General features: G+C 46.4%; 2 protein-coding genes and 1 pseudogene across 2 annotated transcripts; all 3 read right to left on the reverse strand.

Moving 5' to 3' along the window:
• Positions 1-34,485: 34,485 nt before the first annotated feature.
• LOC139267628 (U2 spliceosomal RNA) lies at positions 34,486-34,724 on the reverse strand (annotated as a pseudogene).
• Positions 34,725-49,310: 14,586 nt separating this feature from the next.
• Positions 49,311-51,157, reverse strand: LOC139267172 (rho-related GTP-binding protein RhoB). The gene has a single exon (XM_070885082.1). It carries the CDS (start codon positions 50,983-50,985, stop codon positions 50,395-50,397), a length of 591 nt encoding a protein of 196 aa, XP_070741183.1. The 5' UTR covers positions 50,986-51,157; the 3' UTR covers positions 49,311-50,394.
• Positions 51,158-60,642: 9,485 nt separating this feature from the next.
• Positions 60,643-109,826, reverse strand: LOC139266796 (b(0,+)-type amino acid transporter 1). The gene is made up of 6 exons (XM_070884388.1): positions 109,128-109,826; positions 90,522-90,655; positions 84,359-84,488; positions 81,471-81,595; positions 65,834-65,921; positions 60,643-60,876 (listed from the first exon to the last, which is right to left on the reverse strand). Exons 1-6 carry the CDS (start codon positions 109,824-109,826, stop codon positions 60,643-60,645), a joined length of 1,410 nt encoding a protein of 469 aa, XP_070740489.1.
• Between the last annotated feature and the right edge of the window lie 12,070 nt (positions 109,827-121,896).

Here is a 121,896-nt window from a genome sequence, read left to right on the forward strand (position 1 = left end):
CGGATGTTAAGATAACTGGTCTATAAATCCATGGTTTCCCTCTCTTGCTATTCTTAAATAACAGAGTGACATGCACAATTTTCCAATATAGAGAAATAGTTCTGCATCAAGGGAATTTTGGAAGATTATAGTTAGGGCATCTACAATGTCCTTACCTACTTCCTTTAAAACCTTGGGATGGAAACCATCTTTTCCTGGAGATTCATCACTCTTTAATGTTATTGTTTTCTTCATTACTATTATTTGACTTACATTAATTTTATTGGGTCCCTCTCCCTGATTCAATATTAGATTCCTTGGATTTCCAGCATGCTATCCTCTTCCTCTATTGTATCTACTGACGCAAAGTAATTATTCAACATGTCCACCATCTGCCATTTCCTTATTATCATTGACAATATTACCAATATTGGTTTTTAAGGAGCCAACATTGCCTCTGACTACTTTCTTTTCCTAATATAATTGTAAAAATTCTTTGTGTTGATTTTGATATCCTTTGCAAGTTTCTTTCCATGCTCCCTTTTTGTAGTTCATGCCATCTGTTTTGTGACCCTTTGCTGTTCTTTGTATCTTTCCCATTTGCCAGGATCTGTGCTATTTTTTTGCATTTTTGTATGCTTTTTCTTTTATTTTTATGTTGTTCCTTACTCCTTTAGTCATCCATATTTTGTTTTGGCAAGTCGAGCTCTTGCCCCTCAGGGGTATAAACTGGTTCTGTATCACATTAACTACTTTTTTGAACAACTCCCAGTGATCTTCTGCTGTTTAACCCATTAATAAATTTGCCCAGTTTACTGTGGACAGTCTCTGTCTCACCCCGTTGAAATCAGCCTTAAGTAAATCTAGAATGTTAGTAGCTGTTTCGCATTTCTCCCTTTCATACATTACGTTGAACTCGATCATGTTATGATCACTATTGGATAAATGTTCACACACAGTTAGGCTGTTAACTAAATCTGGCTCATTACCCTTTATTAAATCTAATATGGCTTACCCACTTGTTGCTTCTAGGACATATTGTTGTGGAAAACTATCCTGTACACACTCAATAAATGCACTACCTTTCTGACAGGTGCGAATCTACTTATCCCAATCTATATGAAAGTGAAAATCGCCCATTAAAACCACTCTGCCTTTACTACACGCTTATCTTGCTAAAATCCATGTACACTATAGCAAATCCTTATCGTCCCTCCTCGTTATCTCCTCAAAAAATGTAATCAAGTTAATTAGACATGACCTTCCCTCAACAAATCCATGCTTACTGTCCTTGATTAATCCATGCCTTTCTAAATGACGAGTAATACTGTCCCTCAGAATGTTTTCCAATATTTTCCCACCACCAAGATTAAGCTGACTGGCCTGTAATTACTTGGTTTATCCCTTTCTCCCTTTTTAAACAATGGCACAACGTTAGCAGTCCTCCAGTTCTCCAGCACCACATCTGTAGCCAGAGGGGATTGAAAGATTATGGTCAGAGCCTCCGCTATTTCCTCCCTTGCCTCTCTTAACAGACTGGGATAAATTTCATCTGGGCCTAGTGATTTATCTACTTTCACGAATGCTAAACCTCTTAATACTTCCTCTTTCTCTATGTTTATCCCATCTAATATTTCACACTCCTCCTCCGTAACTACAATGTCTGCAACATTCCTCTCTTCTGAGAAGACAGACACAAAGTATTCATTAAGAACCATACCCACATCCTCCGCCTCCACACTTAGGTTAACGTTTTGGCCTCGAATAGGCCCTATTCTTTTCTTCATCAGCCTTTCCTTTGTACTACGATCTTCAAGCTTTTAAAACCTCACTCAAATCATTATTACTGATGTGTCTTTTTTCACTTTTTTCAACTTCTGTAGTACCTGTACTATGAGCTCTCACTCGAAAGAAAGAAAGAAAGAAAGAAAGAAAGAAAGAAACTTGCACATACAGCACCTTATCACATCTTTTAGGGGTCTATGTTTATCATCTAATGTAAAGAATGGCATCTCTGACAATACAGCACTTCCTTAATACTGCACTCGGAATGTCCACTAAATTACAGTTTGCTCCTGTCCTGGTGTTGGTCTTGAACCAATAACCTTCTGACACAGAGATGAGTATGCTACTGACCAATGTGCTCGCTAAGGTGCACAGCCCCGTAATTTCAAAGGTCCCACGCAGGCCGGTCATTGGTTTTTACATTGTAATACCATGCATGCGCAGAAATTTAAAGGGACTGCGCATTACAATAAACAGGCCACGCAGAACAAAGCGCAGCTTACAGGTAACATTGCTACCGACTATATTCAATGCAGCCCCTTAAGAAGCATTCGGTCCTCTAAAAAGAAACAAATTACAGTGATACTAATATCTTTTTCATACCACAATGAAAAAACAGTTCATACAATTAAAGAGTACCTTAGGAAGCTGATGCAAACAAAAGAGCAAACAAGAGTATGTTTACTGATTGACGTGTGTACCATTGTTTTTTTCTGATTGCTGTTCCAGACATCCTTGCTGGAAAGGATATTGGTTTTCCTTAGCAACATCAAACAGCAAAGGATAAACAAACTTCCACCACTCTTTTTGTTATTGTTAGGGTTAGTCTATCCTCTTTCTTTGTTACATCTGTATATTTGTAAAATTGCATTGTTGCTCCCAAAGTGCAATGTTTCAGACACTTGAAATTTAAAAATAACATCTGTGCAGCTTTTTATATAACGACATTACAAATTGACATCTTAAAGCCCCAAATAAGGACATTAGTTTATTTCTGAAAATGTAAACACAGTCTTGTATAATTAGCTTATTTTGGATTTAAATTCTTCAGCCTTAAAAATTTGATGGTTTAGCACTGGCTGTTGAGTCCCGTTTTCTAGAGAAAATGAAGGGCACCTCGCTTCCACTCGCTTCTCACGTGGGTAACAGCGGCTGCCATTTTGGTAAGGCCCAATAACTGCGCTGGCTTCTGAAATGTAAATTAGCAGATCGTGATGTTAATCGGCTTGCAACATTTGATGTGATGCCACGACTGCTAATTTGGACGTTCTCACTCACCATTACACTGGGTCCTAACCACGCACAGAAAAGTGTGCATGAAGCCCTACAGAGATACTGTCAACACCTCTTAAGGGGACACATACATCTGTTAGTAAATTTCGAATTTAAGCTTTTGGACTTTTAAAATATTTTATTCAAGTAATGGCTTGGTGCAATAGATATTTAAAGTTGTTGAAGTGTGCAGGGTGTGATGCTGGATGTTTTCAAGGCTTCAGCTGGTAAAGGAAGGCCTCCGAGAAGACAGAAAATGCTGCACATACTCAGCAGGTCAGACAGCATCCTTGGAGAGAGAAAAAGAGTTAACGTCTTGGTTGAGTTGCTGCCTGACCTGCTGAGTATTTCCAGCATTTTCTGTTTTTATTTCAGATTTCCAGCCTCTGCTTGCAGAGAGAAGAGGAAGAAGCAGAAGAGGAAAATGTAAAGAGAAGGAAGCAGAAGAGGAAGACACAGAAGAGAAAGACCCAAAAGAGGAGGAAATGGAAGGAAGGATGCAACCCAGACTGTCCCTTTCTGCCCAGGATATCCAGGATAGAATCATCCACCAGCAGTACCAGTGACTACAAACCCAATTCCCCTTTCAAAATTTGTCCCACACCTTACATTCCCTCTGTTACTGACCATCACATCATCCTCTTAGCCACAATGCTGAAATAAAATCCACCAAATTCCATTATGACATCAAGAAATCAACTCATCACACTTGTGCATTCCCTTAGTGACTGTCTTGTGTGTGTCTTTGCCTATCCTAGTGATGTCCAGCAGTGCTACCCCTGGTGGCTGCAGCATGGTTGGTGGAAGGCTGCTGACTTTCAGTCGGGGACACTGCAGATGGCCTTGCTCATCGACCTTGAGGAGCCGATAGCTGGGAGTGTCAAATCAAGGACAGTTTTCTTCTTCTTCTTCTCCTCTCCCTCTTCTTGGTCAACCATTGGCTGGGCAGGCTGCATTTATTGGGTGTCTGAATTGAGGAAGCCACAAGGATAGAGTTGTGGTGAGGGGAGGGCAGGAAAGCAAGATGAGAGATTGTGTAGAATGGGCCTATAATTGCTGGAGTTTAGAAGAATGAGAGGTGATCTCATTGAAACATACAATATTCTGCAGGGGATTTACAGAGTATATTGAAGAGGGGGTAGGGAAAACTAACTCCGACAGTACCCTCCTCCTGACAAAATCATTAGAACATGGCCTTGTCATAACCAACACCTTGTTCCATCAGAGAGACAAGTACAAGGCTTCATGGCAACACCCTCGCTCCAAGCACCAGCATCTGCTAGACTACATCATGGTTCGAGCGAGGGATTGCAAGGGGAGCGCACCAAAATACCAGGGCTGTCTGTGCGCTTTTTGCGGGCGGCCGTTAACTTCGGCCCATGGTCGCATGGCTGTTTTTTGGCCTAACTGAATTTCTAGGCCTCTCTTTTTGTAAGTATTTTTTCCCTCATCAACTTTCACCCCCTCCACTCCTGAAGATGCAGGCCTTTGCTGGGGCGTAAGCTCGTAGTACCGCTGCTGGTTACCATCCACCTGCTCATTATTCTTGTCTGATCTTTGACTGTGTGTACCAGCAGTTTATTTGGCCCCAGAGGGCACCCAATCCTACCCAATTCTGTCCTCACCCAAACCCACTTCCAGGAGGGGTCAGAAACCTGGGCTGATCTCCCTTCCCTAACCAAGGGACACAAGTCTCGCTCTTCTGCTTCCTCCTCTTCTGCATCTTCCTCTTCCCCCTGTGAGCTGATGTTGGAAATCTGAATTAAAAGCAGAAAATGCTGGAAATACTCAGCAGGTCAGGCACCATCTCAATCTAAGATGTTAACTCTGTTTCTCTCTCCAAAGATGCTACCTGATCTGCTGAGTATTTCCAGCATTTTCTGTCTTCTTAGGGGTGATCTTTTAGCATCCGAGGCCTGGTAAGCATCCAGCAGCACTCTCTGCACACTTCAAAAACTTTTAACATCTATTGCACCAAGCCGCTGCTTCAATAACATAAAAAAAAGTCCAAAAGCTTAAATTCAAACTTAACTGAAAGATATGTGTGGCCCTTTAAGAAGCGCTGAAAACATCTCTGCAGTGTTGCTTCACGCACGCTTTTCTGTGCGTGTTTAGGACCCAGCGCAATGATGAGCAGGCGTGGCGTCAAGTCAGGCATTGCACGACGATTGACATTACAATCTGCTCATTCGCATTTCAGAGGCCAGCGCTGTCAACGGCAAGGCTATGGCACTGACCAAACTGTCAGTCGCGGGTCCTGCACGGAGGTGGCCACCATTTGTTCAAGAAATCCAGCATTAACGGCTGGTGCTAAGGTAGGGATTTCTGGGCCTGTGAAAATCTATAAAATTGCAACCTAGAGAAATAATGTAAATTATTTAAAACAAAAGTACTGGGACATGTAGATTAGACAAGATACAAATTGGACAGATATTGGTTACAGAAAATAACTTCTGCTGCAGTTTTCAGCTTGCTTATATCTGCATTACAGCAAGGAAGATTGAGAAGAGGGTTGGCGCGATGACGCAGCCCTGTTTAACCCCGGTCCAGACGTGGATTGGGTCTGTGGTGGATCCGTTGATCAGTGTTATATCTTGAATAAAGTGTCAGACTAGATACTGCAAGCTCAAAGTAAGTGTGACCATACTCCTTTATTACAGATCTCAGAGTGCCTCTCCAGCCTGTGAGGCCACCTTATATATAGGTGGTCCCAAGGGATTGAGGGATCCCTTGGGACTCAAGGGGATAAGCCCTCTAGTGGTTAGACATGGTAATTACAGGTTTACAGACATAACAACACTCCCCCCCCAAAGTCAATAGTAACTATTTACAATGTGAGTCGATCTGGGGCCTTCCTTTCCCTGATTGATCGTCTCGGTGTAAATGCTGGTGTTGGTGAGTCGTTTGTTGGACCTGCGCTGGGCTGCTGCGCAGCTGACCTTGCTGGACTGCTGGGGGTGGTGATTCTTGCTGGGCTGCTGGGGGTGATGGGTTCTGCTTAGTGGTCAACCGCTGGGTCGGTTGTCAGTTGTGTGTGTGTTGGAGCGTCGAAAAAGGTAGAGTCTATTGTGAGTTGTTCTGGATAATCCGTAACCCTGAGTTTGGTTTGGTCCGAGTGTTTTCTGCAGCTGAGTCCATTTGTGAGTTTGACCACAAACACCCTACTCCCTTCTTTAGCCAAAACAGTGCCAGTAATCCACTTGGGACCTTGTCCATAGTTCAACACAGATACAGGATCATTTACTTCAATTTCGCATGACACATTTACACGATCATGATATATATTCTGTTGAAGCCGCCTGCTCTCTACCTGTTCGTATAGATCAGGGTGGACTAACAAGAGCCTTGTCGTAAGTGCCCTTTTCATGAGCAGTTCAGCGGGAGGGAGCCCGGTGAGCGAGTGGGGTCTTGTGCGGTAACTAAGCAGAACTTGGGATAAGCAAGTCTGCAGTGAGCCTTCAGTAACCCTTTTCAAGCTCTGCTTGATTGTTTGAACTGCTCGTTCTGCCTGACCGTTGGACGCTGGCTTAAATGGGGCAGTCGTGACATGTTTGACCCCATTACGGGTCATGAACGCCTTGAATTCAACACTGGTAAAGCACGGCCCATTGTCACTTACAAGGACATCAGGCAGGCCGCGCATGGCAAACATAGCCCATAGGCTTTCAATGGTAGCAGGGGATGTGCTTGCCGATATTATCACAGATTCAATCCATTTGGAGTACGCATCTACAACCATTAAAAATGTTTTTCCCAAGAATGGGCCTGCATAGTCGACATGGAGGGCCAAGACCATAAACTTAGTGGCGCCTCCCTGGATGCATTGCTTAACTGGGAACATGTATTATATTTGTGCACACAGGACTCTAAGTCTGCATTGATACCGGGCCACCACACATGGGATCTGGCTATCACTTTCATCATTACAATGCCTGGGTGGGTACAGTGGAGATCACTAATGAAAGTGTCCCTGCCCTTTCTTGGCACACCTACCCGATTATCCCATAGGAGGCAGTCTGCATGTATAGACATTTCAGCTTTGCGCCCCTGGAACGGCTTTATTTCTTCCTGCATCTCTAACAGGACACTAGACTAACTCCCGTGGAGCACATAGTTTTTTACTAAGGACAGTAAGGGGTCCTGCCTCGTCCAGGTTCTAATCTGTCGGGCGGTAACAGGTGATTGCTCACTCTCGAATGCTTCCATTACCATAACTAAATCTGTAGGCTGTGCCAGTTCCACCCCTGTGGTGGGAAATGGTAGCCTACTGAGAGCATCGGCACAGTTTTCTGTGCCTGGCCTGTGGCGGATGGCATAGTTGTATGCGGACAACATGAGAGCCCATCTCTGGATGCGGGCCGATGCATTCGTATTTATCCCCTTATTTTCAGAAAAGAGGGCTATAAGCGGCTTATGATCGGTTTCCAATTCAAATTTGAGCCCGAACAGATATTGATGCATTTTCTTTACCCCATAAACACACGCTGACGTTTCTTTTTCAATCATACTGTAGGCCCTCTCGGCCAGAGACAGACTTCTGGCTGGATAAGCAACTGGTTGCAATTTCCCAAATTCATTAGCTTGTTGCAATACACACCCGACACCATACGAAGAGGCATCACATGCTAGTACCAAACGTTTACATGGATCGTACAACACAAGCAATTTGTTTGAACGTAACAGCTTCCTAGCTTTCTCAAAGGCATTTTCTTGGCTTTTACCCCATACCCATTCATCTCCCTTATGCAGTAAAGAGTGCAGGGGTTCTAACAAGGTGCGAAGACCCAGTAAGAAGTTATCAAAATAGTTCAGGAGTCCTAGAAACGACCGCAGCTCGGTCACGTTCTGTGGTCTCGGTGCATTCTTGATTGCCTCCGTCTTCGAATCGGTGGGCCTGATGCCGTCGCCGTGATTCTTCTCCCCAGGAACTCCACTTCAGGCGGCAGGAAAATGCACTTCGAGCGTTTTAGCCTGAGCCCCACACGATTAAGCCAACTAAGAACCTTCTCCAGGTTCTGCACGTGCTCGACGGTGTCTCGACCTGTAACCAAGATGTCTTCCTGGCAGGCCACAGTGCACTTTGAGTAAGCTTTCCATGTTCCTCTGGAATATCGCCGCGGCCGATCAAATCCCAAACGGGCATCTGTTGTAAACGAAAAGACCTTTGTGCGTGTTGATATGGGTGAGGCCTTTCGAAGATTCCTCCAGCTCCTGTTTCATGTAGGCTGAGGTTAAGTCCAACTTCGTCAACGTTTTCCCTCCCACCAGCGTCACAAATAGGTCATCTGCCTTTGGTAGCGGGTATTGATCCTGCAGTGAGAAACGATTGATAGTTACTTTGTAATCACCACAGATTCTGATGGTGCCGTCTCCCTTGAGGAGACTGGCTCACTCATTGAATTCAATCGGCGAAATGATGACCTCTCATTGCAGCCTGTCCAGCTCAATCTCCACCCTCTCTCTCATCATATAAGGTACCACTCTCGCCTTGTGATGGATGGGTCATGCCCCCGGAATCAAATGGATCTGCACTTTTGCTCCTTGGAACTTCCCAATGCCTGGTTCGAACAGCGAGGGAAACTTGCTTAGGACCTGGGCATATGAGGTGGCGTCGACGGACGAAAGTGCTCGGACGTCATCCCAGTTCCAGCATATCTTTCCCAACTAGCTCCTGCCAAACAACGTGGGGTCATCGCCCGGTACCACCCAGTGTGGTAAATTGTGCACCGCTCCATCGTAGGAGACCTTTACGGTAGCACTGCCAATTACGGGAATCAGTTCCTTTGTGTACGTTCTAAGTTTGGTACGAATGGGAGTGAGGACTGGCCTTGAAACCTTGTTGCATCACAACTTATCGAAAGTCTTTTTAATCATTATGGACTGGCTTGTGCCTGTGTCCAGCTCATTGGACACTGGAAGTCCATTTAATTCAACCTTCAGCATTATCGGGGAACACTTTGTGGTAAATGTGTGCACCCCTGGGTCTGAGGCTCTGGTTTGTCATGATCCACTTTGGATCTGTCCTCCTCTGCAACATGGTGGTTTTCAGGACTAGCAGGGTTTGCAGCTCGCCTGCACATACGTTGGAGGTGTCCCATTGTTCCACAGCCCTTGCAAACTTACCGTTTGAAGCAGCATGAATGGAATCGATGATAACCCCCGCAGCGCCAACAAGGTGTTAATTGCCTTGTATTCACCACCCTTGATGGCGGACTCTGAGTCATCTGCGGACGTGCAGCTACAGGCGTGTAAGTCCTATCATGTACATTTCCATTCGAAATCAACGTTACTTTGTTCACAGTACTTGCAGCAGCACTAGTATGCTGGGAAATTTGTTTGGTATTGTCACTGGTGGAAATAAACGCCTGGGCTATTGCTCTGGCTTTACTCAAGGTTGGGGTCTCTTCAGTCAAAAGTTTGTGAAGTATTACTTCATGGCCAATGCCAAGTACAAAGAAGTCACTGAGCATGTGCTCCACGTGTCCTTCCAATTCGCAATGTCCTGCAAGGCGCCTTAGCTCGGCGATGTAGCTCACCACTTCCTGACCTTCAGACCTCTTGTACGTGTAGAACCGATACCTCGCCATCAGAACGCTTTTCTTCAGGTTTAGATGCTCCCAGACCAGTGTGCACAACTCATCATATGACTTGTCTGTAGGTTTTGCTGGAGCGAGCAGGTTTTTCATGAGGCCATACGTTGATGCCCCGCAAGCGGTGAGGAGGATCACCCTTCGTTTGGCAGCGTTCGCTTCTCCTTCCAGCTCGTTGGCCACGAAGTATTGGTCATGTCGCTCCACAAAGGTTTCCCAATCATCTCCCTCCGAAAATTTCTCCAGGATGCCCACAGTACTCTGCATTGTTGTGTTGGGGTTTGTTATCTGTATCTCATCACCAGTTGTTATGTTTTGGATAAAGAGTTAGACTAGATACTGCAAGCTCAAAGTAAGTGTGACCATAGACCTTTATTACATATCTCAGAGTGCTTTTCCAGCCTGTTAGGCCTCCTTAAATACAGGTGCTCCCAAGGGATTGAGGGATCCCTTGGGACTCCGGGGGATAAGCCTCCTGGTGGTTAGACATGGTAATTACAGGTTTACATACATAACAGTCAGGATCACATAAGAACATAAGAATTAGGAACAGAAGTAGGCCATCTAGCCCCTCGAGCCTGCTCCACCATTCAACAGGTCATGGTTGATCTGGCCGTGGACTCAGCTCCATTTACCCGCCCGCTCCCCATAACCCTTAATTCCCTTATTGGTTAAAAATCTAGCTATCTGTGATTTGAATACATTCAATGAGCTAGCCTCAACTGCTTCCTTGGACAGAGAATTCTACAGATTCACAACCCTCTGGGAGAAGAAATTCCTTCTCAACTCGGTTTTAAATTGGCTCCCCCGTATCTTGAGGCTGTGCCCCCTGGTTCTAGTCTCCCCGACCAGTGAAAACAACCTCTCTGCCTCTATCTTGTCTATCCCTTTCATTATTTTAAATGTTTCTATAAGATCACCCCTCATCCTTCTGAACTCCAACGAGTAAAGACCCAGTCTACTCAATCTATCATCATAAGGTAACTCCCTCATCTCCGGAATCAGCCTAGTGAATCGTCTCTGTACCCCCTCCAAGGCTAGTATATCCTTCCTTAAGTAATGTGACCAAAACTGCACGCAGTACTCCAGGTGCGGCCTCACCAATACCCTGTAAAGTTACAGCAGGACCTCCCTGCTTTTGTACTCCATCCCTCTCGCAATGAAGGCCAACATTCCATTCGCCTTCCTGATTACCTGCTGCACCTGCAAACTAACTCTTTGGGATTCATGCACAAGGAACCCCAGGTCCCTCTGCACCGCAGCATGTTGTAATTTCTCCCCATTCAAATGATATTCCCTTTTACTGTTTTTTTTCCAAGGTGGATGACCTCACATTTTCCGACATTGTATTCCATCTGCCAAACTTTAGCCCATTCGCTTAACCTATCTAAATCTCTTTGCAGCCTCTCTGTGTCCTCTACACAACCCGCTTTCCCACTAATCTTTGTGTCATCTGCAAATTTTGTACACTACACTCTGTCTCCTCTTCTGGTCATCTATGTATATTGTAAACAGTTGTGGTCCCAGCACCGATCCCTGTGGCACACCACTAACCACCGATTTCCAACCCGAAAAGGACCCATTTATCCCGACTCTCTGCTTTCTGTTAGCCAGCCAATTCTCGAACCTTGCTAATACATTTCCACTGACTCCGCGTACCTTTATCTTCTGCAGTAACCTTTTGTGTGGCACCTTATCGAATGCCTTTTGGAAATCTAAATACACCACATCCATCGGTACACCTCTATCCATCATGCTCATTATATCCTCAAAGAATTCCAGTAAATTAGTTAAACATGATTTCCCCTTCATGAATCCATGTTGCGTCTGCTTGATTGCACTATTCCTATCTAGATGTCCCGCTATTTCTTCCTTAATGATAGCTTCAAGCATTTTCTCCACTACAGATGTTAAACTAACCGGCCTATAGTTATCTGCCTTTTGTCTGCCCCCTTTTTTAAACAGAGGCGTTACATTAGCTGCTTTCCAATCCGCTGGTACCTCCCCAGAGTCCAGAGAACTTTGGTAGATTATAACGAATGCATCTGCTATAACTTCCGTCATCTCTTTTAATATCCTGGGATGCATTTCATCAGGACCAGGGGACTTGTCTACCTTGAGTCCCATTAGCCTGTCCAGCACTACCCCCCTAGTGATAGTGATTATCTCAAGGTCCTCCCTTCCCACATTCCTGTGACCAGCAATTTTTGGCATGGTTTTTGTGTCTTCCACTGTGAAGACTGAAGCAAAATAATTGTTTAAGGTCTCAGCCATTTCCACATTTCCCATTATTAAATCCCCCTTCTCACCTTCTAAGGGACCAACATTTATTTTAGTCACTCTTTTCCGTTTTATATATCGGTAAAAGCTTTTACTATCTGTTTTTATGTTTTGCGCAAGTTTACTTTCGTAATCTGTCTTTCCTTTCTTTATTGCTTTCTTAGTCACGGATTGCATGTCGTTGTGGAGCAGGCAGAGGATGGTGACGAACGTTTGAGGGCAGCCGAAATGGAGGAGGACGCTCCATAGTCCCTCGCAGTTGACAGTGTCAAAGGCCTTTGTACGGTCAAAGAAGGCCATGTACAAGGGTTGGTGCTGTTCCCTGCATTTTTCTCATGGTCTACAGGGCTGTTGTGATACCCGCCCTCCTGTATGGCTCAGAGATGTGGAGCATATACAGTAGACACCTCAAATCGCAAATGTCTCCGCAAGATCCTGCAAATCCCCTGGGAGGTCAGACACACCAACGTTGGCGTCCTCGATCAGGCCGACATCCCCAGCATTAAGGTACTGACCACACTCAACCAGCTCCATTGGGCGGGCCACATTGTTCGCATGTCTGACACAAGACTCCCAAAGCAAGTGCTCTACTCGGAACTCCTACACGGCAAGCGAGCCAAAGGTAGGCAGTGGAAACTTTTCAAGGACACCCTCAAAGCCTCCGTGATAAAATGCAACTTCCCCACCAACACCTGGGAGTCCCTGGCAACAGACTGCCCTTGGTGGAGGAAGTGCATCCGGGAGGGCGCTAAGCACCTCGAGTCTCATCGCCGAGAGCATGCAGAAAACAAGCGCAGACAGCGGAAGGAGCGTGCGACAAACCAGACTTTCCAACCACACTTTCCTTCAACGACTGTCTGTCCCACCTGTGACAGAGATTGTAGTTCCCATATTGGACTGTTCAGTCACCTAAGAACTCACTTTTAGAGTGGAAGCAAGTCTTCCTCGATTTCGAGCGACTGCCTGTGATGATGATGATGATGATGATATATCTGCAGCATAGGTTATAGATGTTGTGTATGGAGAAAGAGTCAGACTGAAAACTGTGAGTTCAAAGTAAAGTGTGACCTTAGTCTTTTATTGCAGGTCTCCAGAATGCCTCTCCAATCTGTGAAGCCTCCTTAAATTCCTGTGCTCCCACGGGATTATGGAATCCCTTGGGACTCCAGGGGATGAGCCCTATGGTGGCTGTACAGAGTAAATACAAGTTTACATATATAACAACACTCCCCCCCCCCAAAGTCAATAGTGTAACGATTTACAATGTGAGTCGATCTGGGGTCCTTCTTGCCCTGGTTGATCGTCTCGGTGTGAAAGTTGGTGCTGTTGAATCATTTGTTGGGCCCTCGCTGGGCTGCTATGCAGCTGGCCTTGCTGGGCTGCCTGGTCTGTTGGGCCCTGCTGGGCTGCTGTGGATGATGGGTTCTGCTTCGTGGTCAACCGTGGTGCTGGTTGCCACTGGTGTGTATGATGGGAAATCAAAAAAGGTGGGTTGCTCAGGATAGTCCGTGAATCTAAGTTTGATTTGCTCCAAATGTTTCCTGTGAATGAGTCCATTTGAAAGTTTGACCCGAAACACCCTGCTCCCCTCTTTGGTCAAACAGTGCCGGGAAGCCACTTGGGACCTTGTCCATAATTTAATACAAATACAGGATCATTGATTTCAATCTCGCGTGACACATTTACGCTATCATGGTATGCACTTTGTTGAAGCCGCCTGCTCTCTACCTGTTCATGTAGATCAGGGTGAACTAACAAGAGCCTTGTCTTAAGTGTTCTTTTCATGAGCAGTTCAGCAGGTGGGATCCCAGTGAGTGAGTGGGGTCTCGTGCGGTAGCTAAGCAGGACTCGGGATAGGCGAGTCTGCAGTGAGCCTTCAGTTACCCTCTTCAAGCTTTGCTTGATGGTTTGCACTGCTCCCTCTGCCTGACCATTGGATGCTGGTTTAAACGGGGCAGATGTGATATGTTTGATCCCGTTACGGGTTATGAATTCTTTGAACTCAGCACTGGTAAAACATGGCCCGTTGTCGCTCACCAGGACATCGGGTAGGCCGTGAGTGGCAAACATACCCCGCAGGCTTTCAGTATTGGCAGCGGACGTGCTAGCCGACATTATTTCACATTCAATCCACTTGGAGTATGCGTCCACAACCACAAGGAACATTTACCCAAGAACGGGCCAGCATAGTCGACGTGTACCCTAGATCACGGTTTGGAGGGCCAAGACCATAAACTTAGCGGCGCCTCCCTAGGTATATTGTTTAACTGCGAGCATGTATTACATCTGTGAACGCAGGACTCTAAGTCCGCATCGATACCGGGCCACCACACGTGGGATCTGGCTATCGCTTTCATCATTACGATGCCTGGGTGGGTACTGTGGAGGTCATTGATAAAGGTGTCTCTGCCCTTCTTAGTGACCACTACTCGATTGCCCCACAGAAGGCAGTCTGCCTTTTTAGACATTTCATCTTTGTGCCGCTGGAACGGCTTTATCTCTTCCTGCATTGCCACTGGGACACTGGACCAGCTCCCGTGAAGCACACAGCTTTTGACTTGAGATAATAAGGGGTCCTGGCTTGTCCAGGTTTTGATCTGCCGGGCAGTGATGGGTGATTGCTCACTCTCAAATGCTTCCATAACCATGGCTAGATCTGCGGGCTGTGCCATTTCCATTCCTGTGGTGGGCAATGGCAGCCTACTGAGAGCATCGGCACAGTTTTCTGTGCCTGGCCTATGGCGGATGGTAAAGTTGTTTGCGGACAATGTGACCGCCCATCTCTGGATGTGGGCCAATGCGTTGGTATTTATCCCTTTATTCTCGGAGAACAGTGATATAAGTGGCTTATGGTCAGATTCCAATTCATCAAGGAGGAGGCAGGAGTCCGGGGTCGGAGTCCTATAAAAAGGCCGCGAGTTCAGCAGTCGGGAGTTTGTCGAGGAGAGGCGGGAGTCCGGGGTCAGAGGCCTATAAAAAGGCTGCGAGTTCAGCAGTCGGGAGTTTGTCGAGGAGAGGCGGGAGTCCGGGGTCAGAGGCCTATAAAAAGGCCACGAGTTCAGCAGTCGGGAGTTTGTCGAGGAGAGGCGGGAGTCCGGGGTCAGAGGCCTATAAAAAGGCCGCGAGTTCAGCAGTCGAGAGTTTGTCGAGGAGAGGCGGGAGTCCGGGGTCGGAGGCCTATAAAAAGGCCACGAGTTCAGCAGTCGAGAGTTTGTCGAGGAGAGGCGGGAGTCCGGGGTCAGAGGCCTATAAAAAGGCCGCGAGTTCAGCAGTCGAGAGTTTGTCGAGGAGAGGCGGGAGTCCGGGGTCAGAGGCCTATAAAAAGGCCGCGAGTTCAGCAGTCGAGAGTTTGTCGAGGAGAGGCGGGAGTCCGGGGTCAGAGGCCTATAAAAAGGCCGCGAGTTCAGCAGTCGAGAGTTTGTCGAGGAGAGGCGGGAGTCCGGGGTCAGAGGCCTATAAAAAGGCCACGAGTTCAGCAGTCGAGAGTTTGTTGAGGAGAGGCGGGAGTCCGGGGTCAGAGGCCTATAAAAAGGCCACGAGTTCAGCAGTCGAGAGTTTGTTGAGGAGAGGCCAGCCGGTGCAGCTGCAGGGAGAAGGCAAAAAAGAAGTAGAAAGAAATCGAAAGGTGACGTCACAGCCAAGGAGGTAAGTGATCGGCTGGTGAGTGGCGAATAGTTTTTCTTTTTATTTCTATCAGTAAATAACCTTTTAGCATTGTTGTTGCCAAATTAAGTTAATCTAGGGGATAAGTCATGGCAGGAGAGCTCGGACACGTCTTATGCTCCTCCTGTACTATGTGGGAAGTCAGGGACGCTTCCGGTGTCCCTGACGACTACATGTGCGGGAAGTGTGCTCACCTGCAGCTCCTGACGGACCGCATTGAGGCACTGGAGCTGTGGGTGGATTCACTCTGGAGCATCCATGATGCTGAGAATGACGTGAATAGCACGTTCAGTGAGTTGGTCTTACCGCAGATAAAAGGTACACAGCCAGATAGGGAATGGATGACCAACAGGAAGAACAGTGCAAGGAAGGTAGTGCAGGGGTTCCCTGGGGTCATCCTCCTGAGAAACAGATACACCATTTTGGGTACTGTTGGGGGGGATGACTCATCAGGGGAGAGAAGCAGCAGCCAAGTTCATGGCACCGTGGGTGGCTCTGCTGCACAAGAGGGCAGGAAAAAGAGTGGGAGAGCTATAATGGTGGGGGATTCTATTGTAACAGGAATAGATAGACGTTTCTGCGGCCGCAACCGAGACTCCAGGATGGTATGTTGCCTCCCTGCTGCAAGGGTCAAGGATGTCTCGGAGCGTGTGCAAGACATTTTAAAAAGGGAGAGTGAACAGTCAGTTGTTGTGGTGCATACAAGTTCCAACGATATAGGTAAAAAATGGGATGAGGTCCTACAAGCTGAATTTAGGGAGCTACGAGTTAAATTAAAAAGTAGGACCTCAAAGGTAGTAATCTCAGGATTGCTACCAGTGTCACGTGCTAGTCAGAGTAGGAATCGCAGGATAGCTCAGATGAATACGTGGCTTGAGGAGTGGTGTAGAAGGGAGGGATTCAAATGCCTGGGACATTGGAACCGGTTCTGGGGAAGGTGGGACCAGTACAAACCAGATGGTCTGCACCTCAGCAGGACTGGAACCAATGTCCGAGGAGTAGTGTTTGCTAGTGCTGTTGGGGGTGAGTTAAACTAATATGGCAGGGGGATGGGAACCTATGCAGGGAGACAGAGGGAAGTAGAATGGGGGCAGAAGCAAAAGATGGAAAGAAGAAAAGTAAAAGTGGAGGGCAGAGAAACCTTAGGCAAAAAGCAAAAAAGGCCATATTACAGCAAAATTCTAAAGGGGCAAAGTGTGTTAAAAAGACAAGCCTGAAGGCTCTGTGCCTTAATGCGAGGAGTATTCGGAATAAGGTGGATGAATTAACTACACAGATAGCAGTTAACGGATATGATGTAATTGACATCATGGAGACATGGCTCCAGGGTACCAAGGCTGGAACTCAACATCCAGGGGTATTCAACATTTAGGAAGGATAGACAGAAAGGAAAAGGAGGTGGAGTGACATTACTGGTTAAAGAGGAAATTAATGCAATAGTAAGGAAGGACATTAGCTTGGATGATGTGGAATCGGTATGGGTGGAGTTACGGAATACCAAAGGGCAGAAAACGCTAGTGGGAGTTGTGTACAGACCGCCAAACATTAGTAGTGAGGTTGGGGACAGCATCAAACAGGAAATTAGGGATGCTTGCAATAAAGGTACAGCAGTTATCATGGGTGACTTTAATCTACATATTGATTGGGCTAACCAAACTGGTAGCAATGCGGTAGAGGAGGATTTGCTGGAGTGTATTAGGGATGGTTTTCTAGACCAATATGTCGAGGAACCAACTAGAGAGCTGGCCATCCTAGACTGGGTGATGTGTAATGAGAAAGGACTAATTAGCAATCTTGTTGTGCGAGGCCCCTTGGGGAAGAGTGATCATAATATGGTAGAATTCTTTATTAAGATGGAGAGTGACACAGTTAATTCAGAGACTAGGGTCCTGAACTTAAGGAAAGGTAACTTCGAGGGTATGAGGCATCATTTGGCTCGAATAGACGGGCAAATGATATTTAAAAGGTTGACGGTGGATAGGCAATGGCAAACATTTAAAGATCACATGGATGAACTTCAACAATTGTACATTCCTGTCTGGAGTAAAAATAAAATGGGGAAGGTGGCTCAACTGTGGCTAACAAGGGAAATTAAAGATAGTGTTAAATTCAAGGAAGAGGCATATAAATTGGCCGAAAAAGCAGCAAACCCGAGGACTGGGAGAAATTTAGAATTCAGCAGAGGAGGACACAGGGTTTAATTAAGAGGGGGAAAATGAGTACAAGAAGAAGTTTGCTGGGAACATAAAAACTGACTGCAAAAGCTTCTATAGCTATGTGAAGAGAAGAAGATTAGTGAAGACAAACGTAGGTCCTTGCAATTGGATTCAGGTGAATTTATAATGGGAAACAAAGAAATGGCAGAGCAGTTGAACAAATTCTTTGGCTCTGTCTTCACGAAGGAAGACGCAAATAACCTTCCGGAAGTATTAGAGGTCTAGTGAGAAGGAGGAACTGAAGGATATCCTTATTAAGCGGGAAATTGTGTTAGAGAAATTGATGGGATTAAAGGCTAATAAATCCCCGGGGCCTGATAGTCTGCATCCCAGAGTACTTAAGGAAGTGGCCCTAGAAATAGTAGATGCATTGGTGGTAATTTTCCAACAGTCTATTGACTCTGGATCAGTTGCTATGGACTGGAGGGTACCTAATGTAACATCAATTTTTAAAAAGGGAGGGAGAGAGAAAACGGATAATTATAGACCAGTTAGCCTGACATCAGTAGTGGGGAAAATGTTTGGAATCAATTATTAAGGATGAAATAGCAGCGCATTTGGAAAGCAGTGACAGGATCGGTCCAAATCAGCATGGATTTATGAAAGGGAAATCATGCTTGACAAATCTTTTGGAATTTTTTCAGGATGTAACTAGTAGAGTGGACAAGAGAGAACCAGTGGATGTGGTGTATTTGGACTTTCAAAAGGCTATTGACAAGGTCCCACAAGAGATTGGTGTGCAAAATCAAAGCACATGGTATTGGGGGCAACGTATTGATGTGGATAGAGAACTGGTTGGCAGACAGGAAGCAGAGAGTCAGGATAAACGGGTCCTTTTGAGAATGGCAGGCAGTGACGAATGGGGTACCGCAGGGCTCAGTGCTGGGACCCCAGCTCTTTACAATATACATCAATGATTTAGATGAAGGAATTGAGTGTAATATCTCCAAGTTTGAGATGACACTAAACTTGGTGATGGTGTGAGCTGTGAGGAGGACGCTAAGAGGCTGTAGGGTGACTTGGACAGGTTAGGTGAGTGAGCAAATGCATGGCAGATGCAGTATAATGTGGATATCCACTTTGGGGGCAAAAACACGAAGACAGAATATTATCTGAATGGCGGCAGATTAGGAAAAGGGGAGGTGCAATGAGACCTGGGTGTCATGGTTCATTAGTCATTGAAAGTTGGCATGCAGGTACAGCAGGTGGTGAAGAAGGGAAATTGTATGTTGGCCTTCATAGCTAGGGATTTGAGTATAGGAGCAGGGAGGTCTTACTGCAGTTGTACAGGGCCTTGGTGAGGCCGCACTTGGAATACTGTGTTCAGTTTTGGTCTCCTAATCTGAGGAAGGACGTTCTTGCTATTGAGGGAGTGCAGCGAAGGTTCACCAGACTGATTCCCGGAATGGCAGGTCTGACATATGAGGAGAGACTGGATCAACTGGGCCTTTATACTGGAGATTAGAAGGATGAGAGGGTAACTCATAGAAACGTATAAGATTCTGACAGGACTGGACAGGTTAGATGTGGGAAGAATGTTCCCGATGTTGGGGAAGTCCAGAACCAGGGGACACAGTCTTAGGATAAGGGGTAGGCCATTTAGGACTGAGATGAGGAGAAACTTCTTCATTCAGAGAGTTGTTAACCTGTGGAATCCCCTGCCACAGAGAGTTGCTGATGCCAGTTCATTGGATATATTCAAGAGGGAGTTAGATATGGCCCTTATGGCTAAAGGGATCCAGGGGTATGGAGAGAAAGCAGGAAAGGGGTACTGAGGGAAGATCAGCCATGATCTTATTGAATGGTGGTGCAGGTTCGAATGGCAGAATGACCTACTCTTGCATCTATTTTCGATGTTTCTATGTTTGGCCCAAACAGGTATTGATGCATTTTCTTTACCCCATAGACAAACGCTAACGCTTCCTCTCAATCATGCTGTGGGCCCTCTCGGCCTTAGACAGACTCCTGGATGCATAAGCAACCAGTTGCAGTTTCCCGAAACCATTAGCTTGTTGCAATGCACACCCAACGCCATATGACGACGCATCACATGCTGGTACCAAATGCTTACATGGATCATACAACACAAGCAAGTTGTTTGAGCATAACAATTTTCTCGCTTATACAAAGATATTTTCTTGGCTTTTGCCCCAAACCCATTTGTCCCCTTTTCGTCGTAAGACATGCAGTGGTTCTAATAGTGTGCTGAGACCCGGTAAGAAGTTATAAAAGTAGTTCAGGAGTCCCAGAAACGACCACAGCTCCTTCACGTTCTGTGGCCTCAGTGCTTTCTCGATTGCCTCCGTCTTCGCGTTGGTGGGCCTGATGCCGTCCGCCGCAATCCTCCTTCCCAGGAGCTCTACTTCAGTTGCCAGGAAAACGCACTTCGAGCATTTTAACCTGAGCTCCATGCGGTTGAGTTGACTAAGAACCTCCTCCAGGTTCTGCAGATGCTCGACTGTGTTCCGACCTGTGACCAAGATGTCGTCCTGGAAGACCACGGTGTGCGGGACCGACTTCAGTAAGCTTTCCATATTTCTCTGGAATATCGCCGCCGCCGATCGGATTCCAAATAGGCATCTGTTATAAACAAAAAGACCTTTGTGCGTGTTAATGCAGGTGAGGGCCTTCGATGATTCCTCCAGTTCCTGCGTCATGTAGGCTGAAGTCAGATCCAGCTTCGTGAATGTCTTTCCTCCCGCCAGCATTGCAAAGAGGTTGTCGGCCTTTGGTAGTAGGTATTGGTCCTGCAGGGGGAAACGATTGATAGTTACTTTGTAATCGCCGCAGATTCTGATGGTGCTGTCTCCCTTGAGGACTGGGACAATAGGACTGGCCCACTCGTTGAACTCGATCGATGAAATGCTGCCCTCTCTTTGCAACCGGTCTAGCTCAATCTCTACCCTTCCTCTCATCATGTACGGTACTGCTCGTGCCTTGTGATGGATGGGTCGCACCCCCGGAATTAGGTGGATCTGCACTTTTGCTCCTTGGAATTTCCCGATGCCTGGTTTGAACAGGGAAGGAAATTTGTTTAAGACTTGGGCACACGAAGTGTCGTCAGCGGGCGATAGCGCTCGGATGTCATGCCAGTTCCAGCGTATCTTTCCCAGCAGCGTGGGACCATTGTCCAGTACCACTTAGAGTGGTAGCTTGTGCACCGCTCTATCATAGGAAACCTTTCGGGTAGCACTGCCGATTACACGAATTAGTTCTTTCATGTAAATTCTTAGTTTCGTGTGAACTGGAGTTAAGACTGGCCTTGAGGCCTTGTTGCACCACAATCTTTCAAAAGTCTTTCTGCCCATGATGGACTGGCTCACGCCCGTGTCCAGTTCCATTGACACCGGGAGTCCATTTAGTTCAACATTCAGCATTATCAGGGGACAATTCGTGGTGAATGTGTGCACCCCATGTACCTCTGCCTCCTCGATCTGAAGCTGTGGTTCGTCGTGATCCTCCGTGGATCTGTCCTCCTCTGCAACATGGTGGTTTGCAGGTTTAACAGGATTTGCAGCTCGCCTGCACACTCGTTGGAGGTGTCCCATTGTTCCACAGCCCTTACAAATGTACTCTTTGAATCGGCATAAATGGAAATGATGATCACCCCCGCAGCACCAACAGGGTGTTAATGGCTTTGGATTCATCACCCTTGATGGTGGACTCTGAGACATCTGCGGACGTGTAGCTGCAGGTATGTGTGACCTGCCCTGTACGTTACAATTTGAAAACAACATCACTTTGTTCACATTACTTGTAGCAGCACTTGTGTGCTGAAAGATTTGCTTTGTATTGTCACTGGTGGCATTGAATGCCTGGGCTATCGCTATGGCCTTACTCAAGGTTGGGGCCTCTACAGTCAAAAGTTTGCAAAGTATGGTTTCGTGGCCAATGCCAAATACGAAAAAGTCTCTGAGCATGTGCTCCAAATGTCCTTCAAATTCGCAACGTCATGCATCCAGCAGCACTCCCTGCACACTTCAAAAACTTTTAACATCTATTGCACCAAGCCGCTGCTTCAATAACATTAAAAAAAGTCCAAAAGCTTAAATTCAAACTTACCTGAAAGATATGTGTGGCCCTTTAAGAAGCGCTGAAAACATCTCTGCAGTGTTGCTTCACGCACGCTTTTCTGTGCGTGTTTAGGACCCAGCGCAATGATGAGCAGGCGTGGCGTCAAGTCAGGCATTGCACGACGATTGACATTACAATCTGCTCATTTGCATTTCAGAGGCCAGCGCTGTCAACGGCAAGGCTATGGCCCTGACCAAACTGTCAGCCGCGGGTCCTGCACGGAGGTGGCCACCATTTGTTCAAGAAATCTAACGTTAACGGCTGGTGCTAAGGTAGGGAATTTCTGGGCCTGTGAAAACCTATAAAATTGCAACCTAGAGAAATAATGTAAATTATTTAAAACAAAAGTACTGGGACATGTAGATTAGACAAGATACAAATTGAACAAATATTGGTTACAGAAAATAACTTCTGCTGCAGTTTTCAGCTTGCTTATATCTGCATTGCAGCAAGGAAGATTGCAAAGGGGGTTGGCGCAATGACACAGCCCTGTTTAACCCCGGTCCAGACGTGGATTGGGTCTGTGGTGGATCTGTTGGTCAGAATCACGGATTGCATGTTGTTGTGGAGCAGGCGGAGGATGGTGACGAACTTTTGGGGGGCAGCCGAAACGGAGGAGGATGCTCCATAGTCCCTCACAGTTGACAGTGTCAAAGGCCTTTGTACGGTCAAAGAAGGCCATGTACAAGGGTTGGTGCTGCTCGCTGCATTTTGCTCATGGTCTACAGGGCTGTAGTGATACCGCGCCCTCCTGTACGGCTCAGAGACCATATACAGTCGGCACCTCAAATCGCTAGAGAAATACCACCAAAGCTATCTCGACAAGATCCGGCAAATCCCCTGGGAGGACAGACACACCAACATTAGCATCCTCGATCAGGCCAACATCCCCAGCATTGAAATACGGACCACACTCGACCAGCTCCGTTGGGCGGGCCACATTGTTCACATGCCTGACACAAGACTCCCAAAGCAAGTGTTCTACTAGGAACTCCTACACGGCAAGCAAGCCCAAGAAGGGCAGAGGAAACGTTTCAAGGACACCCTCAAAGTCTCCTTGATAAAGTGCGACATCCCCACTGACACCTGGGAGTCCCTGGCAAAAGACCGCCCTAAGTGGAGGAAGTGCATCTGGGAGGGCGCTGAGCAGCTCGAGTCTCATCGCCGAGAGCATGCAGAAATCCAGCGCAGGCAGCGGAAGGAGCGTGCGGCAAACCAGACTCCCCACCCACCCTTTCCTTCAACGACTTTCTGTCCCACCTGTGACAGAGATTGTAATTCCCATATTGGACTGTTCAGTCACCTAAGAACTCACTTTTAGAGTGGAAGCAAGTCTTCCTCAATTTCGAGCGACTGCCAATGATGATGATAATGATACATCTGCAGCATAGGTTATAGAGATGGTGAATGTGTGTAAACTTACTAAGATTTTAAATTGAGTAGGAAAACTGGGCTGTTCACTTAAATGAAAAAGGGATGCAAATATTCCTGTTTGACACAAAATTATATTTACTTATTAATACTCTCCTAATGGAGATTCAATCTGAATTATTAACATGATCATAGACATTAACTTAGATTGCTTCCCCCAAAGTTAACATTGGGGTGTAATGTAGTCCCAATCTGAAAAAACTAACCCAGCTGATTGAGCAGACTCAATAGTCAGCCATGGCCTTTCAAAGAATACTTGCTGACCGACAAATTGGCTGAAGATTGAGGCCTGTTTAATAGGATATAATTTTGTATTGATTTGTATTCCAAATATTAACACTGAGGGATTCTTTCTTCTCTTGTTCCTCATAAGTCATCATCTACTTTTGTATCTATCATGTTTATATTCATACGCTGTGTTCAGAATTTTTCGCTGGCCATGGTCGAAGTCAGGATACGTGTCATGCATGAAAATTTCTTGACAGAATTTTTCATTCCCCATCAATGAAGGACACCTGCCTCTGACTCTTTCTGATTGCTAAAGACCAGAAAAGAGCAAGAACGTCACAGCATAGCCTTTACTTTTTTAACATTTTTTTCCTGAGATGTGGGAGTCACTGGCAAAGCCAGCATTTATTGTCCATCTCTTATTGCAACAATCCCTACTACAGAGCTTGATGAAGCAACACAATTTATGTGGGGTTATCTTGACGGCATAAGGTGTTGCAATGTCATTTCTTTGGCCAGTACATTTCCTGACATTTCCTAACATAAGAAATAGGAACACGAGTAGGCCATATGGCCCCTCCAGCCTGCTCCACCATTCAATAAGATCATGGCTGATCTAATCATGGACTCAGCTCCACTTCCCTGCCCGCTCCCCATAACCCCTTATCCCTTTATTGTTTAAGAAACTGTATATTTCTGTCTTAAATTTATTCAATGACCCAGCTTCCACAGCTCTTGAGGCAGAAAATTCCAAAGATTTACAACCCTCCGAGAGAAGAAATTTCTCCTCATCTCTGTTTTAAATGGGCGGCCCCTTGTTCTAAGATCATGCCTGCTAGTTCTAGTCTCCCCCATCAGTGGAAACATCCTCTCTCAAGCCCCCTCATAATCTTATACATTTCGATAAGATCACCTCTCATTCTTCTGAATTCCAATGAGTCGAGGCCCAACCTACTCAACCTTTCCTCATAAGTCAACCCCCTCATTTCTGGAATCAACCTAGTGAAACTTCTCTGAACTGCCTCCAAAGCAAGCATATCTTTTCTTAGATACGGAAACCAAAACTGCAGCAGTATTCCAGGTGTGGCCTCACCAATACCCTGTATAGCTGGAGCAAGACTTCCCTGCTTTTATACTTCATCCCCTTTACAATAAAGGCCAAGATTCCATTGGCCTTCCTGATCACTTGCTGTATCTACATACTATCCTTTTGTGTTTCATGCACAAGTACCCCCAGGTCCCGCTGTACTACAGCACTTTGCAATCTTTCTCCATTTAAATAATAACTTGTTCTTTGATTTTTTTTCTGCCAACTATCTACAAAAGGATACCAGACCCCAATCAGACCACTAACAAGGTCAATTCCAATCCATGCTTCACACAATCTTGTAAATGGCCACAAAATTACTGACTAAACATTTGTCATAGAATTGGCTGATTCAATGTCCACAGGGTTTTATGTTTTCTTTCTCTTAGCACATGTTAGTTATAGCTCTAACTCAGAATGCTTTTCCATAATTTGAATTAATTAGTCCCAAATTAACTGTTACTACAAGACCCTTCTCTATAAGAATTAGTTGTTGTGCCTTAGGGCCCAACATTGCCAAAGCCGTTTTTTCGGCGTACTGACCTGAAGCGCGCTGACTTTGTGTGCTGGAAAGGACGCCAGAGAAAATGGGCCCCATCCTGACTGCTCTTCGGAGTCCCCAGAGGCGTGGCATGAATACTGAAGGGGCGGGGGGGGGAACGGAGCAACAGGCCAGCGCAGAAAGCACTGCCAGCACCTGCGTGCATGCTCAGTGAGAGCTGCGCACGTGCTCCTGCCCTCCCAGCGCATCCTGTGGGCTGTGAGCAGGACCCGATGCTCGCAGTCCCTATCCCCGGCCGAAGGGACGCCCGGTCTCGCCGCACCCTATCCCCGGCTGAGTGGACTTCCGCAGCCGGCCGGCCCGCTGAGTTCCCGAGCTAGGTAGGACTTCGCTTTTATTTTTTATTTAGTGGCTGTGCTTGTGTGGCTGTGCTTGAGACTTTTGATTGGGGGGGGTGGGGGGAGAGGTGGAAAGTTTTGGGGGGGTGGCAGGAAGGAGAGTTTTTAGGGTGGGGAGGAGGACGGGGGGGGGAGAGAAAGAGTATATTGGCGGGAGTGGAGAAAATGAGTGTATGGTGGAGGGGGGAGGAGAGTTTTGGGGGCGGGAGAAAGAATGTTTTTGGTGGGGGAGAAAGAGTGTCTCTCTGGCTTCTCTCCCCCCCACCCCCTGTGATATCGCGGCCAGCAGCTCGCATTTCTCCAGTAGGATTTACTTCATTTTTATTAGTATTTTAATTGTTTGAGCTTTTCCTTGCAATGTTTGGTGCCCTTCTCTCCCCTATCCCTGCCCTAATGTCTGCCGAATGTGCACTGCTTTTTCTTCACTGCCCGCAAGATTTTTCAGAGCTGGCCACATACGCTGACCGAAGTGGATTTGGAGTAAGTTTTTGTTGGCCAAAGTGGCATTAATGGCCAAAACTGGCGTAGGTGTCTGGGAATACTCCTTTTTGAAAAAAAAAACTGACCTAAAAAAAAATCGTACCTAACTGATTTACCCTGGAGCAAATTTGGGGGGAAAATGGCATTTTTTAACTTATGCCAGAAAAAACAACTTACTCCAAAAAAATTGATGCAAGTCATGGCCAGGATTGGGCCCTGAGGAAGCAAAAATAGGTGACTATAGATAAATGCTGCAGTTAACATACTCAGACTAAGCTTAAATTTGACATCACCCTGAGGGACCTCATCATCATCATCATCATAAGCAGTCCCTCGGAATCAAGGAAGACTTGCTTCCACTCCCAAAGTGAGTTCTTTGATGGCTGAACAGTCCAATATGGGAGCCACAGACCCTGGGCAGACATTCATCGAGGGAAGGGGTGGGTGGGGCAGGTTTTCCGCGCTCTCCTTCCGCTGCTTGCGCTTGGCCTCTTCACACTCATTGCATTGAGACTCGAAGAGCTCAACGCCTTCCCGGATGCACTTTCTCCACCTCGGGCGGTCTTCAGCCAGGGTCTCCCAGGTGTCAGTGGTGATGTCGCACTTTACCAAGGAGGCTTTGAGGGTGTTCTTGTAACGTTTCATCTGTCCACCTTTGGCTCGTTTGAAGGAGTTCCGAGTAGAGCGCTTGCTTTGGGAGTCTCGTGTCTGGCATTCGAACTATGTGGCCTGCCTAGCGGAGCTGATCAAGTGTGGTCAGTGCTTCAATGCTGGGGATGTTGGCCTGGTCGAGGACACTAATGTTGGTGCATCTGTCCTCCCAGGGGATTTGTAGGATCTTGCAGAGGCAGCATTGGTGGTATTTCTCCAGCGACTTGAGGTGTCTACTGTACATGATCCATGTTTCTGAGCCATACAGGAGGGCAGGTATTACTACAGCCCTGTAGACCATGAGATTGGTGGTAGATTTGAGGGCCTGGTCTTCGAACACTCTTTTCCTCAGGTAGCCGAAGGCTGTGCTGGTGCACTGGAGACAGTGTTGAATCTCCTCATCAATGTCTGCTTTTGTTGATAAAAGGCTTCCGAGGTATGGGAAGTAGTCCACGTTGTCCAGGGCCACGCTGTGGATCTTGATGACTGGGATGCAGTACTGTGCAGCTAAGACAGGATGGTGGAGGACCTTTGTCTTACGGATGTTTAGCGTAAGGCCCATGGTTTCGTACACCTCTGTAAATATGTCGACTATGTCCTGGAATTCAGCCTCTGAATGTGTGTAGATGCAGGTGTCGTCCGTGTACTGTAGTTCGACGACAGAGGTTGGGGTGGTCTTGGACCTGGCCTGGAGACGGTGAAGGTTGAACAGCTTCCCACTAGTTCTGTAGTTTAGTTCCACTCCAGCAGGGAGCTTGTTGACTGTGAGGTGGAGCATGGCAGCGAGGAAGATTGAGAAGAGGGTTGGAGCAATGACGCAGCCCTGTTTGACCCCAGTCCGGGCATGGATTGGGTCTGTAATGGATCCAGTGGTAAGGATCACGGCCTGCATGTCGTCATGGAGCAGGTGGAGGATATTGCCGAACTTTTGGGGGCATCCGAAACGGAGGAGGACCCTCGTGGTTGACAGTGTCAAAGGCCTTTGTAAGGTTGAAGAAGACCATGTATAAGGGCTGGTGCTGCTCCCTGCATTTTTCCTGCAGCTGTCGCGCTGCAAAGATCATGTCCGTTGTGCCCCGTAGGGGACAAAATCCGCAGTGTGACTCCGGGAGGAGCTCCTCGGCCACAGGGAGAAGACAGTTGAGGAGAACTCTAGTGGCAACTTTCCCAGTGGCTGATAGCAGGGAGATTCCTTTGTAGTTGCCGCAGTCGGACTTGCCCCTTTTTTAAAGATGGTCATGATCACTGCATCTCTGAGATCTCCCAGCATGCTCTCCTCCCTCCAGGTGAGCGAGATGAGGTCATGTATCCGTGCCAACAGCGCCTCTCTGCCATACTTTAGTGCCTCAGCAGGGATTCCATCCGCTCCCGTAGCCTTATTGTTCTTGAGCTGTCTTACAGCTTTTCCTACCTCATGCGCCGTTGGGATTTCACTGAGGTGGTGGCAGGTCGCATGCTGCGGGATGGAGTCGAGTCAAAGGCAGAGTCTCGATTGAGGAGATCTTCGAAATGCTCCTTCCAGCGGTCCCTGACTGCCTTAGTGTCCTTGATGAGTGTTTCCCCGTTCTTGGCCAGCAGTGGGGTGGGGCCTTGGGAGTTTGGACTGTAGGTGGCTTGATTGCGATGATGAATCCTCGCACATCATGGCCGTTGGCCAGTTGTTGTATCTTCTGTGCTTTCTCCATCCACCACCTGTTCTTTATGTCCCGGGTTTTTTGTTGGATCTCAGCCTTGAGCCACCTGTAATGTTGCTTTGCTGCTCCCGAGTTGGGTTGTTGCTAAATAAAATGGTTTTCAGTTTGCATGTCTAAACCCAATTCCTAATGGGTACAGATAAACAACTTAGAACTGCACACAATTTAACAGCAATTAGCACTAATATGACAATCTCATTAAAAAGTCACCAGGGCTCCACAAATTGATCAAGAAGTTTATCCAGTGAGTTGCTGGAAAATCATGACCTCTGGCCTGTTCTGAATTAGGAAATAAAGAACAATACATTGCAAAGGAAATTCAGTGGTCAACACATTGTATCAAATTTTCCTTTGCAAAGTCCCACATGAGTTATTATAATGGTGATTCTAAAGTGATTTGATCACTTGCAAACAATTTGGGGACATTATTCATGAAATATTTTGAACTTTTGAAGAGTTGCAATGTTTAAAAGAGGTTATTCCATTCATTAGACAAATACTTGTAGAAAATAAATTAATAATGTTTTTAATTATTTAAATTTTACTTCTTTCTAAATACTTACGGAGACTGAAATCCTGTAATCTAAAGGGATCAAATTATTTTTGATTATATCGATTCACGGTGAATGTGATCTCCTCAGAGATTACAATTCTACCTCACTGCACTTTATTGCTATTAACTGAATGCTATTAACTGAATAGTCAGTGTATTTAGTCCAAATTACATTGTCTATGTCAAGTGCCTAGTTGTAATAAGACCGGAAACTATTGAAACATGCAATGGCAGGATGAAGATTCCTCTCTCTAAATTTCCCACATACCAAGTTGCCAATTTTAGATTGGAAAGTATGAGCTGAGATAGTGTCAATGAAGTAAAATCAAAAGGAAGTCACCTCTGTTCACTGTGTGTCACTCAAAACAGCTGGTTACAGAGTTGGATTGACAGAAGTCCATCTAGGAACAGGCACTAATTTCTTGGCTCCGAAATGGTTGCTTGCTTGAAGAAATTTTAACATAATAGAAAAATAATGGAACGTAATTAATGCAAACTTTAAAATAAACTGTTTCTATCAATCTTGCTCAAAACCAGATAAGTCCATTTTAAATTGGCTTCCAGAGGTAGAAGAGTTTTGTTCCAAATTAAGTGTGAAATAAACACATTTGTATCCCATACTTTTAATTCAAAACAAATCTAAGTTAGGGATAATCTGAAACAAGATTAAGGATCGTTAATGCCAAGTAGTTAGCGTGTTCTTATAAAACACTAGCATCAGAGGATGCCATATTTCATAATGTAAATTTCAACAGAAACCTTTCTTTTGCTCTCAGAAAAGTCAGCGATGTCCCACTGCCCATAACAGTTTATCACCCTTTCTCTTCCTGTATCATTCCCTGTTCAATAGGGTCTTCTGTCTTCTCCTGTCTCAACAGAATCAGTACCCAACCCATCAAGCAATGATTTGCCTCCACAACAGGTCTTTCTCTCCAACCCTCACAGGAGCCACTCACAGGAGCTAACGTGTTGCCATCCCCCTCTCACCTCTCCCAAGCATCTGCAGGAAACTGTCTATGCCTGTCTCTTTTTGCCCCACTTAAAAGAGTCCATCTCTTTCCCTCCCTCCACGTCCTCAAATAGTGACTCTCTATGTTTGTGCGTTTCTCTGCCTCTTCAAGCAGAGTCCCAATATTGTCTTTCACTCTCGTTTTCCCCCAATCCAGAACAGATTCACTATCCATTTCCAATCCACTACCATAAACATATCTTTCTCCCTCTAACATCTCTTTTACTTCCAGTAGCATCTGTCTCTCTGACTTTCTCTTTTCTCCCCACAGCACTTCTGAAATAAATAAAGTATGGATTTTATTCGAGAGACAAACTCTTATTAGCCTTTATTGTTTTTGTTCACAATCTTCCTCCTTCACTTGCCTTTTCTCATCTTATTTTAATTTCCTTTTTCCTTCACTTTCTTACTATTTCTTTCTCCTGTTTGTGTCCACAACATTTCCACCCTATTTCCTGCTGTGCTCACATTACCATGTGGTGAGACTATGAGGTGCAGAGTTTCATAGACCACAGATAAAACAGAGTGACCAGAAAGGTAGTGACCATGGAAAAAGCAAGGAGAGATCAGGATAGAGCAGAACACAGCAGTTTTGTTGAGAGATACACCTTGGATTGCAGTGCAGAGGTGTATCCCGTATTGGACCGAATTGCACTTGAACTGGAAAACAAGGAAATATAACGAACGGAACTGCCGTCAGCACCCAAATAATAGTGTATGAGATTGCTGACCGCAGCTAAATGTATTGAAATGCCTTTGAATGTACTGTACAGATTTTTTTATGAATAAAGTTTATTTTGAAATATAAAAAAAAAAGTGCAGAGGTTCCTGGGAATTCCTTTGCTAGCTGGACAAACCCCAGTAGACGGCTTTCTCTACAAGATTAGGGAGGAGGGATTGCTATGTGGTTGCTCCGGGGAGTTGCATTGTTAAAGAAATATGCAGTTGCTCTTAGTCCTTGGCATGCAAAATGGAAAATGTAATAACATTTTGCTGGATCGTTTGGTGGGAAGTTGTACCCAGGTTAAATTCAGAGTAATCAGAGGCATTGTGCTGTTTGTGGAATGAAAAGAGACGTTGTTAGAGCCAGGTTTATGGACAAGTTTGTGATTTTTAAACATTTTTTTTAATTGTTTGTGTATGTGATAACTTTAAATGTTAGTGACTTATAATGCGCTGAGTGAGGGCCTATCATGAAGGCACAGCTAACGGCATTTATTTTTACTGGAATGTGTTTGGGGAGAGACAGGATGACTTCAATCAATTCTGCAGTTTATATACAGAGAAAATATGGCTGACAAATAAAAAACACAGAAAGTAACTAATTAGAAAGGAGAAAAATACAGGTTTAATGAGGAAGTAAAGAATTGTCAAGCAGACTCCATGGTCACGTTGTAGCCAACAGCTATGACAGACACAATAAATGTTGTTATGAAGATTTCCTGTAATTAAGATCATGAAAAATGCTTTTCTCTTATTCCTGATTGAAGATATATTTTCCTTTTCACTACTGAAGGGAAGTGATTCTGATTAAAGGGAAACTAAATTCCTTGTAATGAAAGAATGAATGCAATTATATTTCTCAGCCTTTTTTCAAATTAATTGCCTTAAATAAATCTTAACTGTTTCCTATACTTCTGATCTGAGTGCACTGTGCTCACTTGTTTGTGTAATTTGGGTTGCTGTGACAAATTGCTTCCTGCTAAGAATCAGAAGTACTTGTTATCATTGTAGATTAATAGTTACTATTAAGACCCATCCAGGTTTGGAGGAACAACTCACAAATACTGTATTCAGAAATGCCGATGTATGCCCTGATGGCTCAGTGGGTAAACTAATTCACACAAACCATGAAAGTCCCTGGCTAGATACCAGTCCCATGCTGATTTCAGCCAAGACAACAGCATGTTAAGAAAGACAAAGGAAAAATAAGCTATGAAGAAGAAAGCAGAGAAAGGAGGATCAACTAGTGCACCACCTCCAACCAGCCCTTCTGCATCTCAATCAGCTGTTGAGCAAATTAAACAGAATGTCCGCCATTTTCTGAAGGATATTTTAGCAAAAAGGTAAAATATCCAGTTATATTCTGGTCGACATTGTTAAAAGCCATGAACAGTAGGTGCAGATTGTCTATTATTTTTCCCAACAAAGAATCTGAAGGAAATCAAAGTGAGAGAGCAGTCTTGATGCAGAATTATTTCTTGTTAAAGCATACTCTCCTGTTCTTTAAAATTTGTAAATGACACAACTATTCGCAAGCTAAATTGTCTGTCCAAAGTGCATCACTGTTGTCGAGATGTTCAGTGATTAAATTTTGTCCTTTTTTACCGTCTACCATAATTTATGTAGTTCTTCTTTAAAGTTTAAACGCTGGCCATAAAGTGTTATGTTTTGCTTGTTGCCATAAATTGTGAGGATCTCTGGCCTAACTTTTGAAGAACAATGCCAGCTACCAAAGGAAAGCAGCAGAAAGTATTTTTAATTAGTGCATATACAGCAACAGAATTAATGCTGATATGCTCGTCTGGGAAGAAAATTGTGGGCTAGTGAACACAGCAATAGAAAACCCCTTGCAGTAAATAAACCATTACAGACAAATAAAGGAATTATAAAATATTGAATTCACAAGACACTACTCATCATAGCTTGAGATATATCTGACTACAGATGGTCAAAAATCTGATCTCCACATTGATCCCTTGGGATACCTCATTCCCAAAGGAATTAAGAAATAAAAACTTTAACTTACGATTTTTGCCGGTCTTCATACTTACCGTTGCTGGCAGGGCTGCAACACAGGTTTTTCCCTGTCGGTATTCTGGGTGCAGAATACAGATCCTGAGAGAGCCAAATATTGATCGCAAACACTATTTCTGGTGTTGCACGTCGGCGCTCCTCTACCCGGTGGTATGTGGAAGCGTCGCCGCAAAAAGGTCACCAAAGATCCCACTGACCGGGTTTTCGCCGCAGAGCGTGAAATAGTGGCAAAAACCCGGTCGCAAAGTCAGTGAATTTCTAGCCCTAGAGTACAAAAGGAAGGAAGTTATGCTAAATCTTTATAAAACATTGGTTAGGCCCCAGCTGGAATATTGTGTCCATTTCTGGGTACCACACTTTAGGAGGGATGTCAAGTCCTTAGAGAGGATGCAGAGGAGATTTACTAGAATAGTCTTCAATTACGCAGAGAGGGTTGTTCTCTCTAGAATAGAGCAGAATAAGGGGAGATTTGATAGAGCTGTTCAAAATCATGATTGGTTTTGATAGAATAAATAAAGAGAAACAGTTTCCAGTGGCAGAAGGGTCAGTAACCAGAGGACACAGATTTAAGGCAATTGCCAAAAGAACCAAAGGTGACATAAGCGAGTTGTTATGATCTGGAATGCACTGCCTGGAAGGGTGGCGGAAGCAGATTCAATATTAACTTTCAAAAGGAACTTGGATAAATTCTTATAGGGCAAAATTTTCAGGGCTATGGGGAAAAGAACAGTGGAGTAGGACTACCAAAGAACTGGCACAGGCACGATGGCCTCCTTCTGTGTTGTTTCATTCTATGATTCTACAATAACAGCAGGGAAGCTACAATTATCCACTTTTAAGTTCCCCGGGTAGATGGGAAAAATCATTTGGGATTCCTGTTCCTGATCACAATCTGATGACTCTTACTGGATAGTTGATGATGACAGGATTGAACTTAGTTTTGATCTTCCAAATAGCCTATCAATACGCTTTCAGACGTCACGCTCCCGACAGCACACATTGGATATTCCAGTCCTTGATCTGAATGATCACTGTGGCCAGAGAATCATATGTAGCACATGCCCAAATTTACAATAGAATGCAAAATCAGAAAATTAGCCCTACTGACTAGTCCACATATGAAGAATGGCCACTTGGGTAGCTGCCATCTGTGGAACTGTAGCCCAGTATCAGTCAGCACCTTCAGAACGGGGAGTGGAGAAAAAAGCTTTGACGGCATTCAGTGAGCTATGTCACTATTCTAAGAAACCGGATGATTTCAATCAATTCTGCTGTTTATATACTGAGTAAATCCAGTGACTAAATTAATGCAATGTACAAACCACAAGGGAAAATGTTTATAGAGATTTTTAAAAACCAACAGCACATACTTCACATAAGGCTGCAATGACTCGAGTTCAGTTGTGCATCAAAATGTCACATTCAGGGGAGAGGTGACGCAGTATCAGTATGATGTTGACTCTAAACATTTGCATGCGTACAGCTATAGGAGAAGCACTGACTTTTATAAGTTACAAATATATGCCTTTGTTCAGGAAACTGCTTTGGTTAAGGAAAGTCCAGCAGATCGGGGGAGGGGTGAAGAAGGCCAAAAATCAGCAGCCCTTTTACTTTTACACAATTCTAGCAGGAGCGTGGTGGTAGGGCTGCAAATTAGATTAGGACCTGAATGCCCAAGAGTTCCTGAATTCGCCTGTTGGGGCTGAAGCCTCCACTTTTTTTTTTTTGAAATTCGTAGCCAATCGTTCCAATTCTTTGTCAAATCACAAACGCCAGAGGTCACCTTGCACACGCCAAGGATCACTCTGCGCCAATGCTCTTAGCCAAAAGGCCTAGAGCCACTGCACCGTTCCTGGAAGTACTGCAATACCAGGTTCGTGCCATGGAGGTGGATGGGTCAGGTCCCCCACACACCTCCGTGGAGGTGGATGGGTCAAGCCACCCCACCCACCTCCTGTTTCCAAAAAAGCAAGCATATACCTTCCTGATCCAGGGAGAACCACCCGGAGGTCATGGTGGCTACTCCCCTGTCAGGTCAGTTACGCATGATCTTAGCCAAAAGGCCGAGAAGCCTCCACTTACCCCAGACAATGCCATCAATGCAGGAGGAAACAAGAGAAATGGGCGTGGGGGAGGGGAACCCAGCAGAGTATCGATGATGGTGCCTGGCCGCAGAATGAGTGTGGTGGGCACTACCTGGGGTCCTGGTGAGGATCGTAGCCTAAACCCCCAAAGCTGGTGCAAGATTTTGGGCCACATTTTGGCCCTCTAAAAAAAGGGCGGCAAAGAAACATGACTTGCTTCTTTTGGGAAAGGGCCCAGACAGTCCCCACCCTCTCTGGGAAGGCACGCTTCCACTGCACTTTACAGTTTCAGGGAAAGACAGGTGCTAATCCAGCAGGGTCAGTGCCAGAAATTACTACCACGCACCACCTGCCACTAACACTGGGATACCAGCCCCATAGTGTATACAAAACAGTATATTGTTCTGGACTCTACCATAAAAATTATATGTGACACTGCAGGTCCTTGATTTTTTAAATATAACTCTTTTCATGCTTTGTTTCAGAAATAAAATATCCCTTTATGTATTATGTTAAAAAAAATTATATATCTTGTATCATGTGGCAACCTCAAGTGTAGAATTATAGCGGTAAGAAAAAAATTAGAAAAAAATTTATTCACTAACATGTACACATCATTCAAAATAATAGCTATCAGTGAATTTAAGACAATAATGTAATTGCTGGGTTAACATAAGCCACCTGAGCTTTTCTCTAATGGTTCCTGATGTTACCCAAACCAATTTACTTGGATTACTGTCTTACAATTGACTGAGGAGTGAATAGACATGGCAAGAGTACTGTAATTCTCTATTACAAAATCACATGGTAAATATGACTGAGGAAGACCATTTGTCCTATCTTAGTTCATCCATCCACAAAAAGACCTGAACATTCCCCCACTGCAGTATTCAATTGTTTCTTTAATAATTCCAGGTTTTTTTCCCTACACTAAGTCTATCTAGGAGTCAGTTTCCAGGTAATGATCACTCTTTGTATGAAAAGAATTTCCTGATCAGTTCTAAATTTGCCTTTTATTAAGCTGAACCTCTGTCTCCTTGTCCAATACTAGTTTCAAGTAATTTTCCCAACCTAACTTTTCCATATTGTTTTCTATGAAAGTTGGGTAAGGTGACTGATAGCTTCATCAAAATGTCGGGTGTTAAGAAAGTAATTGAAAGTGGACAGAGAAGTGGAGTGGTGCAATGGTTTAAGCAGGGAGTTGTAGAAGTAGCTAACGGCTCTGCCACCAGTGGTGGGACAAACTGAAGAGGATGGATTCACAAAAGGCCAGAATTGGAGGACCAAAGGGTGTGGGAGGGGGTACAAGGCTATATGACGTTGCAGAGAAAGAATGAGGCAAGCCATAGAGATCTTTGAAAATGAGGATGAGGATTTAAAATCAATCTGGTCAGTGTCATCATCATCATCATAGGCAGTCCCTCGGAATTGAGGAAGACTTGCTTCCACTCCCAAAGTGAGTTCTCTGGTGGCTGAACAATCCAATACGAGAGCCACAAGCCCTATCACAGGCGGGACAGACATTCGTCGAGGGAAGGGGTGGGTGGGGCTGGTTTGCCGCGCGCTCCTTCCCCTGTCTGCGCTTGACCTCTTCAGGCTCTTTGCGTTGAGACTCGATGAACTCAACGCCCTCCGGGATGGACTTTTTCCACCTCGGGCGGTCTTCGGCCAGGGTCTCCCAGGTGTCAGTAGTGATGTCGCACTTTATCAGGGAGGCTTTGAGGGTGTCCTTGTAACGCTTCCACTGCCCATCTTTGGCTCGCTTACCATGACAGAGCTCTGCATAAAGCATTTGCTTTGGGAGTCTTGTATCTGGCATGTGAGCTATGTGGCCTGCCCAGCGAAGCTGATCGAGTGTGGTCAGTGCTTTAATACTGGGGATGTTAGCCTGGATGAGGACACTGATTTTGGTGCGCCTGTCTTCCCAGGGGATCCGCAGGATCTTGCGGAGACATCGTTGGTGATATATCTCCAGCGACTTGAGGTGCCTTCTATACATCGTCCATGCCTCAGATCCATACAGGAGGGTGGGTATTACTACAGCCCTGTAGACCATGAGCTTGTAAGTCAGTGAGGACAGCAGTGACTGACAGGTGGGACAGGAGATGGGCAAATGAATTTTAAACAAGTTGGAGTTTATGGCGGTTGGAGGATAGGATACTAGAGAAATCAAGATCAGATGTGAGAAAAGCAGAATATGGGCTTCAGCAGAAGTAAGGGTGATATAGCGGCAATGTTGCAGAGGTAAATGGAAGCCACCTTGGTGATAGTGAGTTTTGAAATTCAGTTCTATGTCAAACAGAACACTAAGATTTTACGTGCTGCGGTTCAGCCTAAGCAGGTGGCTGGATAGGAGGATGGAATCTGTGCCAAGGGAAGGGAATTTATGGAGGAGCTTCAATTTCCTCATCGTCAGTTGGAACAACATTTTGCTCATCCATAGCTTGATGTTAGACTAGTACTCCAACTGCACAGAGGTGGTTCTGGAGTCAAAGAAAGTGGTCAATAGATAGAGTTGGGTGTCATTGGCATACTGATTCTCTGCCTGCGGCTGATGTCACTATGGGGCAGTATGAAGAGATGTAGCCAAAGATAGATCCTTGGCGATTCCAGAGGTGATGGTGCAGGTCTGGAGATGTGATGGTTGTGTTTGGACAAGTAGAAGCAAAACTATGCTAGTATAATTCCTTTAGCTGGATAGCTAAAGAAAATGAGGAGCATGATGTGATTGACTATATTAAACTCTGCAGAGAGGTTGAGGACGGCGAGGAGGGCTAATGCACCACAGAAGCTGTCATTTATTACATTGACCACGGCAATTTTGGTGTTGTGAAAAAAACAGAAGCTGAACTGAAGAGATTTAACCAAGGCATTTTGGAAGCGATGGGCAGGGATCCTCTATAAGATCACTTCCTACTTTGGTATCATCTACAAAACTCATAATCTTGCACTAAGTTTCTGAATCTGATTCAAGGTTATGAAACAGTGCCATTTGCACACAACATTCAAATGGTGCTATACTAACACCGCATTAGCATCTCCCTGATGATCCAGTAGGTAAAGACAGTGGAATAGATTTTCAGCTTGCCGCCTGGGCATGAATCTACCATTGCAGATCAGCTGCCCATAATAGAAGTTCCTATAATATTGCCAGCTTCACACCCGGGCAGCAAGGTGAAAATCTACCTCAGTATTTAACTGAGCTGAAGAGATTAGAAAGTTCTGCTTTTGATTAATGGTCTGTGTGGAGTTACTACTTGGTCCAGACAATTTACAGAACAAGATACTGATCTTCATCACTCAGTAATGATTTTCAATACTGTCGTTGAGGGAGATAGAGCTGAATATTAAAGTAGAGACAGTGAGACCTAAATCCATTACTCCCAAAACAGAGAGTGATCTGTGTGGCGCATCAGAATGGAAACGGCCAAGGACCATTCTAAATTTGTTCTTGGGTCTCATCATCATAACTACTGTAAACTGTGGGTGCCAGTCAGGTGCCCCAGTGCAGCTCACCAGCCCAGGCCCTTAGAATTTTGACTGGTTCAGATGCCGGCCAAGGTGCACAGGTGAGTCCGTGGGGGCAGGGGAGACAATTGGGAGGGGGCAGGCAGGGGCTGACAGAGGCCACAGTATTAATGTGGAGGCAAGAGGAGCACAGCTGCTCCTCATTAAGGCAAGTTTCCTTGTAGGTTTCTTCCACCGCCTCCAGTGATCCCTGTAAGGACCAAAAGCTCTAACTACTTATCAGCAATTGATAGAACAGATCAGAAAATTGGCAAAGGAGTCTCATTTCAATGTTGAATTGAGGGAAGTGCATATTTTAGGTGGCCACCATGGCCTCCGAAAAAAAAAGCCCATGCTGAATTTAGCAGTGGCCCAGGCACATGCATAAATTAGTTGTGGGTTTTCCCACTGCTGAATGTCATTGTTGCGTCCATTTTATGCTCGTAAAATGAGCGCAAGCATGTTAAATTTAGACCACAATGTTCTTCCAATGCTTCTGTGAGAAAATGCATTGTCTGATATGGTAATGAGCCATTTGAGCTGAAAATCCTAAATTAAACCCCTGGTATATGATGAGTCAGCATCAGTGGCCCAAAGGCTAGGGGAGGTGAAAAAAATCATCAAAGGCTCCCTGCTTTTGATTACTATCCGCTTCTATTGAAAAATGCATGTTACTGGAAATTGTAGAAAGTGTCATGTATCTTACATTATTATATATAACTGTATCCCAACATGCTATACATGACTGTAATAAGATATGACCTGTAACCACCAGCATACCTTACCACTGGGGGTGCACTTGCAAGAGACAGGTATATAAGCACAGGTCTCAGGCAAGTGCAGCATTCCAGAGCTGTGAAATAAAACGTGCAGGTCCAGAGTGACCTTGACTTCACTACATGCCTCGTGTGAATCTGCACTGAGGGGACAGGACTTTACAGTGGCGACGGGTTACGGGATTACAGAATCCACAGAATGGCGAACAACGGATCAGATGAAAAGTACAATGCGAGAGACAATTGGGAGGACTTTATAGAAAGGCTCCAGCAAAGCTTTGTAACCAAAGACAAGTTAGGCGACGATACGGCAGACAAGAGAAGAGCCCATCTCTTGACCAGCTGTGGCTCGAAAACATACGCTTTAATGAAGGATCTGTTGGCACCTGAGAAACCAGCAAGCAAGTTGTTTGAAGAATTGAGCACACTGGTAAGAGACCACCTGAAGCCAGTGAGCAGCCTACACATGGCCAGACACAGGTTCTACAACTACAGATGCTGTGTGGGCCAGAGCATACCCGACTTCGTGGCGGAACTTCGGAGGTTGGCTAGTTTATGTGAGTTCTCCGATGAACTGAGGAGAGAAATGCTGAGAGACTTTTTCATTGAAGGAATAGGCATGCAGGCATATTCCGAAAGCTCATAGAGACCAAGAACCTGACCTTAGAGGCAGCAGCACTGGTTGCACAGACATTCTTGGTAGGGGAAGAAGAAACGAGGTTGATTTACAATGCAGGTACGACAACTAACAAAATAATGGAACAAGGAGTTCATAGCATTAGAAAAGCTGCAACGCCCACACACAGACAAAACCGGCAGAACAGGCTTTCGACAGCAATCAGTGGCAACAGAAGCCATCAAGGGCCACAGGAATGGCCGTTCACACCTCATCAACCCACAATGAGAACAAACTGAGAGAAGCTCAAGAGAGATCAGCCAGACGCAGCTCATTCTTTGCAAGCAGTCTGTGCTGGAGGTGTGGGGGTGGGCACTCATCAAGGGAATGTCGATTTTTGCAGGAACTGTGAATATACAGGGCATTTGGCCCGCATGTGCAAAATAACGGCAGCTTGGCTGGTATACGAATCAGATGGGTCGGAAAGCGGACCAGAAGACGGTGGGGACAGTACCCGGGACACCGATGTATAGCGGGTCAACACGATCAATGGCCGCTGCTCCTACAATGGGACGCCTCCTATAATGATGAGGGTCCTACTCAACGGGATATCTGTCAACCTGGAGCTGGATACAGGAGCGAGTCAATCTCCCATGGGCGCTCAACAATTTGAACGTGGCCGCATAAAAGAGACAGACCAAAACTCACAAGGGTCGACACCAAACTAAGGACCTATACCAAAGAAATCGTACCAGTCCTCGGCAGCGCCATGCTCTCTGTCACACACAAAGGGACAGTGAACCGACTTCCCCTGTGGATTGTCCCCAGAGACCCCCCAGCATTGCTGGGGAGAAGCTGGCTGGCAAAACTAAACTGGAAATGGGATGATGTCCATGCCATGTCATTAGAGGAACAGACCTCCTGCTCAACAGTTATAAAGCGATTTGAACATCTCTTTCAGCCAGGTGTGGGCACTTTCAAAGGGGCCAAAGTCAAAATCTACATCACACAGGATGTGGTCCATCACAAGGCCAGAGCTGTACCCTATGTGATGAGGGAAAAGATTGAACACGAACTAGACAGGCTTCTGCGGGAAGGCATTATATCACCTGTGGAATTTAGCGACTGGGCAAGTCTCATCGTCCCAGTCATGAAGCCTGATGGATCCGTACGAATCTGTGGGGACTACAAATCTACCATAAACAGAGTCTCCCGACAGGACCAGTACCCGCTGCCCAGAGCGGAGGACTTATTTGCCACATTGGCTGGAGGTAAACTTTTCTCAAAATTAGACCTCACATCTAAGTATATGACGCAAGAATTGACCGAGGAATCCAAGCTACTCACCACCATCAACACACATCGAGGACTTTTCATGTACAATCGATGCCCATTCGGCATCAGGTCGGCAGCTGCCATATTCCAGCGCAACATGGAGAGTCTGCTCAAGTCCATCCCGGGTACGGCTGTATTTCAAGATGACATACTTATCACGGGCAGGGACACCGACTCCCATCTCCGTAATTTGGAGGAAGTACTAAAGCGGTTGGATCGGGTAGGCCTGTGAGTCAAGAAATCCAAGTGCCTGTTTTTCGCACCCGAGGTTGAAATTTTGGGCAGAAGGATTGCCGCTGATGGAATCCGCCCAACAGAGTCTAAAACAGAAGCAATTCGCTTGGCACCCAGGCACCGGAATGTCTCAGATCTGCGCGCCTTTCTCGGGCTACTCAATTACTTTGGGAACTTTATGCAGAACTTAAGCACGCTGCTGGAGCCTCTCCATGTGTTACTCAGGAAGGGGTGCAATTGGTTTTGGGGGGACGCCCAGGAATGCGCCTTCAATACGGCACGCAACCTTCTGTGTTCCAACAGTGTTTTGACTTTCTTTGACCCAGGTAAAAAGCTAGTTCTCACATGCGATGCGTCAGCGTATGGGGTCAGGTGCGTTTTGCAACATGTCAATAGTGCGGGCAAATTACAACCCATAGCTTATGCCTCCAGGTCACTTTTGCGGGCGGAGCACGGGTACGGAATGGTAGAGAAGGAGGCGCACGCGTGCGTGTACGGTGTCAAAAAGATGCACCAATACCTTTACGGGGCCAAGTTCGCGTTAGAAACCGACCACAAGCCCCTCACGTCCCTCCTATCCGAGAGCAAGGCAATAAACGTCAACGCCTCAGCGCGAATTCAACGGTGGGCACTCATGCTGGCGTCCTACAACTATACCATAAGGCACAGACCAGGCACAGACAACTGTGCCGACGCGCTCAGCAGGCTACCCCTGGCGACCACGGAAGGGTCTGACGAACAGGACTGTGAGATAGTCATGGCAATCAATGCCTTTGAGTCCACAGGTTCGCCAATGACAGCTCGCCAAATCAGAGCCTGGAGGGCCAGCGACCCCACGTTATCCTTAGTAAAAAGATTGTCCTAACCGGTGACTGGGCAGAGGCTCACGATGCCTGCCTCGAGGAATTTAAACCCTTTCACAGTCGCATGTATGAGCTATCACTACAAGCAGACTGCCTGATATGGGGCAGCCAAGTAGTCATGCCTCTGCGAGGCAGAGAGGCATTTGTCCGGGAGCTCCACCGCGAGCAGCCGGGGATAGTTCTCATGAAGGCCATAGCCAGATCCCACGTCTGGTGGCCTGGTGTTGACCTGGACTTGGAGCTCTGCATCCGAAGGTGCACCATTTGTGCCCAACTCAGCAATGCCCCCAGGGAGGCTCCACTGAGCCCCTGGCCCTGGCCTACCAAACCGTGGTTGCGGGTGCACGTAGACTATGCGGGCCCATTCATGGGCAAAATGTTCCTCGTAGTTGTAGATGCATTTTCAAAGTAGATCGAATGCACCATTTTAAACTCGAGCACAACCTCCACCACTGTGGAGAGCCTCGCAACCATGTTTGCAACGCACGGACTCCCTGACATATTAGTCAGTGACAATGGTCCGTGCTTCACCAGCGCAGAATTCCAAGACTTTATAATTGACCACGGCATAAATCACGTCAAGACGGCACCATTCAAGCCGGCCTCCAATGGCCAGGCGGAGAGAGCAGCGCAAATCATTAAACAAGGCATGCTTAAAATCCAAAGTCCCACGCTGCAGGGTCGCCTGTCGCGACTGCTGTTGGCATACAGATCTTGTCCGCACTCACTGACTGGGATCCCCCCCGCGCAACTGTTGATGAAAAGGACTTTAAAAACAAGGCTCTCATTAATCCTCCCAGACATGCATGAAATCATTTAGGCAAAGCGCCGTAAGCTGACTGAGTATCATACAGAAATTCGAGGGGGAGATGGAATGAGATAGGGGACAAAGTGTTTGTACTAAACTATGGCAGGGGTCCCAAATGGCTTGCAGGGACAGTAATGGGCAAGGAAGGAAACAGGCTACTGGTAGTACAAATGGACAATGGCAAAACCTGCCGGAAGCATGTAGACCAAGTCAAAAGCAGATTTACCAACAGCACTGCGGAACCAGAGGCAGACTACAATGTGGAACTCGTACAACACCTGGTGGACAGACAGAGGGAACAACCTGAGGAAAGGGCAATCCCAACAGACAGCCCAAGCGAGTCAACAACAATCACACCAATCGAAACAGACAGCCCAGGCGAGATACCAGCAACCACACCTAAAGAAAAACAGACACCAAGGCAAACAACTGAACCACAACTCAGACGCTCCATGCGAGAGTGTAGACCACCTGAGAGACTGAACTTATAAAGATAATAAGACCTTGGGGGAGGGTGATGTCATGTATCTTACATTATTTTTATAACTGTATCCCAACATGCCATACATGACTGTAATAAGATATGACCTGTAGCCACCAGCATACCTTACCACCGGGGGTGCACTTGCAAGAGACAGGTATAGAAGGACAGGTCTCAGGCAAGTGCAGCATTCCAGAGCTGTGAAATAAAAGGTGCAGGTCCAGAGTGACCTTGACTTCACTACATGGCCCGTGTGAATCTGTACTGAGGGGACAGGACTTTACAGAAAGGGAGCTACAATTGGCCTGTATTCCTGAGCTTGGATTTGATGTCTCCTACAATCAAATGAGTACACACATGGTGGTGATTCCAGAATCCAGCACTCCCAGTGGGAAGCAGCACTCAAAGGGAGCACATATTAGTAAATTACAATGGCTGGAAAGGACAGGCTGTGCGGCCATGAGTTCCCAATATATAGTCTCTGAAAGTTCTGCTCCCTGCCTCGAGCACAGCATCAATCTGATGAAGAATGGGCCCTCGGAAAAGGTACCAGAGGACACCAGACACCCGAAGAAATATATCTCAGCAAAAGTCAATGCCTTTAGTCTCGGAGGAAAGAAGATGAAGTGGAGTGATTGAAGCAAAAAATCCAGTACTAGACGAGAAATACCATGAATTTGAGTTTCACTGCACATACTTGTTATAGGGATTAATGAAGCATGACTGAGGTAAGGAGCAAGTGCAGCCCAATTGAGCAGCTCCTTGTTATCTGTGTTTTGGTGTAAAGATTATGTAAAGCAGGTCTAATTTTAAAAAGTGAGGTTTATCAATTTGAATAAAATCTTATCTCCCTTCACCCAGAATATACAAGTGTTCAACATGAAGCAGCGCAATAGCTCCAATAAACTGTACCATGGAGTTTCAGGATGGAGATTGTGGCCATTATATTCCACATGGAGTGTGCCTAATCTCAGCCATGCCGCCATGCACAAGCTCTGAGCAAAACCCAGGCATCTTCCAAAGAAAAGAATGCAAACTAGACCACTCTTATGTATCTCTCAGCAAGCCTGTTTGAGATTGATATCTGGAATCAAATCTCCACTGCAATGCTAGCTGGGAATAGTGTGTAGTATGGGAAGACATAACAAGGAAGGAGAGGGAAGGAATTTTAGAAATGTAGATTCAGCTGAAGGGGCCGAAATTGCCCCTTTCTACAAGAACATAAGAACACAAGAAATAGGAACAGGAGTAGGCTATACGACCCCTTGAGCCTGCTCCGCCATTCAATAAGATCATTGCTGATCTGAACATGGACTCAGCTCCACTTCCCCGCCCGCTAAGAGCCATGACCACCTCAAAGAGGGCACATGAATCACCGACATTTAATAAATTGCCCAGCATATTTTTGCCTGCGGTGATCGTCACCGTGCCGCCCTAGTAGCTGCCCCATCGGGCATGCGCCAACCCCCTTCCGACCGGCAGCGACCCTTTTTCTGCCCCACATAGGAAATTGCCCCACAGGAGCGGAGCAGCCGCAGCTCGTGTCCCCGACAGCTTTCTCCTGTGGGAAGCTGTGTATGGTTGCCCTTAAAGGGGAGGGCACTCTGCTGTGGCCGCCATTTTATTTTAATTATTGGCTGACTCCAAGATTGGCCCAACAATGGTGGCCACTGGGCCGCCAAAAGGCAGCCCCGCACCCCCTCTTAGGTACCGAGCCGCTGGCCCAGCCGAAACCCTCCCTGGTGGCCCAGTGGGTGCCACTAACCTGGCTGCAGAGCTCGCAGCGGCCCTCCCCTTTAACGCAACACATCCACGTCGCACTGATGATTTTAAGTGACGGCTGCTCCGATGCAAGAACACTTCCGCCCCATAGCCAATCGGAACATCGCCCCAAGGAAAAAAAATAAACAAAGAGCTGAATGTTGCTCGAGTCTCCGCCCCAACAAAAACAAATGGTGAATGTGTCACTTTTTCGGTCCCCAAATGATTAAAAAGTTTAGTTGTTCCATTTTTACTTATTTCTCCTCTTTCAAGTTTGACAAATTTGCTGGAATTCTTTGAGGATGTAACAAACAGGGTGGATAAAGGGGGACCAGTGGGTGTGGTGTATTTGGACTTCCAGAAGGCATTTGACAAGGTGCCACATAGAAGGTTACTTCACAAGATAAAAGTTCACGGGGCTGGGGGTAACAGATTAGCATGGATAGAGGATTGGCTAACTAACAGAAAGCAGAGAATTGGGATAAATGGTTCATTCTCAGGTTGGCAACCAGTAACTAGTGGGATGCCGCAGGATCAATGCCGGGACCCCAACTATTTACAATCTATATTAACAACTTGGATGAAGGGACTGAGTGTAGCGTAGCCAAGTTTGCTGACGATACAAAGATGGGAGGAAAAGCAATGCATGAGGAAGACACAAAAAACCTGCAAAAGGACATAGACAGGTTAAATGAGTGGGCAAAAAAATTGGCAGATGGAATATACTTTTGAAAGTGTGAGGTTATGCACTTCGGTAGAAAAAAAATCAAAGAGCAAGTTATTACTTAAATGGAGAAAAATTACAAAGTGCTGCAGTACAGCGGAACCTGGGGGTCCTTGTGCATGAAACACAAAAGGTTAGTATGCAGGTACAGCACGTGATCAGGTAGGTCAATGGAATCTTGGCCTTTATTGCAAAGGGGATGGAGTATAAAAGCAGGGAAGTCTTGCTACAGTTATAGAAGGTATTGGTGTGGCCACACCTGGAATACTGCATACAGTTTTGGTTTCCATATTTAAGAAAGGATATACTTGCTTTGGAGGCAGTTTAGAGAAGGTTCACCAGGTTGATTCCGGAGATGAGGGGGTTGACTTATGAGGAAAGGTTGAGTAGGTTGGGCCTCTACTCATTGGAATTCTGAAGAATGAGAGGTGATCTTATCGAAATGTATAAGATTATGAGGGGGCTTGACAAGATGGATGCAGAGAGGATGTTTCCACTGATGGGGGAGACAAGAACTAGAGGGCATGATCTTAGAATAAGGGGCTGCCCATTTAAAACTGAGATGAGGAGAAATTTCTTCTCTCAGAGGGTTGTAAATCTGTGGAATTTGCTGCCTCAGAGAGCTGTGGAAGCTGGGACATTGAATAAATTTAAGACAGAAATAGACAGTTTCTTAAACGATAAGGTGATAAAGAGTTATGGGGAGTGGACAGGGAAGTGGACCCGAGTCCATGATCGGATCAGCCATGATCATATTAAATGGCGAGGCAGGCTCGAGGGGCCAAATGGCCTACTGCTGCTCCTATTTCTTATGTTCTTAAGTTCCCCTTAAGGTATGTGCCATTTGTAGCCGAGGTCAGGTAGGCAAGCAGACGATCTGCTCTTTTGACCCACCCACAAGATGTACAAGAGCCTGAGGTGACTCACTCTTCATTTCTCTGTGTAGGGAAATTTCTGGCTTTCATTCAGCAAATCCTCCAAATAGTATGACCAAGATAATTTAGGCATAGGTTCATAAGGGCAAGTTGAATTAGTATGCAAGGGATGCACTCACATATATATTAAATTCAGCTTTCATTATTGAGTCACCCAGTTAGCTTTACTATTTGAGTACAACGTTAAACATTTTTCTTCTAAAATGTTAAGTCTTTTCAGAGTATGACAAACCTGTTGTGTATTTCTAGCATTTTCAGTTTTCCACAATTTCAGTGTTTGTTTTCTACCAAGCATATCAGGTTTTGTTGGTTACTCTTCACCGAGGCTCAGTTTATAAATAATATTATTCCCTTTAAAACAGGACTCTTGTTTATTTGGAGACCGGGATCAAAAGTTAAGAAAATGCAGCCAAGAAAATGATTATTAAATAAAAGATACTTTCAGGATTTAAGTAGGTAAGTTTAAAGAAACTATTAAGGAGGTACTTCACCAACAAACCAAAATGTTCTAAACCTGTTTTTTCCTATGTGAGAGCAGGGATTCAAACAGCAGTCTCAATTTCCATGTGGCAGACAGTAGTGAAATAAATCCAAAGAATAACAGTGTTGCATATATGGGAATAAAGAAATAGCTGAGCAATATTCTAAATAATTTAATGCCAACACAACAGTTCCCACATTGAAAAGAACCACATGGTTACTCCTGTTGGTCATGGTCTTTTGTTCAGCAATTCATGAATGGGACAGTCATAGAATAGATGTACGTTTGTATTTTTCAAAATGTGTGGGAGAAGTAAAACACTACCCTTATACAGAAGATATTACACACAAATGAAATAGGTCAGTTTAAATATTTTCCACACTAATTGTGAACAAAGCATCACAAAAGGTTTAAAGTACAATAGTGTCGAAATAAAATTTATATTTAGGGGTTGGATGAGGAGTAATTGTCGGGGTTCCAACTGGCCGTCGCAACTTTGGTAGAACAGTCACAGAAACCCCAAAAGTCATAGAATCACCATTTGTGCCATTTTTCCGTAGCTGTTCTACTTGAGTCACAGCAGATGGTCAGGAGAACCCCTGTGGAAAATCATCTCCACTATATCTAATTGTAATCAAAAATACTTTCTGCATTTCTTGTGCTGAAGGGTGTGATTTGATTAGAGTAGTACCAGCCACCTTATGTTGGTTTGACCAAGTTACTATAAACCATGTTTGAGTCTAGACCGACTATTCAAACATGAAGGGCATCTCAATGCAGTCCTCACTACATACCTACACATGTGCACTTTCCAACAATGGAAGATCAGGAGCCCTCACTAATTCCTGTCCCCTCTTCCAAACACAGATACAATGGCAACAGTAGCACCTCAACTGCTGCCCAAGCAAACACCCACTAATACAGACCAATTGAAGCTGGCAGCCACCTACTTTGAACAGCCTATATGCATCGGCCAGCAAGGGAAAACCTGTGCTTGTCTGTTCATTAGTTTGCAGAATGTTAGTGCAAACTTTCACAATAGAATTGGTTTCCTCAAGGCTAACAATTTTAAATCTTTTCAAAATTTTTGTTGTAGGTTATCTAAACCATATCTTTTGGCACAGTAGTCAAGTCAAGTTTCTGGATCCGGAGCAGATGAATTAGAAATGCAAGTATTTATTATGCTTTAATTTGTCAATGGATTCAGATTCATTAGAAATGGCTACAGCCAATGAAATACTTTAGGAGTGTAGTCACTGTTGTAATGTGGGAAACATTGCAGCCAATTTGCACACAGTAATGTGATAATGACCAGATAATCTGTTTGTTTAGATGTTGATTGGGGGATAAATATTGGACAGGACCAGGGATAACTCCACTGCTGCTTTTCATAGTGGCATGGGATCTTTTATGTCCAAGCGAGAGCAGACAGGGCCTCTGTTTAACATCTCATCCGAAAGACATCACCTCCAACAGTGCAGCATTCCCATAAGCACTGCACTGGAACGTCAGCCTAGATTTATGTGCTCAAGTCCACAACCTTCTGATTCAAGAGTCGAGTGTGCTACCCACCTGAGCCACAGCCAACACGTATAATATAAACTAGGTTGAGTGCATTCATTTGCAGAAATTTAAATTATATCAATATATTGTTCATGCTGAACATGGTTGGCATTAGGACCCAAAGGGGTGTATTAGGTCTGCAGAAAATTGACCGCACCCATTCCTCGACAAAGACTTAGACTCAAGTTAACAAAGGCACTGATTTGGGCGAGTAACAAAAACGCACAAATTGTAACAATGTGTGTGAACCCAAATAAATCGACTCCATTGCAAGTGTATTTTGTAGACAACATTAAATCAAGTGCCCCCTGTCGACTCCATTACAGCCAAGAATGAGCCACTCCGTCCCCTTACTCCATGTGTTTGCACGCACATCAACGTGAAAATTAAAATCCACGAAAACCGCGCAGACTCAGTCACCCCGTGTAAAGTTTATTTTTAAACCTCCAGATTTTGCAACCGTCAGGAAAGAAAAACAAACTCATAAAAAAGGTTCAGATTTGATTATATTTAATACCTTTCGTGAAAACGAGTTTACACAGCTTATAATTCAGTATATAATCCTGTAAACAAACGTACGTCTTGGCTTCAGTTCCAAGCTTCGCCATTTTCTTGTTGGTTTTAAAACTGAGACAATGACCAACCTCAGTACCACTTGGGAGACGTATCAAAAATATTAATGCATTTTAAGCCTCTTTTAAAAGATCAGAGAACAGTACAGATTTTCAGAGAAAAACAAAAAAAAAAATCAGCACACTGAAAATAATGTACTTTTCCAATTCCTCTCGCTGGCCCAAAAACACATTTCTTTTTGTGTCCCAAAAGTTTGTCAGTGCTGCCGTGACAATATTTGCTTAAAGGCATCTCTAACGATTGGCGATGAACCCCCTCAGATGGAGCAGTCACTAGTGTGTAGGCGCGGGGGGGGGGGGGGGGGGGGGGGAACAGTTCCGAGATGCTGTGGCCACGAGTGTCCGAGCGGGAAGTGCCTATTGTGTTCTTGCAGTAGTCTGTGCGACCTTGCCGGGTGATCCAGCTCACATCCAAGCCCCGAAACCCTGAAACCCTTCACACGCCATCGGCCCATGCAGCTTCCTCCATCCGCGCCCCAGAAGCGAATTGAGGGAAGGGGAGAAAAAACAACAAAAGTCCTGATCCTTTCTCGCAGTTGAGAGAGAAGAAAAATGTTCAGTTTCTTTCTTTTTTTTTATATATAAACACCAGAAACATGGGGATAATCCCTTTATAAACCAGTCCCGTCTGCCTCATCATAACACGGCGCTTCAAAGTCTGCACAAACCCCGTCGGGTTCACTGCTCCAGTCCCGTCCACTGTGAATGTGATGCGATGTGAAAAGCTTATCTTCCTTTAAATTAAATGTTTAAAAAAAAAATTCACGGTGATCGATTGGCTCTGCTACAAAAAAAAACAAAAAAGGTTCCCTCTTCCCCTCCCCCCGCCCCCTTCCCTTCAGTGAACCCCATTTATATATTTATTTTCCTTTAAAAGAAAAATTGTCCCGCTTCTTCTTCCAAAAGAGATCAGCTGTGAGAATAATAAATAAATGAGCGGCGGCATCACAAGACGGAGCAGCAGTTCGCGCAGCCCCGGCTGGGCCGGGGTCTCTTCTGCAGGGCCGCCCGGGTGGCCGTCTCGAACACCTCCCGCACCCCTTCCTTGGTCTTGGCCGAGCACTCCAGGTAATCGTAGGCTCCGATGCGGACGGCCATCGCCCGGCCGTCCTCGGTCTTCACCGGCTCCTGCTTCATGCGGGCCAGCTCGTTCCTGACGTTCTCGTCGTTGCGCAGGTCCTTCTTGTTGGCCACCAGGATGATGGGCACATTGGGGCAGAAGTGCTTGACCTCGGGTACCCACTTCTCGGGGATGTTCTCCAGCGAGTCGGGGCTGTCCACCGAGAAGCACATCAGGATGACGTCCGTGTCCGGGTAGGAGAGCGGCCGCAGCCGGTCGTAGTCCTCCTGGCCCGCCGTGTCCCACAGCGCCAGCTCCACCTGTTTGCCGTCCACCTCGATGTCGGCCACGTAGTTCTCGAATACGGTGGGCACGTAGACCTCGGGGAACTCATCCTTGCTGAAGACGATCAGCAGACACGTCTTCCCGCACGCACCATCACCCACCACCACCAACTTTTTCCGGATAGCAGCCATGGTATCCGTCTGCTTCAACCGCCTCCTTTTTTTATTTTCGGCTGCAAAATAGGCTCACTTTTTGTGCAATAAGATAAGTTAAAGCAATCAGCAGCGAGTCTGCATGCGTGCGTCCGCTTCTTTCTGCCTTTCCCTTGTTTCTCTCTCAGACACTCAATGCTCGAGTTGAAGCCGCCTCCTTCGCTTTTTAAAGCGGCAGCGCTTTCGCCTAAATATAGCCGTCCAATGGGAAGCTCCTGGTTGAGCTCATCGGTTGCAGCCGCTCGGTGATTGGTGGTGGTGGTGGAAAGTTCAAGAGGTTAGTCAGCTCCCAGACCAGAAGAGACAGCAGGGAAGTTACGTTAAAGCACCCTGTCTCTCCCTCCCCCCGCCCATCTCTAGTGGAGAAAAGTTTACTTTTAAATTAATAATCCAAAGAATTGGAAAGATTGGCTACGAATTAAAAAAAAAATAATAATCCAAACTGCACTTTTACATTCAGATAGGCGGCTGCTATTCGAAAAAATAGATTTCTGAAATGCCCATTCGTTTGTTTTTCTATTTCGACGTTGTATTTTTTTTAAACGAGCTGTAAATCATGGCCAGAGCTGCCAGTGTTGGGGAAGCTATATGAGTGTCTTCATTCTAGATGGGTCAGTGTGGTGGTGGGGGTGTCACCAGTTTACACTGGATGGCAGCAATTATTCTTCAAACACTGGCTACATCTACAGCCTAAACTAATTTCTGGCTACTTGCACCAGAAAGGATCTATGATGCTTTGAATATCCTTCAGTACCCATTAGTCGTGTGTTTGTATCTGATGGTCGGTAATAGGAGTAGCCATGTTGTCATTAGCAATACATATTCAATCAACACATTAGGCATATGGAACTGTCATGTTTATTTTTCAGTGTAAACTGCATTAAAATAGTATGCCAAAATAAATGAGGTTCACTCAGGTGAACTTGACTTGACAAATTTGTGTATCAAATGGAAAATTTTAAACAGTAACTGGGTAATTATTAAATGTCACTAAATGAAAAGGTTGGAAATGTGAACTCCACTTCCCACCCCATTTCATCTCCATGTCCCAAGTGGTAGTTATTTTCCCTGAATGGAGCATTCACTATATAGTTGTATTATATGTTAACAATTTAGTAGGAAGTGTTGACTGGATTCAGTCATTATTGCATGCCCAAATTGTCTGGGTTTCAATTAAATATGCTAATTTTTGGTAATATTTGTCTTCCCAATTAAATAAGTACTCATTTTGGATTACAATTCCCCTCCCTTATTAGTCTTGCTCTCCCACAGACCTCACCTGCCTGGGGTTAACTGAATACATAAGACCATAAAAAATAGGAACAGGAGCAGGCCATACGGCCCCTCGAGCCTGCTCCACCATTCAATAAGATCATGACTGATCTGATCATGGACTCAGCTCCACTTCCCCGCCCGCTACCCATAACCCCTTATTCTCTTATTGTTTAAGAAACTGTCTATTTCTGTCTTAAATTTATTCAATATCCCAGCTTCCACAGCTCAATGAGGCAGCAAATTCCACAGATATACAACCCTCAGAGAAGAAACTTCTCCTAATCTCTGTTTTAAATGGGCGGCCCCTTATTCTAAGACCGTGCCCTCTAATTCTCGTCTCCCCCATCAGTGGAATCATCCTCTCTACATCCATCTTGTCACGCCCCCTCATAATCTTATACATTTCGATAAGATCACCTCTCATTCTTCTGAATTCCAATGACTAGAGTCCCAACCTACTCAACCTTTCCTCATAAGTCAAACCCCTCATCCATGGAATCAACCTAGTGAACCTTCTCTGAATTGCCTCCAAAGCAAGTATATCCTTTCGGAAATATGGAAATCAAAACTGCATGCAGTATTCCAGGTGTGGCCTCACCAATACCTTAGTAAGACTTCCCTGCTTTTATACTCCATCCCCTTTGCAATAAAGGCCAAGGTACCATTGGCCTTCCTGATCACTTGCTGTGCCTGCATACTATCCTTTTGTGTTTCATGCACAAGTACCCCTAGGTCCCGCTGTACTGCGGCACTTTACAATCTTTCTCCATTTAAATAATAACTTGCTCTTTGATTTTTTTTCTGACAAATGCATGACCTCACACTTTCCAACATTATACTCCATCTGCCAAATTTTTGCCCACTCACTTAGCTTGTCTATGTCCTTTTACAGATTTTTTGTGTCCTCCTCACACATTGTCTTTCCTCCCATCTTTGTATCATCAGCAAACAAGCCATGGTAACATTTATCTACTGGAAACTGTTGGTGTTTATTAGTGTTTATCCCAGTATATCAGTAAAGTTGGAGATTGAGCCAGGACTTTGGAAATAGGGACGAGAGACTAATGTTCAGATGGTTAAATATTAAATTATGTTCATAAGGTTAAGTGTTTTTGTGTGTTTTGGGAAGGGAATGGATTTGCCCTCTCTTGACTGCCTCTAAGGATTCCAATGTAAGAGAATTTCAAAACACTGTCAGCTTTCTGATGATATATAATTCATGTCATCTGTTTGATAAGGTCTTGGTCAGACTATTTTGTTGCTCAGATTTGTTTTGATGTGAATAATTGAAATGGTACTGGCTTAAAACCAAAATGGTTTTCTCAACAAATATCTCCTAAAATTAACTTTTAGTTTTCAAAATGCAGTACGTTAAAAAAAAATGCACATTTATTTCCAATTCAGTTGTCTGTAACAGAGGCCTGTTTTTGCTTTTCAGCGGTTTATTCTGATTAATAGGATAGTCAAATCTTCATGCACACAGTTTTCAGTTCAAGGGCAGGCTGTTAAGGGGATATTTTCTTCATGAAAAAAGTGTTTAGCAAACCTTACATTGTCTAGAAACATAAGATACAAAGACAAAAGTCATATCAAAATGTACCATCACCAGTTGTGCATAAGAGAAAATGTAACTTGACTTTCTGTGTGTCGATCAACACAAACACTTGCCAAACGTTTTTTTTAATGAAGACACAGCTCCGTTAAGCAATACACTTTTTAAGGCTTTGTGTTTTTAAACACGCACAAGTGAGCAAATATAGCCCTTTCCTTACATGGTGAAAGGAAGTATAGCATTCATATTAGAACTTGTCAAACAGTTAAATAGTCACAGAAAAGAACAGGACACAATATTCATCCACTGGAAACTATTTATGTTGATCCCTGCCGATTGGAAAAAAAACCTTAGTACAAGATGCATTGAAGGCAATAAATAGGCTGCCTGACACTTTTTCTCACCAATATAATAAAATAAAAGCTACAGGAGTTTAATCAGTACACTGGCAATTTGTTTCTCACATACAAACTTTCACAGCTTCTCTATTTATTTAAAAGAAAACATTCAACTTATCTCAATAAAACTCTTGAAAATTGTCCTCGTGTTTTTGAAAATTATTTGAAGTAAAACTACTGAGCAGAAAGTGCAAGAATCTCAAGGAAATATCTTACAACCAGCTGAAAGGTACGGGTGTATCCTGGGGAAATTAGGTACCCTGCACCATCCAAATTCAGCTCATAGAATCACAGGTCTGGGGCAAAAATATCATGTCCAACCCATAGCTTTTGGAGGAGGTTATTAAGAGAGAGTTAAAACTTTAATGAAGGCATTGAAAGATAATTCAATAGATAAATGTAATCATGTTATTGTGAAATATGTCATTTTTTTGCATTTTAAACATTTTGTTTAGACCATTTTGGACATTAAAATTTCAGTCACTGAGAAAAACCTTCTGACTAAAAAATCTTCAGAAAATATTTTATTGGCTTGATAATGCAAAGACAGTGAAGAGTTTACGGAGGCAAAGCCCATTATAAATATGCATATAGGAATTTATAATAGAAACAAGTTGCCATAAAAAGTGTACAAAAATGTAAGAATGGGAAGCAAAGTTCCACAGACAGGAAGTGCATACCACCAACAAAATTTTTTATATATATAAATATAATATGTATATAATGTTATTTGCACATAACATTTAGCAAAGTTAATGCACAGTCTCTGCAATACGAGCCACATGGTGTAATAGTAATCCAGCATGTGTAACATATGTTTGAGTTACTTGATACAGTAATAGGTGTTTGCTGTTCAGGAACTTACTATTAAAATTCCCTTTGTGTCATTGTAACACTTCAGCCAGTGTAAATCAAAAGTGTTGTGAGACTACCTCCTCAAGCTTGTGTTATGCAAGGCTGAAATCACTTTGCATCAACACAATCTGTGGAGTACAACTGGCCAATAACAATAGACATGTAGCTCTCCGTACAAAGTGGTAGTCAATCTGTCTTATTTTGACAGGAAATCTTTTCTTAAAACCTAATCATGTGACAGAACTTCTGTTTGCCACAGCTTTGCTTCTTAACATGAGCACTAACTTTGTGACAAGTGAAACCAGTAGAATTCTTCCTGCCTCAAATGCAGCAACTAAACATACTTAGGACTGCTATTAGAAAGACTTGAATCTGGCTAAGAGTGCCACCTACAGATAAAAAGTGGTATAAACCCATTAATAGGTTTAGGATTGGCTTATATATTGAAAGATAAAACTGTCATCATCAGTGGTGTCAGAGTGGAATGGACAATCAAGGGCTGGGAAATAGGGAGAATGGCTGTTATCAGATTTTCATTGTTTGTCATGCATTATCTTCTGGACTTTCAAAAGTGCTCTTGTAAAAATAGGGACTTGAGTCACGTCCCAAGATTCCTCCTGCTGTCATGAAAGAAAGACTTGCATTTATATAACGTCTTTCACATCCACAGCGCTTTACAGCCAATGAAGTACTTTTGAAGTGTAATCACCGTTGTGGTGTAGAAAACGCGGCAGTTAATTTGTGCACAGCAAGCTCCCACAAACAGCAATGTGATAATGATCAGATAATCTGTTTTTTAGATGTTGATTGAGGGATAAATATTGGCCAGGACACCGGAGATAACTCCCCTGCTCTTTCAGAATAGTACCATGGGATCTTTTACGTCCACCTGAGAGAGCAGGTTTAATGTCTCATCCGAAAGACAGCACCTCCAACAGTCCAGCACTCCCTCAGCACTGCACTGGAGTGTCAGCCTAGATTTATGTGCACATGTCTGTGGAGTGGGACTTCGAGTACACAATCTTCTGACTTGGAGATGAAAGTGCGACCCACTGAGTCACAGCTGACACTTTAACTCCATTTATATGAATATCAATGACAATGTTACAGAAATTAGTACAGATGCGATTCCCTGATTTTTCTCAGGGGTTAATGTGCATTGAGCTCAAATCATCCATATATATAATGGCTGATCCGAGTCAGACACGTTCTTGGCTGATGAAGTCTGAATTTAAAGGGAGATCCATTTATTTGGAACAAATAAAAAAGGAGACTTTAACGGTAAATGATGCACACATCCTGTGGAGACATTGCCCTGGGATCACAACAGGGCAACCGTCATTTGCTGTATTTCTTTCAGAATACCTCCAAAGCAATATCAGAAAATTAAGCTGCTCTGCATCACTAGATTTTGAGTTTTCTGCCCAGCAACAATGAAACTCTTTTTGGAGTTTATCTGAAAAACATAAAACATTAATCTGTGCCACCCGACCTGGATGACACACCAGACATTTACATGGCCCTTTTTTTTTTCCTTTTTTGTGGGTTTTTTTTTGTGTTTTTCTTTTTTTTTGGGCACTAAAATCAAATTTTTTTTTCCTCCAGTGCCCCCTATAAAAGGGGAGGGGGACACTAAAAGCACTGGCAATTAAAACAAATTAAACTTTAAAACGTAAAATCAAATTAAAATTTGGTTGCCGGGCGTGATGATGTACTCCAGTCCCTCCGGTGCCCACCTCTCGCGGAAGGCCGCGAGCGTACCGGTGGACACTGCGTGCTCCATCTCCAAGGACACCCAGGACCGGATGTAAGAGCGGAAGAGAGGCAGGCAGTCAGGTTGAACGACCCCCTCGACCGCCCGCTGCCTGGACCGGCTGATGGCACCCTTGGCCGTGCCCAGGAGCAGTCCTACGAGGAGGCCTTCGGACCTACCCGCTCCCCTCCGCACAGGGTGCCCAAAGATCAGGAGAGTGGGACTGAAGTGCAGCCAGAATTTCAGGAGCAGCCCCTTCATATAATGGAACAGGGGCTGCAACCTCGTGCATTCAATAAAAACATGGAACACGGACTCCTCCAGACCGCAGAAATTGCAGGCGGCCTGGGAGTCCGTGAACCGGCTTAAAAATTTGTTGCACGGCACTGCTCCGTGCACCACCCTCCAGGCCAAGTCCCCGATGAATAGTGGGAGGACCCCTGCGTAGAGTGCCCTCCATCGGGGACCCCCGCCTCCTCCGGACGGCAGGATGGTACGCCATGTGTGTCCGGACGGCAGGCGAGGATGGCAAAGTTGAGAGTGTGCAGGAGCAGCCCGTACAGGAAACCCCTCCGCGCGGAACTGAAGGGCACGGAGGGGATTTCCCCGAGGCGGCTCAAGTTGTGAGGCGCCGGCCCCCGAGGGAGGTTCCGGGGTTTGGCGCCAATGAGGAATTCCCCAGCAACAATGAAACTCTTTTTGGAGTTCACCTGCAAAACATAAAACATTAAACGGTGCCATCCGACCTGGGTGACACTCCAGACATTTACAAGGCCCTTTTTTTTTCCCCCCCTTTTTTTTTGTGTTTTTCTTTTTTTGGTTTTTTTTTTGGGCACTAAAATCACAATTTTCCCCAGTGCCCCCTATAAAAGGGAAGGGGGACACTAAAAGCACCGGCAATTAAAACAAATTAAACTTAAAAACGTCTAATCAAATTAAAATTTGGTTGCCGGGCGTGATGATGCACTCCAGTCCCTCCGGTGCCCACCTCTCGTGGAAGGCCGCGAGCGTACCGGTGGACACCGCGTGCTCCATCTCCAAGGACACCCTGGACCGGATGTAAGAGCGGAAGAGAGGCAGGCAGTCAGGTTGAACGACCCCCTCGACCGCCCGCTGCCTGGACCGGCTGATGGCACCCTTGGCCGTGCCCAGGAGCAGTCCTACGAGGAGGCCTTCGGACCTACCCGCTCCCCTCCGCACAGGGTGCCCAAAGATCAGGAGAGTGGGACTGAAGTGCAGCCAGAATTTCAGGAGCAGCCCCTTCAAATAATGGAACAGGGGCTGCAACCTCGTGCACTCAATAAAAACATGGAACACGGACTCCTCCAGACCGCAGAAATTGCAGGTGGCCAGGGAGTCCGTGAACCGGCTTAAACATTTGTTGCACGGCACTGCTCCGTGCACCACCCTCCAGGCCAAGTCCCCGATGAATAGTGGGAGGACCCCTGCGTAGAGTGCCCTCCATCGGGGACCCCCGCCTCCTCCGGACGGCAGGATGGTACGCCATGTGTGTCCGGACGGCAGGCAAGGATGGCAAAGTTGAGAGTGTGCAGGAGCAGCCCGTACAGGAAACCCCTCCGCGCGGAACTGAAGGGCACGGAGGGGATTTCCCCGAGGCGGCTCAAGTTGTGAGGCGCCGGCCCCCGAGGGAGGTTCCGGGGTTTGGCGCCAATGAGGAATTCCCCAGCAACAATGAAACTCTTTTTGGAGTTCACCTGCAAAACATAAAACATTAAACGGTGCCACCCGACCTGGGTGACACTCCAGACATTTACAAGGCTCTTTTTTTTTTCCCCCCCTTTTTTTTGTTTTTTTTTTGTGTTTTTCTTTTTTTGGTTTTTTTTTTGGGCACTAAAATCACAATTTTCCCCAGTGCCCCCTATAAAAGGGAAGGGGGACACTAAAAGCACCGGCAATTAAAACAAATTAAACTTAAAAACGTAAAATCAAATTAAAATTTGGTTGCCGGGCGTGATGATGCACTCCAGTCCCTCCGGTGCCCACCTCTCGTGGAAGGCCGCGAGCGTACCGGTGGACACCGCGTGCTCCATCTCCAAGGACACCCTGGACCGGATGTAAGAGCGGAAGAGAGGCAGGCAGTCAGGTTGAACGACCCCCTCGACCGCCCGCTGCCTGGACCGGCTGATGGCACCCTTGGCCGTGCCCAGGAGCAGTCCTACGAGGAGGCCTTCGGACCTACCCGCTCCCCTCCGCACAGGGTGCCCAAAGATCAGGAGAGTGGGACTGAAGTGCAGCCAGAATTTCAGGAGCAGCCCCTTCAAATAATGGAACAGGGGCTGCAACCTCGTGCACTCAATAAAAACATGGAACACGGACTCCTCCAGACCGCAGAAATTGCAGGCGGCCTGGGAGTCCGTGAACCGGCTTAAAAATTTGTTGCACGGCACTGCTCCGTGCACCACCCTCCAGGCCAAGTCCCCGATGAATAGTGGGAGGACCCCTGCGTAGAGTGCCCTCCATCGGGGACCCCCGCCTCCTCCGGACGGCAAGATGGTACGCCATGGTGTGTCCGGACGGCCGGCGAGGATGGCAAAGTTGAGGGTGTGCAGGAGCAGCCCGTACAGGAAACCCCTCCGCGCGGAACTGAAAGGCACGGAGGGGATTTCCCCGAGGCGGCTCAAGTTGTGAGGCGCCGGCCCCCGAGGGAGGTTCCGGGGTTTGGCGCCGATGAGGAATTCCCCAGCAACAATGAAGCAGCAACTTTAAATGGCAGGTGCAGCCTTTAAGAGCTGCAGCTGCACATTATTCACTGCCTGCTCCTACAGACAAGAGAGCTCCCACCACAGGGCCAATCTGGTTGGGAGTTTACATTGGCTACTCATTAGGTTGACCTTAGAAATCCAACAGGTTTGGTCTGGCATGATATCAATAAATTAGCTCTGAAGCATTTACATTAGATTGGGCACCAACAATTAATTTCAAACAGTAGTTCATAAGAGATATAGTTAATTAAATAATACTAGTTAAAATAGCCAAAGACCAAAGAACCGCTGTTATAACTGGCAACTTGCATTTCTGAAAATGTTGCTGAAATCTCTTTAATGGCAAAGTGAAATCTTGTCTAAAACTACAGTTACATTTTTGGTTTCTTACTAACTTCATTTGCATAGTAAAGATAGGGCTGGCACTAACATCGCTGTTGTGCCTTTTCTTTATTTGGGGTAATTTAAACAATGATTTTATTTCATTAACATAATAAACATTTCACTAACATAACAAATATACTTGCTCAATAGAAATGTATTTTAAAAATGTTATTCAAAAAAGTAAACATTTTGTTCACTTAACAAAATGGTTGTTACTCTTTATAGTGTAGAATGCTACAATGCAGGCTGCTCCCAAACCTGCAAATTCTGAATCTTGATTTGGTCATTAGGAGGTGGCACATAGTGTCAGGATAGACGAAACAATAGATGGAGAAATATATTCTGGACTGCTTTTCGGAACTGCCTTGAGGTGGGTTGCAGAGTGGTATTTTTAGTGACCTGGTATCATCTTGCATGATTGCTCATTGTTAAAGAAGATTTCCTGTGTGCGCTATTTGTAGCCTAATCATAAACCTGTCATTTAGTAAATGCATCACTGATTTCACAATGAATAATGCGCATCGCAAATCAAACCTCCTTTTTGACTGTGAAAGGATCCTTAATAATAAAAAAGAAAAATAGTTAGGAGTGCTGCAATGTCTTGTCTGTTCTCTCCACCGATAATGCCTGACCAGCTGAGCGTTTCCATTGTTCTCTGTTTTTGTTAGAGATTTCCAACAATTGCTTTTTCACCAATTAATCCAGGTTTGCCTGTGTTGGTGCAACATCTAGCAGCAACTGCAGAAGCATAGTGACCTGGGCCATTGAGCCTGTGCACAGTTTGAAGTGAATCAATGGAAAATAAATCAGCAGACCGCTCAGAATGAACAAAATAACAAATAAGTATTCAATCTGAGGATTGCCAATGAGTGGCACCACCACCAGGGAGACCGAAATAATTAGCATGAACACTGGAATAAGCATCGGCACCTATAAATGAAGGGAGAATAAATTTCCAATTAATGCAAATCTAAGACATTGATTTTCTTTTTGTTCTCCTGCCATTTTATTAAAATTTAGCAACTTTAGCATTTATTTATTGAGGTAGTAACGAAATATATATATTTTTATATAATATAATTGTGTACTTCCTTCACAGTCTGTAGGGGGTTTTGACAATAGACCTTGGCACTCCAACCTGACCTGGATTGGCAATTCCATCCTGCTGGCAACAATATCTGCCTCTGTCTGTGCAGCCTCTGTTCCACCATCGCATACCCCTTGCTTCCCAAGGAGGCTGCTGCTACCTCCTTAACTCTTCTTTTGCTCCCACTAATTGCAACTCTGCACCTATTGATGGCACTTTCTGCAGCCGCCCACTTCTTTTCTCACAAGTGGCTATGCAAGGGATGCACAAAGATCCATCACAATCTGGCCTGAGAAAGGAAACCAAAACCGAAAGAGTAAAAGTAAGTTGGTTGAGCGAGACCATGACCCCAAAATCACAGCTGTGGGCTGAAGATATCAGGGGAGATAGAAGCCTGGTAGCCACAAAAGGAGAGTGTGTTGAAACTCTGCAGGAGGACAGAGTCACCCAGAATATCAAGGCAGTGAAATCATAGCAGGCAATGACGATTTAGACATAAGCCACAAATCACTACTTGAACAGCTCTATTTGGGCCACCACCCATTCAGATCCTATCCCCTGAAACTCCCTTCTTAAACCTCTCCATCTTGCTAACTTTTTCAAAAGCCTCCTCAGGACCTATCTCTTCAACCATATTGTTAGTCGTTCCCCCAAATCTGTTAGTGCTCAGTGCTCCTTTCTTCTTTCTGAAGTGCCTTAGGACGATTGTCACATTACAAGCACCATACAAATGAAGTTGTCCTCATTTAATTCTTAATTGTTTTGTCCAAAGAAACACTCACATTTCTGTAGTAATAATTAGCTGCTTTTAGATCCAGACCATCTATAGAATATTCCATCAATGATTAACAAAAGTAATACAAGAGAGACCTTGGTGTGTAATTGATACAATGTGTTTACTCCCATTAGGGGCCACCGTATGTTCAGTTAACAATATGCAAGTAACATACATATCATTCTCCATCCAACCATGCCTCACCCCCTGACATATCCATTCTCAGCATCTTCCTTAGCTGAGAGGATGGTATTCTTGAAGAAGGTTGGTGAAGTCATCTTTACTTTCCAACCCTATCTCCTAACTTTCTTTCCTCTCCAAGGTCCTTGTATGTGGTTGTCGCTTCATAAATTTGTGCCTGCAATGCCATATTTGAACCTCTTCAATCTGGTTTCACCCCTGCCATAGAACTGAAACGGCCATAATCAAAGTCATAAATTACATCCTCTGTGACTGTGTTGCACTATTCCTCCTCATTCATTATCCCTCCTCATCCTTCTCCTCCTCTCTGCAGCCTATTGCATGGGTGACCACACCATCCCCCTCCAACACTTCTCATCTGATGTCAAGCTCAATGTGACTGCCCTCGTTTGGTTCCACTCTAAACTATCCAATTGTCATCAGAATATTTCCAGCAATTTCCTTCTCATCCAGATCCAACACTGTTACCTCTGAAGTCTGCAAGGTTTATCCTTGGCCTACTCCTCTTCCTGATCTATGTGCTATCCCACTGCAACATCAGCCGAAGACATGAGGTTCCACATGTATGCCGATAACACCCAGATCTCCTGCTTCACTATCTTTTTCAGCCCCTCCACTGTTTGTCCGACACCCAGACCTGGATGAGTCGCAATTTCCTCCAGTTAAATATTCCTCTTTGGGAAGATTGAAGCTATTGTCTTTGGGCCCCACCATAAACTGTGTACCCTTGTCACCAATTCCATTCCCCTCGCTGCCCACTGTCTCAGGTTGAACAACTATTTACAGCCTTAGCATCCTATTTGGCCCTGAGCTGATTTTACGACCCCATATCCTCTTCATCACAACGAACATCTACTTACACCTCCGTATCATCACCCATCTCCACAACTATCTTGGTCCATCTGCTCCTAAAACCCTCACTCATGCCCTTGTCACCTCCAGACTCAACTATTCCAATGCTCTCCTGGCCGGCCTCCCATCCTCCACCTTCCATAAACTTCAGCTAATTCAATACTCTACATCCCATATCCTATCCTGCACCAACTCCCGCTCACCCATAACTGTGTTTGCTGACCTGCATTGGTTCCCAGTCCCCCAACACTTCCAATTTTTGTGAATAAATCCCTTTCCCCACCCTATTTCTGTAATCTTCTGCAGCCCTACATCCCTGATAGAACTCTGCATTCCTTCAACTCTGGCCTTTTGTGCATTCCCCATTACTGCCGGCCATGCCTTCCGGCATATACTCTGTAATTCATTCACTAAACCTCTCCGCTTCCCTCTCCTAAAACCCACCTCTTTGACCAAGCTTTTAATGACCCTTTTTAATATCTCTTTGTTTGCTCAGAGTTGAGTTCTTTTGTCTGATTACAATTCTGTGGAACATCTTGTGTTATTTTACTATGCTAAAGGCGCTATATAAATTCAAGTTATTGTTGTTGGATGCTGAGAGTAGTGAGACGGATTGCGCTGAAGACTTGGACTTTTTTTGTTAATCCAGACTAGCCAAATTTATATATATGACAAATTTGCCACGTTCTATAATAACAACTTACATTAATATAGCGCCTTTAACATGGTAAAATGTCCCAAGTCGCATCACAGTAACGTTATAAGAAGATAAGAAATAGGAGCATGAGTAGGCCATCTGGCCACTCGAGCCTGCTCCATCATTCAATAAGATCATGGCTGATCTGATCAAACAAAATTTGGCATCGAGCCACATAAGCAGATATTAGGATAAGAGGTAGGTTTTAAGGAGTGTCTTAAAAGAGCAAAGAGAGGTAGAGAGAGATTTAGGGAGGAAATTTCAGAGCTTAGGACTTAGACAGCTGAAGGCATGGCCGCCAAAGGTGGAGCGATTAAAATCGGGGTTGCTCAAGAGGCCAGAATTGGAGGAATGCAAAGATCACGGAGGGTTGTAGGTCGGAGGAGGTTACAGAGTTAGGGAGGGGCAAGGCCATGGAGAGATTTGAACAAGGATGAGAATTTTTAAATCAAGGCGCTGCTGGACCTGGAGCCAATGTAGGTCAGCGAGCACAGGGGTGATGGGTGAACGGGACTTGGTGCGAGTAGAAGAGGACTCCTGATCTTTCATGGCCTATTGCAAGCTGGTTTTCATTGTCAGTCAAAAAGGGAAGGCTGCAGAGAGAATCTGTAATGCTACCCATTTGTTGTGCCTAGTGAACTGGTAGATCTGGCAAGTGGTACATAAATCTTTATTTGATTCTTGCATTGGAGGAGAAAGTATGGATCTGTTTTCCCAAGTAGTACAGTGCAAACTCCCAGCTGTGCCTCTGACTCACAGCAGTTTAAGGAAAGATACTAGGCACTGGGATCTACAATTGCATCTTTGGAAACATTCTACTCCTATTAATACAATGTCAATTTTTTGCTCAAAAAATTCAAACAATCCAGAAGTTTGAATTAAGTAATTTTGATAAAACAGCACAGGAAGCACTCTTTGAACAATTTCATATTCAATTAACAGCTCATTTGAATTTGTCAACCTTGAATTAAGAGGAATAAGAGCACAGTAAATTTAGGACCTCCAAGGCAGAATTCAAAAATAAACCAATCCACCCCAACCCTATGCAGCAGGCTTTTTTTTATCTACATCTATGAATTTCAAAATTACTGCAGCTTGCGTTTCTGACATTATATATTTGTTTAACAAAATATCTAATAGTGAATCAATAACCACGAGATACTGAGTATGTTTGTGTCATAACAAATTGAAAATTGTAAGAACCAGCTATTTGATGTCATAAACAATTGAAACTGCTGTTAGAAATGCTAAAAAAACACGAAGGTGCTTTCATGAACAACAACAATAAAAACTTGTATTTATATAGTGCCTTTAACGTAGTGAAACGTCCCAAGTTGCTTCACAGGAGTATTATGAGAGAAACATTTGACACCAAGCCACATAAGTAGAAATTAGCGCAAGTGTCCAAAAGCTTGGTCAAAGAAGTACGTTTTAAGGAGCGTCTTGAAGGAGGAAAGAGAGGGAGAGAGGCGGAGAGGTTTCGGCAGGGAGTTTCAGAGCTTGGGGCCGAGGCAACAGAAGGTATGGCCACCAATGGTTGAGCGATTATAATCAGGAATGCTCGAGGGCAGAATTAGAGGAGCGCGGACATCTCGGGGTGGGGGTGGGAGGGTTGTGGGGCTGGAGGAGATTAGAGATAGGGAGGTGCGAGGCCATGGAAGGATTTGAAAATAAGGATGAGAATTTTGAAATCGAGGCATTGCTTAACTGGAAGCCAATGTAGGTCAGTGAGCATAGGGGTGATGAGTGAGCGGGATTTGGTGCGAGTTAAGATCACCACTAGTTTACGTAGGGTGGAATGCGGGAGGCCGCCAGGAGTGCGTTGGAATAGTCAAGTCTAGAGGTAACAAAGGCATGGATGAGGGCTTCAGCAGCAGATGAGCTGAGGCAAGGGTGGAGCCGGGCGATGTTACAAAGGTGGAAATAGGCAGTCTTAGTAATGCTGCCAATAAGCGTTGATAGCTCATTTCAGGGGTAAATATGACCCCAAGGTAGCGAACAGTCTGGTTCAGCCACAGACAGAAGTTGGGGAGAGGGATGGAGTCAGTGGCTAGGGAATGGAGTTTGTGGCAGGGACCGAAAATAATGGCTTTGGTCTTCCCAATATTCAATTGGAAAACATTTCTGCTCATCCAGAACTGGATGTCGGACAAGCAGTCTGACAATTTAGAGACCGTGGAGGGGTCGAGAGAAGTGGTAGTGAGGTAGAGCTGGGTGTCATCAGCATACATGTGAAAACTGACGCTGAAAGAAATAATGTTAAAATAAATCTTACTTTGAAGGGCCGATGAAGATGTGGCTTCTTAATTTTCATGTACACCAACGCAGCAAAGGTTAGACTATAAAAAATCCAAGCTGTAAAACTTTGAAGTAAGAAAAGGACATAGTTAGTGAACGGACAGTGATTCTAGCAGAGTCTGCACAATTTCAAAAACAATTCATTTAAAACTTTAATATACTATGACTAATGTTCCAAATGTGTGCTCAGGGGTTGATTCTGGAGATGAGGGAGTTAGCTTATGAGGAAAAGTTGAGTAGGTTGGGCCTCTATTCATTGAAATTCAGAAGAATGAGAGGTGATCTTATCGAAATGTATCAGATTAAGAGGGGGCTTGACAAGATGGATGAAGAGAGGATATTTCCACTGATGGGGGAGACTAGAACTAGAGGGCATGATCTTAGAATAAGGGAACGCCCATTTAAAACTGAGGTGAGGAGAAATTTCTTCTCTCAGAGGGTTGTAAATCTGTGGAATTTGCTGCCTCAGAGAGCTGTGGAAGCTGGGACATTGAATAAATTTAAGACAGAAATAGACAGTTTCTTAAACGATAAGGGGAGAAGGGGTTATGGGGAGTGGGCAGGGAAGTGGACCTGAGTCCATGATCAGATCAACCATGATTTTATTGAATGGCAGAGCAGGCTTGAGGGGCCGTATGGCCTACTCCTGTTCCTATTTCTTATGTTCTTATATTATGGTGCCTTGCCCACCAGGTACACGTAGTTGGAAAATCGACTTGCTGTTAAGGGATCCAATGGGCTTTTCAAAGTAGCCAAATATTGAGTGGTCTTTATGAATCAGTTAGACTGGCATTAGATGCTCTAAATATTGTTTAAAGTCCACAAAACATAATGGAGTAAATTTTCATCTTCAGTGCTCCTGACTCAGAGATTTGCACACCAGGAGCACATTTTAATAATTCAGCCCACTGATTTGGCATACAGTAGATCCACGCATCCCATTTTGGGAATTGCTCTGTATCCAGAGATTATTCTTGTAACGGCAGGTGAGAGATATTGGGGCCCCAATCTCTATGTCCCCGAAGGGACTGTTAATGTGGAGTTTCGACGGCCCATATGAAAAATCAATTGGCCGCTGTGTTTGGGTGTATTGTCCCCCCTTCCCCCACATTCAGCACATTCAGCTCGGGGGGAGGAGAGGAGTTCCAGCGGTGCGCACTTCCGGTGGGATGAAGCTGCGGTAAAGGGATTCGGGCCGTGGTTACGTCATCAGGATGAGCACCGCTGTTAAACGGCCAAGCCACCCATATTCAGATATAAATTTGGGCTCAATTTTCTCCAGTATTTGCGCCATTTTTTTTGAGCAGGCTGCTTTTTCTGGCCTAACTTAAAAGTCCACAGATTCCCTAATCAATTTGCACCAGCATAACTCAGTTAGTTACGAATTTTTTAAGTCCATTTTTTTTTCAGCCAAAAGGAGCGTAACCAGCCACCTACACAACTTCTGGCCATTTAGGAGAGTTTGGCCAGCTGAGAGTTACTCCAGTTCTGATTAGCCAGTGTATGTGGCCTGTCCTGAAAAACCTTCCCTAGAGTTAAGGAAATCGGCGCAGGTAAGGAAAACGGTGCAGCAGATGCCTGGACATACTGAAAGAATTGAAAAACACATAGCAGCAACTTACCTCCAACCCCTCCGGTCCACACACACAGGAAGGCTGTCCAGTCCCATTCTCAGTCCCTGGTTCACACACATAGTCCGATCAGAGAGAGAGAGAGAGAGAGAGAGTGAGCGAGACACAGACAGACAGACCTGAACCGGCGACTGAGAAAACCGGACAGCCTTCGGGCAGGGTTGGAGGTAAGTTGGTGCTATGTGTTTTTTAATTTTTTTAATGTGTTGGGAGATGGCTGTATGCTTCACTTTGCAGCCTCGGCTCGCATTGTGTCCTTGGTTACCATGGCAGCCCAATCTTTTTGGCGCAGATCAAGGCTCCACCCCCTCAAAACTAAAGGTCGGGTTAGGCCATGCCAAAATGAAGAGATCCAACGGGGAAACTTACACTTTTTTTGGCATTCTTGGGGCCCCAAAAAATCGGGCATAACTCTTCAAGTACGCCAAAAAAATGCTTTGGAGAAAATTGAGCCCCATAAGTAAGGTTTTTTTGCAGCAGTGCCCCTGCCAGGTTTTTTTGTTGGTCCACTTTGCCATGTAATGCGACACCGCTTGACTATTCCCGCGATTGACTTCATTTTTCATTACCATTTTGGATTTATTTTTTTGCCTCCATTGAACCTGCTGAGTACTGTTCAGAGGTTTTGCAGGGGTTTGGAGGACTTTTAACTCTCACTCTGTAGTGGAGGCCTGTAGGCCTCATTCTGTGCTCTAGAGGCCTACTTGGCAGGCTGCAGTCGGAAAAGGAATGGGATCAGTTTTGTCAGGGGAACACCTGGTACGACACAGGAGAAGGCGTCGCCATCGGCAACGTCTACAGAGGCAGCGGGCAAGGGAAGCAGCAGCCATGGCTGCCCAACAGAGAGAAGGGCCTGCAGATGTGCACAGAGCTGTAGCTAGAGAGGGTGGCCAGGAGGGAGATAGTGTCAGGACGAGAGTGAGGTACGCTGACTCTCCTCTACTAAATAATGGGCCAGGAGCCTTGCCAGCAACCGTCTCCAGAGGTGTCCGAGAATGAGGAGGACCAGGGAGATGGCCTGCATCCAGCTGCCAGAGGAGGTGGCCTACGCAAAGGTGGGGAAGAAGGCCCTACCCTCAAAGGGTCTACAGACCTCAGTTCTTCTTCCTCCAGCTCAGTGATGACCAATGTCTGTGAAATGAAGGTTCACCAGACTGATTCCCGGGATGGCAGGACTGACATATGAGGAGAGACTGGATCGATTGGGCTTGTATTCACTGGAGTTTAGAAGGACGAGAGGGGATTTCATAGAAACATATAAAATTCTGACGGGACTGGACATGTTAGATGCAGGAAGAATGTTCCCGATGTTGGGGAAGTCCAGAACCAGGGGACATAGTCTAAGGATAAGGGGTAAGCCATTTAGGATGGAGATGAAGAGAAACTTCTTCACCCAGAGAGTTGTTAACCTGTGAAATTCTCTACCGCAGAGAGTTGTAGATGCCAGTTTGTTAGATATATTCAAGAGGGAGTTAGATATGGCCCTTATGGCTAAAGGGATCAAGGGGTATGGAGAGAAAGCAGGAAAGGGGTACTGAGGTGAATGATCAGCCATGATCTTACTGAATGGTGGTGCAGGCTCGAAGGGCCGAATGGCCTATTTCTGCACCTATTTTCTATGTTTCTATGTTTCTAAGGCTAAGATTTCAGAAAATAGTACTCTGGGAGCTATGCACTGTCCTGCAAGAAGATCTGCAGCCTCAAACACGCCTCAGGACCGCCCTCACTGGAGATCAAGATCAACATCGCTTTGAATTTTTATGCTACGGGGTTTTTCCAGTTTACCACTGCAGACATTGGTAACATTTCCCAATTCTCAGCACATCGGTGCATCCGGCAGATCACAGATGCACTCTACAGGAGAAGGGTCCAGTACATCTCCTTCCCGATGACCAGGGAGAAACAGATGGAGCCGGTGGCTGGGTTTGCCCAAATTGCAGGCTTCCCGAGGATGCAGGGTGCCATTGACTACACACACTTTGGGCTGAGGGCGCCACAACATCACCCTGAGATCTTTGTGAACCGCAAGGGCTACCACTCTCTGAATGTGCAGCTCGTGTGTGACCACCAGCATCAGATCCTGGCAGTTGATGCAAGGTACCCAGGAAGCAGCCATGATGCCTTTATTCTGCACCAGAGCAGTGTGCCTGCCCTCTTCACCAGCCCAAATCAGGATTGTGTTTGGTTGCTTGGGGACAAGGGATACCCCCTGTCCACTTGGCTGCTCACTCCACTGCGGAACCCCAGGACAGCGGCAGAGCATGCATACAATGATGCTCATTGTGCCACCAGGTGCATCATCGAGCAGTGCATAGGCATCCTTAAGCAGAGGTTCCGTTGCATGGACTGCTCTGGTGGCGACTTGCAGTACTCTCCTCATCGGGTCTCCATATTCGTCATAGTTTGCTGCATGCTGCACAACCTGGCCATCATGAGGGGACAGCCGCTGGAGGTCGAGCCAGCAGTACCACCAGATGATGATGATAATGAGGAGGATGAGTATCCCCGTCACCCCAGAGCTAGGAGGCGTCGTCCCCATCGTAACCCTGGAAGGGAGGTGCAGCTGCGTCTCATAGCTGCTCACTTCAGATAATCCCATCCACACATGAACCTTCAGCTCCCACTTTCAATGGCCATCGCAATGAGTGCCTTCATGCAGAATTGCCCACTCCCAGATGCAACACCTCCAAATATTCCATTGAATGCAAAAGCAAACATAAACAACAATAATATCATCATCCAACAGAATTAATCATTTTTTTATCCCTGTGCATTACGCTATAACACCTCTTACACATGACTACTCTAACACTACACCTAAGTGTCATCCCTGTGGCTGCATCATGGGTCGTTGTTGTGTAGGAGCTAAAGGTGTCCACCCACGGAACACCTCTGAGTCTAGAAGGGCCAGGTGCAGACTGACCAGCACCCTCCTAGGAGGGTACAGTCTGGCTTGGCTCGGGTGGAACCATGCCTGGAGGCACTGGCGGAGTGGGAGGTCTGGGGCCAGGAATGCTGCAATCCTGAGGGAGCACATCATCAGCATCCTGGTCCGAGGAGCCAGCGTCACTCCCCGGGGGCAGCACATCACCACCACCACCAAGCTGAGGGCAGTCATGTCGGTGCGGTGGCGTAAGACTAGAAGGTCACCTGTGGCCCGTGTTGGACCCAGCCACGAATGCAACATTGAGGTGACTGGTGGCATCAAGCTAAGACTGCATGAGAGCAGTCAGAGTCTCAAACCCACCAGTGATGGCAGCAGTTTGACGCTCCATGGCAGCAGTAAGACGTTCCGTGGCCTGTTGCCCAGAGAGCATAAGAGCATTCTGCGCTTCCAGTGCCGTGGTCATCCTCTTCAATGCAGCACCGATGTGATCGTTCGATCGCACCTGTGCCGAAATGGCAGCTGCCACATCACCTGCAGGTTGCATCACAGGTGAATTCGCACGGACAACCTGGGAGTCCACCATAGCCTGCACACTGGCAATGATGGGCTCAGAGCTGTCTAGTATTCTGGAGATGGACTTCTGACCATTTCCAGCAGCCTCTTTGACACCCTTGTCAGTGCCCCCAACATCTGAGAATGCATGGCCTCCACCCTTTTCTCGTAAGACACTACTTGCATGGCATCATCTGAGTCCTCATTGGCAGAACTCCGGTGCGGACTCGTCCTCCGGAGAGGTGGCACCTGAGGTTTCCTAGCCCCCTCACCAGGCTGCAGCCCGCTAGGCCTCAGAGCAATATCCAGTGCCGGTCTACCTACCACATCAACTATATCAGACCGCGCACTCCCACCAGTATCTAAGCTGGCGCGTGTGGGTGGAAGCAGTGACGTGCTTGTGCTTTTTGTGTCCTCCTCTTCCTCAGTTGTTTGGATGAGCCGGGGAGTACTGATAATGGTTCCTTCATTGCTGGAGAGCTCAGTGTCCTCATCACCACTATTTGTAGAAATATCCACAAGCCTGTGCTTCAGGCCTTCAGCTGGTCTCACAGGTGGTGTGTTCATTTGTGCTGTGCTGCCACTCGGAGTTTCATCTGCAAGTATAAATGGGAGAAGGGCTACCATGAGGGGGAGGTAGGGAATTGACGCATGGAGCCTGCAATTAGCACACTTTTGGACAGAAAAGCGCAGTAGGCGCTGGCGCATTCAAGTAGCGAACACATTCAACAACGGCCTTACCTACCAATGCTGCCCTCATCGACATCACCAGTTCCGCTGCCCACAGGGGTGCGTGTCATCTGCAAGCATAAATGGGAGAAGGGCTGCCGTGAGGGGAAGCTGGGGGATGAAGGCATGGAGGATGCAACTAGCAGACCTCCATGAAGAAAAGGAACTGTAGGCGCTGGCACATTGAAGGAGAGAGTGCATTCAAAGAGGGCCTTCACTTACCCACATCGGTGTCAGCACGACCGTCGGCCACGGAATGCAGCATGGCCACAATGCAACACATGAGCCCTCTCCGCTAAAGGCATCAGCACCTGTGTGTCTGCGTCGCCACCCCTGGTCATCCTAAGCTGGGCTCTATTGTGGGCCAGTTTAGCCTAAGGTCAGCAGTTGGTGGAAGAGGTACTTACTTTCATAATCCGGATGATGTCATTGAATCGCTTCCTCCACTGCTCTGGCGTCCTCTGATATAAAAGAAAGCATGGTTGGTGAGAACAACTGTGATGACGCATGAGAAATGAGTGCACAAGTGTTTGTCCATGGCATGCAGTTGTAAGTGTGAGACGAAAGCGAGCCTCCATTGTGAGAACACACACATATATGTATAGAGGCATGAACAATGAAATGCTGCTTGACTGACTAAACAGTGGGTATGGGAAATAAGAGCATGTTGAAGCAGAGTCTCGCAGATGCAAGGTCAGCAGTTGGTGGAAGAGTTACTCACTTTCATAATCCGGATGATGTCATTGAATCACTTCCTCCGCTGCACTGGCGTCCTCTGATATATGGAGGTGCCTGACACCTCCTGTGCAATCTCATTTAACACCTGTCTGGTTGGTCTCCCCATGTCTGGTAACATGACTCGCTTTCTACCCTCCACACCTTCCATAAGGGTCTCGAGCTCCAAATCCGTGAACCTATTCTCCCTCCTTCCTCGTGTGACGCAAGGCATCCTTCAAACTAACTCCGTCCCTCCTCAGGGCCTAGCTGCGAACTGGCCTTTAAAAAGAAACCCTTACCTGCATGCTGAATTTCTCCATGGGAATTCCGCTCCAATTAAGACAGCCACACCGCGGAAAAAGGCAATTTGGAAGGGTTCCTTAGCGCTGGAACCCATTTTTGACTTTTGGAGCTGAATATGGATCGGGCCGCAAAAAGTCGGGAGGTGAGCCAGCTGTCCAGCAGTGCTGAATTTTGGCCCCATTGTCTGTTCAGCAGTTCAGGAATTGTTCTCAAATGATTAGTTGATAATTCTTTTGCTGAGGGAATGGTGAAAATGTCGGGAGGGCAGGTCATGCAAGGGATTTAAGGTGTAAGAGATTAAACAGACTAGGCCTATATTCCCTGGAGTTTAGAAGAATGAGAGGTGATCTAATTGAAACATATACAATTCTTAAGGGGCTTGACAGGGTTAATGCTGAGAAGATGTTTCCCCTGGCTGGGGAATCTAGAACACAAGGTCACAGTCTCAAAATAAAGGGTTGGCCATTTAGGACTGAGATGAGGAGAAATTTCTTCATTCAAAGGGTTGTGAATCTTTGGAATTCTCTACCGCAGAGAGCTGTGGATTCTCAGTTGTGCGTATAATCAAGACAGAGGTTGATTAATCTTTGAGAACAAAGGGAATTAAAGGATATGGGATAGTGCGGGAAAGTGGAGTTGAGGTAGAAGATCAGCCATGATCTTGTTGAATGGTGGAGCGGGCTCGAAGGGCCAAATGGCCTACTCCAGCTCCTATTTCTTATGTTCTTATGTAATTACATGAAGGACTCCTGACTCAGATCCTACTTAATCGGGGGTTTACCAAAATCTCTCCTAAAAACCCACTTTGCACAAAGGATAGAACAGAAAACAGAGCATTGGAAAATACTGAAAAATTAAAGAGCTTTTGCCAAGTTCAAGCTTTTTTTTTATAACAATCTTGGATGATCTTCTATGGCACTGCTCATAGTATGTATGCTATTTTATAATGACAGAGGCATTTTCTTTATTTGTCCTGGGATGTGGGTGCCGCTGGCAAGACGTGCATTTATTGCCCATTCCTAATTGCCCTTGAGAAGGTGGTGGTGAGCCATCTTCTTGAACTGCTGTAGTCCGTGTGGTGAAGGTGCTCCCATAGTGCTGTTAGGGAGGGAATTCCACGATCTTGACCCAATGACGATGAAGGAACGACGATATATTTCCACGTCATGATGGTGTGTAACTTGAAGGGGAACTTGCAGGTGATGGCGCCTGCTGCCCTTGTCCTTCTATGTGGTAGAGGTTGTGGGTTTGGGAGGTGCTATCAAAGAAGCCTTGGCAAATTGTTGCAGTGCAACCTGTAGATGGTACATACTGCAGCCACGGTGCGCCAGTGGTAGAAGGAGTGAATGTTTAAGGTGCTGGATAGGATGCCAATTAAGTGGGCTGCTTTGTCCTGGATGGTGTCAAGCTTCTTGAGTGCTGTCGGAGCTGCACTCATCCAGGCACGTGGAGAATATTCCGTCGCACTCCTGACTTTTGCCTTGTAGATGGTGGAAAGGCTTTGGGGAGTCAGGAGGTGAGACAATCGCCACGGAATACCCAGCCTCTAACCTGCTCTTATAGCCACAGTATTTATGTGGCTGGTCCAGTTAAGTTTCTGGTCAATGGTGACCCGCGGAGTGTTGATGGTGAGGGATTCGCCGATGGTAATGCTGTTGAATGTCAAGGGGCAATGGTTAGACTCTCACTTTTTGGAGATGGTCATTGCCTGGCACTTGCGTGGCGTGAATGTTACTTGGCACTTGTTTAACCTGGTCACTCTCTTTAAGGACAAAAGTAAAATTGCTATAAATATACACACGTATAAGCACATCACCCATGCCATTGCTAATGGTAAGTCAAATGATTGACTACTTTATAAAGATAGAAGTGTGAAGTATCAAGATCAAACCTTGTAATGCACAATGTATTATTATAATGTGGAACTATGCCTCTTTAGATTAAAATTTATAATTTTTAAGCAAACACAGCCTCATATCATTCAGAGTTGTTGTTTGATCATGGAACTTCACAAATTAGAATTTGGCTGCCAGTTTCAGGCTCCAGTTAAGAAAGGCACAGCATTTTGTCATTATTTTGGATCTGTAACAAAGGCTCTGAAATTCAGGTTGAAGGCTTCCTTCGGACGAACGCCTCTGACACACAATTTCTCGACGAATGTACCTGGTGGTCCCGGAGGCACCTTGGATTCCGGTCAGATGCCTTTTTTTTTTCTATTTATTTCCTTATCAGTAGGTAACCTTTGACACTGTTGCCAAATTAAATTAATCTAAGGGTTAAGTCATGGCAGGAGAGCCCAGGCACATGTCATGCTCCTCCTATGCTATGTGAGAAGCCAGGGACGCTTCCAGTGTCCCTGACGACTACATGTGCAGGAAGTGTATCCTGCTGCAGCACCTGACAGACCGCATTGCGGCACTGGAACTGCGCATGGATTCACTCTGGAGCATCCACGATGCTGAGGATGTCGTGAATAGCACGTTTTGTGAGTTGGTCACACCGCAGGTATAGGTTATTCAGGCAGAGAGGGAATGGGTGACCAGCAGGAAGAGCAGTGGAAGGAAGGTAGTACAGGGGTCCCCTGCGATCATTCCTCTCCAAAACAGATACACTGTTTTGGATACTGTTGGGGGGGATGACTCATCAGGGGAAGATAGCAGTAGCCAAGTTCATGGCACCATGGGTAGCTCTGCTGCAAGGAGGGCAGGAAGAAGAGTGGGAGAGCTATAATGGTAGGGGATTCTATTGTAAGGTGAATAGATAGGCGTTTCTGCGACCCCAATCGAGACTCTGGGATGGTATGTTGCCTCCCTGGTGCAAGGGTCAAGGATGTCCCGGAGCGGCTGCAGGACATTTTGGAGGGGGAGGGTGAACAGCCAGTTGTCGTGGTGCATATAGGTACCAACGATATAGGCAAAAAACAGTATGAGGTCCGACAAGCTGAATTTAGGGAGCTAGGAGTTAAATTAAAAAGCAGGACCTCAAAGGTAGTAATCTCAGGATTGCTATCAGTGCCACGTGCTAATCAGAGTAGGAATTGCAGGATAGCTAAGATGAATACGTGACTTGAGGAGTGGTGCAGGAGGGAGGGATTCAAATTCCTGGGACATTGGAACTGGTTCTGGGGGAGGTGGGACCAGTACAAACCGGACGGTCTGCACCTGGGCAGGACCGGAACCAATGTCCTAGGGGGAGTGTTTGATACTGCTGTTGGAGAGGGGTTAAACTAATATGGCAGGGGGATGGGAACCTATGCAGGGAGACAGAGCGAAGTAAAATGGGGGCAGAAGCAAAAGATAGAAAAAAGAAAAGTAAAAGTGGAGGGCAGAGAAACCCAAGTCAAAAAGGGCCACATTAGAGCAAAAGTCTAAAGGGACAAAGTGTGTTAAAAAGACAAGCCTGAAGGCTCTGTGCCTCAATGCGAGGAGTATTCATAATAAGGTGGGTGAATTAACTGTGCAGGCAGCTATTAACAAATATGATATAATTGGGATTACGGAGACATGGCTCCAGGGTGACCAAGGCTGGGAACTCAACATCCAAGGGTATTCAGCATTCAGGAAGGATAGACAAAAAGGAAACAGAGGTGGGGTAATGTTGCTGGTTAGAGAAGAAATTAACGCAATAGTAAGCAAGGACATTAGTTTGGATGATATAGAAACTGTATGGGTAGAGCTGCGGAATACCAGAGGGCAGAAAACGCAAGCGGGAGTTGTGTACAGACCACCAAACAGTAGTTGTGAGGTTGGGGACGGCATCAAACAAGAAATTAGGGATGCATACAATAAAGGTACAGCAGTTATCATGGGCAACTTTAATCTACATATAGATTGAGCTAACCAAACTGGTAGCAGTACGATGGAGGAGGATTTCCTGGAGTGTATTAAGGATGATTTTCTGGACCAGTATGTCGAGGAACCAACTAGAGGGCTGGCCATCCTCGACTGGGTGATGTGTAACGAGAAAGGACTAATTAGCAATCTTGTTGTGCGAAGCCCGTTGGGAAAGAGTGACCATAATAGGATAGAATTCTTTATTAAGATGGAGAGTGGCACAGTTAATTCAGAGACTAGGGTCCTGAACTTAAGGAAAGGTAACTTCGATGGTATGAGATGTGAATTGGCTAGAATAGACTGGCGAATGATACTTAAAGGGTTGACGCTGGATAGGCAATTGCAAACATTTAAAGATCACATGGATGAACTTCGACAATTGTACATTCCTGTCTGGAGTAAAAATAAACCGGGGAAGGTGGCTCAACCGTGGCTAAAAAGGGAAATTAGGGATAGTGTTAAATCCAAGGAAGAGGCATATAAATTGGCCAGAAAAAGCTGCAAACCTGAGGACTGGGAGACATTTAGAATTCAGCAGAGGAGGACGAAGGGTTTAATTAGGAAGGAGAAAATAGAGTATGAGAGGAAGCTTGCTGGGAACATAAAAACTGACTGCAAAAGCTTCTATAGATATGTGAAGAGAAAAAGATTAATGAAGACAAACGTAGGTCCCTTGCAGTCAGAATCAGGTGAATTTATAATGGGGAACAAAGAAATGGCAGACCAATTGAACAAATGCTTTGATTCTGTCTTCACAAAGAAAGACACAAATAACCTTCCGGAAATACTAGGGGACCGAGAGTCTAGCAAGAAGGAGGAACTGAAGGAAATCCTTATTAGTCAGGAAATTGTGTTTGGGAAATTGATGGAATTGAAGGCCAATAAATCCCCAGGGCTTGATAGTCTGCATCCCAGAGTACTTAAGAAAGTGGCCCTAGAAATAGTGGATGCATTGGTGATCATTTTCCAACAGTCTATCAACTCTGGATCAGTTCCTATGGACTGAAGGGTAGCTAATGTAACACCACTTTTTAAGAAAAGAGGGAGAGAGAAAACAGGGAATTATAGACCAGTTAGCCTGACATCAGTAGTGGAGAAAATGTTGGGAATCAATTATTAAAGATGAAATAGCAGCACATTTGGAAAGCAGTGACAGGATGGGTCCAAGTCAGCATGGAATTATGAAAGGGAAATCATGCTTGACAAATCTTCTCGAATTTTTTGAGGATGTAACTAGTAGAGTGGACAAGGGAGAACCAGTGGATGTGGTGTATTTGGACTTTCAAATGACTTTTGACAAGGTCCCACACAAGAGATCGGTGTGCAAAATTAAAGCACATGGTGTTGGGGGTAATGTATTGACGTGGATAGAGAACTGGTTGGCAGACAGGAAGCAGAGAGTCGGGATAAATGGGTCCTTTTCAGAATGGCAGGCAGTGTCTAGTGGGGTGCCGCAGGGCTCAGTGCTGGGAACCCAGCTATTTATAATATACACCAATGATTTAGATGAAGGAATTGAGTGTAATATCTCCAAGTTTGCAGATGACACTAAGCTGGGTGGCGGTGTGAGCGGTGAGAATGCTAAGAGGCTGCAGGGTGACTTGGACAGGTTAGGTGAGTGGGCAAATGCATGGCAGATGCAGTATAATGTGGATAAATGTGAGGTTATCCACTTTGGTGGCAAAAACATGAAGGCGGAATATTATCTGAATAGCGGCAGATTAGGAAAAGGGGAGGTGCAACGAGACCTGTGTGTCATGGTACATCAGTCATTGAAGGTTGGCATGCAGGTGCAGCAGGCAGAGAAGAAGGCAAATGGCATGTTGGCCTTTATAGCTAGGGGATTTGAGTATCGGAGCAGTGAGGTCTTGCTGCAGTTGTACAGGGTCTTGGTGAGACCTCATCTGGAATATTGTGTTCAGTTTAGAAACATAGAAACATAGAAAGTAGGTGCAGGAGTAGGCCATTCGGCCCTTCGAGCCTGCACCGCCATTCAATGAGTTCATGGCTGAACATGCAACTTCAGTATCCCATTCCTGCTTTCTCACCATACCCCTTGATTCTCCTAGTAGTAAGGACTTCATCTAACTCATTTTTGAATATATTTAATGAATTGACCTCAACAAATTTCTGTGGTAGAGAATTCCACAGGTTCACCACTCTCTGGGTGAAGAAATTCCTCCTCATCTCGGTCCTAAATGGCTTACCCCTTATCCTTAGACTGTGTCCCCTGTTTCTGGACTTCCCCAACATTGGGAACATTCTTCCTGCATCTAACCTGTCTAACCCCGTCAGAATTTTAAACGTTTCTATGAGGTCCCCTCTCATTCTTCTGAACTCCAGTGAATACAAGCCCAGTTAATCCAGTCTTTCTTGATAGGTCAGTCCCGCCATCCCGGGTATCAGTCTGGTGAATCTTCGCTGCACTCCCTCAATAGCAAGAATGTCCTTCCTCAGGTTAGGAGACCAAAACTGTACACAATACTCCAGGTGTGGCCTCACCAAGGCCCTGTACAACTGTAGCAACACCTCCCTGCCCCTGTACTCAAATTCCCTCGCTATGAAGGCCAACATGCCATTTGCTTTCTTAACCGCCTGCTGTACCTGCATGCCAACCTTCAATGACTGATGTACCATGACACCCAGGTCCCGTTGCACCCCCCCTTTTCCTAATCTGTCACCATTCAGATAATAGTCTGTCTCTCTGTTTTTACCACCAAAGTGGATAACCTCACATTTATCCACATTATACTTCATCTGCCATGCATTTGCCCACTCACCTAACCTATCCAAGTCGCTCTGCAGCCTCATAGCATCCTCCTCGCAGCTCACACTGCCACCCAACTTAGTGTCATCCGCAAATTTGGAGATACTACATTTAATCCCCTCGTCTAAATCATTAATATACAGTGTAAACAGCTGGGGCCCCAGCACAGAACCTTGCGGTACCCCACTAGTCACTGCCTGCCATTCTGAAAAGTCCCCATTTACTCCTACTCTTTGCTTCCTGTCTGACAACCAGTTCTCAATCCATGTCAGCACACTACCCTCAATCCCATGTGCTTTAACTTTGCACATTAATCTCTTGTGTGGGACCTTGTCGAAAGCCTTCTGAAAGTCCAAATATACCACATCAACTGGTTCTCCCTTGTCCACTCTACTGGAAACATCCTCAAAAAATTCTAGAAGATTTGTCAAGCATGATTTCTCTTTCACAAATCCATGCTGACTTGGTCCTATCATATCACCTCTTTCCAAATGCACTGCTATGACATCCTTAATAATTGATTCCATCATTTTACCCACTACCGATGTCAGGCTGACCGGTCTATAATTCCCTGTTATCTCTCTCCCTCCTTTTTTAAAAAGTGGGGTTACATTGGCTACCCTCCACTCCATAGGAACTGATCCAGAGTCAATGGAATGTTGGAAAATGACTGTCAATGCATCCACTATTTCCAAGGCCACCTCCTTAAGTACTCTGGGATGCAGTCCATCAGGCCCTGGGGATTTATCGGCCTTCAATCCCATCAATTTCCCCAACACAATTTCCCGACTAATAAGGATTTCCCTCAGTTCCTCCTCCTTACCAGACCCTCCGACCCCTCTTATATCCGGAAGGTTGTTTGTCTCCTCCTCAGTGAATACCGAACCGAAGTACTTGTTCAATTGGTCCGCCATTTCTTTGTTCGCCGTTATGACTTCCCCTGATTCTGACTGCAGGGGACCTAATCTGAGGAAGGATGTTCTTGCTATTGAGGATGTGCAGCGAAGGTTCACCAGACTGATTCCCGGGATGGCAGGACTGACATATGAGGAGAGACTGGATCAACTGGGCTTGTATCCACTGGAGTTTAGAAGAATGAGAGGGGATCTCATAGAAACATATAAAATTCTGACGGGACTGGACAAGTTAGATGCAGGAAGAATGTTCCCGATGTTGGGGGAGTCCAGAACCAGGGCTCACAGTCTAAGGATAAGGGGTAAGCCATTTAGGACGGAGATGAGGAGAAACTTCTTCATTCAGAGAGTTGTTAACCTGTGGAATTCTCTACCGCAGAGTTGTTGATGCCAGTTCATTAAATATATTCAAGAGGGAGTTAGATATGACCCTTACAGTTAAAGGGATCAAGAGGTATGGAGAGAAAGCAGGAAAGGGGTACTGAGGTGAATGATCAGCCATGATCTTATTGAATGGCGGTGCAGCCTCAAATGGCCTACTCCTGCACCTATTTTCTATGTTTCTCTGTAACTCCGATTTCATGAATTCCCATTACTATCAATGAGAATAACTCCCTAAAACACCCAAACACAACATAATAAATTTTAAAAAAAACACACATTTAAAATTAATTGAAATTAAAGTTAATTAAATGTTTTAGAAAAGAAAAATACTTTGGGGATTTTTTTTAACATATTTTAATAGAGTTTAAAGTAAACTTAACTTAGTGGACAGGGTTTTTACTATAAAAATGTGTATTGAAATTGTATTTTTATATGTTTTAAAACTCTTATGCTGGTAAAAGTAGGCTCTGCGTCTTTTGCGTTTGAAGGACATTCGCTGGGAAAGAGACGGGCAAAATAGCTCAATCTTGCCCGCGCAAATGTCCTTCTCCCAAGGATGTGGAGGATCTGACAGAACAGAAAACCTGCTTTTCGACGCGTGCGCACGAACACTGGCTTTTGCGAGGCCTTGCCGTGTCCAGGGGGACCCAGCGAGGCTGGAATTTCAGGGCCTATGTGCCACAACTATAAACTGATATCTGTATTTGACACTAACATCTCCAGGGTTCTTCTGCTCTCCTAACATAACTCCAGAAGGAGACTGAGAACCAGATTGCACCAAGCCGCTAACCTGGTTTTTGGGGGTCCACCAGAGTTATGCTGGGAGACTGGAACAGCCCTGTGGAATTTCAGGAATTTAATATTTTAATAGATTAAAAAAAAATGTTCTGCACAAACCTGAAATAATTGACTATAGACCCAAAATCCCCTGGGATTAACATTATCAAAGCAATGAATGCTGTAAACATAAGGGCCGGCAATGGTGTCAGACGGTGCACATGAGCCATGGATAGAATATCTGGCTGGAAGAGAAAAAAATAAAACAATTATCATTAAGCTGTTTTTGAGTTACAATGTACAAGTTCCATAATGCAAAAAAGAGTATCTTAATATCCATTACTTCATATGTTAGGTAATCAAGTGCATATTATTATTGTCACATTTTAGAAATTTATTATGAGTCTTTTTTTCTAATTTGCTATCCTTCCCTGCTGAACACAGTGACTCACAATGGGGTATGTTACTGTCTGTGCCAGGTACCCTCTACTACCTTGCTCAAGTGGTCATTTTTCATGTATGTTACCACGCTAAAATGAAAACAGAAAATGCTGGAAAAAGTTGGAAATTTGAATGTGAATAGCATTATAGCTGAATCTGATGCAGTTCTCACATTGGGGCCCAAATTGCCCCTCCCTTTAAGGCCTGTTACCGCTGTAGAGTGCAGTAGCCGCCGATTTTTCGTGTAATCATGCCATTTTAAAAATTCCGCTCCTGCAGTATCCTGACGGTAATCTGCTCCCCCCTCCCCCCACCTCTCTGCTGCTGCCGATCCATCCTAAATGCGTCATAAGAGCACGCACCACCGATGTTCCCCCCGCCCCGATGGTGAAATTCCGCTGAAAGAATCTTGCTTGCACCACATGGTGCCAAAAGCTGCTTTTTTTCTGCCGGTGCACTGAGCTTGGAATCCTTGTAAAATGGCGGTGTGGCTCCCATTAAAGGGGAGGACCTACTATCGCTGCTGCCATGTTTTCTTTTGTCAGCCGACTGCCAGGTCGGACCAACAATTATGCCCCCGGATTTGGCCAGACTGCTGGCCTGGCCGAAACCCTCCCTAGTGGCCCAGTAGACCAAACTTAAACAATCACACAGGCTCTCCCCTTTAAGTGAAGGGGAGAGCCATGGTGATGCAGCACCGTGATGACGTCATCAGCGCTATGCCGAGAAAAAAAAAGCCAAAGAGCAAAATTTCGTTCAAGAGGCTACCGCATCCACCGCGCCGGTAAAAACATGAGAAACAGGGTAGGTGCGCCCCATTTCCAGCAGTAAGCAATTTCGGCCCCACAATGTCCATACACATGCATTTTCCATGGGAGCTCACTAGATAGCAGTAAGGAGCAGAAATCCTCCCTAGCTCAAGAGTGTTGAGTCTAATTGTAGTGTCCTTAAAAAGAAAAAGAAAGACTTGCATTTAGATAGCATCTTTCACAACCATCAAAGTGCTTTGCAGCCAATGAAATACTTTTGGAAGTATAGTCACTGTTATAATGTACGAAACCCGACAGCCAATTTGCACACAGTAAGCTTCCACAAACAGCAATGATACTGACCAGATCATCTGTTTTAATGATGTTGATTGAGGGATATATATGGAGCAGGACACAGGGATAATTCCCCTGCTCTTCTCCAAAATAGTGCCATTGGATCCATGGAAACGGGGCGCACCTACCCTGTTTCTCGTGTTTTTACCAGCGCGATGGATGCGGTAGCCTCTTGAACAAAATTCTGCTCTTTGGCTTTTTTTTCCTGGCGGACCACAATTCTGTCATAAGTGGGGTGGAAGTGCGGTGGTAAGCACAATAGAGGGGCGGAAGTTGGAGGCGAGCAGACTCTCTCGGTTTAACATTTCATCCGAAAGACGACACCACCAACAGTGCAGCAGTCCCTCAGTACTGCACTGGAGTGTCAGCCTAGATTTTTATGCTCAAGTCTCTGAAGTGGGACTTGAACCCACAACCTTCTGATTCAGAGTATGTACAAACTGAGCCAAGGTTATCCCTTACCATTGGCCTGGCTGAGATCAGCCAACGTAGCACAGAATCAAGCTTGGGAATGTTGGGGATAATTCTGTGTTCCCATGCTCACAGCAGGGAGCTGTGCTTACAAGCAGCTTTGGCAGGGACATACAATGGGCGAGAGGATGTCGGCTACTTGTTATACGCCTGACCTGATTTTCCTTTTTATTGGCTTGTCTCTCTCCAAAAGTTAATTTTTATTGCATTCTGCATCACTCATGATGTGCAATAAGTGCCAGGGCTACAATGCCAGGCTGCAGAAGCCAGTGAAGAGCAATTATCTGGCATGGGGGAAGTGGCTCTGGGCACAGGGGTGCACTGGGTCAGAAATTCCAAGAGACCAGGGACAAGAATGACTTTTTTTGAATCTTTGAATAGCAGCCTCCTTTTGTGCGCCCAATCCAAACGTTTACCGTGCAGCTGGAGCAGACGTCTGATTTGCGTTAAAGCGGGGCCTAAGAAGCCTAGTGCACAGCTTGTGTACAGTCTCTCAGTCCACCAGCTCATTCAGAAACTTTAACGTAGGATTCAAAGTTAAATAAGAATTCTGGAATTTTGCTGCATTTATTCTTTTGGGGTGTGGCACAAAGCAACATTGCAAATATTTTGTCAGATGAGGTAATAGTTTGGATAGAGTTCCTGATAGAAAAGATTATACTTGGTTTGTGGAAGGAACAACTTTGATAGAATGGTCATTTCTTGTTCCATGCTTTTACGTGGTATTAGCTAATACTGCTTTCTGTATTAAAAAAACACATTTTTGCATTGAGCTTTACGATCAGTTTGAAGCCTGTCCTGTTTCCCTCCATCCAGGCAGGAGTTGACAAACAGGCTGGGGTGTCTCCCACAGACCATTTTGAACTCTGAGGTTATTCCCTCCAGATTCCAGCCAGTACCACTTTTCCCTTATCTTATCTTTATTTGTTAAAGTTCTTAATTGCTAAATTGCTATTATATGTATGAAGCACAGTAACAGTTCTATGTCCTTACCATTGAACCTTCTCTGGCTGCTACGTAGCAACTACGCCCTCCAGTAAAGAAGCTACCATTTACAGAGCCGAATGTGGAAAGTACAACTGACAGTGGAATAAACCATGCCCAGCTACCCAGCACTTTGTTTCTGACAATAGAAAACATTTAGAAAGAAGTTATGAAAAATAGTACTGTAGTCACTATTCATACTGTGATTAGTGTTAAGTGGACTGTTACTAAAATATTGCTGATAAAATGTTAATTACATGAATTATTAGGGATATTTTAACTTCCTTGCTCAGCGGGAAATGGGATGCTAATAGAGTTAAAATCAAGGTGGTCAGCTTGCGGCCTCATTCCCACTCTGAAGTCATTTTTGCTGGAGCCTTCCACTAGGTAGTGCAGACACTCTACTGAATAGCTAGGAGCCTCATTTATCCATGTAAATCGAGATCCTACCACAAAGATAGGACCTCAATGCAATTATAACACCCTACTGGGTGGAGTGTGAGTCGATGACACAGCGTGTAGATACGAGACTCATGGGGGTGACATTTTCTTGGGCAGAAGTGCAAAGCAGACAATAGCTCATTGGCAGCCCATTAGACAATCTGCCTGAATATACTGAGCTGAATGTGGAGCCAGAAGCAGCAGGAGTGTTCTTTCCAACCCAACATTAAAATCACATGGGCCATTACTGGTGGTAGAGCTCTCGCTTCTGAGTCAGAAGGTGGTGGGTTCAAGTGCTCCGGGGACTTGTGCAGTTCCCGGCCCAGAACCGGTACACTCAACCATGCTTTGTATCCTCTTTGGGAAATCAGGCACAATTGACCACACCATGCTCCTCGAATGCCTCTCCTCCATCGACCAGCTGGGTGGAACTGCCCTCACCTGGTTCCATTAGAAACTTACAAATTAGGTACAGGAGCAGGCCATTCAGCCCCTCGAGCCTGCACTGCCATTCAATAACATGGCTGATCATTTAACCTCAGTACCCTTTTCCTGCTTTCTCTCCATATCCCTTGATCCTTTCGCCGTAAGGGCCATAATCTAACTCCCTTTTGAATATATCTAACGAACTGGCCTCAACAACTTTCTGCAGTAGAGAGTTCCACAGGTTAACCATTCTCTGAGTGAAGAAGTTTCTCCTCATCTTGGTCCTAAATAGCTTACCCCTTATTCTTAGACTGTGACCCCTGGTTCTGGAACTCCCCAGCAATGGGAACATTCTTCCTGCCTCTAACCTGTCCAATCCCGTCAGAATTTTATATGTTTCTATGAGATCCCCTCTCATTCTTCTAAACTCCAGTGGATCAAGACCAGTTGATCCAGTCTCTCCTCATATATCAGTCCTGCCATCCTGGGAATCAGTCTGGTGAACCTTCGCTCTACTCCAACAATAGCAAGAATGTCCTTTCTCAGATTAGGAGACCAAAACTGAACACAATATTCCAGGTGTGGCCTCACCAAGGCTCTGTACAACTGCAGTAAGACCTCCCTGCTTCTATATTCAAATCCTCTAGCTATGAAGGCCAACATGCCATTTGACTTCTTCACTGCCTGCTGCACCTGCATGCCAAACTTCAATGAGTGATGTACCATGACACCCAGGTCTCGTTGCACCTCCCATTTTCCTAATCTGTCACCATTCAGATAATATTCTGTCTTCCTGTTTTTGCCACCAAAGTGGATAACCTCACATTTATCCACATTATACTGCATCTGCCATGCATTTGCCCACTCACCTAACCTGTCCAAGTCATTCTGCAGCCTCTTAGCATCCTCCTCACAGCTCACACCGCCACCCAGTTTAGTGTCATCTGCAAACTTGGAGATATTACATTCAATTCCTTCATCTAAATCATTGATGTATATTGTAAATAGCTGGGGTCCCAGCACTGAACCCTGTGGCACCCCACTGGTCATTGCCTGCCATTCTGAAAAGGACCCGTTTACTCCGACTCTCTGCTTCCTGTCTGCCAACCAGTTCTCTATCCACGTCAATACATTACCCCCAATACCATGTGCTTTAATTTTGCACACTAATCTCTTGTGTGGGACCTTGTCAAAAGCCTTTTGAAAGTCCAAATACACCACATCCACTGGTTCTCCCTTATCCACTCTACAAGTTACATCCTCAAAAAATTCCAGAAGATTTGTCAAGCATGATTTCCCTTTCATAAATCCATGCTGACTTGGACCCATCCTGTCACTGCTTTCCAAATGCACTGCTATTTCATCTTTAATAATTGATTCCAACATTTTCCCCACCACCGATGTCAGGCTAACCGGTGTATAATTCCCTGTTTTCTCTCTCCTTTTTTAAAAAGTGGTGTTACATTAGCTACCTTCCAGTCCTGAGGAACTGATCCAGCGTTAATAGAATGTTGGAAAATGATCACCAATGCATCCACTATTTCTAGGATCACTTCCTTAAGTACTCTGGGATGCAGACTATCAGGCCCGGGGGATTTATCGGCCTTCAATCCCATCAATTTCCCGAACACAATTTCCTGACTAATAAGGATTTCCTTCAGTTCTTCCTTTTCGCTAGACCCTCGAACCCCTAGTATTTCCGGAAGGTTATTTATGTCTTCCTTAGTGAAGATAGATCCAAAGTATTTGTTCTGCCATTTCTTTGTTCCCCATTATAAATTCACCTGATTCTGACTGCAAAGGACCTATGTTGGTCTTCACTAATCTTTTTTTTCTTCACATATCTATAGAAGCTTTTGCAGTCAGTTTTTATGTTCCCAGCAAGCTTCCTCTCATACTCTATTTTCCCCCTCCTAATTAATCCCTTCGTCCTCCTCTGCTGAATTCTAAGTTTCTCCCAGTCCTCAGGTTTGCTGCTTTTTTTGGTCAATTTATATGCCTCTTCCTTGGATTTAACACTATCCCTAATTTCCCTTGTTAGCCACTGTTGAGCTACCTTCCCCGTTTTATTTTTACTCCAGACAGGAATGTACAATTGTTGAAGTTCATCCATGTAATCTATAAATGTCTACCATTGCCTATCCACTGTCAACCCTTTAAGTATCATTCGCCAGTCTATCCTAGCCAATTCATATCTCATACCATCAAAGTTACCTTTCCTTAAGTTCAAGACCCTAGTCTCTGAATTAACTGTGTCACTCTCCATCTTAATAAAGAATTCTACCATATTATGGTCACTCTTCCCCAGGGGGCCTCGCTCAACAAGATTGCTAATTAGTCCTCTCTCATTACACAACACCCAGTCTAGGATGACCAGCTCTCTAGTTGGTTCCTCGACATATTGGTCGAGAAAGCCATCCCAAATACACTCCAGGAAATCCTCCTCCACCGCATTGCTACCAGCTTGGTTAGCCCAATCTATATGTAGATTAAAGTCACCCATGATAACTGCTGTACCTTTATTGCACGCATCCCTAATTTCTTGTTTAATGCCATCCCCAACCTCACTACTGCTGTTTGGTGGTCTGTACACAAATCCCACTAGCGTTTTCTGCCCTTTGGTATTCCGCAACTCTACCCATACAGATTCCACATCAGCCAAGCTAATGGCCTTTCTTACTATTGCATTAATTTCCTCTTTAACCAGCAACGCTACCCCACCTCCTTTTCCTTTCTGCCTATCCTTCCTGGATATTGAGTTCCCAGCCTTGGTCACCCTGGAGCCATGTCTCCATAATCCCAATTATATCATAATCGTTAATCGCTGCCTGCGCAGTTAATTCATCCACCTTATTATGAATACTCCTCGCATTAAGGCACAGAGCATTCAGGCTTGTCTTTTTAACATTCTTTGTCCCTTTAGAATTTTGCTGTAATGTGGCCCTTTTTGATTTTTGCCTTGGGTTTCCCTGCCCTCCACCTTTACTGTTCTCCTTTCTATCTTTTGCTTCTGCCCCCATTTTATTTCCCTCTGTCTCCCTGCATAGGTTCTCATCCCCATGCCATATTTTATGCCATTCTTATCTTTCCAGTAATAGCCAGAGAATCTCTTGTGTAGCTTCTGTTCCCACACCTGCACCATTACCGCAAGACCCCCAAGAATCTATTCTTGTCCCCCTCCTAGTTCCCATCTACATGTTTCCACTCGGCAACATCATCCGAAAACACAATGTCAGGTTCCACATACATGGCTACAACACCCAGCTCTACCTCACCACCACCTCTCTCGACCCCTCCACTGTCTCTCATTTATCAGACTGCTTATCCGTCATCCGTTACTGGATGAGCAGAAATTTTCTCCAACTAAATATTGGAAAACCCAAAGCCACTATCTTCTGTCCCTGCTACACTCTCTGTTCCCTAGCCATTGACTCCATCTGCAAAGGGGTATAGACAGACTAAGTGAGTGGGCAAAAATTTGACAGATGGAGTATAATGTGGGAAAATGTGAGATTATCCACTTTGACAGAAAAAAATAGAAAAGCAAATTAAAATTTAAAGGGAGAAAAATTGCAAAGTGCTGCAGTACAAAGGGATCTCAGGGCCCTTGTGCATGAAACACAAAAAGTTAGTATGCAGGTACAACAAGTAATCAGGAAGGAAAATGGAATGTTGGCCTTTATTGCAAGGGGGATAGAGTATAAAAGCAGAGAAGGCTTGCTACAACTGTACAGGGTATTAGTAAGGCCACACCTGGAGTACTGCATACAGTTTTTGGTCTCCATATTTAAAGAAGGATACACTTACAATGGAGGCTGTTCAGAGAAGGTTCACTAGGTTGATTCTGGAGATTAGGGGGTTGACTTATGAAGATCGGTTGAGTAGGTTGGGCTTATGCTCATTGGAGTTCAGAAGAATGAGAGGTGATCTTATCGAAACATATAAGATAATGAGGGGGCACGACAAGCTGGATACAAAGAGGATATTTCCACTTGTAGGGGAAACTAAAACTAGGGGCATTGTCTCAGAATAAGGGGCCATTCATTTAAAACTGAGATGAGGAGGAATTTCTTCTCTGAGGGTTGTAAATCTGTGGAATTCTCTGACCCAGAGAGCTGTGGAGGCTGGGTCATTGAATATATTTAAGGCGGAGATGGACAGATATTTGAGCGATAAGGGAATAAAGGGTTATGGGGAGTCGGCAGGGAAGTGGAGCTGAGTCCATGATCAGATCAGCCATGATCTTATTAAATGGCGAAGCAGGCTCGAGGGGCCAGGTGGTTCTCTCTGTGGTCACTGTCTGAGGCTGTACCAGATCATTCGCAACTTTGGTGTCGTATTTAACACCAAAATGAACTTTTGACCACATATCCGCGCCATCACTAAGACCGCCTATTTCCACCTCCATAACATTGCCCGACTCCACCCTTGCCTCACCTCATCTGCTGCTGAAACCCTCTTTCATGCCTTTGTTGCCTCTAGACTTCACTATTCCAACACACCTATGCCCAGCCTCCCATCTTCCACCCTCCATAAACTTACGCTCATCCAAAACTCTGCTGCCCATATGCTAACTCATGCTACATCCTATTCACCCATCACCCCTGTGCTTGCTGAACTACATTGGCTCCCGGTCAAGCAATGCCTCAATTTAAAAATTCTTATTCTTGTTTTGAAATCCCCCCATGGTGTTGCCCATCCCTATCGCTATAACCTCCTCCAACCCTCCGAGATATCTACACTCCTCCAATTCTGGCCTCTTGTCCATCCCCAATTATAATCGCTCCACCATTAGCGGCCATGCCTTCAGCTGCCGAGGCCGGAAGCTCTGGAATTCCCTCCCTCAACCTCATTGTGCAAGTGAATAGTGAAAAACTATTTCCTCTAGTAGGGAGTCAGCAATGGGAGGTCATTAATTTAAAATGATCACTCGGAGATTGACGAGAGAGGTTAGGAAAGATTTCTTTACACAGAGGTTTATTGGAGCATTGAATGCTTTGCAATAAGCAGTAATTGAGGCAGAGATCATAGCATCTTTTAAGGGAACAATGGATAAACATTTGAAGCAGAAGATGATAGAGGGCAATGGAGACTAAGTGAGGTAGTGGAATTAGCTTTGGATTACTCCAACAAAGAGCTAGCACAAATATGATGGACTTCATGGTCTCTTTCTGGGCTGCAAATTTCTTTAGTCTATGGGATCTGCTGAATAAAAATAGTCACTATGGAGAATTCACTTGCCAAAAGCATTCTTTGAATAAACATACAAAATAAAATCACAATTTATGTTACGTAAGTAACTTACCCCCACGTTACAGCCACAGCACCAGATGTCATCATCTCAGCTGGACTCATGGCTGCCAGGTAGCTCACATTGACCAGTATATACAGCAACGTCACCAGTGGAAGAGAAATCAACAAAGCTCGAGGCAGGTTCACCTGAAACAGAAAATTCAATGCATTCTCGATATAGGTTTACTTTGATCAAAATGTTCAAAGGCATTTCAAAAATAAAAATGCAAAAGAAAGTCAATGGCTCCCATTGGTCAATGCACCATATTATGTGATGTTGCGCCGTATAGATAAGTATGGTTGTGAAAAGCGCTATATCAATGCAAATCTTTCAATTTCTTGTCCATTGATTTCCATGGACAGAAAACCATTGCAGTTCATCTTGATGTTTTGATAAGTCGCCCATTGCGTGGGAAGCCTAGGGTTTTGAAAACTTAGTTTCAGGTGAGGGCACAACTTGAGCAGTAACTCCTTTTCATATTTGAATATTCATTGTCCAGGCTCATATATGAAGAATGGACAGAAATTGCTGCAAATGTATGGCAGGCTAATTAGTTTTCTATATTTCTACCATTCAGTTTTTTCTCATCTCTGAAGAATGCAAAGATAACTGTCAACTTTTTTCTCCAATACAACCTTCTCCTTAAACCCCTCTCCTCTGCCACCTCCACTTTTATCTTGAATATTAAGTAAGAGGAGCTCATAGACTTCTTTCTCTCAAGATAGAGACCATCCATTCAGCTGCGTCTGCTACTTCCTCCTCTTGCCCCTGCCCACCAAGCCAAACCTTCCCCATCCCTCCAGCGCCACCCCACCCACGCCCCCCACCCCTCCCCCCATACGAGCCCTGAACCACATCTCTCTTTACTTTCTTTGCAATCGTCCCGGTGAGCAATCTCTTCTATGAGACAACCCACCTCTTCCCTTAACCCCATTCCCACAAAACTACTGACTACCCAACTTCCCTTCCTGGCCCCTATGCTAGCTGACATTGTAAATGGTTCCTATTCCTTGGACATTATCCTCCTCCCTTTCAAAACCATCATCATTACCCTCCTCCTGAAAAAAAACTTCAACACCTCTGTCCTTGTATACTGCCCCATCTCCCAATTCCTTTTGCACTCCAAAGTCCTTGAATGTGTTATCACGTACTAAATCCATGACCATCTCTGCCACAACTCTGTGTAGGAATCTCTTTAACCAGGTTTCTGCCTCTCCCACAGCACAGAGACAAGCCTGATGAAAGTCACAAATGACATCTCTGTGACTGTAGTGCCTTACCTAAGGAAAGGATATACTTACCATAGAGGGGGTACAATGAAGGTTCACCAGACTGATTCTTGGGATGGGGGGGATTGTCCAGCGAAGAGAGATTGAGTAGACTGGGCCTATATTCTCTAGAGTTTACAAGAATGAGAAGTGATCTCATTGAAACATACAGGGAGGATTTTCCCCTGGCTGGGGTGTCTAGAACCAAGGGTCACAGTCTTAGAATAAAGGGTTGGCCATTTAGGATTGAGATGAGGTGAAATTTCTTCACTCTGAGTGTGGTGAATCTTTGGAATTCTCTACCCTAGAGGACTGTGGAGGCCCCGTCTTTGAGTGTATTCAAGACAGAGATCGACAGATTTTTTGATATTGAGGGAATCCAGGGATATGGGGATAGTGCGGGAAAGTGAAGTTGAGGTAGAAGATCAGCCATGATCTTATTGAATGGCAGAGCAGGCTCAAGGGGCTGAATGGCCTACTCCTGCTCCTCTTTCTCATGTTCTTATTATCTTTCCCATCCTTCTCAACCTGTCTGCAGCATTTAACATAGTCGACAACACTAAGTGCCTCCAACACCTTTCCAACTTGGTGAGACCACCCTCACTTAGTTTCACTCTTACCTATCCTATCGTAGCCAAAACATTTCCCTACACCTACTTCTCGAATCCCCCAACAACTTAACTTTGGTGCCTCCTGTTCCTCATCTACATGCTGCGCCCTGCCAACATCATCTCCAGACATGAGAGCAGCTTCCACAAGTACACTGATGACATTCTACCTGTCCATCGCATCTCTCGGCTTCTAAGAACATAACATGAGAAATAGGAGCAGGAGTAGGCCACACGACCCCTTGAGCCAGCTCCACCATTTAATACAATCATGACTGATCCGATCATGGACTCAGGTTCCACTTCCCTGCCCGCTCCCCATAACCCCCTATTGGTTAAGAAACTGTCTATCTCTGTCTTAAATGTATTCAATGACCCAGCTTCCACAGTTCTCTGAGGCAGCAAATTCCACAAATTTACAACCATCAGAGAAGAAATTCCTCCTCATCTCAGTTTTAAATGGGCGGCACCTTATTCTAAGATTATGTCCCCTAGTTCTAGTCTGCCCTATCAGTGGAAACATCCTCTCTACATCCACCTTGTCAAGCCCCCTCATAATCTTATACGTTTCGATAAGATCACCTCTCATTCTTCTGAATTCCAATGAGTAGAGGCCCAATATACTCAACCTTTCCTCATAAGTCAACCTTCTCATGCCTTGTATTCTTGGACTGCGTGTCTGACATTTAGTCCTGGATGACCCATCATTTCCGCCAGTTAAATATTGGGAAGGCTGAAGTCAACATCTTTGGACCCTGCCATGAACTCCATACCCTCAACAGCGATTCCATTCCCATGCCTACCCCCCGGCACGCCCCCCCTCCCCCCCCCCCAACCCTGCTACTGTCTCAAGTTCAATCAGACTTGCAACCTTGCCATTCTATTTAACTACAACAACAACTTATATAGCGTCCCAGGCGTGTTATGAGATAAAAAATTTGACACCAAGCTACATAAGTAGAAATTAGGGCAGACATCAACAATGAGGTTCAACACCGCCTCCAGTGCGCCAGCACATCCTTCGGCCGCTTGAGGAAGAGAGTATTCGAAGATCAGGCCCTCAAATCTGGCCCCAAGCTTATGGTCTACAGCTTATGGTCTACTCTTGTGAAGCACCTTGGGACATTTCGCTACATTAGAGGCGCTATATAAATACAAGTTGCTGTTGTTCTCCAGCGATTTGAGGTGTCTACTGTATATGGTCCACGTCTCTGAGCCATACAGGAGGGCGGGTATCACTGTGATACCCGCCCTCCTGTATGGCTCAGAGACGTGGACCATATACAGTAGACACCTCAAATCGCTGGAGAACAACAGCAACTTGTATTTATATAGCGCCTCTAATGTAGCGAAATGTCCCAAGGTGCTTCACAAGAGTATAATGAGACAAAAATGTTGGCACCGAGTAACATAAGGAGAAATTAGGGCAGGTGACCAAAAGCTAGTTCAAAGAGGTAGTTTTTAAGGAGTTTCTTGAAAGAGGAAAGAGAGGTGGAGAGGTTTGGGCAGGGAATTCCAGAGCTTCAGGCCTAGGCAACAGAAGGCATGGCCACCAATAGTTGAGCAATTATAATCAGGGATGCTCAAGAGGGTAGAATTAGAGGAACGCATTCATCTCGGGAGGTTGTGGGCTGGCTGGAAGAGATTACAGAGATAGGGAGAGGCGAGGCCCTAGAGGGATTTAAAAACCAGGATGAAAATTTTGAAATCGAGGCGCTGCTTAACCGGGAGCCAATATAGGTTAAGTTTATGAATTGAACCAAACAACGCCTCAGATAGTATTAACTTGATCCACCTTTGGAAAGATTAAAGGTGTACACATGTGTTGGACGTGGAGATGTGATCTAGATTATAAGGGAGTTTTATTGTTATACTGCCAGGCCCCATTACCGCACTAGCACATACAGAGCTGTGGGAAGTCAGATGTGCCCCACTTGCAGCCAGCTGCTGCCTGACTGACTGACTTCAGGACTCCGATATTAATATGAAGACAGGTTCTGAGCTGGAAGGGTGGGGAAATTACATGCGCAAAACTCAGAAGTATTGTTAGTGGGTTGGATTCTCTGATTTCGACTTGAATCATTACATTTTTCCTTTCAGGTTTCTAAGCTGCCCTGAAAACCATCCTTTCAATCTGGTTACTGGAATAAAAAGGCCTGAAATGTTGGACTGCTGCAATATGAATGCATTATGATAGCTCCCGGTGAGTCTGCCACACACCTGCATGAAACTCTTTTGAGTTTACCTGAAAATAAACATAAACATTAAACCGTGCCACCCGCCTGGGTGACACAGCAGACATTTTCAAGGCCCCTTTTTTTTTTCCTTTTTTTTTTTGGGGCGCTAAAATCAAATTTTTTCCAGTGCCCCCTATAAAAGGGGAGGGGGACACTAAAAGCACCGGCAATTAAAACAAATTAAACTTTAAAACGTAAAATCAAATTAAAATTTGGTTGCCGGGCGTGATGATGCACTCCAGTCCCTCCGGTGCCCACCTCTCGCGGAAGGCCGCGAGCGTACCGGTGGACACCGCGTGCTCCATCTCCAAGGACACCCTGGACCGGATGTAAGAGCGGAAGAGAGGCAGGCAGTCAGGTTGAACGACCCCCTCGACCGCCCGCTGCCTGGACCGGCTGATGGCACCCTTGGCCGTGCCCAGGAGCAGTCCTACGAGGAGGCCTTCGGACCTACCCGCTCCCCTCCGCACAGGGTGCCCAAAGATCAGGAGAGTGGGACTGAAGTGCAGCCAGAATTTCAGGAGCAGCCCCTTCAAATAATAAAACAGGGGCTGCAACCTTGTGCATTCCATAAAAACATGGAACACGGACTCTTCCAGACCGCAGAAATTGCAGGCGGCCTGGGAGTCCATGAACCGGCTTAAAAATTTGTTGCACGGCACTGCTCCGTGCACCACCCTCCAGGCCAAGTCCCCGATGAATAGTGGGAGGACCCCTGCGTAGAGTGCCCTCCATCGGGGACCCCCGCCTCCTCCGGACGGCAAGATGGTACGCCATGGCGTGTCCGGACGGCCGGCGAGGATGGCAAAGTTGAGGGTGTGCAGGAGCAGCCCGTACAGGAAACCCCTCCGCGCGGAACCGAAAGGCACGGAGGGGATTTCCCCGAGGCGGCTCAAGTTGTGAGGCGCCAGCCCCCGAGGGAGGTTCCGGGGTTTGGCGCCGATGAGGAATTCCGTCCGGACGGGGGTCAGTTCGGACGGGATCTCCCCACGTGCTTGAGCCTCCTCGATGCACCTAACGGAGTCAGGGCCCAGAGCTGTTTTTAGCGACTCGATGGCATCGGCCGCGTGGCGGACGTTGGCAGAATTTAGGCGCCGCGCCAGCATGTCTGGCGCCATCCAGCCCGCTCCTCCGCCATCGAGCAGGTCCCTGACCCTCGTCACCTCACCAGCCACAGCCCTCCCTTCCGACCGCCACATAAAACCTCGGCCGTGGAGGTACGGATTCCCGAGCAGCGGTTCCTGCAGGACGGCCGCCACTCCAGCCGGCGGAGAGCTGCGCTTGGTGGAGACTTTGTTCCAGACCCTGATGAGTTCCCTGTAAAAGACAGGCAGCTCCCGGAGGGCGGTCCTGGCACCCCCCAAGTTCACAAACAGGAGCTGCGTGTCATAATTGAGGTCGCGCTGCTGGCGGAAGAAATACCTCGCCAGAGCACACCACCTAAGAGGGGGCTCGACGTAAAGGTATCTCTGCAGGGTCTGAAGACGGAAAGTCGCGAGCTGGGCGCTGACGCACACCAACGACTGACCGCCCTCCTCAAGCAGGAGACTCAAGACCGCGGCAGAGACCCAGTGCTTCCTGTTGTTCCAGAAGAAGTCCACCAGCTTCTTCTGTATCTTGGCGACAAACGCAGGGGGAGGGGTCAAAGTGACCAGCCGGTACCACAGCATTGCGGCCACCAGCTGGTTTATGACTAGCGCTCGACCCCTGTAGGACAGCACTCGGAGCAGTCCTGTCCAGCGCCCTAGGCGAGAGGCGACCTTGGCCTCCAGCTCATGCCAGTTCGCTGGCCAGGCTCCCTCGTCGGGGCTAAGGTAGACTCCCAGATAGAGGAGATGGGTCGTGCTCCAGGCAAAAGGCATGAGCTCCTCCGGCAGGGAGTCCACCCGCCACTGACCCACCAGGAGTCCGGAACATTTCTCCCAGTTGATCCTGGCGGAGAACGCGGCCGAGTAAATCTCCTGGCACTCACGCATCCTCCGCAGGTCAGCGGGATCCTCTACCGCGAGGAGCACGTCATCGGCGTAAGCCGAGAGGACGACCTCCACGCCCGGCCCTTGCAGAGCCAGTCCCATCAACCTCGTCCGCAAGAGGCGCAGGAAAGGCTCCACGCAAACGGCGTATAACTGGCCGGACATGGGGCATCCCTGGCGCACCCCTCTCCTAAAGCGAAGGGGCGCCGTCAAGGACCCGTTAACCTTAATCAGACACTCCGCGGCGGCGTACAAAAGTCGGATCCGGGCGACGAAATGCGTCCCGAACCAGAAAGCGCGCAGAGTTCCGAGCAGATAGTCGTGATCCACCCTGTCGAACGCCTTCTCTTGGTCGAGGGATAGGAAGGCGACCGACAGACCAGCCTCCTGGGAACAATGGATGAGGTCCCGGACCAGATGGATGTTATCGTGGATTGTCCGGCCCGGGACCGTGTAGGACTGGTCGGGGTGGATCATGTGGTCCAGCACGGCACCAAGGCGAGCAGACATCGCCCTGGCGAAGATTTTGTAGTCCGTGCTGAGGAGGGAGACCGGGCGCCAGTTCTTAAGGAGGCGGAGATCGCCCTTCTTAGGCAGCAGGACGATGACTGCCCTGCGCCAAGAGAGGGGCATCTCCCCGGTCGCCAGACTTTCCCCCAGGACCCCACACCTGCATGAAACTCTTTTGAGTTTACCTGAAAATAACCATAAACATTAAAACCATGCCACCCGCCTGGGTGACACAGCAGACATTTTCAAGGCCCCTTTTTTTTTTTCCTTTCTTTTGGGTTTTTTTTTTGGGGCGCTAAAATCAAATTTTTCCAGTGCCCCCTATAAAAGGGAAGGGGGACACTAAAAGCACCGGCAATGAAAACAAATTAAACTTTAAAACGTAAAATCAAATTAAAATTTGGTTGCCGGGCGTGATGATGCAATCCAGTCCCTCCGGTGCCCACCTCTCGCGGAAGGCCGCGAGCGTACCGGTGGACACCGCGTGCTCCATCTCCAAGGACACCCTGGACCGGATGTAAGAGCGGAAGAGAGGCAGGCAGTCAGGTTGAACGACCCCCTCGACCGCCCGCTGCCTGGACCGGCTGATGGCACCCTTGGCCGTGCCCAGGAGCAGTCCTACGAGGAGGCCTTCGGACCTACCCGCTCCCCTCCGCACAGGGTGCCCAAAGATCAGGAGAGTGGGACTGAAGTGCAGCCAGAATTTCAGGAGCAGCCCCTTCAAATAATGGAACAGGGGCTGCAACCTCGTGCACTCAATAAAAACATGGAACACGGACTCCTCCAGACCGCAGAAATTGCAGGCGGCCTGGGAGTCCGTGAACCGGCTTAAAAATTTGTTGCACGGCACTGCTCCGTGCACCACCCTCCAGGCCAAGTCCCCGATGAATAGTGGGAGGACCCCTGCGTAGAGTGCCCTCCATCGGGGACCCCCGCCTCCTCCGGACGGCAAGATGGTACGCCATGGCGTGTCCGGACGGCCGGCGAGGATGGCAAAGTTGAGGGTGTGCAGGAGCAGCCCGTACAGGAAACCCCTCCGCGCGGAACTGAAAGGCACGGAGGGGATTTCCCCGAGGCGGCTCAAGTTGTGAGGCGCCGGCCCCCGAGGGAGGTTCCGGGGTTTGGCGCCGATGAGGAATTCCGTCCGGACGGGGGTCAGTTCGGACGGGATCTCCCCACGTGCTTGAGCCTCCTCGATGCACCTAACGGAGTCAGGGCCCAGAGCTGTTTTTAGCGACTCGATGGCATCGGCCGCGTGGCGGACGTTGGCAGAGTTTAGGCGCCGCGCCAGCGTGTCTGGCGCCATCCAGCCCGCTCCTCCGCCATCGAGCAGGTCCCTGACCCTGGTCACCTCACCAGCCACAGCCCTCTCTTCCGACCGCCACATGAAACCTCGGCCGTGGAGGTACAGATTCCAAAGCAGCGGCTCCTGCAGGACGGCCGCCACTCCAGCCGGCGGAGAGCTGCGCTTGGTGGAGACTTTGTTCCAGATCCTGATGAGTTCCCTGTAAAAGACAGGCAGCTCCCGGAGGGCGGTCCTGGCACCCCCCAAGTTCACAAACAGGAGCTGCGTGTCATAATTGAGGTCGCGCTGCTGGCGGAAGAAATACCTCGCCAGAGCACACCACCTAGGAGGGGGCTCGACGTAAAGGTATCTCTGCAGGGTCTGAAGACGGAAAGTCGCGAGCTGGGCGCTGACGCACACCAACGACTGACCGCCCTCCTCAAGCGGGAGACTCAGGACCGAAGCAGTGACCCAGTGCTTCCTGTTGTTCCAGAAGAAGTCCACCAGCTTCTTCTGTATCTTGGCGACAAACGCAGGGGGAGGGGTCAAAGTGACCAGCCGGTACCACAGCATTGCGGCCACCAGCTGGTTTATGACTAGCGCTCGACCCCTGTAGGACAGCACTCGGAGCAGTCCTGTCCAGCGCCCTAGGCGAGCGGCGACCTTGGCCTCCAGCTCCTGCCAGTTCGCCGGCCAGGCTCCCTCGTCGGGGCTAAGGTAGACTCCCAGATAGAGGAGATGGGTCGTGCTCCAGGCAAAAGGCCTGAGCTCCTCCGGCAGGGAGTCCACCCGCCACTGACCCACCAGGAGTCCGGAACATTTCTCCCAGTTGATCCTGGCGGAGGACGCGGCCGAGTAAATCTCCTGGCACTCACGCATCCTCCGCAGGTCAGCGGGATCCTCTACCGCGAGGAGCACGTCATCGGCGTAAGCCGAGAGGACGACCTCCACGCCCGGCCCTTGCAGAGCCAGTCCCGTCAACCTCGTCCGCAAGAGGCGCAGGAAAGGCTCCACGCAAACGGCGTATAACTGGCCGGACATGGGGCATCCCTGGCGCACCCCCCTCCTAAAGCGAAGGGGCGCCGTCAAGGACCCGTTAACCTTAATCAGACACTCCGCGGCGGCGTACAAAAGTCGGATCCGGGCGACGAAATGCGTCCCGAACCAGAAAGCGCGCAGAGTTCCGAGCAGATAGTCATGATCCACCCTGTCGAACGCCTTCTCTTGGTCGAGGGATAGGAAGGCGACCGACAGACCAGCCTCCTGGGAACAATGGATGAGGTCCCGGACCAGATGGATGTTATCGTGGATTGTCCGGCCCGGGACCGTGTAGGACTGGTCGGGGTGGATCATGTGGTCCAGCACGGCACCAAGGCGAGCAGACATCGCCCTGGCGAAGATTTTGTAGTCCGTGCTGAGGAGGGAGACCGGGCGCCAGTTCTTAAGGAGGCGGAGATCGCCCTTCTTAGGCAGCAGGACGATGACTGCCCTGCGTCAAGAGAGGGGCATCTCCCCGGTCGCCAGACTTTCCCCCAGGACCCCACACCTGCATGAAACTCTTTTGAGTTCACCTGTGAAAACATAAAAACAATAAACGGTGCCACCCGACCTGGGTGACACTCCAGACATTTTCAAGGCCCTTTTTTTCCCCCCTTTTTTTTTTGTGTTTTTCTTTTTTTTTTTTGGTTTTTTTTTTTGGGCACTAAAATCACAATTTTCCCCAGTGCCCCCTATAAAAGGGAAGGGGGACACTAAAAGCACCGGCAATTAAAACAAATTAAACTTTAAAACGTAAAATCAAATTAAAATTTGGTTGCCGGGCGTGATGATGCACTCCAGTCCCTCCGGTGCCCACCTCTCGCGGAAGGCCGCGAGCGTACCGGTGGACACCGCGTGCTCCATCTCCAAGGACACCCTGGACCGGATGTAAGAGCGGAAGAGAGGCAGGCAGTCAGGTTGAACGACCCCCTCGACCGCCCGCTGCCTGGACCGGCTGATGGCACCCTTGGCCGTGCCCAGGAGCAGTCCTACGAGGAGGCCTTCGGACCTACCCGCTCCCCTCCGCACAGGGTGCCCAAAGATCAGGAGAGTGGGACTGAAGTGCAGCCAGAATTTCAGGAGCAGCCCCTTCAAATAGTGGAACAGGGGCTGCAACCTCGTGCATTCAATAAAAACATGGAACACGGACTCCTCCAGACCGCAGAAATTGCAGGCGGCCTGGGAGTCCGTGAACCGGCTTAAAAATTTATTGCACGGCACTGCTCCGTGCACCACCCTCCAGGCCAAGTCCCCGATGAATAGTGGGAGGACCCCTGCGTAGAGTGCCCTCCATCGGGGACCCCCGCCTCCTCCGGACGGCAAGATGGTACGCCATGGCGTGTCCGGACGGCCGGCGAGGATGGCAAAGTTGAGGGTGTGCAGGAGCAGCCCGTACAGGAAACCCCTCCGCGCGGAACTGAAAGGCACGGAGGGGATTTCCCCGAGGCGGCTCAAGTTGTGAGGCGCCGGCCCCCGAGGGAGGTTCCGGGGTTTGGCGCCGATGAGGAATTCCGTCCGGACGGGGGTCAGTTCGGACGGGATCTCCCCACGTGCTTGAGCCTCCTCGATACACCTAACGGAGTCAGGGCCCAGAGCTGTTTTTAGCGACTCGATGGCATCGGCCGCGTGGCGGACGTTGGCCGAATTTAGGCGCCGCGCCAGCGTGCCTGGCGCCATCCAGCCCGCTCCTCCGCCATCGAGCAGGTCCCTGACCCTGGTCACCTCACCAGCCACAGCCCTCTCTTCCGACCGCCACATAAAACCTCGGCCGTGGAGGTACGGATTCCCGAGCAGCGGCTCCTGCAGGACGGCCGCCACTCCAGCCGGCGGAGAGCTGCGCTTGGTGGAGACTTTGTTCCAGACCCTGATGAGTTCCCTGTAAAAGACAGGCAGCTCCCGGAGGGCGGTCCTGGCACCCCCCAAGTTCACAAACAGGAGCTGCGTGTCATAATTGAGGTCGAGCTGCTGGCGGAAGAAATACCTCGCCAGAGCGCACCACCTAGGAGGGGGCTCGACGTAAAGGTATCTCTGCAGGGTCTGAAGACGGAAAGTCGCGAGCTGGGCGCTGACGCACACCAACGACTGACCGCCCTCCTCAAGCGGGAGACTCAAGACCGCAGCAGAGACCCAGTACTTCCTGTTGTTCCAGAAGAAGTCCACCAGCTTCTTCTGTATCTTGGCGACAAACGCAGGGGGAGGGGTCAAAGTGACCAGCCGGTACCACAGCATTGCGGCCACCAGCTGGTTTATGACTAGCGCTTGACCCCTGTAGGACAGCACTCGGAGCAGTCCTGTCCAGCGCCCTAGGCGAGCGGCGACCTTGGCCTCCAGCTCCTGCCAGTTCGCCGGCCAGGCTCCCTCGTCGGGGCTAAGGTAGACTCCCAGATAGAGGAGATGGGTCGTGCTCCAGGCAAAAGGCCTGAGCTCCTCCGGCAGGGAGTCCACCCGCCACTGACCCACCAGGAGTCCGGAACATTTCTCCCAGTTGATCCTGGCGGAGGACGCGGCCGAGTAAATCTCCTGGCACTCACGCATCCTCCGCAGGTCAGCGGGATCCTCTACCGCGAGGAGCACGTCATCGGCGTAAGCCGAGAGGACGACCTCCACGCCCGGCCCTTGCAGAGCCAGTCCCGTCAACCTCGTCCGCAAGAGGCGCAGGAAAGGCTCCACGCAAACGGCGTATAACTGGCCGGACATGGGGCATCCCTGGCGCACCCCCCTCCTAAAGCGAAGGGGCGCCGTCAAGGACCCGTTAACCTTAATCAGACACTCCGCGGCGGCGTACAAAAGTCGGATCCGGGCGACGAAATGCGTCCCGAACCAGAAAGCGCGCAGAGTTCCGAGCAGATAGTCATGATCCACCCTGTCGAACGCCTTCTCTTGGTCGAGGGATAGGAAGGCGACCGACAGACCAGCCTCCTGGGAACAATGGATGAGGTCCCGGACCAGATGGATGTTATCGTGGATTGTCCGGCCCGGGACCGTGTAGGACTGGTCGGGGTGGATCATGTGGTCCAGCACGGCACCAAGGCGAGCAGACATCGCCCTGGCGAAGATTTTGTAGTCCGTGCTGAGGAGGGAGACCGGGCGCCAGTTCTTAAGGAGGCGGAGATCGCCCTTCTTAGGCAGCAGGACGATGACTGCCCTGCGTCAAGAGAGGGGCATCTCCCCGGTCGCCAGACTTTCCCCCAGGACCCCACACCTGCATGAACCTCTTGTTGTGGCACACCAGCTGCACATTGATGAAATAAAATCCTTTGCGGTTTACAAAAACTCCTGATTGCTGTGGCGGTGCGCGGATTGCCAGGTTGTGTAATCGATGGCACCTGTACCTGTGGGATGTTAGCCAGAGGCGAATGTGAGTGCCCGCTCATTCTGGCTATTGTCATCCCAGGATAATTTACGTACCTCCTCCAACATCACCTGCCGAGTGCATTTATGGGCGTACTGAGAGACCCTCGATATGTCACCGGTGGTGTACTGGAAGGAGCCAGAGACAAAGAAATTGAGGGTGCAGGTGATTTTGACAGTGATGGGCAATACATGGCCATCAGGTACAGCAGAAAGCAGCTCTTCGTGAAGGAGGCTGCAGATGTCAGTGATCGCCTGCTCGATCAATCTAAGCCTGCGGAAGCATTGCTCTTCAGCTAGGCCAAGGAAGCTGAGCCTCTGTCTGTAGACCCTTTCACTTGGTTAGTGCCTCCAGCCCCGCTGTTGGTCTTCTCTCTGCTGTTCTGCACCTCTCTCCTGTGTATGTGCTGATCTCACCACAACACGTCGTCACTGCCAAAGATGGCGATTGACTTCCTTGTCCAATGTATTGTCGAATACGTCCATGGCGCCTCCCATCCTATTGGTGTTCTGCTTGAAAGCCTCCAAACTTCTCAAAAATCTCTGTGCTTTCAAAAGCTCGCTGCTAAACTTTTGCCAGAGGAAACTGACAAAGCAGCTGCAAGCACTGAGCCTTTATTGAGATTGCATAATCTGAAATTCAAAGACCCCCATGAAGTGCACCTCAAACTTTCCTCCTTTTCACTGGTGAGTTTCCCAAGCCCTGGAAGCACATGCTGGAGCTGCTAAATTCAAAAGACTGTTTAAATTAATTGAGGATCCTCTCTGTATCATGTAATAATGATGTTAGAAGCTGTGTTTATTACTGATTATTGATCGCACTGCCTCTGGTGGGAAGCTTACTTTATAGCTGGAAGTGGGAGCGTTGCAGCTGGGTTGCAGTCACACTTCAATTTTCAACACCCATGCGACCCAACTCACCCATTCCGGGGGAGTTAAAATGCCCCCAGGTGTCTCTCTTCAAAGGCTCACAAAGATCTAAGACACTTGTCAACACTAAGGTGTTGAATGTCTCCTGAATGATCTGACATTGCTAATGAATGGGCCATTGTTTGGGATCTGTGCAAAACAAGTGCCCATCCTACACTTAAATGACCTCCTGTCTATCTATGGATGACCAACCCAGCATGGGGCTATCTGAGGAAACTACTTGCTTTCAGACAAGCTTCTACCCAAGATACATATTAAAATCACTGATAACCAAGTCTTCTTTTATGAAAAAATGGCCACAGAGTCCCCAACAATAATAGACAGTTTATGCAGCCTCCTTCAAGAAGAGCTGCTTTCTGCTGTACCTGCAGGTTAGTCCTGCTCTAACTTTCTGATTCAATTTTACACTTCTCTCTCTTACTCTACCTCTATCATGATTCGCTTTCTATCTTAATTGTTTATCTTCTACTGACTGCTAAGTTTGGCTTTAACCACAAGAACCTGGTTCGTGGCTGTTGTTTGAGAAACAACTCTGCTGGTATTCTACCAGTAGTTATATGAGGAGTATGACAATAAGTAATTAGAACATTTGCTAGGTTGTGACAACTGCCGTTTCTTTGGATTTGGAGCCAACATTTGCTTGATGAGGGCACGTTTTACAATTTGTACTGTGCGCTCTGCTGCACCATTTGAAGCAGAGTGGTATGGTGGAACTTTGGTATGTTTCACACCATTTCTGCACATGAACTGTGCAAATTTTTCTGAACAAAATTGCTGCCTATTATCAGACACAATTTCTTCTGGAGGCCATATGAAGAAAACAACGAATGACTATCAATCACAATGAACAATTGCTGTCCTTCTAGCTCAGCAAAATCTACATGTAACCTTTACCACACCCTGGGAGGCCATTTACATGGCTGAAATGGTACTGATGCTGGTTTCTTGCTTACTGATTGACATGTTGTACACTGATTGACGATGTACTCTATATCTTTATCTATACCTAGCCACCATAAGTAACTGCGTGCAAAATGCTTGGCCAAGCACATTCCCAGGTGCTGGTCATGAAGATCTCTTAACAATTTGGACCTGAACTTATTTGGGACAACTACTCTTGCACCCCACATAATGCAATCTTTATCCACTGATAATTCATTCCTACAAACAAAGTATGGATGAATATCTTTCTCTGATACCTGATTTGGCCAGCAATTTGCTGTGTAATCATACACCTTTGACATAACTGGGTCACGTTTGGTTTCTCAACAATCTCTTCAGTTGTGACTGGCAGCTCATCAATGTATGAAAAATAGAACACTTCTTCCCTATTGGGTGTAACTTGTGATGGGGATGGCAACTTGGACATAGCATCAGCATTACTGTGATCAGTTGACATTCTGTACTCAATGTCATATGTATATGCTGACAAAATCAAAGCCCATCTCTGCATTTGGGCTGCAGCTAAGGTTGGAACTGGGGACTTTGGATGGAGGATTGCTGTCAGGGGCTTATGGTCAGTAACGATGGTAAACTTACGACCATACAAGTATTTGTGGGACTTCTTGACCCCAAAAATCAATGCCAAAGCTTCCCTTTCGATCTGTGCATAATTACGCTCACTTGCACTGAGAGTGCTTGAAGCAAAAGCAATTGGTCTCTCCTCCCCACTAACTAGTACATGAGAGATCATTGTCCCGACTCCATACGGAGAGGCATCACATGCTTGCTTGATCATCTCAGATATATCATAGTGAACTAACATGGTACTCTCTACCAATTAGCTTTTACACTCTTTGAATGCTGTGTCACATTCTTCTGACCACTTCCAGTGGACCTGTTTTTTCAACAGCTCATTCAATGGATGTAACACTGTAGCTAAATTTGGTAGGAACTTCCCATAATAGTTCAAAAGACCCAAAAATGATAGAAGTTCAGTGACATTCTTGGGAGTGGGTACATTTCTGATTACATCTAGTTTTCCCTTGGTTGGATGTAAACCATCTTTGTCTACTCTGTGCCCTAAGTACTCCACTGAGTTTTGAAATAACTCACAGTTGGGAGCAGTCACTCGTACTCTGCTTCTCTAGCGATTCCAGTGACCTGCTCATTCCCCTGCTCTGAAAACTTACACAGCCTTGCTTCACTGAAAAATCTTTGTTAGATCCTTCGCTACTTCCCTCAGCATGTATTAAAGAGCATTCAAACCATTCAGCCAGCTTCCATATCAATGCAGAATCAGAAATTGCCTTTAAACCACATGGCAAATCAAAATGCCAAATGTGATAAAGGTGATTAATTTAATAGCAAACATAATAATTGCCTTCCGTTCATTTTTCACCCAAGTGATTAACCCATCATGCTATTCTTAACAGAAGGTTTACTGACTTTGTACTCCTATGAGGTGCTCCTTTAGTGGCCTCAACAAAGCTGGTAGAAGGCTGCTGTTCCTCATGTTCAAACTCTTGGGATGCTTGTGGTTGGTGATTTCTGGATGCTCGATCTTGTGAAGACCCAGCTGCAGACTGCTGCATCTCAGCTGCTGCAGGCCGGGCAGACTGGCCAAGCTGTCTTGCTGGCACCGAGGCCGGTATTAGTTGAGAGAGTGGCGAAGAAGCAGCTGTGCTGACACACTGAGAGTGGTCAACACATACTAATCCCATAGCATGACTGCCACTCGCATGGGGCTGATGTTCATCACATCCACTTAAGTTAAATGAAATAAAGGGAAAAAAAGTATTGGTACGATAATTAGATAAATATAAATTGTGTCATTGGGCCCAAGTTTCCACATGATTTGCGCCTGATTTTTAGGAGCAACTGGTGGAGAACGGACTATTTTAGAAATCACAATTCTCCACATTTTTTTTTCTGCAGTTCTAGTCAGGTAGAACAGTTCTAGTTTAGAACAGAATTTTTTCTTCAAAAGGGGGCGTGTCCTGCCACTGACGCCTGATTTGAAAGTTTCCACAGTGAAAATGTACTCCAAACTAAAGTAGAATGGAGCAAGTGAAGATTTTTGTAGAACTGAAAAAACCTGTTCTACACATTAAAAAATCAGGCGCAGGTTACAAATTAGGCGTCCAGAACGAGGTGGGGGGGAGGGGGGGGAAGGGAACTCATTAAATTCTACAATAAATCCTTATTTATACTTCTACAAATATTATACAAATAAATCCAACCTGAATAAACATTTATAAGCAAAGAAAAGATTAAATAAACCATGTTCCTACCTGTGTGAAAGTGCTTCAGGCAGCTCAGCGATGTTCCCGCGAATGGGGGGGAGGGAGGAGCAGGCAGTAACGAGGCAGCTAACAGCTTTCCACTTAAGGTGGAAGCCTTAGTCAGCTCAGCGATGTTCCCGCGAACGGGGGAGGGAGGGAGGGAGGGAGAGAGAGGGAGGGGCAGGCAGGCAGCCAGCCAAAGATACAGCAGCAGGCTTCGAGCTGTGAGGGGGACTGAGGCCATTTGGACAGGGAGAGGCAGCCACATCGACAGTTTTATATTTACATTTGCAGAATGGGTGCTGCATTGTCAACAAGCCTTTGCAGAGGTCCAAGAACAAATCTTCACGTTTTCTGCAGCACTTTCTAAAATGGCCGAGTGCCAATGTTTTTTTCACACTGCGCGTGCGCGAACGCTCCAACATGCGCGCGCACACGCTCTAACGCGCACGCGCAGCGTTGCCGGCAGGGAAAACAACTAATTTAAATAGTACCCGCCCCCTCCCACTTACAAAATCGCCGCGAGTGTAGGCTCCGCCCCCCTGCACGCCACGCCAGGCAGACAAGGAGCTGCAGAACGCTCAAGAATCGCGATTTTTTTTTTAGCTCGGAGGGGCGCCCGTTTTTTTTCTTGTGGAAACTTGGGCCCATTGTGTTGTGAGATTTCACATATTTCATATTTTTAGTGTCGGGGAAGATGAGTGAAATATATTTGCATTCATCAGTTTATGCCGTTTATAAATCTGGATTGTAACGGTGTCCCTGAAATAATTTTTAATTCAAATCTAACAATTTATAACTGCTTTCATGCTGATTTAGTTACCTTCAGCTGTTAGACACTAGTTTCCATTGTTGAATGATCAATGACAAGGAAAACATATGGTGCTATGATTGTTGCAGAAGTTAGAACAGAGGAGCATTCAGTGGAAATTCAGGATAAAATGAAGTTCAATACTGAAGCAAAAGTTTTGAGCTAAATGCGAGGTTGACAGTGTTGATAGAGTAATGTGGATCTGTAATTGAACCTTGCATTACAAGCTTGAGCAGAAGCAAGTATATAAACATAATTCTTTTTTAAAAATTCATTCTGGGACGAGGCGTCGCTGGTAAGGCTGGCATTTATTGTCCCTAGTTGCCCTCGAGAAGGTAGTGGTGGGCCGCCTTCTTGAACCATTGCAGTCCATGTGGTGAAAGTACTTCCACAATGCTGTTAGGTAAGAAGTTCAAGGATTTTGACCCAGCAATGATGAAGGAACCAGCGATATATGGCCAAGTCGAGATAGTGTGTGAGTTGGATGGGAACTTGGAGGTAATGGCGTTCTCCTTGTCCTTCAGCAGTTTGAGAACTGCTGCTGAAGAAGCCGTGGTCTAAACTGTGGGACAACTCTTGCATCTTTGGTACCAGTCCTCAGATGTTGGTGAGGAGGACTTTGCAGGATCGACTAGGCTGGGGGTTCTTTGTTGTGTTCTCATTCTATGCCTAGGTTGCAGTCAAGTGGTCCGTATAGTTTTATTCTTGCTTTACTTTCTAGCAATTTGATACAACTGAGTAGCTCGCCAGGCCACTTCAGAGGGCAGTCAAGAGTCAACTATATTAACTTTTGGGTGGCCAATTGGCAGAGTGCGCAAGTTAGTCACTCATTCGGAAGTGGCTCCCATAATTTTGAGTCCCTGCCCCATTTACATTTGCCCGTGAACTGCAGGGTGCTAAATAGGTGTCCCGACGCAGCTCACCAAATTCGGCAAAGAAAGCTGAGCCGAAGCTACAGCCTGGAAGTAAGTCGTAGCGGGGAGGAGGTGGAACGCGGTGGGGGGCGCGCAATTGTAGATGTTGGAGAAAATAGAGCCATAAACTCCTGTAATTCTCATCACAATTCTCTGAATCCTCCCAATACTTTTGAAAAAGTTCAAACTTGTCTGCCTTTTTAGCAGAAAGAACCTGTCTAAAGTGGCTTAACTAACAAAATCCATAAAATAACTTCTGCAGCTATCTCGTTGGAAGCCAGCATTATAAAGAGCAGTTGCATTCAATTGTTTACATGGATTTATACGCTGGCTGTACAGCACTAGATGCTCAGCATAATCAGGAGACTGTTCTTGGTTAATCTAATTTGCTAATGGTAATTAGTACTCTACTGAAGTCACATTTTTTAAGCATTTAGTGCTGCCTTAAAAATATTTGTTTTGCACTTACCTCTGGGTGCTTGATTTCTTCGGTCAAATAATTTAAATTATTCCATCCATCATAGGACCACAGCCCCTGTTGGAAAGCTATTCCCACGGATTCAATTCCTCCCATTGTTCCTTGAAAGGCATTCTGAAAGCTACGTGTGTGTCCCATGAAGATCAGCACTAGCCCACCTGTCACAATGACAAGCAGGGACAGTACTTTGGCAAAAGTGAAGATATTTTGAATACGGGTTGCCAGTTTCACATTAAGACCATTTATGATAGCAATAATTAAAATAGTAGCAGCAGCTGTACATTTTACCACAGCTGGAGGTGGTGGACATGCTTCATAAAATGGAGCTGCAATGTACTGCGCTAGGCTCAGCGATATTGCTGCAATACCAGCAGGTCTCGCAACAAACACAGAGGTCCAGGAGAACAGAAAAGCAGGGACAGGACCAAAATTTCTTAAAATGTATATGTACTCTCCACCAGATTCTTTTATGACAGTCCCTAGTTCGACATATGAGAAAGCAGCTACCATGCATACCAGCCCACAGGCTGCCCATATCAAAAGGCTGGCTCCAGGACTTCCAATATATCGTAACACCCATTCCGGAGACATGAAGATGCCAGAGCCAATCATTGTCCCTATAATTAAACAAACAGCACTAATTAATCCTACTTCACGTTTTAAATTCAGTTTTCCTGTAGTTGCATCCATATCCAAGGCTGAGTTAACAAAGACAAAGCTTTTCCTCTCTTCCTTTTCTCACCTACAGCAATACTGGATATCTGTGTTGAATTTTTTTAGTACATGCACAGGTCTAAGTCCGCTTTTCAGGATCAGTATTTTGTAAACATTAACTACTCTGTTAACTATCAGTTCTACATCTTCAGATAAATTGCTGGCGTGCAAACCAATTTACAAGATAAAACATTAGTGCTAAAGATTATGGTATAACTATTACAGTAAGATCATTGAAACCTTATGGGAGATTTCCACTTGTGGCAGTAGTGGCACATCCAGAAGTCCGCAAGTACATTTTCTGCTCTGGGTCTCCTCAATTTAATAATTATGCAATACTTCCAGCACAAAGTAATCTACATGCTATGGAGGCTGGTATTGGTGAGATATCATCAATAGAAAAGATCCCTTGCTCGACCTGTGTGTCTGTGTATAGCACTTAGGGCCCAAGTTTCCACATGATTTGCGCCTGATTTTTAGGAGCAACTGGTGGAGAACGGACTATCTTAGAAATCGCAATTCTCCACATTTTTTTTTCTGCAGTTCTAGTCAGGTAGAACAGCTCCAATTTGGAACAGAATTTTTTCTTCAAAAGGGGGTGTGTCCAGCCACTGACGCCTGATTTGAAAGTTTCCACAGTGAAAACGTACTCCAAACTAACTTAGAATGGAGCAAGTGAAGATTTTTGTAGAACTGAAAAAACCTGTTCTACACATTAAAAAATCAGGCGCAGGTTACAAATTAGGCGTCCAGAACGAGGTGGGGGGGGAGGGGGAGGAAGGGAAGTCATTAAATTCTACAATAAATCCTTATTTATACTTATACAAATATTATACAAATAAATCCAACCTGAATAAAAATTTATAAGCAAAGAAAAGATTAAATAAACCATCTTCCTACCTGTGTGAAAGTGCTTCAGCCAGGGAGAATAGTGCAGCAAGCCTCACAAAACGAGGCAGCTGTTCCCGAACACGGGGGGGGGGGTGGGGGGGGAAGGAAGCCGTTCCAGACGGCCGGCGGGTGGCCGGGAGGGAGGGAGGGGACTGACCGACCGACCGACCGAACGCGGGGGGGGGGGGGGGGGGTGAAGGGAGGAAGCCGTTCCAGATGGCGGGAGGGAGGGAGGGAGGGAGGGAACCGACCGCCGACCGAACCAGGGGTGGGGGGGCAAGGAAGCCATTCCAGACGGCAGGAGGGAGGGAGGGAAGGAGACAGAAGGCTGCAGGAAGCCTCAGAAATTGAGGAGCCATTTCCCGACGGCAAAAGGGGGAGGTCGTCGGGAAACGGCTGCCTCAACTTTCTGAGGCTTCCTGCAGCCTTCTCACTGCTGATGTGCTGATGGCAATGTGCTTTTATTAAAAAATGTTCAAAAACTAAACAGCTACAAAGAACTACAAAAATGGCCGAGTGCCAATGTTTCCTTCACACGGCGTGTGCGTGAACGCTCCAACGCACACGCGCAGCGTTGCCGGCAGGAAAAAAACTAATTTAAATAGTACCCGCCCCCTCCCACTTACAAAATCGGCGCGAGTGTAGGCTCCGCCCCCCTGGGCGCCACGCCAAACAGACAAGGAGCTGCAGGGCGCTCCAGAATCGCGAGTTTTTTTTCCGCCGCCGTTTTAGGCGCGAAAAACAGGCGCCCAGCTCGGAGGGGCGCCCGTTTTTTATCGTGTGGAAACTTGGGCCCTTAGAGTTATCTGTATTCTAAGCAAAGCTATGTTTTTTTTTCATTCTCGGGATGTGGATGTCCCTGGCAAGGTTGGCATTTATTGCCCATCTATAGTTGCCATCTAAAGATTTTGGTGTTATAACTATTACAGTAAGATATTAAAAAACTTAAGGGAGATTTCCACTTGTGGTGGTAGGACTTCTGTTTGATGCAAAGAAGTGGCTTGCTAGACCACTTCAGAGGGTAGTTAAGACTCAACCACATTGGTGTGGAACTACAGTCATATATAGGCCAGATCGAATAAGATCAACCAAATTCACTGATGAACATTAATGAACCTGTTCGGTTTTTATGACGATCTGAAAAATTCATGGTCACTTTTGCTGTTTTTTAATTACCAGACTTTTAGAAAATGAATTCAAATTCTCAAACTGCATGGTGAAATTTGAATTCTCATTCTCTGGATCACTAGTCCAGTAATATAACTACTACACTTCATACCCGATTGTTACAAGTATTACAATTGTTAAAGTATTACAATTACAAAGTACTTACAGCCCAGAAACAGGCCATTAGACTCTACAGGTCCATGGTGGTGTTTTCCACACGATTTTTGCAGCGCGACAGCTGCAGGAAAAACGCAGGGAACAGCACTAGCCCTTATACATGGCCTTCTTTGGCCTTACAAAGGCCGTTTCAGATGCCCCCAAAAGTTCGGCACCATCCTCCGCCTACTCCACGACAACATGCAGGTCATCTTTACCAATGGTCATCTACAGACCCACGTCCGGACTGGGGTCAAACGGTTGCGTCATTGCCCCAATGCTCTCCTCAATCTTCCTCGCTGCCATGCTCCATCTCACAGTCAACAAGCTCCCCGCTGGAGTGGAACTAAACTACAGAACTAGTGGGAACCTATTCAACCTTTGCCGTCTCCAGGCCAGGTCCAAGACCACCCCAACCTCTGTCATCGAGCTACAGTACGCGGCGACGCCTGCGTCTGTGCACATAGATGCGGAACTCCAGGACATAGTCGACGTATTTACTGAGGCGTACGAAAGCATGGGCCTTACGCTAAACATCTGTAAGACAAAGGTCCTCCACCAGCCTGTCCTCGCTGCACAGCACTGCCCCCCAGTCATCAAGATCCACGCGTGGCCCTGGACAACATGGACCATTTCCCATACCTCGGGAGCCTCTTATCAACAAGAGCAGACATTGACAACGAGATTCAACACCGCCTCCAGTGCGCCAGTGCAGCCTTTGGCCGCCTGAGGAAAAGAGTGTTTGAAGATCAGGCCCTCAAAGCTGCCACTAAGCTCATGGTCTACAGGGCTGTAGTAATACCTACCCTCCTGTATGGCTCAGAGACATGGACCATGTACAATAGACACCTCAAGTCGCTGGAGAAATGTCACCAATGATGCCTCCGCAAGATCCTACAAATCCTCTGGGAGGACAGATGCACCACCATTAGCGTCCTCGACCAGGCCAACATCCCCAGCATTGCAGCACTGACCACACTTGATCAGTTCCACTGGGCAGGCCACATAGTTCGCATGCCAGACACGAGACTCCCAAAGCAAGCGCCCTACTCAGAATTCCTTCACGGCAAATGAGCCAAAGGTGGGCAGAGGAAACGTTACAGGGACAGCCACAAAGCCTCCCTGAAAAAATGCAACATCCCCACTGACACTTGGGAGTCCCTGGCCAAAGATCGCCCTAAGTGAAGAAAGTGCATCCGGGAGGATGCTGAGCACCTCGAAGGCAGGCAGCGGAAAGAGCATGCAGCAAATCTGTCCCACCCACCCTTTCCCTCAACGACTATCTGTCCCACCTGTGACAGGGACTGTGGCTCTCATATTGGACTGTTCAGCCACCTAAAACTCATGTTAAGAGTGGAAGCAAGTCTTCCTCGATTCCGAGGGACTGCCTATGATGATGATGATGGGGATGATTTACAGCATAGAAACAGGTCATTAGGCTCAACAGGTCCATGGTGGTGTTTATGCTCCACACCAGCCTCCTCCCACCTTACTTCATCTCACCCCATCAACATATTCTTCTATTCCTTTCTCCCTCAAGTCCTTATCTAGCTTCCCCTTAAATGCATCTATGCAATTCGCCTCAATTACTCCCCATGGTAGCAAGTTCCACATTCTAACCATTCTCTGGGTAAAGAAATTTCTCCTGAATTCCGTGTTGGATTTATTAGTAATGATCTTTTATTTATGGCCTTTAGTTCTGGTCTCACCCACAAGTGGAAACATCTCTACATCTACCCTATCAAACCCTTTCATAATCTTAAAGACCTCTATCAGGTCACCACTCTGTTTTTTTCTTTTCTTTTCTAGTGAAAAGAGCCCCAGCCTGTTCAATCTTTCCTGATAAGTATAACCTCTCCGTTCAGGTGTCACTCTAGTAAATCTTTTTTGCATCTTCTCCAGTGCCTCTTTATCCTTTTTATAATATGGAGACCAGAACTGTACTCCAAGTGTGGTCTTACCAAGTTTCCACACAAGTTTAACATAACTTCTCTGCTTTTCAATTCGATCCCTCTCAAAATGAACTCCAGTGCGTTGTTTGTTTTTTATGGCCTTATTAACCTGCGTCACTACTTTTAGTGATATGTGGATCTGTACCTCCAGATCCCTCTGTTCTTCTACCCCATTAGACACTTATTTTCGAAGGCGAATGTGACCTCCTTATTTTTCCTACCAAAATGTATTACCTCACATTTATCTAATTGAAATTAATTTGCCATTTATACCCCCATTTTGCAAGTTTATTAATGTCTTCCTGTATTTTGTTGCAGTCTTCCTCAGTATTAAATACCTACCCCCAATTTGGTTTCATCCACAAATTTAGAAATTGTGCTTATGATTCCCGTGTCCAAATCGTTGATGTAAATGATGAACCACAGTGGTTCCAACATCGATCCTTGTAGAACACCACTTCCCACCATTTGCCAATCAGAGTAACTACCTTTAACCCCTACTCTCTGCTTTCTGCACAGTAGCTAGCTTGCTGCTGTCTGAGGCTGAACCAGACTGTTTGCAACATTGGTATCATATTTGACCCTGAAATGAGCTTTCGACCACATATCCGCAGCATAACTATCATGTATTCAACTATCATTGTAACCCATGTATAAGCTGACCTAAGTTGTACACCTTGAGAAAGGGGGTGAACTTGTGGGAGACACTCCTAACCTGGACTTTCAGGTATAAAAGGGGAAGCTCCACCCATCTTCATCACTTGAGGTCTTGGTAATAAAGGTAACTGGTCACAGGGTGACCTTCTCTCAAGTATGGGCCTCGTGTGCATTTATACTGTATAATAAGGGCATATCACTGGCGATGAGAAACTGGGATTTAAACCGCGCGAGCATGGCCACTAGCAGCACAGAAGAGAGGTATTCTGTTTGTGATGATTGGGGCGACTTTATTGAGAGACTACAGCAAAGTTTTGTCACTAAGGAATGGTTGGGACAGGATTAGGCCGACAAACACAGGGCTCATCTCCTGATGGTTTGTGGATCCAGAACGTACTCCCTGATGAAGGACCTTCTAGCGCCAGAGAAGCCGGTGGACAAGACATTCGAAGAACTTAGTAAGTTGATCGGGGAACACCTTAAACCGGCGAGCAGCATGCACATGGCGAGACACCGGTTTTACACACACCGGCGACGAGAAGGGCAAAGCGTTCCTGACTTCGTGGCAGATCTCCGGCAACTGGCGAGTCTATGTAAGTTCACAGATGCATGCAGAGCTGAGATGCTGCGAGACTTTTTTATTGAGGGCATCGGGCATGCTGGGGTTTTCAGGAAACTAATTAAGACCAAAGACTTGACCTTGGAAGCAGAGGCTCTGATAGCCCAGACATTTATCTCAGGGGAGGACGAGACTAGAATGATGTATGACAAAAATCTTGGCGCAAATGTGGCAAACGACCAGGGAGTGAACATTGTTAACGCGGCACACAGTTCTCTAGGCAGACAAGTGCAATCGGACATGCCCAGCATGTAGTCGAACCCAAAGGGGGAATTCAATAGAGATAATGGCTAGCTGAATGGTGATTCATGCCATCGCAATGGACAATGCGGCCAGTAATGGGGCCTTCAACACCTGTTAATGGTGCGCTTAAGGACAGTTACAGAGACAGGCGGAGACGATCGACTGGTAATGGACCTTTTGTTTCCAACAACGGGGCCTCCAGCTCATGCTGGAGGTGTGGAGGCAAACACCCAGCCAGAGCCTGCAGGTATCAGCAATATACCTGCAGAAACTGCAATGTCAGTGGTCACTTGGCGCGTATGTGCAGGAAGCCTGCAGCCAGGTTGATGTATGAGGAGGACGGGCCCGATGTAAGCCCTACGAGGCCAAATGAATACTGGGGGAAATCGCTGGAAGCTGAAGTTCAGCGAGTTCATGTGGAGCACCTATACAGTTCATATACCAGGACGCCACCGATAATGATGGAAGTGCTCCTCAATGGCAGCCCAGTAGTAATTGAGCTAGACACGGGGGCCAGTCAGTCCCTGATGAATATCAAACAGTTCAAAAGGTTGTGGGTGTCCAAGGCTAGGAGGCCAAAATTATTGCCGATTGACGCACAGCCTCGGGCATATACAAAGGAGATCATTCCGGTGCTAGGCAGCGCCATGGTAGTCGCGACCCACAAAGATTCGGAGAACAGGTTGCCACTCTGGATTGTCCCAGGGGATGGTCCCGCAGTACTGGGGAGGAGTTGGCTTGCTGTCATGAACTGGAAATGGGGCGATGTCAATGCAATTTCTTCTGTGGAGCGAATATCATGCTCACAGGTCATGGACAAATTTAACTCATTATTTCAACCTGGCATCGGCACTTTCATGGGGACCAAGGTAGTGATTCACATAAACCCGGACACCAGGCCAGTACACCACAAGGCCAGAGTGGTGCCATACATGAGGCGGGAAAAGATAGAAGGCGAATTGGACCGCCTGCTGAGGGAAGGCATCATCTCGCCATTCGAATTCAGTGACTGGGCGAGCCCGATCGTGCCGGTGCTCAAGGCGGATGTGTCGGCCAGGATATGTGGCGATTACAAGGCCACCATCAATCATGTGTCACTCCAAGACCAGTACCCGCTACCGAGAGCGGAGGACCTCTTTGCGACGCTATCCGGTGGCAAATTTTTTCAAAATTGGACCTGACCTCAGCTTACATAACCCAGGAGCTGACGAGTGAGTCGAAGAAGCTGACCACCATCATGACACACAAGGGGTTGTTTGTGGAGAACAGATGTCCGTTCGGGATTCGTTCGGCTGTCGCGATCTTTTAGCAAAATATGGAAAGCCTCCTCAAGTTGATTCCAAGGACGCTGGTTTTTCAGGATGACATCCTCATCACGGGTCATGATACTGAAGAGCACCTCACAACCTGGAGGAGGTGCTACGCAGACTGGACCAGGTAGGGCTCCGACTGAAAAAGGCGAAGTGCGACTTCTTAGCTCCAGAGGTAGAATTCCTGGGGAGGAGGGTAGCAGCAGAGGGGATCAGACCCACTGCGTCCAAAATGGAAGCGATCCAGAGAGCACCCAGACCCCGTAACACGACGGATCTGCGTTCGTTCCTGGGGCTCCTGGACTATTTTAATAACTTTACATGTGCTCCTACGCAAAGGTCACGATTGGGTCTGGAGGGACAGCCAGGAAAGGGCTTTTGATAGAGCACGCAACTTGTTATTCTCCAACAAACTGTTAACGTTATATGACCCGTGTAAGTAACTTGTTCTAACGTGCAATGCGTCGTCCTATGGGGTCGGGTGTGTGTTGCAGCATGTCAATGCCAATGGTCAGTTACAGCCGGTAACTTATGCCTTCAGAAGTCTGTTCCAGGCAGAAAGGGGCTATGGGATGGTAGAAAAGGAAGCACTAGCATGTGTATATGCAGCAAAAAAAAATGCACCAGTACCTGTTTGGCAGGAAATTTGAGCTGGAGACAGATCACAAACCCCTAACGTCCCTTTTGGCCGACAACAAGGCCATAAATGTGAATGCATCGGTCCACATACAGAGGTGGGCACTTACGTTAGCCGCCTATAATTACACAATTCGGCACAGACCGGGCACTGTAAACTGCGCCGGTGCACTCAGCAGGCTCTCACTAACCACCACTGAGGGAGCAATTGAGCATGATGCTGAGATGGTCATGGCTGTTGAAGCTTTCGAAAGCGAAGGCTCACCTGTAACAGCCCATCAGATTAAAGTCTGGACAAATAAAGACCGGCTACTATCTTAGTTAAGAAATGTGTCCTGAATGGGGACTGGGCAGCCACGTACGGGGCATGCCCTGTAGAATTTAAACCGTTTCAAAGGCGCAAGGATGAACTCTCGATTCAGGCCGATTGCCTACTCTGGGGAAACTGAGTAGTCATGCCCCAGAGGGGCAGAGAGGTGTTTATCAGAAAACTTCACAAAGAGCACCCGGGCATTGTCATGATGAAGGCAATTGCCAGGTCACATGTTTGGTGGCCAGGGATAGATGCAGACCTGGAGCTTTGTGTTCGCAGGTGCAACACGTATGCTCAGCTGGGCCATGCGCCCAGGGAAGCCCCCCTTAGCCCCTGGTCCTGGCCCGCCAAGCCGTGGACTACGCAGGTCCTTTCATGGGAAAAATGTTTTTGGTTGTAGTAGACGCCTACTCCAAATGGATTGAGTGTGCCATTTTAAATTCAAGCACATCCTCTGCCACAGTAGAAAGTCTATGGGCAATGTTCGCCATCCATGGTCTACTGGATGTCTTGGTCTGCGACAATGGCCCTTGCTTCACAAACACTGAATTCCAGGACTTCATGGCAGGCAATGGAATCAACCATGTCAGAACGGCACCGTTCAAGTCGGCCTCAAACGGCCAGGTGGAACGAGCAGTGCAGATAATCAAACAGGGGATGCTCAGAATCCAAGGGGGTTCCCTACAAAGCCACTTATCACACCTCCTCTTAGCCAATAGATCCCAACCACACTCACTCACAGGGGTTTCACCCGCAGAGCTGCTAATGAAAAGGACGCTCAAAACCAGGTTATCCCTTATACACCCTACTCTGAAAGAAATTGTTGAGAGCAGGCGTCAGTCACAATGTGACTACCATGACAGGAATGCGAGGGCGCGATGTATTGATGTCAATGACCCTGTTTTTGTCCTTATTTACGCTGCAGGGCCCAAATGGCTTGCAGGCACTGTGATTGCCAAAGAGGGGAATAGGGTTTTGGTAGTTAAACTTACCAATGGACAAATCTGCTGCAAACATGTGGATCAAACTAAAAAGAGCTTCAGCAATCCCATAGAAGAAGCAGAGGAAGAACACGACGTAGAGTTTACTCCACCACAGGTGACCGAACACCGGAACCAAGTGGAGGAGAGCCCAGTCACTTTGGGCAGTCCGGACAGGCCTGAGGCACCACAAACAGCAGACACTCAGGCCAGCGCCCAACAACCAGAGCCCCAATTCAGGCGCTCTACAAGAGAGCGTAAACCACCAGAGAGACTTAACCTATGATCCCAATAAGACTTTGGCAGGGAGGTGATGTCATGTATTCAACTATCATTGTAACCCAAGTATAAGCTGATCTAAGTTGTATACCTTGAGAACATTGACCACAAGGGGGTGAACTTGTAGGAGACACTCCTAACCTGGACTTTCAGGTATAAAAGGGGAAGCTCCACCCACCTTCATCACTTGAGATCTTGGTAAGAAAGGTAAATGGTCACAGAATGACCTCTCTCAAGTATGTGCCTCGAGTGCATTTATACTGTATAGTAAGGACATATCCATAACTATGACCGCCTATTTCCACCTCTGTAACATCGCCCGTCTCTGCCCTTGCCTCGGCTCATCCACTGCTGAAGCCCTCATCCATGCCTTTGTTACCTCTCGACTTGACTATTCCAATGCACTCCTGGCTGGCCTCCCACACTCTACCCTACTAGAGGTGATCTAAAACTCGGCTGTCCATATCCTAACTCGCACCAAGTCCCGCTCATCCATCACCCCTGTGCTTGTTGATCTACATTGGCTTCCGGTTAAGCAACGCCTCGATTTCAAAATTCTCATCCTTATTTTCAAATCCCTCCATGGCCTCACATTTGTTTATCAATTATCTCCCCCCTTTCAATCTTAAATTACTTTATATTGTTTTTTGATTTCTTCTAATGTTATGTCCACCATGTTAGTCTCCCAAGTAAATATCAAAGCAAAGTCATCATTTAATATTACCTGTGAGTTTATCATGTGTATCTCTTAGTAGCCCTATCCCTATCCTGATTGTTCTTTTGTTATTTGTGTCTGTAGAATATTTTATTATTTATTTTTATATTCCTTGATCATTTAATTTCATAGTTTCTATTTGCCTTCCTAAAGAGTGTTTTCAAGAAAGTTATACTTAATGTGATAGAGGCCTTTAGCTCTCATGCCCATGAGTCTGTTCTGTCTGAATTCACCATGCTGAGGATCATCTGGATAGTATCATGACACAGGTCTTGATTGTCCTCATTGCAGCCCTGCAGTCTGCTCCCTTGCAGATTGCGGGATATGCTGAGGAACCGTCCAGGAGAGGGGCATGATGGAAATAGGCACAGATAAAAGAGCTGTCTCTCTGCAACTCTACACCCATATTATCCTGACACCATATTCAAATAAGTCAGAAAGTGGGCAGGCCGAGGCAGTCAACAGTTCCAGGGCCATATTACGACATAGCAGAAGGATGCACAGCGCCACCAGTATACCAGAAATCACTCAGGCATCCAACGGATAGCCACTCCCAGAAATCACTCAGGCATCCAACGGATAGCCACTTCATTCCCTTCTCCTACTACGATAGTAGGTGGAAGAAGCACAAGAATAGGTAGTAGAAACACTGTCGCCTGATGTTAAAGGGGATGTGCAGAGGGTGCGGGGGGGCCAAAAATGGCCGAAGAAACTGGCAAGGCCAGGACGTAGAGGCACTGCCAATTATAATGGCAAGGTCTCTGTAGCGTCGCCTTCTACCCAGCACCCGGCCAAATGGACAGCCTGAAAATGGAGATTTATAATAACTTTGCATTTATATAAACCTTATCTTGTTCAAATATTTCAAAAGGTTTCACCCAATTAATTGCTTTTGAAGGGACTGTTGCTTTGTAGATAAGTAAGTATGCTATTTTAAATACATTTAGGGCTGAATTCTCCTTAGGAGTGTTATTGCTGCCACCAGAAGTGTAAAGTCCTGTCCCCTCAGTACAGATTCACACGAGGCATGTAGTGAAGTCAAGGTCACTCTGGACCTGCACCTTTATTTCACAGCTCTGGAATGCTGCACTTGCCTGAGACCTGCCCTTATATACCTGTCTCTTGCAAGTACACCCCTGGTGGTAAGGTATGCTGGTGATTACAGGTCATATCTTATTACAGTCATGTATAGCATGTTAGGATACAGTTATATATAATAATGTAAGATACATGACATCACCCTCCCCCAAGGTCTTATTGTCTTTATAGGTTCAGTCTCTCAGGTGGTCTACGCTCTCACGTGGTGCGTCTGAGTTGTGGTTCAGTTGTTTGCCTTGGTGTCTGTTTTTCTTTGGGTGTGGCTGCTGGTATCTCGCCTGGGCTGTCTGTTTCGATTGGTGTGATTGTTGTTGACTCGCCTGGGCTGTCTGTTGGGATTGCCCTTTCCTCAGGTTGTTCCCTCTGTCTGTCCACCAGGTGTGGTGCGAGTTCCACATTGTAGTCTGCCTCTGGTTCTGCAGTGTTGTTGGTAAATCTGCTTTTGACTTGGTCTACATGCCTCTGGCAGGTTTTGCCATTGTCCATTTGTATTACCAGTAGCCTGTTTCCTTCCTTGCCCGTTACTGTCCCTGCAAAGCCATTTGGGACTCCTGCCATAGTTTAGTACAAACACTTTGTCCCCTACCTCATTCCATCTCCCCCTCGAATTTCTGTCATGGTACTCAGTCGGCTTACGGAGCTTTGCCTCAACGATTTCGTGCATGTCTGGGAGGATTAATGAGAGCCTTGTTTTTAAAGTCCTTTTCATCAACAGTTGCGCAGGGGGGATCCCAGTCAATGAGTGCGGATGAGATCTGTATGCCAGCAGCAGTTGCGATAGGCGACCCTGCAGCGGGGGACCTTGGATTTTAAGCATGCCTTGTTTAATGATTTGCACTGTTCTCTCCGCCTGGCCGTTGGAGGCCGGCTTGAACGGTGCCGTCTTGATGTGATTTATGCCGTGGTCAATTATAAAGTCTTTGAATTTTGCGTTGGTGAAGCACGGACCATTGTCACTGACCAATATGTCAGGGATTCCGTGCGTTGCAAACATGGTTACGAGGCTCTCCACAGTGGTGGAGGTTGTGCT

The sequence above is a fragment of the Pristiophorus japonicus genome, chromosome 7, assembly GCF_044704955.1.
Source record: "Pristiophorus japonicus isolate sPriJap1 chromosome 7, sPriJap1.hap1, whole genome shotgun sequence".
NCBI lineage: Eukaryota > Metazoa > Chordata > Chondrichthyes > Pristiophoridae > Pristiophorus > Pristiophorus japonicus.

What these genes read in the sequence shown, in the direction of transcription:
- LOC139267172 (XM_070885082.1), bottom strand. Translation starts at nt 50,985, where the DNA reads ATGGCTGCTATCCGGAAAAAGTTGGTGGTGGTGGGTGATGGTGCGTGC.
- LOC139266796 (XM_070884388.1), bottom strand. Translation starts at nt 109,826, where the DNA reads ATGGATGCAACTACAGGAAAACTGAATTTAAAACGTGAAGTAGGATTA. An exon ending in CAGCCAGAGAAGGTTCAATG is followed by an intron (nt 81,596 to 84,358) that starts GTAAGGACATAG and finishes TTTCTCTTCCAG; the next exon opens with CCAGATATTCTATCCATGGC. An exon ending in TCTATAGTCAATTATTTCAG is followed by an intron (nt 65,922 to 81,470) that starts GTTTGTGCAGAA and finishes CTTACTTCAAAG; the next exon opens with TTTTACAGCTTGGATTTTTT.